The 144179-nt window shown below is 40.1% G+C and overlaps 3 protein-coding genes across 3 annotated transcripts; 2 read left to right on the forward strand and 1 right to left on the reverse strand.

The window, feature by feature from the left end:
* Positions 1-18322: 18322 nt before the first annotated feature.
* Positions 18323-28588, forward strand: C1H8orf88 (chromosome 1 C8orf88 homolog). The gene is made up of 5 exons (XM_013129497.1): positions 18323-18401; positions 19200-19276; positions 23205-23289; positions 25976-26082; positions 28550-28588. Exons 1-5 carry the CDS (start codon positions 18323-18325, stop codon positions 28586-28588), a joined length of 387 nt encoding a protein of 128 aa, XP_012984951.1.
* Positions 28589-32191: 3603 nt separating this feature from the next.
* On the reverse strand, positions 32192-85327 carry NECAB1 (N-terminal EF-hand calcium binding protein 1). The gene is made up of 13 exons (XM_005150852.2): positions 85256-85327; positions 80903-80927; positions 75014-75122; positions 60476-60501; positions 58148-58245; positions 46802-46938; positions 46053-46165; positions 43779-43855; positions 39778-39831; positions 38452-38564; positions 36373-36450; positions 35517-35608; positions 32192-32558 (listed from the first exon to the last, which is right to left on the reverse strand). Exons 1-13 carry the CDS (start codon positions 85295-85297, stop codon positions 32530-32532), a joined length of 993 nt encoding a protein of 330 aa, XP_005150909.1. The 5' UTR covers positions 85298-85327; the 3' UTR covers positions 32192-32529.
* A 30905-nt stretch (positions 85328-116232) lies between these two features.
* On the forward strand, positions 116233-126865 carry TMEM64 (transmembrane protein 64). Its single transcript, XM_005150966.3, has 3 exons — positions 116233-117512; positions 123418-123573; positions 126634-126865. Exons 1-3 carry the CDS (start codon positions 116748-116750, stop codon positions 126826-126828), a joined length of 1116 nt encoding a protein of 371 aa, XP_005151023.1. The 5' UTR covers positions 116233-116747; the 3' UTR covers positions 126829-126865.
* The last annotated feature ends 17314 nt before the right edge of the window (positions 126866-144179 follow it).

Below are 144179 nucleotides of genomic sequence, written 5' to 3' on the forward strand. Positions count from 1 at the left end.
AATCATTTTAACAGTGTAAGAAAATTAATGGCATAATCCGAAAGGGTCTCCAGAGGAAACTCAATTGGATTTGGCTACTTGTGAAACAGGCTTGTTTGCAGAGTCATGATCTGTGGTGAACTACATCTCAATCTGTTAAACTTCTCTAAACTAACTTAAAAACAACAATCTGATCTGTGCATACCGACCTTTTTACTGAACTAATTTCTTCAATTGACGTGTAATAGACTATTCCTCAATGTATTATTTTTGTGTTAGAGGTAGATTGGAACTCGCAGTGAAAGGCTTCTGTGCTTTCAAGTTTTATCTTCCCCCTTCCCTACTCTCCTTCCCATTAGAGTTTTCTTACAAACTGAGTGGTATTGTCTAGGAAACACTTCAGGCCTTAACCTGAGGGAGTGTGTGTGTTTGTCAGTTGTGTCTTTTGTTTTGTTGGGGTTTTTTTAATTGCAACCCTACTGCTGGGTCTGTTACTGGTTTTGTTTGTACCCATCAAATATGCTGATCTGTTGTCTTTCAAAAACAAAGACTAGAGGGTAGTGTTTCTGAAATTAGACTATCAGGAGATCTTTGTCATGAGTAGTATGTTGAAAGAAGCTCAAGGTTTCAAATCAGCCTGATAAGTCACCATGAAGTGAGAAGATACTGAAGCAACTGTCATGCCATTAGTGGTTATTGCTGAGAAAGGAGGACAAGCAGTATCTGCTGTTTCCCTAGTGTTTCTCACAGAGTATGTCTTTACAGAGGGAAAGCTGGGGCAGGAACTTAATATCAAGGGCTAAAAAAAATGCCTGTAACTAACTGTAAAGACTTGAAAAAATAAGTAGGTGAGTAGTGCAGAGATGGTTTGTCATGTTAGATAATTTAACTGCCTTTTCTAACAGAAATTCTGCACTGAATGCAGTATGCCCCCTAAAGATGCATGAAATGTTCTTCCATGCATGCCTGAGAAATACATGGGTGAAATTACTCAGCGATAGTGATTATCAAACCAGGAGGCTGTAGTGAATCAGAATAGCTAGGGTTGGAAGGGACCTTAAGTTCATCAAGTTCTAACCCCCCTGCCATGGGTGTTCTAACCCCCCTGCCATGGGCAGGGGCCCTCACACTAAACGATGCCATGCAAGGCTCTGTCCAACCTCGCCTTGAACACCACCAGGGATGGACCATTCACAACTTCCCTGGGCAACCCATTCCAGTGCCTCACCACCCTTACAGTAAAGAATTTCTTCCTTATATCCAATTTAAACTTCCCCTGTTTAAGTTCTAACCCATTACCCCTTGCCCTATCACTACAGTCTCTAATGAATAGTCCCTCACCAGCATCCCTGTAGGCCCCCTTCAGATACTGGAAGGCTGCTATGAGGTTTCCACACAGCCTTCTCCAGGCTGAACAGCCCCAACTTTCTCAGCCTGTCTTCACACGGGAGTCCCCTGATCATCCTCGTGGCCCTCCTCTGGACTTGTTCTAACAGTTCCATTTTTTTTTTTTATGCTGAGGACACCAGAACTGCAGACACTACTCCAAGTGAGGTCTCACAAGAGCAGAGTAGAGGGGCAGGATCACCTCCTTTGATCCACTGGTCACACTCCTTTTGATGCAGCCCAGGATACAATTGGCTTTCTGGGCTGTAAGCGCACACTGAAGCTGACTTATGTTCATTTTCTCATCAACCAACACCCTCAAGTCCTCTGCAGGGCTGCTCTGAATCTCTTCTCTGCCCAACCTGTAGCTGTCTGGGATTGCTCCAACCCAGGTGTAGGACCTTGCACATGTCATGGTTAAACTTCATAAGGTTGGCATCAGCCCACCTCACAAGTGTGTCCAGGTCCTTCTGGATGGCATTCCTTCCCTCCAGCATATCAACTGAACCACACAGCTTGGTGTCATCAGCAAACTTGCTGAGGGCGCACTCAATCCCACTGTCCATGTCAGCGATAAAGATGTTGAACAAGACCGGTCCCAACACCGATCCCTGAGGGACACCACTCGTTACTCCATCTGTCTCCATCTGGACATTGAGCCATTGACCACAACTCTTTGAGTGCGACCATCCAGCCAGTTCTTTATCCACCCAGTGGTCCATCTATCAAACCGATGTCTCTCCAATTTAGAGACAAGGATGTCATGTGGGACAGTGTTGAATGCTTTGCACAAGCCCAGGTAGATGACATCAACTGCTCCACCCCTGTCCATCAGTTCCATAGCCCCATCATAGAAGGCCACAAAATTGGTCAGGCAGGATTTCCCCTTAGTGAAGCCATGCTGGCTGTCACCAACCACCTTGTTGTTTTTCATGTGCCTTAGCATGCCTTCCAAGAGAATCTGCTCCCAGATTTTGCCAGGCACAGAAGTGAGACTGACTGGTCTGTAATTCCCTGGGTCATCCTTTTTCCCCTTCTTGAAAATGTGGGTTATATTTCCCTTTTCCAGTCATCAGGAACTTCCTCTGACTGCCATGATTTTTCAAATGTTGTGGCCAGTGGCTTTGCAACTTCATTTGCCAGCTCCTTCAGGACCCACGGATGGATTTCATCAGTTCCCATGGACCTGTGCACGTTCAGGTTCTTAAGATGTTCTCGAACGAGATCCTCTCCTACAGTGGGCCCAAGGTCTTCATTCTCACAGTCCCTGTGTCTGCCTTCCAAGACTTGGGTGGTGTGGTCAGAGCATTTGCCAGTGAAGACTGAGGCAAAGAAGTCATTAAGAACCTCAGCCTTCTCCAAATCCAGGGTAGATATACATGCCAACTGTTTGGAAATACTTAATAGGGTGCAGTTTATTTCATTTATTTTACTCCTAGATTACAGTAACTGAGAGCAAGCACAGTTACCCATGCTGCTTTCTTACTTATTTTCCTTCTGATGTGTGATTCTGATTTACAATGTTGGGGACTGAGCTTTCCCTTTCAAAAAATCTGATGTGGAGAAATAGATCAGTGTTGGATAAATTACTATCACTTCCAATAGAAAATTCTGATAACATTTAATATAATGTGTAATGTTCAAAAGCTGGACTCTATCACCCTTCATACCAAAGCTTATTTTCTTTATAATGGAGTTACAAGCCACATTTGCTTCAGTAGTAGTAGATTAAGTTGTCCCCATTTCTCAGCCTTCCACTTATGTCCATCCCTATACTGTGGCCAGCTGCAGAGCTGTAGCCCAGGGGAGTGTGAGCAGCTACACTGTGCACCCCTCACTAGGGGGGTGGAGGGGAGTCTGCTTGAAAATAACTTTAGAAGTGCCTCCTTTATTCAGATTTCTTCCAGTGATTTTATTGGTACAGCTGATGAGCAGCAGATTGCATGAATGTGAAGAACAAGATGATTGAGGTCATGAAAGAGATGGGGGAGAGGAACCTGATGCCATTTAAGTTCTTTGCAAGATTTTGTTACTGTTATTTGGGCCAACAAGAGAAGAATATCCAGGCTCAGTTTCCTACATCTTTAACCACAAAAGCGCTTTTATTTTTGAACAATAAAGCTACTTGTTAGCCTGATTAGCCAGCAACTCGTTATATTACACTTCACTGGAATCCGGAGAAGTTTGCAAGGCAGGTACCCCTGTATTATTGTTTCTGCTTTTGTACTCTGTAGGCATTCACTGTTGGGTGCTTTTGGGAAGAAAAAAAGACATCAATGCTCAACTGATTTTTATGGTTCCTTTGTAACAGTTATGAGCAAGAAGTGTGTTCAGTTAAATCTTGTCAACAAAAGTAACAGCTATGGCAGAGTATGGATTGGAAATTGCTGATCCAGGTGACAAGCTGTATGTCATTGCAATAACTTAGTAAAACAATTATCAAAAGGGTTTAAGAACACATAAAAAACTGCTAAAATATAAATCCTGATTATATGTATGGAGTCAAGAGAACAGTTGCTTATTATTGTTTTATCCAGTAACAGTGTGTCTCATAATGGAGAAACAATTTATTTCAACATAGATCTAATACTAGCTCTTTTGCATAGCTTTACATCAGTTTGTAATGACACGGTTACCATTCCAGCTTACTCAAATTTAAGTGTTGCTTAATGTTTAAAAACAAACTGGGGGAGGGACAAAGAGGCTGAGGTTAGAAAAACACCTCTGAGGCCATGCTGCTTGTTTTTCTTGCAGTATTTCTTAGGGAAAATTATGTGGTTGATATGAATTTCAAGACTGATTTGAGTTAAACTGTGTGCGAAAGAAGTTAGTAGCAGGCTCATGAGGCCAGGCCACATGACACACAGCGTATTACCTTCACAGAAAGACAAGACTGAATTTCTGGTATTCCCAAAGCAACTTCATTAAACTTTCACTGTTACTTAATGAAGTCTCTTACCCATGTATGATAAATCTTTCCTTTTGTACTTTCAATTAATTTAAAAAAACTAGTGTTGTTGCTTAGAGAGAAAGAGGCAGAGAATTTGATTTTTAGATTATTTACCTCCAACATGTTGTCTATGTACTATTACTGGAGGATTTTGGGTCGTCGGTATTTTTGTAATGTAATTATCATCTTTTTCTGCAGATATTTTCAGTTTTATGTCTGTAACTGATACTACTGTGCATACTATTTACCATTTTCTCAGAGAAAACTTGAAATACTTTGAATACTTGCCCATATAAGGGATACCTTTACAACACCCTGCGCAGAGTTTCTAACCATTTCAGAGAGATAAAACACAAAGCACCTTTAAGAAAATAATTTTTCATACAGGATTTATTTCTATTGAACACCAATTTGAAAGGTATAATACACCTCCCAAGAAGCTCTGCCTGCTTGGAGCTCCTCACCCTGAGCAGGCTGCGTGGCAAGGAACCCCAAACACCCATCTGAGGAGCCAACGGAGAGCAAGCAGGCTTTCATAAGGGTCTTCTGGCTGCATAAAATGCAATCACTGCAGGAGATTTCCCTTCAGAAATCTGAATTTGACAAACTGGGATTCTCTGATTATTTTTTCTTTCATCCCAAATTACTCAGCTAACTCTAATCAGTGCTAGAGAGGGCTGAAAAAGCCAACAGTGCTATTTATAGTTAGTGTACCTTTCTTATGTAGGAGTAAGAAAACAGTAATTTAGGTTCCTTTTAACATAAATGCACACTATTGTTATTTTGATGGAAAGGTCAGTGAACTAGAAAAAGCGCTTTAAAAAAAATTAGCTAGCCTATAATTTCCATCCTCTGAGCTTTAATTGTTTCATTTCTGTTGATGCTTATGATGTCAAACATTAACCTTTAGATCAAAATTTTCCATCTCAGGTGTCTGTCTTGGGCATATTCTCTCTGCAATTTCAGTTAAAGTAGTACTGGTTTTCCAGGAATGAAAGCAGGGGAAAATAGTGTAATTTCTTATGCTTGAATAAAACCATATAGTCAGAAAATTCCAGCTATCCCTGCCCTGTGCTTTGGAGCGGTTTGGCAGGATCAGTTGGAATTGTGTCAGGCACGTTTCCAACTCTCCTGCAAAAGTGAGCTGAAATGCAGCTGACTTAGAAAAAAATCACCTATGTGTTCTCTGGAGATGTTTGTTAGTAGTAGTCAGCTAAAAATCTCAAAACATCTATTTTATACTGCGTGTCTGTTTCCTCCAATCTGGTCAAATTGGTACTTTCATTCTGGAATTGCAGGAAATACACATGGCTTTCCTGCAACTCCTGTACCTGAAGAAAGAAAAGGACTTCCTCACTGGCAACTGGGCAACATGACAGAAGGAAAAAAAATAACATAGCGTTTCATGATGAAGAAGCATCCTAAAGGGGATAGTGATGCAAAACAGGCAGAGAAAATAATGTTAGACCAAAGCATAGGGATAGAGAAATTGCACTGTGGAAAGCATGGAAGAAATGCCTAATAATTTCTTAAGAACATTAAATTCTGCATTTAATAGAGATAGGACAAGGCTTTAACCTAAAAGAGGGTAGATTTAGATTAGCTATTGGGAAGAAATTCTTCACTGTGAGGGTAGTGAGACACTGGCACAGGTTGCCCAGAGAAGCTGTGGCTGCCTCATCCCTGTGAGTGTTCAAGACCAGGTTGGGTTTTGATCAACCTGGTGTATTGGGAGGTGTCCTACCCATGGCAAGGGGCTGGAACTGGTTGTGCTTTCAGGTCCCTTTCAACGCAAACCATTCTGTGATTTCCCTTGGAGATTATGAGCACACTTGTGATCCCCAGTTTCCTCCATCAGCACTGTCCAATGTGACCTGGGGACCTTGGTGTTCCTGGCAGAAGTGCCCTAGCCTAACAGCACCCAGGGATATCCTGCATGTCCCAGGAAAAGGGGAGACAATATGAACTTCAGTTGAAGCCAACCCCAAGGACCAAAGCAACTAAGAAAAACTACAATAGCAATCTTAATTTATGCATTTAAATTATAAATGAGTGTCACATACAAAGCTATACTGAATTTGTTGTTAGATTGTTCAACCTGGACACTAGGAAGCTAATGGAGCTAAACAAAATCGTTAAAAATACATGCACAATACAAAATAAAACAAAGAATCAGAGCCTGGTATGAAATAGTTTAGACTTTCCTCAGAGATACGTCTCACAAACACACACACGAACAAAAGGATTTTCTCACTGTTGTTAAGCATTACTTTCTAAATTGGTATGCCATCAGCCCTCTTCACCAGCTTGACAAGGATGCTGAAACACTCATCACTGTTAGCATCGCTGTGTACCTGCTGTCACACAGCACTGTCACCAGAATTGTCCCCAAATGCATGAATTTTATTACGATTAGAAAAACACTAAGGTGGCCTCATTTACGTATTGCTGAACAGATGCCGAAGGTTTCCTGAAAAACCACTTTAATCCCCATTTCTATTCAAAATACTTAATACTTATGTTTAAAGTGTCACAAGTATCAGAGGTTATATGCAACAGACTTTACGGACTGGCAGGCTTGCAGCAAATAAATACCTTTTCTGGCTGTTAGCAATGAAAAGAAGACACAGCCTTACAAATGGGGTTTTCTTTCCAAATTTGGAAAACATAACATAGCAGCTTTCATTGATAATAAAACCTCAGATGTACAAATACACTATAATTTACTTTGCAAAAGCAGAAATGGTGTAGTCATAAGACACTGTATAGTTCTGGTATTGCATCTGAGGCAGCAATCTTAACAAGAATGCTTTTTCCAGATTAGCAAAGGAAACACTAGGGAGAAAAAACCTTTCTTCATCTTTGTTTTAAGCTAAAAAGCAAAAAATATTATCTGTTAAATATCAAAAAGTCCAAAACCAGCAGCTCTTCCGCTTCAATATAGTTTAAAACAAAAATCTAGTGCAATTCATTTGATTTTTCCTTTTTTTTTAATTGTAATTTATTTTTTTTAAGAAATATTAACTGAAAGCTTGGGATATATCTCATTTTGGAAGACAGTAAATGAAAGCTTTCCATATTTTCTTACCTGGTGAATTACAGAAAGAACATTGTTGCCTCCTCTAATTCAGGCTTTGCCAAACAAACTATTGAATTTTCCTATGATTTTAGCATTAAGAAGACAGTGCAGGTCAAGAGTGTAGAGCCCAATGCCATGCATCACTGCCTGCAGGAAAAGCAATATTCCTGTCACGCACCACCAGCATGATACTGTGTTGGGAATGACACTGCCCTTCATTCCACCAGAGAAGTCTCCTGGCTGCAGGAGCAGCCAGCCATCAGTACAGTGACAGGAGCAAGAACTTCTAGTGCTGACAGAAAAGGCAGCTTTACCACAGAAGAATTTATTATCTTGTTATGCCCAAAACAGCCCATGCACTTTTAATACAGCTTTAAGTGTATTGGACTGTTGCTAATACCGAGAGTAGGCAGAGGAAAATGGTAACATTTACAATTCAAATGTTTATATTTGTGAATTTTAATTTACTTCCCTACTAGGATTATCTGCTTTTAGTTTCACACTTGTAAGCACAGAGGCTGGATGAGCTAGAAGGCTTGAACAGAATTTTCAAGTTAACAGCACATCCTAAACTTGGCTTGAAGGAAAGCACTGGTGTGAGCTGATTTAATGAGATACTGATGTGAGCTGACTGAACCCTAAATTTCCTATTTCATTATTATTTATGGAATCCCTGTCACTCTTCTAAGCCTACAGTCTTTCCTATCAATCAATAACGCATATATGCTCTGATGAATATAACCATTTCTTTGATACTCTTTGACTAGAATGACATAACTTCTGTGTAGTACAACTATCTATAATAGTTTTAACGATGGCCATATTCCTAACTTTGCTTGGATTCAAGACATAAAAAATTAGGATCTACTTATCCTGCAAAGAAAATGTGCTGCTGATAAGAGACTGATACCACTGGAATCCTTGGAAGTCACTTTGCAGCAGTGAGATAAGAATGAAAAACAAATTCCTGAGGCAAGGCAGCCCATGCTTAATGATCAGTATGAGACAGTAACATCTGTGTTTAACTTCCCAAATACATGTGTCTACCCTTGGTTGTTTACGGTGGAGAGAGGGTCAGCAGCTCACCTCTTGATTTCTCATCAGAACTGATCTCCTAGTGACAGACGTCTGTGAAGAATGTGAAAACTCCCTCTAAAATCTCAACTTCCTAAATGCTTTTGTGCTTAATTAAAAACTGTGGATTAAAAGCTAAACAAATCTGGAAATGGGTTATATTTGTTGTTCAAAGTACAGTTAACATATTAAAAAGATTATCCCAGAAAATTTCAGGTTTCTCATAAAACTTGATTTTAATTTGCAGTGGCATATAAAAACATGAAAAGTGAAATACTTCCCTAAAAATCTTTTTTTATGGTTACAACCTTTGAGAAATAATGTCATTTGTTTTTTGCTACATAGTATATAAATAGAGGCTCCCCCCCTCCCCCCCAGTGTCTTTCACTGCACTTGTATGAGAAACATGAAATCTAGATTAAAGTTCCCTGTAAAAAGATTTATCCCAAAATACTTTTAAAAAAACTTGTAATATAAGCCATGGTAGAATAATACAAAATAGAAAGATGTACTGGTATAAATTTGTTCCAGGCCATGAGATATTATTACTGTAATAACTTTAAAGCCCTAAAAAATTAAGATTTATAAATTAAAACAAAGGAATACCTGTAACTACCTCATGGGACCGAAAGTCTCTGTAAGCATATGCTCACAGAACAGACTGATTGACAAGCAGTTTTTCCTACAGAGAAATGAGAACTTTATCTGATTTATGTTTCCCTTTTATTTTTAGCAAGATGAATTGACAATCCTTCAAGTTTTGCCGGTAAAGAGGCTACACTCTGTGCTTATTCTCAATAACTTCAAAGATGTCTCCTGTTCATTCTTCTAGCAGTGAAATTCTTTATTCCACTCATATACTGAAAAAGAGATCTTTGCATATTCAAAAAAATCAGACTAATTTTAATTCCTGGGGTGGTTGTAGGGCTTCTGGTCCAGAATAAGATTTTTGTCCCTGCCCATGTCAGGGGGTTAGAACAAGATGATTTTAAGGTCCTTTCCAACCCAAACGATTCTATGATTCTAGGTGCTATGTTTTTATTTTTATTGTTTTTTGATTAATGCTCTGTTTGGTTAATGACAGCAGCAATTCTTTTGGTTCTGTTTAGCTCCTTATTCTCATTTGCTGTATGATGACCTTTGCTTTTCCCTACCTTTGTCACTGTTTAATTAGCACACAGTAAACTACAGGATAAAATATAGAGCATGCAGGTGAGAAAAACCATCTTCTTGGATGGAACAACCTGCTGTCTCTATTATGAAAACAGACAAAATGTGATGGGTCCATTGCTACAATGAAGTGGCAAGTTTAGATAACTGAGAATGAGTAAATGAAGAGTGCTCTGGAGCATAAACTGTACATTTTCTGGCATCTTTTAGCAGGGTAATCTCCTGTAGGCAATGCCAAGCAAATCCCGTTAATGCATTCATTTTCCCTTAGTGCAAGAATTCACTTGCCAGAGCCTTCCTGCTTCTGGCAATTAGTTTCTATTCCAAGAAGTCCCTGCCTAGACAGGAGTTAATTCAACTACCTCTATCAAACTGCTGTTTCTGACAGAGAAAAGGCATCAACTAAGTCAACAGATAGAACTTCCAGTGCTAAACTACTTTCTGCATTCAAGATTATCTCTGCTGTAGGTAGGTGTATGCTCCAGATTATTTCAGGACAAGACTAAGGCTCATCCCCTGCCTGCTTCCAGACAGAATGGGATGTGTGAACTGTAAAGAGGTACAGCAGTTCCCCCTGTCCTTTTCCATGATTATAACATCTGCTGGATATTACAGAAAGTGTTATCTGTCCTTTAGTATACATAGAGGTGCAAAGACAGAAAGGGCTGGAAAGCCCATTTACTGGACAAAGCTTTTAAAGCCCTGAGACACACACTTATAGAACACAGAAATAGAGGTGATGTATGACATAATGCAGAAAGATCAGTATGCACTGAGTTTATTAGATATACACTACCACCAGAACAGTGAACTGATGCAGAAGAGTGAACTGACTTAAAATAGATACAAACTTAAAAGCTGTAGAAATATTAGTCTCTTTCCTTTGTAAGTAATTTAAAATTTAAGTAGTGACATAAGTAAGAAACTTGATTTTGATTCCTTCTAAAACAGCCATGCCTCACATTTAGAAAAAGCTAAATGAGATCAGAGTTTTTCCACTCCAATTTTACAATAATCTATTTCAGGGTGACAAAGCAACTCTGCTTTCCAGGGGTGCATGACAATGAACTTATTTACAAAGATTAATTTTCACTTAGGTCATTCCTACCCTTGTATGTACATACACACATTTGAACACATAACAGTGTTACTGTCTTCAAATCGTATTTCCTATTTGGCATGTAAACTAAAATTGTCAACAGTTCTGATAACCATCTTTCCCCACAGCTATGAAATAAACAGATTATAATCTCCATCCAGAAAGGCATGAATGCATAGTTTTAATGTGTGCAATTTTCATAATCTCTGCTCTTTTGCACAGGTAATATGTGTTTCCTTGTTCCAAACTTTGGTCTTTTTTTTTCCTGTTACATGCTTGGTTCTGGATCTTTTATTCACATTGTACTGTGTCTTTATTTATCAGTACAGGTTTTGGTGCCATTTGCTGAGTCATGCTGATTTTTTAGTCTGAATCTACAGGTACCAGTGCCTTAGTCATTAGAGGCTACCTATATTCCTCGTACTAAAAGCTATGACAAGTGAGCATAACAAGTAAACCCAGTTCCCATGACAAATACCTGAAAGCAAAATTCTGCATTCTATTGGCACATAAGCTTATTTCTCTTGAATATTCAGATTCAGAGAATAACTCCAGCATATATAAAGATTTTAGGTGTTGTAATTCAGCTATGATAGTTATATCAGAGGTGAGAATTTAGAGAAAGGAATCTATACAAATATTTGGTGAAATTCTGGGCCAAACCCAGGAAAAAAGTACAAAACTTGCACTAAATTCATTAAGCCACAACTTCAGAATTCCAGTCTCCCACATCAAATTGAGCTCTTCCAGGATATTATCAACTATTAAATGCAAGAATCTGTCCTTGTGCATATATAAAAACATACAAAAGAAATATATATAAAGAAAAAATCTGTCTACTAATACGTGTATGTGTACATAGATTATAAAACTTTGTTGTTCTGAATAATATTAGATGTGGATGAATTTTTATTGATTGATTTGAGCAAGACCACAAATCTTTCTTACCTTCTTTCTCTTATGTTTTTGATAATGCAAAGAAATAAGCAAGTAGCAGCTATTTTGATACTTTCCACTGCCCACTTTCATATACAGAGTTCGTTCATCAAGTTGTTTGCTGCAGTCTGGCAATTTTCCTTCTCTACAGATCAACTGTCCCATGGCATCTTCTTCCACTATCCGAGGCAATCATGGCAAAATGACACTCTGCATGAGATGTGCCCTCCACATGCCAGTTCCCTGAACGGGGGCACAGTTTTGCGTATCAAAATCAAAAGGGCAACTCTGAGAAGCATGCAGCCCCTGTGCTGGTGCAGGCAGTAAGAGCAGACCTCTGTGACATACAGAGCTTACAGGTTCCATCAGCATCTCTGCCTTTTAATCCTCCTGCCAGTAGCTTCTGGGATCCCCTTCAAGAAGCAGGACATGCAGGTGGCTTTTCAGAGCCTACAAAATAAGGTCAGTTGATATTTTGATGTTTGGTGTCTGCAGCTACTGGGAATATTCAGGTCACACAGCCCACCTGAATGCTCTGTTCAGTTTAGATGTGGTAATTAACCTCTGCAATTCAGTACTGCCATCTCTCAGTGGTGAGACATGAGCAAGGCAGTCCTCCTCCCTGATAATGAATGCTTAATTTTGAGATGTCTTTTATATATTTAGTTATAAAATTTGTTTCATTTACAATTTGGGGATTTTTTTGGTACTTGTATGATGCCTTTGATCCATGTTGTCACATTCATAGAAATCAGGAATATTGAAGAAAAATTTTGAGAATATGTTAAAATTAATGATCCTAGAAAATTAACTTTAAAGACAAAAATCCTAATCCAAGAGAAGCATGACAGTTTACAGAAATTAAGTTTTGTATGTGAAGAAAATATGTTTGCATATATTAATGTACATAGTATTATATGCTGAACAAACCTCTTCATATTTACATGTGCTAATCAGTAGATACAGCAATAGTTTCCCACTTTAATTCAACAGTTCCCTAGTCAAAAAGAACAAGAATAATACTCATGATGAACCTGAATTCTTAAATGTATTGACCGCACAACATCAGTACAGTGCATAGCTCAACTTCAGGAACAGGCAGGGGGTAAAAAAGCTTTTGCATTCTTTCTTTGTGCTGCTGCCACAGGACAAGTCACTAGTTTAGCTGTAGGAGCCACTTCACAAATGTACAGTTAAAACACTCTCTGTGCACACATACACATTTACATGTTCTGATCTCTTGGTGTTTGTTCTGTTGACTGGCTAATAAAGCATGTATCATTGGAAATAATGCTTTGCTTTGTCATGAAACTGCTTTGAAAGTGCCTTTAGAAAAAAAAAAGTCTCCCAAAAAGTACTGCTAAATAAATTACAATTACACTTGCAAATAGAATGATTGCATTTGACTGCAGAACTGAATAACAAATCACACTGGGAAAATGGCTTTTTAAACTTGCAACTACAAGCCTGCCCTCAGGCTGACTCAGGAGTCCTTTAATTTCTGCTCAAAGCCATTACTTTTCTATTAAGTGCCATCCACTACAAAACTAAAATCATGTGCAATTACAATTACATGCTCATTTAGATGCAACTGCTCATTTTTATCCGTGCAATATTGATACTGTTTTTTAAATGTTCTATGCTTTCCTAAACCCTATCTAGAAAAAGGAATTTGATTGTGTGGCTTTCTGCAATCTGTAGCCTTCAGGAGCAGAAGCAGTATATTTAAACAAAGCAAATACTCTCTCTGGGTCATAAAGCAGTTGGTTTTGCAGTGTTTTCCTCCTACATATGCATTTTGTTCACACAGCAATAAAACTTTTAATAATTATATTTTGTTATATGTAATAAATATTTCTTGACTAAGCCTGTCATTAGCTCTTTAAATATTGTATATATCAGGTACTTGAGAAAACACTAGATTATCATCAGATAATTTAAGAACATAAATGATATTAAATGAAGTAGAAACTTACAGTAGGTTAATTACAAGCACGAGGCAAAATGAGAGACAACTGATAAAGCAGAAGAAATGTTAGCATATGTTTTCACTTCCCACAATCAGAAGCAGGAGACTTTCTAGGCACAGGCTAAGTTGCTTGAGACAGCAGGTTGCTGGGATCTATGAAATGGCTGTGGTCCAGTGCTCCCTCTGCCTATGACAGACTGCTAGAAAGCTGGCCTCACTGCTACTGCTGGTATTGCCAACTCACAGGCAGCATCGTGTGAGGTGTTAACTACTCCTGCTGGGATGGTCAGTGCCTCAAAAACCAGTCATTACCAGCCCTAATATTCCCAGCTTCCCAGCAGGCCCAGGAGCAACAAGCTTTCACAATATCTGCCACACTCCATGTCTTTCCTTTTGCCCTATTTCTGCTCCTTCTCCTTCCCTTATATGTTAAACCCAAGAACATAGTCTACAGACCTTGTGAAATACACAAGTTTTTTTTTTTACTATTTATTTCATTTTTAGCATATTTAAATCTGCAAAAATACTGGAAGGATACATCACTCTAAGTGATAGTATTTTGATATGTCAACCACAAAAAGGTTGTGTTGATCTTGTGCAAATCTGGTCTGTAGCACCTGACAGTCTTCTTTCAAAAAACACAACAGCACCGTGAAAAACCGTCTTTGTCTTGGCTGCTCCACTGACTTTCCCACCAGTAACTGTTCTGCAGCAGCAATTATGTGCACTTACATATTATTAATTGGTAATTATTCTGATGTAGAGAAATGGTTAACACAAATAACATGAATAGTTAACCATGAATAGGGGAGTAACTTTTACATGACAGTCCTCTGAATATAAACAATGGGTCAGAAGAAACATGATACATATTTCTGAGTATAAATTAATTAACTTGGGAGAAATTACTTCAAACCAGATTTAAATGGCAGCAAGTGGGTTTGTGAGCATGCAGATATACTGCATTGGTGTTTGCAAAAAGAATGTGATGGTGCACCATGCATGAACAATTCAAGAAAGTAACTGGAAGATGATGTGTTATGAGGGAAGACTACAGGAGCATGACTTCTAGGTAAAATAGCCTTTATTTCAGGGATGGTATTTAACTCTGCACTCTTAAGAAAAACAAAAATCAGAGCTTGCAGCAAAGACAAACCAAGATGCTCAGTGTTAGAACAAAGGAAGTCTTTATATATAACAAACCAGGACTGTAAATCTTACCACTGCATATTAATAATCAAATACCTGTTATTTAAGTACTTGCTATTTATATAATTGTTACACACTTGATGTTAATCACCTACTCTGAACCTCTGGAGTCAGAGTTAGTGGGTGCTATGAAATACCAAAAACCAGAACCAAACAAAAAACAGAACAAAAAAAAAAACCAAACCAAAAAATGTAAGGACTTTTCAGTAATGTGTACTTAAGCAATGCAAATAAGGTGACCATCTGGAATCTAACAAATTAACATCAGGGAATTTTAGTCTGCCCCCTTGTGAGCTACCAAGGCATTTCCACTGTTACGGTGAATCCATGTTGTAAGAAAAAATACATTTTCATTTCCAAAACATGAAGGATGCCATCACTTATGTAAATCAGAAGCCAGTGGCTGTTCTGTAGCCCCTCATACACATGTAACGGATGGGTGTGATACAGGCCGGCTGGCGAGTGCTCTTTCCTGGTTCACAACTCCATCTGACTGCTTTCCCAGGCCTGTGGATTTTACTTTCTGGATGAATTTAGTTGCGGAGCCTTGCAGATGGTTTCAGAAGTCACTTATTTTCTCTTAATTTTCACTCCCTGGCAGTGTTCAAGGCTAGGTTGTACAGGGCTTTGATCAGCCTGGTCTAGTGGAAGGTGTCCCTGCAGGGAACATGGCAGAGGGGTCACTTCCAAAGCAAACATTCTGTAATTCCATGACTATGCATTGTGGGACGGAGTAGTTCCATGGACACCACTTCCAGTCCCTCTCTGTCCTGACACAAGAGGAAGCTAGCGACAACGCCTTTCCTGCACTTTGGCAAGGCCGACAAAACCCTTCGCGACCCGAAAGGCACCCTTCAAGTCTGCACTCCCTCCCTAACACAGCAGGTAGCGGCAAGAAGCCACGGCAGCCACACCAAGGAGCGCCCAAAGCTGCCCTTCGGCTACAGCCGCCCACTCCCATCCACCCGCTTGGCGGCGCGACCGTTAAACGGCCTCCGGCGCCTCACGCCTCCAGGGTGTCGGCTGTGGTAGCTGCCGCTGAGCTTGGGCCGCGCCCCTGGGGTACTGGAGCAGAGGCGCTGCTTGCGGGTGGGGAGGCGGCCAGAGGTGGTCTAGGGCTCAGACGGAGGTGGGCTGGGGGTCGGTCTGAGGTGGGTTGGGGTAGTCCTCGGGGGTGTAAGGGGCTGACAAGCGGTGAGGTGACCCTCCGGGGAATGCCGCCGCTTATCCGTAGGCACCGCTGCGCGGGAGGGTGGCGGCTTCAGTCCGGCTGGTGGGGAACGGTGATGGTTGGTTGTGGGTTGTGGTGAGGGCTCTGGGTGGAACAGCGCTGTGCCTCTTTGGGCGAGGGGAGGTTGTTTTGGTTACTCGTGGGCCTGCTGGGCGCCCAAGGGGTTTTCACAAGAATTGTGTTAATTCTTTATGTGTTCAGAAAAGGGTGTTCCAAAGAACATTTCTAATGGCCCTCATTAGCCGTCTACTGTGAATGTCCAATTTGTTCAGATGCTCAAAACTAAAAAGTCATGCAGAAGCCCTGCTAGGCCCGTTTGCTAATGCATGCAGCTTCCTCTTAGCGGGCAGGTCACTAGTTGAAGCAGCTCCTGAGAAGCAGTATGGGCTTCCTAAGGGGGAGGTCTTGGCGTGCAGAAGGCACCTCTGAAATAGTAATTTCTTATGGAAGCAGTTTATTTCTCAGCTATTAAAACTAATTCTTCTCAACTTTTCTTGATACTAGATAGAACACTATTAATATGAGAAGGTTGGGCTAGGTAGCATGAGATCTTTTCTAACTTCTTGTGCTTAAGGAAGGAAATAGAGCTGGTTTTTTATTTCACCTCTGCCCAGAATTCATTCTCTCTCATACTCTGTTCTGTTTTCCTTGTTTTCAGAGTATGGGGTTTCTTAGAAATCCTCCTCAGAAATTTGGGGTTAGGGTAAAGGGGCAAAATGCACCATTTTGCTGTCACCATAAGTGATCTTGCTTTTATTGTAAGGAAAACACTAAAAATAGAAGTGTGCTATGCTCTAGAAGCTAGCCAGCCAGCCTCTTAAACAGTTTCTCCTGTTTTGAAAAGAGTGCGTATCTGTTGCAGTCAGGGCATGGAGGAAAACTTGATTTTTTAAAATCTTCCAATGCAGATATTACTGCATTGCTTTATGTGGAAATTTAGTATCTTGAATAAATATGATTTAAACAAGCATTCCTATCTGGATAAAATGAAATCTTTCGTGTCAGTAGTTTCAGTTTATTCACTTGCAGGAATTTTGATTGCTGCTTCTGACAACAGCTTTCAATCTTTAGTTTTTAAGGTGAGAAGGTAGCACACCCAGGGAATCAAACCAGAACTTTTTTCCTGACTTTTGCTCAGCTGCCGTAATTCAGACAGTAAAGATTTAACAGTTGGTTTCTAGACCTGAATAGGTTCAAACTGGCTATGTTGGAAAGTTGTTACTTTAATATATTAAAAGTCAAGTGTTCAACTTCAAAAGATTATAATTTAGTAAATCTTCAGGTGGTTTCCCACCCCCACTCCACCAAATGCAAAGACCAGTTAATGTAGGGAGTGATACTGGATCATATTTTAAATAGCCTAATTTCTCTCCTGTTCCATACTGGAACTGGCTAATAATCTCTATTGTTTTAACTCTTGAAGTCATAATTGTTTACTTTGGATATTTTTTTAATGACAATTATTCCCTTGTCTTGTAAAGTTTCTTAGATAAAACAATTTCAGTACCATTCATTATTGTGTTAGTTGTTTCTGCTATCCTTTTTCTCTAAAAGATGTTGAAGTTCCTTCAAATGATGAAATCTCCCAGTTGACAAAGGAGATTGGAGGGGGGTAGGAAAAAAATTAAGGTATAGATATTACAAGTTAAGATTTTATGACCAATGGTTAACATACAGTGGGAGATCTGTCAGCCCAGCACCACCTTAGCAGTTTTTGGTGCTTCTGTAAGCAGCTGAACTGAGTGGGAAGTTGCAAAACTGTATTAATTTAAGTAAAGTAGATATTAAAATCCAATTATGCAAGTTTTATGTATTTATATATGGAACTCTTACAGCCAGTAGATTGTAAAGGGTACACTGATGTTAATTAACCCAGTTAATTAAATTGTTAGAAAACATCTTCATTTCCATCATGTGTCCCCATCTCCTTTCTCCAAGTGTACAGATAAGAATATAGGAAAAAAAAAATAAAAAAGAACCTAGGGTAGCTCAGTTGGAAGGAAAAATGAGAGGTATGTCTGATTCTGTCCTTACGCAGATTCTATCCAGTATGTTGTCATGTAATTTCTGTGTTAGGCCTTACTTGTTTTTCCTGTCCAGATACTAAAATATAATATATCCTCTTGTCAAATGCAGTTAATGAGTAGCAGATAGACTGCTGTTCTTTCTTAGCATCCCTATGTGGAACTGAATGTTCTGTATTGATTTCTGGTGTTTTTTTACAAGTGTCGTGCTACAAAATGCTAAAGGAAACTAAAAAGTTTATTGGTAAATCCCTTCAGCCAGCACGACCTGTGCCTCATCTGTCTTCTAAACAAGGTGAGTAGCCCAGGTACGATACAGTTCACTTTGCCAAAGCTGCAGTTGCTTTTAAGGAGATAACAAGGACATGTAAGGTGACTAGGATTTTGTTTCTTAATGACTTTGTTCAAGCTGCAGTCATGTGTAAATCTCTTGCTGTATGTTGAGTTTACTGCACTATCTCTGTGATAAAGTCTGAATTTAAACTAGATTAGGCTTATGCAGAACTCTTTGGTGTTGTTCTAGCTTGGCATCTGAAATTCTAGCTTAAGAAAGCTGGATCAGGCTTCTCTACTAAATCTGGTTTTCTTGGGTTAGTTGACTCCTGCTTTGAAAACATAAAACACACATAATGTAACGTAGATTATTAAGTTTTATTGCAAGCATGCTGTACTGCACTGTACTGTTCTTGTGTAGCCTTCATACAAGTTTAAAACAAACAAAAGCGTTAGAAAAATATCATGCATTATTTATTTCAGATGTGGGTTTGTTTTTAAACATGTGTATGCTATGTAGATATTGAAGTATTACAGCTACTATTATTGTTAAATTAGAAATACCTTGGTGGCCAGAGAAAGTAACAGCAGTGCTGATGTGAACATGATAAATTTTTACTTTCTTTAAACTTCATGGAAGAAATGGAAAAATAGTCCTATGGTGATTTAAAATTTCAGGTTTTGAATACATGCCCATATAACCTCTTTGTAGCTGGATTTCATCAATGTTCTTGTGGCAGTTACCACAAAATAAAATTGTGGAGTATATTTAAATGTTTTGGGTATTTTTTTTTCTGAATGTTTTCTGTGTTTTCTCCAGAATCAGACATTGCATTAAACTTTCAGACTGAATTACCTGGCAACACTGAAGTATGTTTGCAGAGTAAGGTTGACTGGGTGAGTACTGAGTAAATAGTAGATTACAAAGTTGATGGAATGTGTTCTAAACTGTTATGAATTGGAGGTCAGCTGTTCCCTTATGTTATCAAATATAAAGTAAACTTTTGAGCTGGGAGTGCCCTTGATGTTATAAACTAGCAGTGTCAGAAGTGTTAAAAAGAAGTATGAGTTTAATGAATGCCCCTTCCCTGATATTTACATACACTAGTATCTGAAAAATGCATTATATGAATTTCTTATTCAGATAGAATGTTACAAAAATCTCTGTGGCATTTCTTTAGTCTTCGTTGAATTTAAGACAACTGTTTAAAACTTAAAGTGCTCATATACAGTCTTTATTATGTGTAAAGAATAACATTAGTATTTTTATTTTTTTTTTTAATCTTGCTGAATATTATGTTTCAAAAAGCATCAATGATGATCTGAAAAAGCTGTACGTTGTTACCCATTTACTCTTTGGCTCCTGATATGGTGAAATGTCCCCATTCCTCAAAAAATATATGTATAAAAATGCATATATTTCACTTCAAGAACTTTTTCTTCAAAATTGTAATTGGATTTAACATACCTTAAATCTTACTGCCTTTTTGGCAAGACAGTGATAGTGCTCTGTATCTTACAAGCATGAAACTTTAATTATCCTCATCCCCTTTCCTTCCTCCTCCTCCAGTATAGTACCTTTTACAAAAGATAAGCACAACACTAAACACACTGTAAAGTGAAAAACAAGTTTTGCTATAACACTTAATAGGGCTGAAAAGAAAACCAGCTTGTTACAACTTTTATTACCAGTCATAGTCTTATGTAGTGACGATCTATTAAAGAGGGAATAAATTGAAGTTAATATAGGTTAGGATACGGGAAATACAGGTTACTTTCTGGAAAGTATGGTGAATGATGAAGATTTTAAAAAGTAAAGCAGATTATGTTTGCCATGAACTTACAGATGTTTAAAAAATAAAGGGAGGCTTTAGAAACAAAAGAAATGCCAACTCTGACAAACCAGGTTCTTAAAGCAGTGAAAGAACTGAAGAAGAATCCGGCAACTGAATTCTCCAAACTGCTTTACTCTGGTATATTTAGTATGCACACGTAAAGCTGCTTAGACTTCTGCCAGGAAGAAAAGGATCATCATTATGGAACATCAGGAGTGCTGTTCAGTGTTAGATTCAACTCAGTACGGAGAACAGTGAATTACAGAATTAAAACTACTGAGTCTGAAATTTTTAGTCTTAAGCCTTAGAGAAAGCAGAAAAGAGCTACTGTTAATAATGAGCATGGTGACAGTGCTTGTATGTAAGATGTTAACTTTGATTCTAGGGAATTTCTGCCAAACTGGTGTTCAGAGTGAAAGTGAAGCCTGAATGCTCGCTGTGCCCTAACTGGATAATTTAAAGCAAAGAATAAATTTTATTACTTCATGGTGTGCAAGGAATTTTCAGATCTGGAGAGTGTTAAGTTCACTACCTCAGATCTATTTGAGGTATAGAGAGATGCTTGAAAAGTCTCCCATCAGTCAGTATCAGCTTTAAATTACTACTTCTTATCTACCATTTAAAAATGATGTTGAGCTTCAGAAATATGTGCCCTGCTCTTGGGTTATTCTTTATAAATGGATTCCATTCTCTGTAGATAGATTTCAGATAGGAATCTGTGTAAGAGTACTGTTATGAGTGGTGATGCTCAAATGTTAAGTTTTGGACTGAAAGCTGAACATAATGGAACTCTTGATATTATACAGCAGTTGGCAGGATGATGTGATGGGAGATGGTGCAGGAAGAAATGTAAAAATATTGTGTTGACACTGTCACATTGCTGTAAATTCTGCTTTAGGTATGTATTTTTCTTGTGGATTTGAGAGTATGTTAAATCCTTGTTTGTACTTGGAAAGAGCCTTTAAATAACTAAGACTTGTGAAGTTGTGACTTGTGACTAGTTGAACATCACAAAGCAGTTAGAATTATCAGTATGATTCTCTGTTAGCTTCATTCTTCAGAAATCTCTAGATTTTTTCAGATTTTTTTTCCCTGCAGTTTTAGACAAGTCAGGAAAAGATAACTGAATTTAAACTACAAAAAAATGGAAGTGCGAGTAGGGTGAATAATATACTAGGAATACTTTCCCATTTCACAATTTCTACTCTTAGCACACCATGAAAACTGGTGATTACAGGTACAGTGTTAACTGCTGTCTCTGTCCAGATAATAGGATCTCTTCTGCTTTTTTCACTGCTTCCCAAAATTTTCAGTTCGTTCTGCTCTCCCCCACCATTTCCCCCTGTCCCCTCCCAAATGAGGCACTGGAATGGGTTGCCCAATGAAGCTGTGAATGCTCCATCCCTGGCAGCATTGAAGGCCAGGTTGGATACAGTCTTGGGTGACATGGTTTAGTGCGAGGTGTCCCTGCTTATGGCATGGGGTTGGAACTAGATGATCTTAAGGTCCTTTCCAATCTTAAATATTCTATGATTCTGTGATTGTAAATCTGTCTCAGAATGAGATTATAATTCCTCAGCCAAACCTGTGGAGACATTTGAGAGCTGAGTCAAACTGTTGAGAGTAAAAAGCTTTCTTACTTTCCAAAACAGTTTAAGGTTTTGGCAGCTGGAAGGAATTCAGTGTTGTACTGTATTGTTTAGGTCTTCACGCTTGTGAAACCTTTTTCTCAGTGAGAGAATCCTAATTTCTCTCTTGGTTTTAAGAAAGTCCTTCCTACTTTTATTATTCCCAAGTGTAGCAGGTTCTGGCTGTGTTCTGGGTGAGTTCAGAGAAAAGGAGATAATTGTGTTATTTTTAAAAACTAACAATAGCACTGTGACACACCAGAAGGCTGTGTTGCCATTCAGCGAGACCTGGACAGGCTGGAGAGTTGGGCGGGGAGAAACTTGATGAAATTCAACAAGGGCAAGTGTAGAGTCTTGCATCTGGGGAAGAACAACCCCATGTACCAGTACAGGTTGGGGGTTGACCTGCTGGGAAGTAGTGAAGGGGAAAGGGACCTGGGAGTCCTGGTGAATGAGAGGATGACCATGAGCCAACAATGTGCCCTTGTGGCAAAGAAGGCAAATGGCATCCTAGGATGCATTAGAAAGGGTGTGGTTAGTAGGGCAAGAGAGGTTCTCCTCCCCCTCTACTCTGCCTTGGTGAGGCCGCATCTGGAATATTGCATCCAGTCCTGGGCCCCTCAGTTCAAGAAGGACAGGGAATTGCTTGAAAGAGTCCAGTGCAGAGCCACAAAGTTGATGAAGGGAGTGGAACACCTCCCTTATGAGGAGAGGCTGAGGGAACTGGGTCTCTTTAGCTTGGAGGAGACTGAGGGGTGACCTCATCAGTGTTTACAAATATGTAAAGGGTGGATGTCAGGATGATGGAGCTAGGCCTTTTTCAGTGATATCCAGTGGTACGGCAAGGGGCAATGGGTGTAAACTGGAGCATAGGAGGTTCCACGTTAACATCAGGAAGAACTTCTTTACTGTAAGAATGACAGAGCACTGGAACAGGTTGCCCAGGGGGGTTGTGGAGTCTCCTACGTTGGAGATATTCAAGGCCTGACTGGACAAGTTCCTGTGTGATGTACTCTAGGTTACCCTGCTCTTGCAGGGGGGTTGGACTAGATGATCTTTCGAGGTCCTTTCCAACCCTTGTGGTTTTGTGTGGGATTCTGTGAAATTCTGTCTAAAAGACTGCTGTCTCAAATGTGGTCATCTATACTGTCTTGTAGGTAGTTGAACTATTTGTTTATTGTATGTAGTCAAGAGTAACAAGCATTCTAAAGGTACAAATTAAACTGTGCTGCAATTATTATTTTTGACTAAGAAACCCAGAAACATACATCAGTGTTTTAATGTGCTTAACATAAACAAACTTCATAACTTAATACTGTGAAATATATCAAAAAATGTTTAATTCTTTCCTCCCTATTTTAGTTATCTGAAATGCCTGAAGTGAAGATTTTAACTCAAACTATGATGCCCTGTCAACCAAACCAGCATGAATCAGAAGCAAAAAAAGGTAAAACACTGCATAGAGATCTGTGTCAGAATTATATTTTCTGGATAGAAGACAACTGAATTTCAGAGCAATGTGGGATAGGATGAATATTATTTTTTTCGGGTTAACTGGTGCTTAGAGAGTTTGGCTTTCTTCTGTATCACAATTTGAGAGCTACATGAAACATTTCTGTTTTTCATATAACACTCTAGATAAAGTGTACAAATTGGCCACAGGTGAGGTGAGAAACCTCCACTAGTAGATTTGCTCACTTAATAAGGGTGTACCTGTCTTTTTTCCTCCGTTTTGTTTTGTTGGTTTGGGGTTTCTTTGGGGGGACCATGAAAACAAATAAAAAAACCCAAGCATAAAAAGAAAATCTTCACACAAAATCCTGGTTTTGTATAAAGTGCTTCTGTGGAGTGGTACAGATTTGAGTTGCATCTCTTAGCCTATTGCAGGGCTCAGTCATGGCACACAGACTATTGCATGGAACCAATTAAGGAATTTAGCAGTTTGGCTTTGTTTTCCTATTCTTACTACAGTGCTTCTGAAATATTAATTTTCTGATGGTTTGAAATCACTTAATTTCTTTTAGGATTAGTTCTAGACAGTTTATTCTTCTGTCAACACTGTCCTTAAATTTGGTTCTTACGCTTTTCTTTTTGTACTGCCTATCACTGAGTACTCATAAAGCATAACTGTGTTCTTGTCATTGTTAGTTTAAACAAGCAAAACTTTTTTTTCATTAAGAAATAATCCCAGATCCCAGGTGTATCCTCACAGTCCTCCTCTGCACTGCTTCCTGCCTAATTCTTCATTCTCAAATATGTCACAGGAGCTGTGACAGTGATCCACATTAGGTCATCAGTTCACTGAGACAGTTTCTTCTGTTCATATCTTCCTTTAATCATGCATCCCAAGTCTCCATCTGCAATCTCCAATCCTTAAGTTATCTCTGGAGACTTGGTTTGTTCAGTTGCTCTTAGTACTCAAGAATTGGAATTATTCTGTCAAGTTTTTTGTGTCTTCCCTATTTTTCCTCAGTCTGAGGTTGCCATCACCCGGGTTCTTGAGCAGTAATTTTACACTGTCGTGTGATTAATTTGAAAGTAAGTGTTCCAGGCTCAGGTTTGTTTCTTCTGTTCTTGATCTTAGTAAGTAGAATACTGTTCCTTGGGCCTAGTTTGGTATCAGTCTTGTCAAGTTCCATCTGTTTCTGATCTTTTACTGATTCTGCTTGTGGTGTGTTGAGACTGTCGTGTTTTACAAGATCTTAAATGACTTCTCATCAGATCCTAGTCTCATGTATAAGTCTTCACACCGGGTCTTTTTTAGTGGTTAACTGCTCTGTGATGCCTTGCTGAGACTACTCCCCATTTCTCCATAATGTTATTTTTTCAACACTTGTTTTCAAAGGCATTTTGTTTGTTTGTAGATTGTTTTTATTCTTGTAGCACAACTTCAAGAGTCCTATTGTTCAGCTACTGTCTACAAATATTTCCATTGCATTGTAAGATTTCCACTGGAACTCCATTTTTATCTCCAGTTGTGCCTTAAATTCTAGATAAGAATTTCCATTTCAGATCTGTTCAGTTCAGTTATCTGTCTACAGTTCTTAAGTGCTTGTTACTGCTATTCTCAATCACTTCCTTGCTTTCTTTCAGAATCATACAATACTTTTGAGTTTGAAGGGACCTTTACAGGTCATCTAATCTAACCTCATTGCAATGAGCAGGGACATCTTCAACTAGATCAGGTTACTCAGGGCCCTGTCAACCTGACCTTGAATGTTCCTGCTCCAGTGTTGATGGCTGCAGAGCTGGACACAGTACCTTCAGGTGGGGTCTCATGAAGAGGAGCAGAATCACATCCTTTGACCTGCTGGTCATGCTTTTTTGTTTCTAATGCAGCCCAGAATATATTTGGCTTTCTGGGCTATGGATACCCATTGCTGTCTCATGTCCAGTTTTTCATCCACCAGTAACCCCAGGTCCTTGGCAGGATTGTTCTCAGTCCCTTCATTCCCCAGCCTGTATTGATACCAGGGGTTGCCCCACCCCATATGCAGGACCTTGCACTTGGCCAAGTTAAACCTTACAAGGTTCACATGAACCTAATTCTCAAGCTTGTCCTGGTCCCTCAGGCATGTCAGCTGCACCATTTGAGCTTAGTATTCTCTGCAAACCTGCTGAGGATGCATTCTATCCTACTGTCTGTGTCACTGACGAAGATATTAAACAGTACTGGTCCCAGTACAGGTCCCTGAGGGACACCACTCATCACTGATATGCATCTGGACATTGAACCATTGACCACTACCCTCTGGATGTGACCACCTGACCAATTCCTCATCCACCAAACGATCCATCAAATCAGTATCTCTCTGTTTAGAGAGAAAGGTGTTGTGGGGGACTATACTGAAGGCCTGATAGAAGTCATCTTCATCATATGTTTTTAAACAAGGGAAAAACAAAAGAAAGCCGTAAGTTTTCAAATAAGTCATTTTGAGAAAGTGAAATTCTCTGTAATTTCCTACAAATTATCCTAAGACAAAGTCAGACTTAAATTACTGTTGGTTTTACTACTGATTTTTGTATTCTATGTGCAGCATTTCCACCTTTGTAGAAGTAATAAATCAGTTTTCTGAATTCCGAACCTTAATGCCTTGAACAGCGTTGAACATTGTAATTTTGTATATTGACAGGAAGGATCAAATACAGCAGGGATTTCCTTCTGAAACTTTCAAGCGTTTCTCTCTCTCAGAAGAAGCCTGAGTTTCTTCCTGATCATCCAATTGTACTTGAAAAGCCAGTAAGTGCATTTTTTTATTAACTGAAGTTGTAAAACAGTCATGGAGGTTTTGACAACCCATTTGATAGGAAACATTTTTCTTCTGACTTGCCTGCCAATTTGGTAAAACTGTCAAAAGACAGATTGTACAGTTCGGCTCTGTTACTTTTGTACATGATTTCCCCAATTAGTATTTGGCATCTTGCCATGGCATGTGCCATACAAAGGAAATTTTTTTTTTTTTTTTGTTTTCCAGAAATTCCAAGTTTAAAATCAGTATAGAATCATATAAAAGCTTTTTACCCTGAAATCACAGTACATAGCTTTAGTAGTCTGTGTGAATTCCATGTCTGTCTTCTGAAAATGAAAGAGAGCAATCTTGATAAATTTCTGGCTCTGTGAAAGTCTGGTTTCAGTGTTTAAGTTGCCCATGCATCAGCATCCACTAATGAGCTTAATGCAGTTTGTGTTAACATTCCTGATCTGTGTTGTTGGGGAGAAATGAGTAAAAATGAATTATGAATGTGAAGGATATCCAGGAGTGCCACCTTAACCTGTAAGGTGAAGTAATCCTCGAAGACTATGTATCCTTAGAGAAAAAAATTTAATCCTTACATTCCACACATAAGGTATGGGAATACGTTCTTGGGTATAAACATTATATCAAATCAGGCTAAATGCTGGCTGCCTTTGAGGCCATAAGGGTGTAGTTCTTCTAAAAGTAGGATTCCTATCCTGGAGAAGTATGTCTGGATGACTGCTGTGTTCGCCACAATTTGAGAGTTTTAAACTTGGAAAAAAATAATTAAACTAATATAAGACAGAAATTGGCCTTCCATGATCTTACTTTTTACATGTCCTCAAGATGGAAGCTCTACTTGTTTGAAAGCCTTCCTGCAGATAGGGAAGTTACAACTCTTGAATTTCCCAATTTCTTTTACCCTCTTCCTGTCACTTGAGTTTCCAAGGGGGCAAATTTCGATAATATATACATTTTCACATGGTTATGTTCGTAAGCAGAGGAGAATCCCTGCAGAATGTAATCAGTGGATGAATGAACTCTAAAATTGCTCATGACATGGCAAAATTGCAAATAATTTGGATAGACGGAAAGTAGTAAAAACTGGTGCAAACCAAGATAGGTTGCATGTATTTTAAGAGATTGTTTTGGGGCTGGGGGATCTATGTCTGTAGGATTCAGTTATATATAGTTATGTTGTTAGAAATACAGAGTAACTGACTCTGAGGCCTGCTCTTAAAGTCCTTCCTCTGCATATGCTAGTTTATCATACATATAAAAAACCTGAGTTTTCTGATTCTATTCAGCTGCAAAAGCAGATGGGTAAATTAGAAACCCTTATTAGTCAGGATATTGAATTAAAGTAACATCAAGTGTATCACTTAGCTATCATTACTGGTGTCTTAAGCACAAAGTGGATGGTTAAGTAGGAAGCTAAAGGAAAAAAATCCTGTTATTAAAAGAGAGCAAAAGCTGGAGAATTTGCTGTGTGATCCTGGAGAGTGTTGAAAAAGGTGTTGCAAGTATACTGCTCTCTTTATATATAAGGGTAGTAGTATCAGCTTGCCAGTCATAATTCAGAAGAAACTTGGTTAGCGATAGCCTGCATTTCTGAATTGACTAGAATAAATGTTTTGTTGTTAAAATAGGGCAAACCAGCCACTCTTGTATTCCAGTGTTGAAATTTGTGTAGATACTGAGTTTTTAGTAATTTGCGAGTTTGGCAGTATATTAGCATGAATTAAACATTTAAGCTATTTGGATGTGAACTGTCTTGATACATTTTGTATGGCTGCATGGATATACCTGCTTGATTTCACTAAGCAGTTTCCGTATTGGCAAGGAAGAGTAAACAATTACCATTGTTTCCAAGATTGTTGTAAGATCTCCTTTAAAGTATAAGAACCTTGCTAGAAATCCCAATGTCAGTAAGCTTGTATTTAGGAGCAGGTGGTTGTCAACAGTTTGCCACTGAGTTGACTATTCATGTAGTTCTTGCCCATCTCAGAACTTTTCCCTAGTTCTCATTTTTGAAGTTGCTGCTGAAGTATATGCCCATCATTGAGTGAAAGCAGTATTTGCAGATGGAGAAAGCTTCCTAGAGGGACTTGTACAAGGCAGATGCTGTGGTTGCCATTAGCAGGCTGTCGGTTGCATTTGTCTTGAAGGACACTGGGGTTTCTTGAGATGTGGGGATCAGGTCTGCCTATACATAGCTCAGCATTTGAACTGCAGTCTCTATGTGGACAGTGTCTTCCAGAAAGATTTCAGATGAAGTCTGTATGATTAATGAATGTAGAGCTGTTTGCATCAATCAGAAAACCTAAACATAACAAAAGAACAAAACCAAAACCAAACAAAATTGTTAAATATATGTGGAGTAGAAATGGGTTATAAGCAGATCCCTAAAAACTTCATTTAAATGACCTCTTAGAATGGAAGTAATTTGATGGTTTATTTGTCTTACAGGAAAAGAGCAGGCCTTTTATTGACATGTGCAAGAAATGACAGGTTGTTTGGAAAATGAGAAGTCCATCAATGAAGGAGCTACATGTGATGGAGATCTTTAAGAGTTTTGAAGGTACTTGGGTGCCTGCAGATGAAAGTAGAACCCAGTGAAATTTACGAAAAAGCCTGTTTCTTCCTGTAATTGCCTGACTGTGTTGAAAGCCAAACCTTTAATTTGTGAAGCCTGAGATGATAATAACAATTACAGTGAAAATAAAAAATTCTATATTTTGCTGTGGCAGGATTTTTCCTTGAGTTGTCTGTGTTATGTAGCCATGTAGTATGTCTGACCATAAATTCTAAACCAATGCTTGACTGGGGCTTTTTGCGTCCTCTCACCCTTCATTAGCACTAATAATGGAATGAAACATACTGCCTGTGTTGAATTTCAGCTGTCTTAGGGTGTGTGCCCCTCTAGCTTATTTTTCCCCCCAAAAAATTCACTTGCTTGCTTTCTTAATTTGAAATCTCCAACTTGAAACAAGTTAGTACATCCTTAGTATATTATGGATATATACCTTCTTTCAAATTACAAAGTCTCTTGCTACTAAGTTTCACTAAAACGTGAAATCTGTCTCATCATGGATCATATACTCATAGAATAGTTTGGGTTGGAAAGGACCTTAAGATCATCTACTTCCAACCCCCCTGCCATGGGCAGGGGCACCACACACTAAACCATGTCACCCGAGGCTCTGTCCAGCCTGGCCTTGAACACCGCCAGGGATGGAGCATTCACAGCTTCCTTGGGCAACCCATTCCAGTGCCTCACCACACTTACAGTAAAGAGCTTCCTCCTTATATCCAATTTAAACTTCTCCTGTTTAAGTTTCAACCCGTTACCCCTTGTCCTATCACTACAGTCCCTAAGGAATAGTCCCTCACCAGCATCCCTGTAGGCCCCCTTCAGATACTGGAAGGCTGTTAAGAGGTCTCCACACAGCCTTCTCTTCTCCAGGCTGAACAGTCCCAACTTTCTCAGCCTGTCTTCATATGGGAGGTGTTCCAGGCCCCTGATCATCCTCGTGGCCCTCCTCTGGGCTTGTTCTAACAGTACCATGTCCTTTTGATGTTGAGGACACCAGAACTGCACACAATACTCCAGGTGAGGTCTCACAAGAGCAGAGTAGAGGGGCAGGATCACCTCCTTTGACCTGCTGGTCACGCTTCTTTTGATGCAGCCCAGGATACGGTTGGCTTTCTGGGCTGCAAGAGCACACACTGAAGCCTGCTCATGTTCATTTTCTCATTGACCAACACCCCCAAGTCCTTCTCCACAGGGCTGGTCTGAATCTCTTTTCTGCCCAACCTGTAGCTGTGCCTGGGATTGCTCCTACCCAGGTGTTGGACCTTGTACTTGACACGGTTAATCTTCATGAGGTTGACATCAGCCCATCTCACAAGCGTGTCAAGGTCCCTCTGGATGGCATTCCTTCCCTCCAGTGTATCAACCGGACCACACAGCTTGGTGTCATTGGCAAACTTGCGGAGGGTACACTCAATCCCACTGTTCAAGTCACCAAATCCCACTGTCCATGTCAGTGAGACATCAGATCAGAGCAAGAGAACTGCCTATGTTTTGTATTCTTTGAAGGTCTTTGAAAATAATTGACCAGTGGTTTTGACTTTGAAAAGTGGAAGTAATGGAGAAAACTGAGGAATAAGACAGATTTTAATCCTGTTTTATATGGGTAAATAGGGATACCAAAGCATAGTTTATTCTGTTACTTTCTTCCTTAAATTAGAGTATTTTACAGTGAAGTTGAAAGCAGTAGTTTATGTTCTGAAAGCATCCTTCAGATGACAAGTGTCAGTAATAGATACTTGTATGAATACAGTTGCCCTCAAAACCCTTACTCAGACCCACAACAATATCATATGGGCACTGAATGCAATTTTCTATTATCTGTCACAAATGATAATGGAAGCTAAATGAAAATGCATTGACTGGTAATCATAAAAGTGCAGAAAACTTTCAACTTGCATTTGATAGACACTAGATTTCTTTTCCTGAACTACTCAAACTTGTTTCAATTCAGGGTTTTTTTGATGTTTGGTAGCACGTAGTCAGTTAAAATAAAGTTGCAAGTATATTCTATTATTTGTATGTTGTTTACAAGTAATGTTACAGAGAACTGAAATCATTGGTTGGTTGATTGGTTGGTTTTTAATCCCTGGGAGATTTGTGAGTCCTATGGATCTTTTTCTGCAGTATGTATTGAAGGCAGTTTCTTTGTGTAGCTCTTAAAATCCTTAAGTGAAATGTCTCAAATGTATTCTGGTGTATGGTTCATCAAAGTGTTTGTTTACTGTCATGGTTTAAGCCCTGCCAGCAACTAAGTACCACAAAGCCACTCACTCACCCGCCTGCTTCTCTCTCCCCAGGCAGGATGGGGAGAAAAACTAGAAGAATGTAAAACCCGTGGGTTAAGAACAGTTTAATAACTAAAGTAAAATGTAGTGATAATAGCAATAACAATGATAACAGTTTTAACAATAGTAATAATAAGGAACAACAAAAAAATGAGCAATGAAAATTCAAAAAACACAATAAACTGCTTACCACCACCGACTGATTGATGCCCAGAACAGAGAAATAACTATTTCAGCTGAAACCAGGATATTTACTAGTAAATATACAAAGCAGAAGGACATATGGCCTACTAGGACTTTCCTTCCCTGAACACCTATGTGATATGGAATTCTAAAGCAGGTTCTTTTAAGAATAATTTTAATATGGCTTTTCCAGTGGAAAAGAAAAATGCCATAAACCTCAGTGTACTCAGTGTAGTGTGTCTGTTTTCACTTACAGATTTACTCTGCAGCAGAGTCACGTACCACTGTATTTCCTTTGTCTATAGATCATTAATGACGAAAACGTGCCATAGAGTGGCATCTTTGATAGGATAAAAGCCAGCCAGATCTTGAGGGGTATGATAGTTTTACTCTGCTAAAGACAAGAATCTTTTAAACTTCCACTGGTATGTCATTTTGTGAGTTTAATATGGCTATTTGTGTGCCTTTTTTAAAATTAACAGATCTGTAGTTGGATCATGTCAATCTGGGAAAGCTTTGGACCTCAATATTAAAAGCATTCACTTTTGCCGAGTTACTGTAAGATTTACAGGTGAAATTTGTCATTAACATGGGCACCTGTCATTTTCTGACACCCACATTTGTGTAGAGAATCTAGGGTCCATTGACTTCATTGGCAAAGGGTTTGATTCAGTAATCTAATGAAAATACTTTCTGAGTGGTAAGGATATAGAGTTCAAAGCAAATTGGTCGTGAGATGTTAAGTCTGTGGATCTATAGTGGCTTGACAAACAGGTAGATATGTTTCCTCTTGTGAGGGGAGGGACTAGAGGCTGAAGAGAAAATGGTACTGCCTTGTCTTTTCCTAGGCAGAAAATATCCTGTATGAGTGAAGTTCTGTCAACACAGAAAATTGTCCCTATGTTTACTCTCCCAATTAATGACATAACAACTCCTCTGAAGCATAAGACATGTATGAAAATGTGTTCATGTTCATGCATGTTCGTGTTCATGTTCATGCATGTTCATGTTCATACCTGTTTTCTTCTGTAAAAGAAGACAGCAGCATTAAGTGACAACTGTTTATTAATGCAATACTAAAACTTTTCACAAATATTTAGTCATATCAACCAAGATGAACTTTTCTGTGACAGTTTTCACTGAATATATACAGTAAACAGCACAGTTGTCTTATTTCAGCCTTTAGGATGCATCATTTCACTGAAGTAGTCACAAGAAGATCGTACATGTGCAGTTTTCCATATTTAAAAATGGAAAAGATTACATCCAAAATAAGAAACAGTATCACATCATAAATTCATAACAAGGCACACCTGGCCACTGCTATGTGAATGTTACTGCAATGAAAGACAATGCAACTTTAACATTACTTGGAACCACAGCTTCTAGTTGTTATTGAGGACCCACCACGATGCTGAAAGAGAGGAGAATTTATTTATTCAGTTGTTAACATAAACAATATTTCTTTTTCTGCCTCTTATAAATACCCTAACTAAAATAGCTATAACATATATAGAGAAACAGCTAATACTACTTTATTTGAAAGCTGCATACCATCAAGGACAGAACCTCTCCAGGCAGGGTAAGAATACTTAATAAGAGAGCTGAGTCTTAATTGGTTGGGGTATGGCTTCAGCACAAAAATTTGTATGTCCTTTTGATAACATTGAAAGAAGCATCAGTATGTCACAGGTGCAGTTGCACAGAATTAAGTACCCACAACCCAGAGAGCAAACCACATAAATCCTCCCTCCTGTTCTGCTGTGTGTCTCAGTATTTAAGCCAAGCACTGTGTTCCCTGGGTGGCTGTGATGTCTTTAATGTCTTTCCTGGTTACATTATTCAAAGCTGGTGTTATTTTCACACAGCTCTAGGGCTTAAGAGTGTTTTGTCCCAAAAGCAAGATAGACTTGTAAAATGTCATTCCAGTAAAAGAACTGTAATCACCAGATTATAGATGGAGCTGGAGTGAAATATATCTGTACTTCTCCAGAGTCCCTACCCTTTGGCCTTTGGAAATTGAATGTTCTGCAGAGGAACCGCAAGATTTATGGAGAGAGAAAGGATGGGAGGAAAGGAATCATGACTCTATATGAAATGCCCAGTTCTGTCAGTGGAAGGGTGTACTAGGCTCAGTACGTTTTGCACTACACAGTTTGGGGATTAAATTCATTAACACAGTTGGTTTTGTGAATGTCCATAAATCTGTCAATTTATGCCATTTTCATGAAAAATGTTATTCTTGAAGAATGGTGAGAAGATACTTACGAAACTACCTGAGTTAGTGCTAAGAAAGCCTACTAGTCTCTGACACATCAGTGTATTAATGAATTTTGGAAAAAAAAAAGCCAATTGAACAGTTTATTTAATGGATTATAGTGTCAGTAAGTGTTCAACAGTTTTCCCCTAGCTTTTCTTCACCAAAAGGTTCTCTAGTGTCCTAAAGCCCAGATCTTACATAAAAACTGTGCAGTCACTGAAGATGAACTGATTCATGCCACCCTGGTGGATTGGCCTGAAGCAATCTGGTTGGTTAACAGGTGTGTGAGTAATTATAATAGGTTGAGATTCCTGTTAACTGATGGTAAATTAATTTGCTTTAGGATGATACTGGGTCTAACACTGTTGAAGCCTCTTGTCTTCCTGACTTTATGTGAGGTGTCCCTACCCATGGCAGGGGGGTTGGAACTAGATGATCTTAAGGTCCTTTGCAACCCTAACTATTCTATGACTTATTCTTAGCTGCATAAGTGCACATTTATTTATTTTAATTAATTGGTGGAGTAGAGACTCTTGAGTTGTAATCTCTGATTGAATCAGATTCAGATTAGAAGTTCTTCAGTTCTTAGTTGCCCAGACATGTAAAAAGGTGGGGATGTGTTAGAGCTACAGTAAATTTGTTTCTAAAATAGAGCCTGTCTATGTATTAGTGGTAGAAGGGTATTTCCCCCTGATTTTACAATGGTACCACTTTGTCTAAAATTCTTTCATAAAGCATACTTGTAGGATTGCAGCCATCATTTTTTACTCCAAGATCATTTTCTGTTTTTCAAACACAAATACAATTTGTATAGATCAAACATGGGAAGTACTTTCCATGAAACAAAAGTTCAAGTTTTTGAGCAGATTTCTAAATTATAGATAATCTATAGAGCTGTAGAAAAAGCACTGAATGCCATACTCCCTCCTGCCCCCCAGCAAGGAGTGCACAGGGAGAAATGCTGTTTCTATGGCAACTGTGCTGCAGACTGAAATCCTTTTAGCAGGCAGAGTCGATGCTTTAATGAGCATTTTGAGTCCAATTTCAGGTACTCATATCTATTTAGGCATTTTAAAATTATGTTTACATTTCATTTTATGTTAATTGTACTTTGGCAGTGAGTGAACCGCCCCTGGAACATTCCTTTGTCATGTGCACTTTAGCTCTTGGACACCAAGAAGTTAGGAAAAATCTGCATTGTTTCCTTCAGCCAAGTTTGTCTTAAATCCAGCAGTCTCCCAGTAAGACAGAAGATTTTAATAGATTCTTGGTTCATTAAATGCAGTCTCCTGATACTGCAGGAATCCTTGGCATATAATTGTGTGTCCAGATCAGGCTCATGAGGTCTAAAAATGGGTTGGCTTCTTTCTTTCAAGGTGAAATCCCAGGTACAGAACTATGTAATATTGTTTTTTTGGTTTGGTTTTTCTTTTCCCTGCTAGGTGGGATTTTTATTATTTTAAATGTATACTGTGCTCAGACATAGGAAAATTAGGGTTTCATTGTAATAGATTTGTGTTCCCTAACAAAAATTTGCTGTTCTCCTGCTGTAAATATGGTACTGATGCTTGCTTTGCTTCATCCTGCACCCTTTTGAGAAAGATAATGTTGCATACTTATTGGTTTGTATTAGAAACAATAATTTATAATGTTTTATTACCTTCCTGTTTCAGTTTTTTTTCTTTAAACACAGCAGGAAATATGTATAATAAATAGGTTAGTAAATGTCAATTATTAGTAATTAAGAATCTCTTCAATCAATGTAAGTATTAAGTTGATGAAATCTTCATCAGCATTTTTCTGCCCGAAAATCTTAAACAAGGTCTATTTTACTATTCACAAATACTATTGTTTAGGTATTTTCTTCAATAGTATATGCTAGCATAACTTTGCACTATATAAAATAAAGCATTGTGACTCTCATTCTTGCTGATGCACTTTACATTTCTATGCTTAAAATAAAAACATTTGGAGTTCCTCTCTCCTCTATACTTCATCAAAGATGATGTGACTAACAGTGATATTATGCAGTAGTCCTGCATAGAGAACACACTAACATAGCAGGATTCTTCACATGGAACAAATAAAATAATATGAAATATTAATATTTACCAGGGACTAGCATTGTTGTCACGATCTCTGGAGTTTCCAAGAAGTCCACATTACTTCTTTGGAATGTCTTGCTGTAATTCATTTGAAGGTGCCTAAATAATTGTAAAAAAATAAGAATATATTAGGTTTTGGGTTTTTTTTGTTTGTTTGTTTGTTTTTTAAAGGGGCTATTTTTTGTACTTAATGAGCATTAGAAATTTTACAATTAATGCTGTATCAGAAATATTGTGCTTCAAAACATTGGCAATGATGACAGTAGGAGAGGAGACCAGATAAGCTGTGAAGTGCTTTCATGTTTTATTAAACACAGGTTAACTTCTGTGCCATTAACTGCCACTCAGAGGCACTGGGTAATTGGTTGTGAGCCAATGTAGTGTTGACATGTGTTACGAGTTTTATTGAGTCTTAGTGAAAGTAAACTTTTAACTGGGGTTTTGTTCAAAAGGAAAGCAACTAAGCTTCAAGAGACTTCTTCCTTCAGAATGGTTTGTGTCTACAGGTTTAGGATTGTAGGGTTTATTTGTGTTTTTTAACAGTAAATTTACTTAAGGACAATCTTTTTGTCTCAATTTCTCAGCTGGCTGCCTCCCACAGGCCAGAATTCACCTGGTAGGGCTTATTTAATCACTACAACTTCCATTCAAATTAGCTTTGTCTTTCTTTTTTTTTTTTTTTGTATGTGAGTATATTTAAGTCTTTAGCAACCAAAATATTGTTCTGAAGTATTGTGATGTATTTAACAAGAGTTCACTTAGCCATATTTAGAGTAAATTTTATTCAGTCTTTCTACATGATTGCTTTCCAATCTTCAAAACAGTATTACAAAACCAAATCAAACCGAACCCCCAAAACTTACCTATTCCAGGCATTGCTGTTCTCCCAGAACTCATAAACAATGAAGCGGGAATCACTTTGAAGCTTCTGTATGGAAACACTAAGAATTGTAGAGTAGAAATTGTAGAATTTAAAGAAACATGGCAAAGTTATTGGACGTACACATCTTACTCCAAACTGCTTAAGAGTAGCACCAAATGCAGTGTTTTTTGGGAAAGAAAAAAAAAAAACTAACCCCCCCCCACCTAACCCAAATAATAAAAGTAAAAAAAAAAAGTGATTACACACTACAAATTATGACCTTTTTTTTTTTTTTTTTTTTTTTTTTTTTCCCCTAAAAAATGTCTTGGAATATTTTCATGGCTTTTTTTAAAATAAACATTTTATTTTACTGCACTTATGACGGACCCATTTATGAAACTCCTTTTTCATATCGCTCCAGAAGTGTGATTTATCTAAAGAACTGCTAATCAGTAATACAGAAAATAAATCAAACAACTGTGGTTCAGAGAAAATCGGCTAATACAGCTTATCATAGAATCACAGAATCACAGAATGGTCAGGGTTGGAAAGGACCTTAAGATCGTCTAGTTCCAAGTCCCTGCCACGGGTAGAGATGCCACTCAAACTGATGTTTAGATGTGTAGATAAAAATTATATATACGTATTTCTCAGTGCCCAAGTGTGAGACTGCCGATTTTACTACTGATGTCCTTGAAAACTTGTCTCAGATTATATTTCACTCTGTGAGAAGCAAAAATTGGTCTTTCTCCTGTTGTATGTGAAAACACATTGTAAATTAGCAAAAATACCAGGACTGTTGGGAAAAAAGTGATATGCAGCTACAGTAGAACTCAACCAGTAGATGGCAATACAGACTTACCAAATGCCGGTAAACCTGGGAAAGAAAGTCTCTTTTTGCCGTCATTTGTTAAGCCGCGTTCTGAAGTCGTGTCAGCTCTCTCGCCTGACAGGGTTGCAGTCATTGCAGTGTTTTGCTGCATGTTCATTTTTGGAGGAGGGCTGGGCAGTTTCTCAACTTTGTTTTTTCCAGCTTTTGGTCCAGAAGAGAGTTTTATTTTCGTAGAATCATAAAATGGTTTTGGTTGGAAGGGACCTTAAAGATCACCTTGTTCCAATGCCCTTGCCATGGGCAGGGACACCTTCCACTAGACCAGGTTGCTAAAAGATACATCCAGCCTGGCCTTGAACACTGCCAGGGATGTGGCAGCCACAGCTCCTCTGGGCAACTAGTCCCAGGGCCTCACCACTGCAAATAGATCACTCTTCTTTCAGCTATTTTTACTTTTTCTGGTCTGGGTGAACACTACTGATACAGTCCTAAGTGTGACAATCAAATAACCACAAGGCTCACAAATTAGGGATGTGACAGTCAGCTTTGGAAGCCTTTGAAGATACAGGAAGATCCTGTATTGTGCACACATTATGGAAGTATTTCTTCCAGAATGTTCTGTAGTGTGTAAAATAGCATTTTTCTCCAGCATGGTCAATTAAGAAATTCAGTACACTAGTGAGTCATTAAAATTTATTCTTAACACAGATCTAATGTTTTCTTTAATTCTAAAAGAAGCAAAGCAGAAATATCCCAATTAGTTGAAAAATTTGCTTTTTCATTTTTCCCATTATTATGAATGAAAATTTTAAAATTGTAGCTAAAAGGGGAGATTATGAAAGATTATGAAAGCTTCCAAGCAGAGAACTGGCAAACAAGGTGATAAGTTGTTCATTTGCTAAGTGAGCTCAAATGAAGGATAGCAAGTGAGTTTTCCAATATAGCGTGTCAGCCTAGGGTCTTGCAGAAGCCATGAAGTGATGACCTGCAGAGCTGAGAAGTCTTAGAAGACTCTTTAGCTTTGAGGTAGTCTGTGTTGACATTTTGGGATACTACTTAGCCTGCACATACACTTTGACATGTCTTTGTGGTGTTAGTTGTCTTTGAAAAGCTCTGCCTTACACACATGACAGGAAAGAGGATGTTACAAGTTCTCTCTTCATAAATAATCCAGCTCCACTTAAAAGGTATTCAAGAAATTAGGCTGCATTCCTTCCTTCGGCCCAAGCACAATAACGCTGTACTTACTGCAAGCAGCCTCCCTGAGTAGAAGCGGATTCTACATACTGCTTCAGAGCAAGTCGGAATTCCTCAATTTCTTCTTCTATCACAGACATTTGACGTTGGACAATCATTATGTGCTAATACAAGAACACAACATTATTACTGTCATCATCTTGAGTTACCTGTGCTTTAAACTCAGAAAAGGCTACCATAAAACAATAAAAAACATAGTTTGCAGTCTCTGTTTTAATGATCTGGTGTGGAGAAGTATAAATGCTCATATGTGGCTTTTACATCTGGGCAAGGTGATGCACAGAATGGGAAAACACAAATGAGTGTCCACCTTAGAGAAAACAAGAGTTGTCTGAACCCTGGATGAGAGAGTAACTATGTGAAGCAAATGTTGATCTTTGAAATGTTGAGTAATAGAGCCAGCATGTTTCCTTGGATGAATCTGGATGCAGCCAGGTGTGAGGTTTGAGATAAGAGTGAATTCCCACAGTCTGCACTAGATGCAATGTTACTTTCATTGAGGTGCTCTTACAGTCTTTTACCTTTTAGAGCTATGACTCACTCACACCTCACCTTGATGAGATGCCTAAGGTAGCCCATGTTAAATGATGAACAGAGATTTCCTGTCTAGCAATACTGTATAATTAAAAAAAAAATAAATTCCTGTGATGAAAGAAGGAATTTGAGGGATCACCTCTTCTGGTTATTTTTTCATATGTATTTAATTCACATTTTGCTAGGTCCAAAGCCCTGAATGTATGAATGCTAGCGTATCAGAAAAAATGAGCTTGATCTTGGGACATAAGCTTACTTAACACTAAGTTTATTGTTGGTCATGCTTTTGGTTTTGTAAGTTGCAATACTGAGTATTGCTTAGTAATAGATGATCTCCCATCTTTCCTGATAAGGTTTCCTGTAGCAGTTTTGGAAAGGAGGGAGGGAGGGAGGAAGGAAGGGGAGAAGGCCATACAACAGTGATTTAAAGCATGCATTCAGCATTAGGTGATTTGGAGCAGAGAAGCCATCACCCCTTAATCACTGCTGCCAGATTAGTAAATCTTATTAATGGTACCTCTTCCTCCTTACGTGAGTTGAGGTTTTGGCTACTGCATCCTTTGAAAATGAGACAAAAATTAATATAATAGTTTTGCCCACATATTCTGTTGTTGGCTCCTGCACGATGTATCCTGCTAACTAAAATGGTTCCTTATTGCTGGAAAAAGTGAGGATGGTGATTTTTTATATTAGTTTTCAACAAAAGAGATCAGGTGAGATTGTGGTCTCAATATCTAGCATGCAAAAGCGAATGTCAAAATCATTATCTTGAAAAGCACTTACAGATCTTGCATTTTCTTCCAAAACCTCCTCTTCAAATGGCTCGAGCTTTAGGTCCTTTGAGGCAGTTGAAAAGAAAATAGAAATATACGAGGCAATACTACATCTGTAGTCTGCTCTTACCTTTTTAACAAACTATTCCAATAGCTAGATTCTGTTTAATTTCCAGAAGTTATAATTAAATCCCTTCTTTATTAGCTGTAAGTCAAATAGAAGCATTGTTTGCAATATCTTGCATGCTTCAGTGGTTAAATCCAACCTAAGCTGTTCATACAGTTTTATTTATAATGCTGATCAGGTGATATTTCATTTGTAAGAAATCCATTTATTCACAAATGTGTAAGACAGATACCTTCTGAAGTTGTCATGTGGACTATGGAGATGAGCAAGGATGGTGATTTGAATTACAGAATCAACTATGTTGGAAATGACCTTTAAGATCATCAAGTCCAACCATTACCCCAGCACTGCCAGGACCACCACTAAACCATGTCAATAAAAGCCTCATATACACAGTTTCTGAACACTTTCAGGGACGGTGATTCCACTGCTTCCCTGGGCAGCCTGTTCCAATGCCTCATTACCCTCTCAGTGAAGAGATTTTTCCTAATACCCAGTCTAAACCTCCCCTGGTGCAGCTTGATGTCTTATCACTCGACACTGATCCCCACCTCATTATTACCTCCTTTCAGGTTGTTGTAGAGATCGATAAGGTCCCCCCCTGAGCCTCCTTTTCTCCAGACTAAAAAAACCCCAGTTCCCTCAACCTCGTTTGAAATGAAGTATCAGCTACCATTCTGCAATCATAAAACTTTACATGGCAGAAACTTCCCTATGGGAGTTAAAGGTTGCAAGGGACTGTTTTTCAGTATTGCTCCAAGTCAGGTTTCTGAACTACTGCACTTGCTTCTGAGGACAGGCAGGGCAGCAGCAAACAGATGCATCTGGGAGGCAGCAGTATGCTTGCTTGGCACACAGACTGGATGTGCACTTCATGAGTCGGTGATTCATGCAAACGCCGTCTAGTAATGCACACAAAATGAGCATTTACATGCCAGGCACATGCAGTACCTTCAAGCCCAGTGCCATATGGGTATTCTGGAAAATATCCATATGCCTGACAAAAAGCAGACTGATTTGCAGTAAGCAGCTGGAGCAAGATACGCTCTTTGTTAGTGGTATTTCATGTCCTACTGCACACAATTCTTGTGTGAGAAAGAGAAAAATATTCTGCTTCCCACTGGGTGAGGATTGATTAACCTCAAGGAGCAAGTGTTTTGCTAGCACAAATACTGTACTCGTGGAAAAGCCAAGAAGAGCTGTGCAGGTAGAATCCAAATGACCAGGGGACCCACACCAGCAGCAGGTGGCAGAGCAAGGCAGGAGTGAAGTTGCAATCACACTAAGTCCAATATAGCTTTACTTCTGTAGAATGTGCATAGAGGGGCATGACATGCATGACTGGAGGGAAGAAAACCCAGCTTTTAATAGCTCATTTGTCAGTGCAGACACTTCAGGTAAAAGCCCTGAGGGAAAATGCATATTCCTGTGGCTCTTTTATACTTACAGTGCCTTTTATTTCTAGGGGAAACAAATGGAAAAAGAGAGGGAAGGAATGACTCGAGTTGTACTGGAAACTCTCTACTAAGATAGCAAGAAAAGTGTTCCATTTTTTTTTCCAGAAAAAATGAATGTAGAAAACAAAAAGATATTATTTGAGGGAAAAAAAGACAACTTACGAGACTGGTTCATGGTTAAATTCACCTTTTACAGAAGACAGCAGAAGAATGAGACAACACTAAATCCTTCACCAGGCAGTTTTTCAGTAGGAAACACAGATGGATAATTTGCCAGTCCCCTTAAGAAGTTTTAAAAGTCTATGCCCTGCCCTTTGGCACTGAGAACCTTTTCAGGCTGAGGTTGAAGATTTTATTTAAGAGTTTATCTGTAGCAGATTTGATCATTTTCTAACATCCTTGTTAAACATCCTCAAGTTATATACTACAAAATGGTTGGCTGCTTTCTGTAATGCTTGCAGTGCATTAGTGCTGTATGCCAGACCTCTTTTTTCAGTCACATTCTTTTAAAAGTTAAGTTTCCTTGAACTCCTTTTGGCATCAGTCCGTGTCGGGAGGCAACTGTGGCAGGACAGGGAGCTGCTGTTTCCAAAGCAGAGCTGGGAATAAAGCTGGACCAAAGGCGGGAGTCGTGTTTCATGATGGACTTTGACATTTCAAAATCCAACTTTGAACTATTAATAAAAAAACATGTTGCTACTAAAATGTCATTAATGTGGCAACTGCTGTGTAATTGCTTTCCTCATGCAGAAATGACCTCTGGGAGGAAGCTGCTGTGTGCAGGTGGATGGGTATGCCCAGGCCAGAGGCTTATTGGAGTGAGCAGACCGTGAGGAGCTGTTGATCACAGCAAGGAGCAGAGTGAGCAGCTGACAGAAGTTACAGACAGTGCCACAAGGAACAACCAAATTTCACAGCTGGTTAAGGAGAAATGATGTGAGAGACTGTCAGACCTCAGGGATAACCAAAGGGAGTACTGAGGTTTTGGAGAGCAGCCCTACATGGCCAGGAGTGCCAGGGGTGACTGCATCAGTCATGCAGCTAATCAGTTATAAAGCCAAGATAACTGAAATACCAACTTTTGATCCCAAAGTGGGACCAAAGGGTAAAAGTAATTAGGAGCAGTTTGTTCATTTGGGAGGGAGCAATGGCAGAGAAAGGTCAGTATGTTTGTCTTGCTGAGCTCTGTGCCAGGTCACCACCATTTATTCTGGCTTCTTGTCTCATCCCTCACTTAACTACCTTTTTTCTGTGTGTATAATTTGCTACTGAACTCAAGCCAGACTAGCAGGCAAGAAGGAGAAGACACTTGTCTGCCAGGACCCAAGGTCTGAGCCAGTGCCTGGCCAAGGGGCATGGATAGAGCCACAAACACTAGATAGACTTAAGGCCCATGCTAATGTTCACAGGGGAACATCCATCCTGTTGTATTTTCATGTTTCTGCAAGTGATGCCTGTCTGAGGGTGCTGGTGAAGGTACCTGTGCTGCTGTGCTTTTGACCAGTGTCTTTGGAGTATGTGCACAGCCTCACTGCTGGTGAGCACTGACCTACACGGAGGAGCAGCATCAGCCTGATTGGGCCTGGAGCAACTCCTGGGTCTGAGAGCAATTCAACCTAAAACCTCGCCTCTAGTAGACAACACAGGAATTTAAAACCTTACTTAAAACCCTACTTTCTTCTCCAGAAAGAAAAAGTCATCACACATAGACATAACCCAAATTTTAAAAGATAGGGTAGCATTCAATCTCATTGAAAGAAAAAAGAAACAGGTACTTTATCTACAGACAGATGTTACTCAGGTTTTTACAAGGCCCTGGAAGCCCTGGTTTCATTGGATCAGATGGGTCATTTGTCAGATGCCCAGATGGCTCTGCTTTGGCATGGGAACTGCAGGCAGTCTCCAGGCTCTGGGAGCTGGTGCAACCAGCTCCCAGGCAGGATGATAAGACTTGCATTAGCTTTTGGTTGAACTGTACTTATTACGAATAGTGTTTTAACCTTTATAAATCAGTTTTCTCTGGTGGGGAAGGAGGAAACACAATTTTATGTCAAGTTTTAGTGGGAAAGTTTAGAGAGGAAAAGACAAAAAAGATCCTAAAAAGAGAGGATGATTTGTCCCATGTTCCCCAAAACAGACATAAGTAAATACAACAGAATCCTCCAGTCATAATGTGACTATTCAATTCTTGATGAACAGCTGGATCTGTGATGATGGAAGGGGGAAAGGAAAACAGAAAAAAAACATGTCATACTCTGATGAAGCAGGGAAGAAGGTGGAAGGAAAAATGTAGGGATTTAATGGGTGTTAGCTCTCTTAGGTAATGTTTCACTCACTGATTGGAAAGGCTGGAACTGGAACACGGAAAGCAGTTGTGGTTTAAGGATTTCTTTACTGAGAGACAAACAGGTGAAAAGAAAGACACACCTTCTTTTCCAGCCTGTCAATCAGGTTTTGGAGTCTGTTTATCTGGGTCATCCACTGGCCATTTTCCTCCATCCAACCTTTGGAAAACATAAATAATGAACATTTATCAAATGTTACTCAATACTGGAATACAGCACATTAATTTATTTTATAAAAATGGTTGGCTTAGCTGGCAATTTATTTTGTTTCTTGAAGATTGTGCTGCAACTAGTTCCATGTTCATTTAGGTGTAATGAAAGGAAAGCATGATTTTGACTATATGAATTATTTTCTTTCTTTTAGATACAACTGAAATCCAATATAGAATGAAAACTACATTCCAGATTAATACATTCAACTGCTTTTGAAATCACGCTGGTACCTCAAGAAAGAAATACTCTCCTCTGCAGATGTAACCAGCTCATTACCTGAGTAGCTTCTGCTCAAAATTCATAAATCATCTGATGTGTGTGTGTGTGTGTGTGGGTGTGTGTGTGTTAAGGTTTTCTCTATCTTAGTATTTTTCTTAGTTTGCCATTTCTTCATCTTCTTTATGTAAAGGTGTCTCTAAGAGCAGGAGTCAGCTCTTCTGCTGCATAGCAAGCGTGTCTTTGGGATTCCTTTCAAATACATCCCATGGAGGGACCACATGTGTGTCTTGACTGCAGTTCCTCTTTCCTCTGAGAGCATCCATGAAAGTGAAAGAAAGGCAGTTGAGAATGTCTGAAATATCCTGGCATGGGCAATACAACTCTGGTGACAGTGTTACTTCCTCCTGCAGAGACAGCAGAGCTGCTGTAGGAACCTGAGTGCAAGGACATTGCCATAGTCAGTCTGTTGCTATTCTTAGGGTCCTGATGCAGTGTTTCCAGCAGAATTTCAGGATTATTCAAAGGTTAAGAATATGAATGTTCTTTCCAAAAAAAAAACCAAACCAAACCAAAACACAACATTCTTATGAACAGTAGAAAAGAATTAATTGGGTGTACATCTGCAGCTAAGTGATCTAGGTTGCTGGCATGGCATGTTGAGGAATCCTGATATTCAGAGATTCCTGAAGGAGCCTCCTAAAATAATTGTAGAATGGCTTGTATGCATTGGGAATAAGGGGCCTTTTTCATTCAGATAAGAGTCATTTAGCTGTTTTCATACTTAACCTCTGAGGGGTTTTCAGCTTTTTAATAGTTATCTGCAATATGCTGTCTTTAAGGCTTTCATGTATCCCCTAATTATGGTATAACCTTGTGGTGGACTCTGTAGCTAATTTAATAACATTAACTCGATGTCTTTGCAGCTAATGACCCTTTCTCCACCTTTCCAACCAAACAGCATTCCTAGGTGCTTGATGAATTGCAGCAATATTTTTATTAGGATTGATCCATCCTCCACTAGATTCTCCTAGAATCACAGAATAGTTAGGGTTGGAAAGGACCTTAAGATGATCTAGTTCCAACCCCCCTGGATGAGATTTTGGGTTTGAGATGTGAAATTTATGCCTGTGGTGACTGCAAATTTTGACTGATTCAAGATCAATTATGCTTTGTCATAATAACTTTTGTATCTTTTTCTCCCAAGTCATGGAAGTTAGCAGCAGAGGAAAGACTAAAGACACTGTGTCTTGTCTCTTTATATGGATAAGACATGCCCCTTTTAGAAGACTTCTTAGCACCCCATCTCTGCTGCAGCCATAACTGTATAGTGATCTGATATCATATAGCAAAGGTGAAGCTAGAAAATGTTCTACAAAGGCACAAGTATCTCTGAGCCTCTCTAAAGTCTCTGGAAAATTTTGCTTTGCTAAAGCCTCAAGAAAATACTAAAGGAAACATGTATGTGCATGATGAGAGCAGTTGCTGGTATCACCCACAGTGTGAATGTGTACGTCAGTGACTGCTCTAAAGAGAGAGAAAGGTTATTTATCAGAAACTGAAGACTTTTCAGCACATGCTCTTGATATGCAAATTGAGTAGCTTGCTCGTTTTCCAGCTGAGAGTTCCTGTGGCACTTGGACTATGTTTTGACCAAACAAAGAAATCTTAATACTTGGGATGTACCATGGGTGTGATACGTAGAGGAGGCAGAGTGTGGCTTTACCTGAACAAGTACAAAGGCTAAAGAAGTGCTGGCTTGAGAGTTGAGCACACACACACTGCTGAGGTGTTACTGTGCACATGGATAGCAGGCAGTAAGGAGGAAGACCAAGTGCTGAGACAAACAGATCTTGTCTAGTACATTTTTTCTGTATATGTGTGTGTATGCTTGCTTTAAATATCTTTAAAATGTGAAATGCCATACCTGTGCTAAAACGAGGGCTGTTTGGTGACAGGCTGTTATTCCTCTGCAGCCTTCGAGATGAGTGTTTTCCTGGCCACTGAATTGAGAGCACTTCTGGTTTTGCTGGATCTTGCCTGCACAGAAACGAGAGACTTTATAAAGTAAAAAAAAAAGAATAAGATGGTGTAAACCTATCTTTTAGGGAGAGAAAGCTCAAAGTTAGCGTTTGTGACGTGGTTCTGACCTGACCTAACGAACCATTCACACCGTTCCCTCATTCACATGAGTTTCACAACATCTCTGCGGAGGTACTGGGGTCACAAGAACAGCTAAAAGCAAGATATGAACTTTAATGGTTGACTTCTTCAGCTTAAAGATTGAAAAGATAAACAGTAACATATATCTGATAGCAAGGAAGGAAAACTGATGAGAATTAGCTAATACTGGATGGAGAGCAGATACATTTCTGGGTCTGTGAGTACCCTTAAATTAGTTTAGGAATGTGTTAATGGGATTTTGATTCAGACAGTCTGTTTCTGGGTTAAGCATAGTTGAAGATGATTCTACACAGGGACTGGGGCATCTGCACTAGGAACTAACTTGTTTTCTCCAAAATAGCTGTAGTTGAAGTGCTGAGTTTGCCTGCCTTTTCCACTGCTACTCCTATATTCCTTCAGTTTGTGGGGTGAAATGTAAAATGGTGTTGGAGGTTCATGGTGACCCCTCTCTGCTCACACCCTTCACTGTAGCTGGGCAGGAGGTCTGCTCACCTCTCCTGCCGAGTCTGTTCCTCTGTGGTTTCCATGGCACACTCCACGGAGCTCTGGAGGGACTGAAGCTGGTTCAGTGTTTCCTTCAAAAGAAAGCGAGTCACAAACTGCTCCAAATTAGAAGCTTCCTGATAGTCCTAAAAAAATAAAAAAATAAAATAAGGATTTGCCTACTAGGTTAGAAATACATGAGGAAAGATTCTGATTTAATTCAGAAAGGAAGCAGCTTGGATGTTTTCATGCCTATACATGTGAACCACATAAGCAACCTATCTTTACATTTTGGGACCAAAAGACCTCTACGTTTCCAGGTTTAAATGCTGATCCCACCCAAGCTGAGAGAGTGTCTCAACATCATTTTCACCTCCAAAAAACACCTCTTTTCCTTACATTTCTTAACTCCAGTTGATGGCAGTACCACATTACTTCTTAAGTGTGGAAAAGCCAAGATATGATTGACAACTGTAGAAATAGCTTTTATTCAGCTCTGCACTTGTGAAAGAAGTATATCGAGCCCACTGGCCTATCTCTGACAGCGATTATGGGAATAGTCTTTGAGCAAGGCACATGCTTAGTGATACTCCCCAGAAAACTCCACGCTTGGCTGGAGGACTGCCTGTGCCAGAGAGATGCCTTCTGGATTTAACAGTCTTTAACTGGATTTTGTTCCTATAATTTGTTTCATTATTTTTGCAACCATGTATCAATATATTTCACAATTACACTAAATGCATTCAGAAATTCCTTGAATTGGAGCTTGGCTTAAAGTTTGCACCTATATTTAGCATAATATAAAAAACCTCTTTGTGGTTTTCTCATTAATGAATATAATAGAGAGGATAGACCCCTAGAGCCTCTGCTTACTGTGTAGAGCTGCCATCTGGAAAAGGGAAGGAAAATGGACTTCCCTCTCTAACTCTGAATGAATTTGTTGGGTCCTACTCTGATGAAAGTATGCTGGTGTGCATTTTTCATATGCCCTAAGTCTACTTATGTGTGCAGAAATCCCATTCAGCTGATCCTGAAAGCCTTTGGCTACAATTCAATCTAAAATGGTTTCATAAAATATGAGGTACATTGAATGGAAGAGTTCTCTAGTCACCATATTTGAAGATGGATTGATGGTCTGTAATCTCCAAGCTTTAAAGAAAACCTGTCATTTGAATGTTGTTACCTCCTACTCAAGCTGACAACCCATTTGAGTATTTTTGGCAATGCATGAGTATTTTCAAGCTCTTCCCTGTTCTTCTCAATGTGAAATGCCTTTTTGACTTTTAGACTTCTCTTGGAATTTTTGCATGTACTTGTTTGCAATCAGAACACAAATGTGGGATGTTTTGAAACTTAAATGTAAAATAAAAGGACTAAGTTAATAGCTTTAAAAGCGTTTTGCTCTCAAGTGAGAGCAGTCGATTCACAGTATGTGTTATTAACTTAGTTCTTGTTGGAAGACTTCCGCTAGAGAGATCTCAGATGTTAATCCACCCATGAGTCATCGGAACTTACTCATGTTGCCAAGAGCAACTTCTATATTTACTTCTGTCTTCAGATGAAACAGGTGTAAGCCACTCTCCAACAAATAATTTCTCATTTACACTTTTTAAGATAGATTTTCATGGGAGATTGTCCACCTTTTGAATGAATGCCTTAAGCTCACACCTGTCCTACAAATAACATTTATGGCAACCTTTATGATTAGCATATCTTATTATGCAATAGCAAAGCTTATTTTCTTCTTCTTCTTCTACATTGTCTTCATGGCAACTGATTTAAAACTGGTGCACCTGGCAGACATCATTTAATTTCAAAGGACTTTGGTTCTCTGGGACATGTTAGAACAACACGTGTAGTATAGGCAGTTAAATCAAACCCTGCAGAAGAAATCCAGGGTATGTTACAACTTTTCACCTTCCACCAGTACTCTTGGAAATAAGGGATGACAGAACCGACCACTTCTTGTAAGTTTTTGAATATCAAGGTAATCTCACAAAAGTAGAATAATCAAAGTGTTTCAAAATCCTGGGCATCCAAAAAGCAAGTCCTACAGATACCTCCATATAGCTTCCTGCTTGTAGTCATTGTAAATCTGATACCAGTATGCTGAATTACAACTTAAAATGTACATCCATCCTGTTTCATTTTGCTTATTGTTCAGGTGGGCCCTTGCTGATGGGAGGGGATCATACAAGCATTAGCTCTGTAATACTTGCTGCTCTCTGAGGCTGGCTGCTTTTTTACTCCTTTAGAAATATTTCCTGCACTCAAAAATCATTAAGATTTCAGGGTTTTTTTTTTCCCATCAGAACTACTACAGGTTTGTGCATCACACCAGGATTTAGTCTTTTTTTTTTCTGCCTGTTCTGTTGTTCCGTAAGTTCTATACTTGGAAAAGACCTATGGAAAAGATCCTTGTGGTCTTTAAATACAGCTTACAGTTACCAGTACACAGAGATTTTTTCTAAAGATGGGTCATGTGGGCAGGATGCTAACATATCTGTGCGAGTCTACAGTTATCAAAGACTCTTTCTTTATGTACATTTTGTCCAAATAGTAGTGCTTACAACTCTTCTATATGGAAGACTTAACTCTTTTAATGGGTAAGTGGCTACTCAGTGTTTTTCTTTAAGTAATGGCTCCAAGCCATCAAATCTGAGCTCACGGCAATGTTGGACAACTTTGACTGGTGCCCACTGAAAGACAACTCTGTCTACCCGTTCTTCTAAATTTCTTCAAAGGTCATGAAAAAAGCTATTCAGCATATATAAATTGTCAGCATTGTTATAATTTAAGTCATGGAGGGAAAACGATTGACCATTACAACTCAGCTTAAACCTCAGCTCCAGCTTTCAGCAATGAGGAATTACATGCTTTGTTATCATTTCACCACTCTGGTTCATACAGAAAAATGCTTTCATTTGCATTTCACTAGAGGCACAATGGTACAAGATTTCATTAGGGAAAGACATTGTTATTTCTGAATTAAGAAAAATGTGTATCAATTTATCAAGTGTATATTATATTAAAATCAGTGTAAGTGGCATGCCCAGTATTTGTATTGTTAGTGTATCATGTCACCAATTAATAATAGGACCCACTGATGGTGTCTATATATAAATTAGAAAAATTACCTGTTTAATTTCATTAGCTGCAAATTACCATTCATTAGCATATACATTATACTGAGCAGCAGTTTGAGTAGTCCACATGAAATAACTCTGTGTTAACATATCACTCTGCTTGTTAGTTTTACTGATTGTGAGTGAATGAGAGTAATTTTCCATATCTGCTTCATCAAGAGGCAACTGTAACCTTTGTAAGCAGTTAAGATTTGAGTTCCCATTAATGCAACTGAAAATACACATAAGTGGGTGATTCTCTGTGGAAAAGGTCACTGTGGTCTTTAAAGCTTGCTTGCAGTTGTGATAAAAGGTTCAGAAGAGGTTCTCCTTTTATAATGATGGAGGTGGTGGGGTTAGGTATCCATATTGCTGGAGTCCACATCTCAGGGCCACCACAGGTTCAGTCATTCTCTTGATCCTCTCAAGTCCTGGTGCCAGCCAGTGACCTGATACTACACTGCACTTATCGAAAGAGCAGCTCCTTGAGATGGGAAGGATGGAGATACCTGTGTTCACTGACTTGGAACATGCAAACTAAATTTGGTTGGGGAAAAAAAACCTGAAATCTCTCAGAAGGGGTGGGAGCTTAGGCAGAAGTTCCACAAATATAGTGGGAAAGGACATCTGGCTGTCATCTAGTTCAAACCCCTTTTCAGAGCATGGCCAACGTCAAAGCTAGTGCAGGCTGCTCAGGGCGATCTCCAGCTCAGTCTGGATGGAACACCTCCAAGGATGGAGATTACTCCATCTCTCTGCAAAAAGAATTTACCATATGCCTCTTCCCTTCCACAACCTGCAGACATTGCCTCTTGTGCTTTTGCTGTGCACCCCTGAAAGAGATGATGTTGTTTCGTCTTCACTATAACACCACTTTAGACAGCAGAATTACATCTTTCCACAGCCTCTTCTCTAGGCTGAACAAACTTGGTCCCCTTGGCCTCTCCTTCCTGTATTGCTATTCTACTGTGTAGCACATTATGTTATATAGCACTTTATAATTTATTTATTGTACTTTATTTGTAAAATTACTTCTAATAGTTATTACTGTTTCTTACTTTGCAATTTTCTGTTTCCTATTTTATGTGTCATATAAAAATAATTTCATAAAAGATACTTATGCTTATCTTTACAGAAAATACTCCCAAGGTGACTGAAAAGTAGTTATAATTGACAAAGACTCAGAGAGGAGTAATCTATTTAAATTTCCCGTAATCATGGGATGTCTCCTGCTCTGTGTGTTTATCCTGAATTAGTGGGACAATGCCATGTGTTACAACTTTAAATTGAGGATATAAAATTAGTCAGGATAACTGGTATGCTGGTGTGAATTTTTCATATGCCCACAGGAAAAAAAAATCTAAAAAAAAAAAAATCAAGCATTTTGATTTAATTCCCTAGGATCTAGTTCTTCAGACTGTATCAGAAGAGTAAAGTCAAGAGTAAAATCATAAATTCACCAGAAGCCAGATCCAGAGATGCTCACTGTGTTGACTTTTACAGCATCCTCATTGTAAAAAAAAAGCATAGCACACCAAACTATTACATAGATTCAGCTTCAGGTTTTGAGTGCAGCACAAGCTTTCCAAGTTTATCAAAGTACTTTATTTGGAATCAAATACATGTTTCAGTTCTGCCTACAGAATTGGAACAGTGACAATCTCTACTAACCACTTGCAGCGCTGATGTAAGAGCAAGGAAAAAAATAGGTAATCATGGGCGATTATAGGAGAATATTGATGTTTAATTGTAATAGCATGCATCAGAACCACATAGTCTATCACTCTACTGGGATTACTGAAGAAGTAATATACTCCTGCTGCAGTAATAGTATGTATGAAATTCATGCGTGGATAAAAAAATAACTTGTATTTAACTGCTATTAAGTGCATCACACAGCTTGAGACAAGAAATTGTGTTTTATATCAGCAGGTAGGAGGGATATGTGTAATGCCACTGCTCCTGGGACAAGTTTGTAAAGACTGCAAGGAAAACATCAAAGCTGTTGGTGGTGGTTTTGATAGGTATTGACAGGAGAATGGCTAGGTTAAATATTTCTTTTTCTGCTCTGAAGTTGATTCTATACACTTCTATGTTTAAAGGTATGGATAATAACTTAATTAAGGGGTTTGGTTGGTTGTTTGCTTTTAAGTTCTGAGTATTTAACACATCTTCTCTGCTATTAGCAGAATTTTGAGCATTGCCTCCTTCTTACCTGGTAGGTATAAGACTTCCAGAAAAAGATTAAAAGAATTTTCATTATTCTGATAAGGAGCTAGAAGAACCTTGACTTGCCCTAATAGTCACAATCTTAAATAAATTTCACAGATAGAAAACCCTATGAAATTAAATTCTAAAGCCTCATTTATTAATATCTCTAGCTAAAATTAATTGTTTATTCATAGGGTCATCTCTGCCTTTAGCAAGGTGCAACTAGTGATATATTTAGCCATATCACCAGCATTCTTCTCTCACAAGAGGTGTTCCCAGGACTCAGTATTCAGGGCAGTTCTGTTTAGTATCTTTGCCAGTGATCTGGATGAGGGGATCAAGTGTACCCTCAGTAACTTTGCAGATGACACCAAGTTGAGAGCAGGAGTGTTGATCTGCTGAAGGATAGGAAGGCTCTACAGAAGGATCTGGACAGGCTGGATCAAGGGGCTGTGGCCAGTAGTATGACGTTCAACAAGGCAAAGCACCAGGTCCTGCACTTGGGCAACAACAACCCCATGGAACACTCCAGGCTTGGGGAAGAGTGGCTGGAAAGCTGCCAGTGGAAAAAGACCTGGGGATGCTGGTTGACTGAGCTGAACATGGGCCAGCTTGTGCCCAGGTGTCCAAGAAGGCCAACGGCATCCTGGGCTGTATCAGAAATAGCGTAGTCAGCAGGACTAAGTAAGTGATCATCCCCCTGTACTTGGTGAAGATGCACCTCAGATCCTGTGTTCAGTTCTGGCCCCTCACTGCGAGGGAGACATTGAGGTGTTAGAGCAGGTCCAGAGAAGGGCGAAAGGCTGTTGAAGGGTTTGGAGCGCAAGTGTGATGAGGAATGTCTGAGGGAACTGGGGGTGTTTACTCTGGAGAAGAGAAGGCTCAGGCGGGACCTTATTGCTGTCTACAACTACCTGAAAGGAGAATGGAGTGAGGCTGGGGTTAGTCTCTTTCCCGGGTAACAAGTAATAGGAAAAGAAAAAATAGCCTCAAGCTGCCAAGGACAGGTGTGGTTTAGATTGCATATTAGGGAAAACTTCTTCCCAGAAAGCGTGTCAAGCACAGAAACAGGCTGCCCAGGGAAGTGGTGGGTCACCACCTATGGAGGTATTTAAAAGATGCGTAGATGGGGCATTTAGGGACATGGTTTAGTGGTGGACTTGGCAGTGCTGGGTTAACAGTTGGATCTGATGATCTTAAAGGTCTTTTTCACTCTAAACAATTCTATGATTTTAGATTGACACGGACCTGAAAACACTTTGTGATAAACATAAAGGAACAAATGAAGTGGATTCAAAGCCAATGCATGAAACTTAATAACCAGGATAAACAGAGCAATACTTGCCTTAGGTTATTCTTATGCAGTAGCTATTCATTACACTCATTCTGTGAAAGGTGCATTTGTAAAAAGTGCAATTTCAAAGAGAACAAGATTAGATTCTATGAAAATTGTTAATAAATTCTGCTCACATGCCCAATCTGGTGCTAGCCAATTTAACACAGATTCTGTGAAAACAAAAGTACAATTTGAAGCTCCATTTTTACTCAAACAGAATATTAGCTGTGGAACTCTTATCTAGCTTTTTTGTCTTTTTCCAGTTATTTTGTTTTGCAATATAATTTACATAATCACTACTGTTACTATTACTCAAATATGCAATTAAAAAAATCTTGGTATTCTGGGTTATAATGGGTATCAACCCTCCACAGTGCAGCTATTTACATAATTACTATAAATGCACCATCAGTAACTAAATTGCATGTCCCTGTGTTACTCTTTCAGCTCCTATAATCTTCTCTTTTACTTTGACTAGCTCCTATTTTTAGATTATTCAAGAAGTTTTCCAGTAATAACAAGGCTGCATTAACTTCACTTGGCCTGTTTTTTTCTTTTGAGCAAAGCAGAAAAATGACTGATTTCATAGGAGCAAAGAATTAGACATGTGCTGCCAGTCCCCAAATCCAGCATTGTGCTGTTGCACACCACACTGCCCGGTCTATCTTTTTGCAAGCAACATGTAAGAAGTAAAAAGTAGTTAGTTTTTTTTTTTGCCCGCAAATGCTTAGCAGGATATTCCAGAATTTGATTACTCTATTGAATACAAATTATCTTTCATTTCCAACTTAAACTTAATGTTATGTTTTCCGTATTTAAATGCTGGGTATAAACCAGTTGTGGTTACTGCTGCTTATGTGGTGTTTGCTAGTTCACCAAGTGTGGTCTGAGCTATCACAGAAAGCCTATTTGCTGTCCTTCATAAAATAGCTGCAAAGGAGAGAAAAAAGTCCCTGCAAAGCAATTTATTACTAACAGTCCTTCTTGCTTATTTCAATGTTCCCTTTACTTTAGATTTGAATTCCTCTTTTTGCTGTTCATAAATGTTTTCTATTGGATGTGTAAAAGTCCTGCTCAAGCCAAGTCACTGAAATCATGGAGCAGGAAACATGTCCCATCCTGGAACCCCCCTAGTCACTTGGCCACCAGCCAGCTGTGGTTAAACTTTCACTAACACTGCAGTATAAGCTGCCCTCAGGAGCAGGGGGTTTAAAATCATCTGAAATGGTCCCTGCTTCTGCACAGACCTCTGCTGCCAGACATCACTGTGCAGGTGCCAGTGGGGACACATGGGGATACGTCCTGGTTGGAAAATGGCCCTGTGCCATTGGCAAAATGGAAGGCAGAAAGCAGGAGAAGAGAGTGCTCTTCAGCTGGTGAAAATACGTGAACTTTAAACGGGTGTTATAACTTTGATAAAAGGCACTGTCAGATCAGGGTCAGCCATCACCAGGTCTTCCTTTGAGAGACAGTTCCTCTGAGCAAACACCCTTCAAACCTCAGAGCTATTCAAGTACCTAATCTTGAGTCTTGTGCCTTACAGAGACCCCTAGTTTCCAGCTGCTGCCTCAGACAGGGGTCTCATTCTGCCCCTGGGTCTCCAGAAGGCCTGTGTATTTGTCGGGCCTGTGCAGACATGCTGGACATCCTTGAATACAGATTCTCTAAAATACCACTAGATGCTTGATTAAACCCCTGAATATTTCCGTATTGTTAACTTCATTGTATACATAAATTACATTTCTAGTGATTAAATGAGCTTTTTCTAGTTTGCTGAGAACAGACTAGCACACCACCACCAGCAGGTTGCATTTCCAATAAGCTATAGCAATACCAGAAATAGAGAAAAACTTGTTCCTACTGTGATTCTGTGAATAAGTGACAAATAGCAACAATATTATGGCTTGATACCTAAAGGAAGCCATGTTCTTTTGTTTCTAAATTTCTGATTTTCAGCATTCACAAGTCAACAGAACCCAGATATCAAGCACCTTAAAAAAAATGGTTTATTTTTTATCCATTTGCATCATTACTCAGTAACAGATTTCCTGTGCTGTGGATTGCAGTTTCTCTTTATTGTATTTATATGTGACTGCAAGCTACAGATTGTAATAAACATGCAGCTTGCTGAAACTGTTATGTTTATTTGGATAATAAAGCCCCGTGAGATTCAATATTTTAATTACATATGCTTCTGTGTTTTGCTATAAAACATGTTAGGAAAAAAAGGCTTAAAGAAACAAGCCTTCTAATGCCTTTGTGAAGTTTTGCTGAGTCTAATTTGTAATGCTTCCTGTATATAAATGAAGAAGAAATGAGATAAACAGAACTATACCAGTTTGTATTTTTATCAGGAAAATATCAATCAGGCAGGTACAAGAAAATAATTGACACTACTGATTAATCTGTCCTCAGCACTCCTGTATGAGCGACTCACACAGACTCTTCACATATGAGAAAATTATCAAATGCCAGAAATCCCGTTTAAAATCCTCAGATATGTGTCTCCCTTCCTTGTGTAATGATGACATACGAGGAGAGCAGTAGCAAAATGGAAGGTCTGTAGCTCTGCAAGCATCCTCTGGTAAGCTGTTTTTTGTATTCAAAGTGTGTTGCTTGCAATGCAACTCAGTGGTTTTTGTGCTGAAAAATGTTCCTTTCTGTATCTATTTCTCTGTATTTTTAGATTAAGACTTTCCCATCAAGCCCTAGAATGATGTAAGGAAGTCTGGTTTGAAAGTTTCTTGAACCTGCTAACACACTAGAACGATTTCTCCCATAGATGACTTGGTATGTCTGCTTTCAGGACAGTGACTGAGCACTGGAACAGGTTGCCCAGGGGGGCTGTGGAGTCTCCTACGTTGGAGATGTTCAAGGCCCGCCTGGACAAGTTCCTGTGTGATGTACTCTAGGTTACCCTGCTCTTGCAGGGGGGTTGGACTAGATGATCTTTTGAGGTCCCTTCCAACCCTTGGGACTCTGTGTTTCTGTGATTCTGTAAAAGCTCAGTTCAATAAAGCTGTGCTGACAACCCTTTCAAACCACAGAGGGCAATAAAGTACATAGAAATTATCCTGCAATTACCTTGCAGGAATCAGTTATTTGTTAATGTGTTGGATTAAAAGTATCTGTATGCGGAAATAATTTGGAGTGATGGGGACAATTTGGTTGATCTTGTTTTAAGTCCAGGAATCTATAGCCAAGTTAAACTCCAGTTGCTCTTGGTGGAAGATTATATTGGGTTTGTGTGGTAAAGTTTTGGGGGGGTACATTTTATGGTGTTTTCATCTGTATCTCTGCATCTGGAATAAGGTGGGTTTATAGATTAGATTTCAGTTTTTCAGACATGCCAACCCACTGTTCAGCTTTTCATTCAAAACTGACATCTTCCTTCTCTGGGGTTTCCTTGGAAACTGAAGATGAAAAATTTTGCTAGGGCTTCAGTTTCAACAGCTGCCCCCCTCATGCACAGTATCTACTGAGTACTGGCAACTTGAATTAGTAGAAGAACACAGACTTTCTATAGGAAGGACTGAGCTGTTTATCGGTCTGTAAGCTGGATAAATGAAATGATCGTTATTCCAAGTTGCTCCCTTTTCCTCTCAAATATTTAAGACTGAATGAGCTGCTGACCTGAAGTGGCATGCACTCTGGGAACGTTTAGCAGAGACTCATACTTTGAGGTGCTGAGCTTTCTCTAACCCACAAAAAGTCAGAGGGGACGGAAACCTCACAGCAACCCTGAGGACTGATAATCTGTAATCAGCCCCACACTCTGGAGAGTGGAGTTTGGGTTCATCTTCAGATATTTTTCCTTCTCATTTTTAATAGGAGAATTTGGTCCTGGCCACTGGAAACAGACTCAGCCACTGTACATACACACAGCATGTCTTTGTAGCTCTCAAAGTGTAGGTCTTCAGTTCCGTTTTTTTTTTCTCTTTCCTATATATGAATTTTCAAACTAGATGCTGGCTTAGAAGATAGTAACAAATGCTCCCATTACTCAGTGACTACTCAGAGGACCAGGTGGCAGAGCAGTGACAAAACTTTATTTTGCACTGGGAGAGGAAACCCAGGCCTTGCTCTGGATTCATGCTGATGTCCATTCACAACGAGACCACTCATTTCTGAGGACCTACTTGTTTATGCTGGGGAGTTAACTTAAACTAGAAGCTACATCACATCTTGTGTGTTGGTGGTGATGTGCATCATTTATCCACGATATCCCAATATGCTAACCCGCTTTTGCTGCACCCCCAGCCCTATCACAGTAGTGGGAGGGCTAGAGCCACTCTGGTGAGCACCTGGTGCCCAGGCAGGTTCAAACACACCAGCTATTTTCTTCAAATTCAAACTATTTCCAGATGTTGATATGCTGTTAACATTTACCCACATCTGGATATGGAACCCTCTCTTGGTACAATTTGAAGAATGTTCTTCAGATATTTCGCAAAGATAATTGTAGTTATATCCAAACTGTAATACTTTGCAAACAGAGCTTTACAGCTTTGAAACTCAGACATTTAGACAAGCCTTTTCCTATTGGACTTTTGCTACAAACATGCATATTTGGAATAACTTAAATATGAATTATTAATTTTACCTAAAAAAAGGAAAATACTGGATACACATTCAAGTGAACAAAATATACAATGTAAAGAAAATTCCACAATTTTTACTCACTTTCTTTGTTTTGTCCATTGCCTTCAGTATGGTTATGTTTAAGTCTTCCAAGACTGATAAAACATTTTCATACTCTCCTAAGTGCTGGGAAAAGTATTCTAAAGGAAGAAAACCCATGTCAGCTATTAAGGACCTGAGAAATGTTTCATGAAATACCAATTTTATCATGTCTGAATTCAGTTATGGTGTTATTAACTATCTAAGCATATAAAATGAACAAGAGTTACAATGAAAATGATTTTTTTTCCTTCAAAATCATTCCCAGAGTACTTAATATCATAAGCAGTGTTTAAAAACATTTTCCTTCAATAAATGAGTTGCCAAATTGACAAAAATGAAAAATGTCAGTTTAAGAGCTGAAACAGACTGACAAAATATCTGCATTTTCTTTCTAAACTGCATTTCCAGTCTAATAGTTTACTTTACAGTTACTAGCATGTACTAAATCTGATTATTTCCATATAAAAATGAGTAATTCTCGTAAAGCCCTTAGAGGACATACGATCAAGGGGGGTCTGCTGTGAGTTGGGGTCAAGTCGGAAATTAAGAGACCATCCATGGGCTGGCCAGAAAGGCTTCTAGTCCCAGGTACTGTGATGATATTTTCAACAATTATGATGTATGCAAAATGCTTTTAACAAACATCATGGAAATAGCATAAGCTGTGGGATATCCTTGCATAGGTGTTCAAAGCAAAGGACATTTTAACAGAAAGAGCTTATGTAAAATCAGGGTGTATAACTCAGAGGCATTACAGTTAGAGGAAGGGGCAAACATGGGAAATCATGACCCAAGTTCCCATTTGGCCAATGTGATGAAACACAATACAGAGAGGCACAGAGGGGAAAAAGCATGAAAAAAACATAACATTAAAGCTAGAGACTGTGTTAGACAAGGCACCTGGACATCAAATCACCTGGAAGAGCATAAAAAACAACATCTAAATAGCAGACAGGAAGAACAAGATAAGATGGGATCTTTCTGAAATAACATATAGAAATACTTGGAGGCTTTTTAGGGGTCAGCATGAACTTCTTGAGGGAGTCACAAAACATAAAGGTTTCAAGGACACTGAAACATAACCTGGTATCACTGAAAGATTGAATGAAATTGTTTAGAACAAAAATGTATTGTAAATTAGCATTCTGGAAATGAAGCTCCATTTCTGACAACTTGACTCAGAAAGAGCTGTATAATCACTAGGTTAAACACATGTTCAGTAAACTTAGAACCAGGTTCACAGATGAAAACTATGAAAGATTTAAAGGGCAGCTGAAGCAGCCCATATTTAACAAAACCAGAATGACCATAAGGCTGATAGCCCCAGCCCTCTGGCCCTGTAAGCCTCAAGGAGCACATCAAGAGCAGTAAAACTCTTGTGGAACAAGGCCCCCTGCCTTCCTTGGTCAGGTTTATATAATTTTGGCCAGATGTTCAACCAGAAGTCATCACAGCCCAAGTCACTTCACCTGAGTCACTTGCCATGTATTTACAAGCTACAGGCTGAGTAGGTTCTTGGTCATGGGTTGAGTCACTGTGAGTGTAAGTGAGCTGGCATTGAACTTGACAGTATTTTCAGCTTTTATAAGTCTTTAACATCACTGGCCAATGGAATAGTTATCAGGCTGTCATCTTTCCCTCAGAAACAGACTGGTTTTAACAAGCATAACTGGATTATTTTATGATGTTTTATGGAAGGACTTGCAGAAATTCTCTGTGGATTGTTTTCTGCTGCAAACAGCACTCCTAAATCAGGTGCTGTAAGATCAGCTAGAGAGCAAACAGGGTTTGGGGGAAATTACAGCTCAGAATGGGGTACAGAAATGGGTAACTGGGCCTTGCAAGAGGGTTTTTCTCCTTGTGGTGAAGGATGATAGAACTTGACAAACTGCTGTCATCACTGGCTCAAGTTGGAAGGACACAAGGAATTTTCTTCCAGTGGGTTACTAATATGACAATCTCTTTCAAAATTGGCAAAGCATACCTCTGAAAGTGATAAACCGACTAGAAAAAATATCTCACATGAAAGGGAAATAAAAGTTATCTATCTATCAGAACAGATCTTGAAGCTCAGAGAATATGGTATTGATTAGGAAAAACATCTTCAAGGTAACTTCTGCAAGTAATGGATGACAGTGTAAAAAGGTTGTAAGTCAACTTCATTTTCCCAGGAGTTCTTTCAATTGAAACTATTTTCTGTTTGAGCGACAAAGATTAAACAGGGAAAAAAATCGTATCACATGATATGTTCACTTGCGCAGGGCTGCCAAAGGCATAGGTTATTTTAGAACATGGAGATTATGTATTCTTGCCCCAAAGGGAACTTACCGCAGAGCTCTTCTGTGTCAAGGTTGCTGGAAAGATAAGATTATAGAAGGTTAGTAAGCTTAGTAATTTATTTTTGTTGGATTGGTAAACAGTAGGACTTAAAGATTAGCCTCACTCAAGGATCAGCCTCCCTACCTGGGCTGTAGCAGGAGACGTGAGTGCCTGGCTCTTGCTGGACTTGCTCTTTTGCCTTGGGGAGACTTGTTCTAAGCTGAAGGCAATAGCTGTGGTGCAGCCTTTCTGAAGGTTGGCTGCAGGTACAGTCTCCCTTCCCAGTCACAGACTTGTTTGTGTTGGAAAGGACCTTAAGATCATCCAGTTCCAACCCCCTGCCATGGGCAGGGATACCTTCCACTAGAGCAGGGTGCATGTTCCCGCTGGCACCTTCCCACTAACCAGCAACCCCCTTTGGGGTTCCTCCCCCAGGCTTTGTGAACCATGATGCAGAGTCATTGCTCCTCAGGCTTTACACACTTGGTACCAGTGCTGGCAGAAATCCATCTAAACACCAGAAATTGGGGATTTTTCTCCCCATCTTTCTGCCCATACTCCTTTTCTGTTGTTGTGCTGGACAGCATGGCTCATGGAGCTTAATTCTCTATGCTAAATGAGGGAAAACTTGGTAACTTTCTCCTGTTTACAATCTGCACTCTGCAATAGGGTTCCATTGGAGAGACAGTACAGTAGGAGGATAAAACCAGACACAGCCCATCAGCATACATAGTTCCTAAGAATTTCTGGACATAGAAAACCATTTCATCAGTACTACAACAAAATTAGTGATGTGAAAAGCATAGCTGTATTGCCATATTCTCATGCCAACAATATTAAAATACATAAATACATTCAAGTATCTTATACAATTCAAAGCTGTTAATTTGAAATAGACTTCACCTTGATCAACTCTAACTCTTCAGCAATATTTTCTCTTTGAGGCCTTAATAGTTGAAAGAAAAAATGTTTGACCTACAGCTCAGTTCTGAAAGTTAGCACATTGACTCTCTTCCAAGGAGGAGAAGAAACTGATTATTAAAGAAACTTAAAAGCATGAATGTCCTTCTTGAATCTTGCTGAGGGGTGAATACTGAATGGCTTATTGCACTTAGGATTTTTTCACTTATCTTTTTAATGGGATTTTTTTATTGACCTTTTAATAAAATGATGACACAGTATTATCTTAAAGTCAGTTTCAACAATGTTAACTCCCATACATCTGACTTTTATTTCATGAGGGAGAGAAACAGAGAGAAATTACATGATCCTGGGTTGTTACAAGCTTGCATACTCAGGGCTATAAAGACTTCTGAACACTTTTAACTGATTACGTAAATGAGAATTTCCTACAACTTTTATTAATTGAAAGTGACCTTATCTGCATTTGAACAGGCGAAGCTGAATGGCTGCAAATGAGTCTTGCAGCTTATTTTTCCAGTGGCCCTGCTGGCAGGTATAATTCACGGTCTGTAAGAACTGGTGCTGAAGCTGAAAAACTTAACTCTTGGGTCCACAAAGTATGTGATGGGGAAAAGTGTCTGCGACTCCTCAATGCTGTTCACCAAAGATCACTGCTGCATCCATTATCAAATGTGTCTCTTCAACCACTTCTACAGTTCAGCAGTCATTTTTGGAACAGTCCAGACATTCACTTTTTGAATGCAAATTGAAACCCTGAAAGCTGGAAAATTGCCTGAGTGAAAGGCAGTGACAGAGTAACATTAAATGACAGAATTCGCTGTTAAAATGCCTACTCTTTCTCATTGTCCCTGTATTTTCTGCCCCTTCACATCATCTGCCCTAGTGCATTCTCTCTTAATGGGTAGCTTGATAACTGTGTTTTAAATAGCCTTTCACACTGCTTAGCAAGTTGAATTCATGTTCTCTTTTCAAATTTCATACTGAAATCCATTCTGGTCCTTGTTTTTCTGCAGTATCCTCAGCAGTGTGGTAGTGATATAGTAAGGGAGTGGCTCAGAGACTTTCGATGTTGTGGTCATGAGAACATTGCTGTTATTCCTATTGACATGAGCAACACAGCTGCAAATGGACTACAAGTGAAAATGGTAAAGTGTTTAGCTGCTGAATTTATTTTCAGTTAGAGGCATCTGAATAGTGAGAAAATTATTGTTCAATGTGATTTATGCAGCAGCTTTCAAGAAGCCTGTGACAGAACGTAGAAATGACATAAGAAACATGGATTTTAGTCTAACATACTGAAATATTGTTCTCTATTACAAATACCCTCTGAGGCTCCATTGTTCCTGACATTCTGTTTGAAAGGGATGCTCATCTAGGCAGGGAAACTATAATTTCTTGTCACTGATTATTTCATTTGCTCAGAAATAATAACATGCTGCTTCAAACAGAGTCATGAACAACCATAGGAGTTCTTTTTCTGTATACAAACAATTTTGAGCTCCCTGCAGTATGCTACAGAAATAATTGAGGAAGTTTGAAATATATTTAATAGTACAGCAGTAAGGTGCACACCAGAGGGCTGTTCCTGCATCTCAGTACTCAGGTTTATAGTTGGCACCTGTTAATCATTTCAATGGGTATGTATGCCAAGGATGCTTCTGCTTAGACCTATAATCTGGTAATGCTGAACATGTTATTTGCAGTATTTGCTGGATGACTCACATCCAGATGCCAGCACTCCACTCATAATAAGCACCTGAGGCAGAGGGTACAGCCAAATGCGTTCACGTCATGTCAACATGAGAATTTTTCAAACTTGTGCTCTCAGTTTGCTTCCTGAGTACTAAATGCAGCCATTTTGCATGTCTGACTTTGTGTCAAAAAATGTTTTCTACCTAACATGAGCTACTTTTAGAGGACTGTTGTAAATATTCCACAGAGTAGTCCTGATCATTGCAATGTTGATCATACCTGTTGCTCAGTGACAGAAGCTTTAAGCAAATTCACTTCAATGAACCATGGCAGAAGTGCCTATTTGTGATGCCTCTGGAAGAAGCTCAAAATGTAGTAGTGTAAAGCAGCTGTGATCATGCTCTTGTTCTGCCCACCACAGTCAGGTGTGACCTGGGGCCAGCATGGGGGGAGGGAAGGTTAAAGCTACTCTACCCATCCACTGGTGTGAATTCACCAGTCCACAGCCCCATCCACTGACCTGACACATACCATTCTCTGGAAGAAAAGAAACGTCTAGGCAGAGGTATCAGCAGAAGATCTGTATATTTTCTCTGGACCACAAGAAGAGGCAGTGGCATCTCTTCAATACAGGAATTATATATAAATCATGGACTCTAGTGTCTAAAGAAGCTATTTTATTGAAGAATCCAATATATGAAAGACTTTCTGAACTAACTTAATTTAGGAAATTCATTGCCATGGGTATCATAGCAGGAGAACGATAGCACTTTCTTCAGATCTCTCTTCATTCTCAGATACAAGAGAGACTTATTTCAGAGGCTTAAACCAACCCTTTTTGGGTCCCATTTGCACATCTCTTTGCTAAATTTGGTTTCAGGGACGAACATTCAAGGCTGGTATATCCTATTGTTACGTAGAAGCATATAATTTGTGACTGAAAGGAATTCAGTGTTACTTAGACTGTGCAACTGAATAGACATGCATGGACAATCTCAGCCAAAAAGATGTAAGCTCTTTGCAACAAGAAAGCCTGCATAACATCCCATGTCAAGTCAGCAAAATGAAACATGTGCCCCAACACTAGAAAAGGGAGAGGAGAAAGAAGAGGTAAAAGTGGGACAGAACTCCCAGGACTAGTCCTTGGGAAACCAGACTTGCTGCTGCCCCGAGGATACCTCTGCTCTTCAACCCCAGGGCTAGCTGGGCTGTGCAGCTTCTGCGCTTCTATAGGCAGCAACCGCTAGGCTGTGACACTCTTTGTGTGTGGCAGGACTATAGAAAAGAATAAAGGTTTTTTTTTTTTCCTGACTAACAATTCATCTGGAAAAGAAGCCCAAAACTAATCCTCTGATAGGCAGTGATTCACAGGGATGTGATGACTACATAGCTGGCTAGCCACCTTAATCATCCAAAATGTAACAGTCTCTGTTGCTAAAAGTATCTTAATGATCCTATTAAAGGTTACAGTGCATGATAAAATCTGTAGATAGCTGTACAAGGGCTGCAGAGCTATGATTTTTGAGAAGATGTGAGGCAATACCATGGTGGGTTTTTTTTTTTGCCACAAGGAGCAAATTTCAGAGTTTTCACCCCGTAGAAGCTGCTGTTTCAAATTCTAGTTCTGTCCCCAAATCTTTTTTTAAACTGTGTTTATATATTGTTATACAAAATTATTTATTGATATACAAAATGCACATGTTGATAGACATAACAAACCTGTTGTGGTTCTTTAGGAAACCCAGAGTATGGAAGGGACTAGGCCCTCAGACTACGCCTACCATTATGCAATGAGCTCACTGCTTGGAAGCCAGTGTTATCTTCTGAAGAACTGAACTGATTCTAGGTCAACTACATTTAGGTCAATGCAACTGAAACTCTTCATTACAGTTTGATCTTCCCACTGTAAGTGATTCTCATTTTTTCTGCATGTCATGGTTTGAGCATGTTTTGAGGGTGTTTTTGTTCAAGGTTTTTTTTTTCCAGCCAGGTGGAGGAGGGGAGTCCGGGAGGAAGGAGAGACAGGACACCTGACCCAGGCTAGGCAATGAGGTATTCCATACCATAGCACGTGATGCCCAGGATGCATACTGGGAAAGAGAAGGCTGGAGGGTAGAGCTGTGGAGGAAAATGGAGGAGGGAGCACATGGTGCTCGGCCAGGCAGGGTGGAGTGAGTTATGGGTCGGTGGCTGGTGGGGTGTTGTATTCTTTTCACTTGCTGTTTGCTGTATCATTAGTATTTGTAGTAGTAAATGGCAGTAGGGGTTTTGTGTTATGCCTTAGCAATTAAACCGTTCTTATCTCAATCCGTGGGGGCTACATTCTTTGGATTTTCCTTCCTAACTCTCAGGGAGTTGGGGGACTTGGTTTAAACCACACTTCTTTTGGCGCCCAACGTGGGGCCCGAGGGATTGAGATAAGAACAGATCTGAGCGGATTTATGGTCTCTTGTCACAATGCTGATTTATTGGCTCTTAGAGGTTTTTCTCTGGATCTCGCTGTTTCGGGATTTTACCGGGTACTTGGTGTATGGATTGGATGTGTTTGTGTTTGTGTCGGAGGCTTGTAATACGGTGGGGCTCCGGCAGCAGGGGGGGATGGACGTGGCCGTGGACTTGAACTTGTACCAGGCCGTCCCGCTGCTCTTCGCCGTCCTTGTCCTTATCCTCGTCGTCGTCTGTGTGGAGCTGCGTGAAGCCAGGAAGGAGCGGCCCCGGGAGCTGCCGGCAGCTGAGGCTGCCAGGGAGAGCTGCACGGGGAGCCAAACGGCTGTGGCAGAGCAGCGGGAGCAGGCGGGGGAGGAGCGGAGCAGGGCGGTAGCTGAGCAGCAGGATAAGGCTGTGGGGGGGATGAGTCCTGCGGCCGTTCCCGACCCTCCGACGGCTGAGAGTGTCCCCCGGAAGTCGCCCGCCGACCCCCAGCAGGATGCAGGAGACTACGCAGCACTTCCCAGCAAGGCAGAGGAGGAACCGAGTCCCGCCGCCGTTCCGAACCCCGCAGCATCCGAGAATATTCCCCGGAAGTCACCCGCCGAGCCCCAGCAGGATACAGGAGACCAGGCAGCACTTCCCAGCAAGGCAGAGGAGGAAGATCCGGACTCGGGAGAAGAGAAGCTGATAGTGGGAGAGCTGGCAAGCAGGGCAGCTACATCAGCCCCAGTGACAAGTGCAGCAGCATCATATGAGAGTTCTGACGGTTATGAATGGCTTTTGCGTGCCCTTGGGACCTGCCTGCTGATTGTGATGGTTTTCGGCATGGTGGCACACACACAGAGTGTGTACCATCCACAACCATTTTGTCTGATCCCAAAAGTTAAGCAGAGTCAGGTTTGGGTCTTGTCTAGGGTTAGACAAGGATATAGGAGCACCAGGAGACTGTCCCCAAGTCTGGACAGTCATGAGTGGCAGGGCATGTGGGACAGTATAGCCAGGTATCTGATCCACTGGGCCCCTCCAGTGCTTTGGAAGCATTGGAGGTGGAAGGCAGCTGTATGGAGTCCCCAGCAGCAAGCTGTAGAACTGCTGAAGGGGACGGTGAATGATTTTGGTGGGCCCAGATACTTCAGGTTATCAGTCCAGAGATGCAACTTAGAGATGTCTCATGATCGAGGGGTGGACTTAAGAGTGATGGTGTATTGGAAATGTGGGATCTGGGCATGACGTGAATGGTATGGAATAAGGGGTGGATAATGTCATGGTTTGAGCATGTTTTGAGGGTGTTTTTGTTCAAGGTTTTTTTTTTCCAGCCAGGTGGAGGAGGGGAGTCCGGGAGGAAGGAGAGACAGGACACCTGACCCAGGCTAGGCAATGAGGTATTCCATACCATAGCACGTGATGCCCAGGATGCATACTGGGAAAGAGAAGGCTGGAGGGTAGAGCTGTGGAGGAAAATGGAGGAGGGAGCACATGGTGCTCGGCCAGGCAGGGTGGAGTGAGTTATGGGTCGGTGGCTGGTGGGGTGTTGTATTCTTTTCACTTGCTGTTTGCTGTATCATTAGTATTTGTAGTAGTAAATGGCAGTAGGGGTTTTGTGTTATGCCTTAGCAATTAAACCGTTCTTATCTCAATCCGTGGGGGCTACATTCTTTGGATTTTCCTTCCTAACTCTCAGGGAGTTGGGGGACTTGGTTTAAACCTCGACACTGCAGAAAGCTGAATTTCCCATTAAAAATAACCATTCACATGGAAAATGTCCAAGCAACTCTATTTGTAACTCGTCTTTCTGACCAGAGGATCTGTTAGCATCAGTACTTGTGTAAATCATTCTCAGTGAACTTGTTTTGTTCAGTCATGAATTATCAAACTATATAATCAGCTCACAGTCTGACCAGTCTCTTGTTTTATTCTCTGTTCTTCATTTCCAACTGATTTATATAGCTATTGTTTTGAAAAGTGATAGTTAAAACTAATAGCTGCATTTGCATCTCTTAAACAGTAGCAAACACGCCTTTCTGATGTCAGTACTGCATCATACGCTTGAAATTCTTATTCAGTCTAAAAAATCTGGTTTAAAAAAACACTCAAACCCCACTGTATTATTTTAGTAATGCAATTTTTTTGCATTCAATAATTCCTTTTTAGAAAAACATTTTCACTCACCTGCAGTTCATCTAATTAAAAAGCCTGTCTATAGCTCATGCTGTTTTTAATAAATCTTTTTTTTAATTCACTGTACTTATAAGTTTATTATTTTTTTTCTGTGTACTTGTATTGAACAATGATACATCAGCAATAGCATGAGACTAAAATATGCCTTCCACCTGAAACAAAAGAAACCCATCCCAGGCACAGATAATTACTATCCTAGACTACTGTTAAGCTACTGAGGATTTGTCATTATTATCTTTACAACCAGAGTCTTGAAGGAAGCACTGTGGTGTCATGTAACATGCATTCCATTTTAGTTTCAGTGCTCAGTGCTAATGCAGTCTAATGCTGGATGGGTTCCCACAATTGTAAGGATAATGCTAATCAACCTGTTGCTCTCAGACATCAAATTGGCATCCTTTTGGAGTTGGCTATTCAGGCAGATGATCTCAGCATTCCTCTTTTGGCCTAAAGGAGGAATTAGGACTCAGCTAATGAAGATCTAGGCAGGTAGAAGGAAGGCAGAATCACTTTGGGGCTGAGTCCTAAATGCAGATAGCCGTAAGTGCGCTTTGTGTCCAACCTCCCCTTGCCAGGCAAAGGAGCCCCAGTGTATTCAAAGAAGTTGGGAGGTTTTCTGTAGACCAGCTGTCAAGAGCCTGAGTAGTTGGATAAAACATAGGCATCTAGTGTTGTGTCAGATGCTCTAGTATTTCTCCCACAACCTATGTCTCAACTGCTTTGCCTGTGTCATCCTGTCCACCTTGGGCTGATGTCTCAGGTGGGAACATCTTAAATGCTTATACCTGGGCACTAGTGCTGAAACCTATGTGAGCAAAATGACTTCTTAGGTGCCAGTGACTTCACTGGCTATGAGGAAGCCTTAGATACCCTGCTGACACATACGCATGCAAACATAGATGTGTCTCCATAGTGCCAAGTCCCACCCCTACATGTGCAGTATGTGCAGTATGACAGACTCTCTCCCAGATGCCCACCATAAGCTCAGCACTACAAGTGGCTGAGGCTCTCAGGTCCTCACCAAATTCACTTCTGGCTTGCACATAAACTTGTGCCACACACAAAGGTTTAATGGGACCTTACCTTTGGGAGGTTGCCTGTGCCTCAGGTCTGCCTTAATAGTTCTAGCATCCCTCTTACCTTCTAACTAAGGTCCTGGCTGAGAACTTTGTTTTACCAATGAGAAAAGTGAGAAAACCAGGCCTAATTCCCCACTGACTCATCCAAGTCAGTAATCAGTGAAGCTTTTATCACTGTATCTCTCCAGCAGTGCTGCAGACTGAATCCCCTTGAGATTGTCTGCATGTCTTTTAGTTTGTAATTTTGCCATATCTTCTCATTATCTTCTGACAACTTTTCCCTAAGGATGCCATTATTCAAAAACAATTTCCATGAAAGTTATGAGTTGGGGAAGGAAGGGAGAAGGATAAGGGTAAAAGGGAGGCTTACATTTGTGCAATGATTGCTAAAACCCATTCACCAAACCATTAACTGTGCCAAGGATTCTTGCTCTGCTGAAACATGGGCTCATCAGAGCTGATATTAAAATTAAACTGGGGCAGATTTACCAAGGAAATGAGCTATAAAAGTATTCACCCCATAAGCCACAAATTTCAGACTTTTCCCAAATACTTCTCTCCATGTATAAAAAGATCTGTGCTGCTGATAATTTCTCTCTATTTCAGGCAATAACAAATGTAAACTAAATAGCTGTATTTCTATAGAACTTCATCTTCTGAAGCTGAACTGTGATGAGATCCTGTCTTGCATGCAGATTGTTTAACATTCAGTAAAGGCATGTCCATGTAATGCAACCTACTAATTGTTTAGAGCACACTAACCCCACAAGTTAGGGGTTTCTGCACTGGGATAATCAGAAGTTTAAATAGCTCCTTCAGCAATATCACAGTCCTCAGACAGCTGCACTGAACATACGTACACACTGGATTGTGAAACCAGATGAAAGTTTATAGAAATGTTTAAGATACAAAGTAGCCAGTAGGAATGATGCACACATTATTAAAACATTTAAAATATAAATTTACAATAAAAATACAATTTTTGCACCTGATTAGATGCAAACATGGGAAGCAAAAGATCTTCAGATTTGGATTTTGTGTATACAGTAGGATTTAGTGATTCAAAAGGGCTGAGAAGTGAAAAAGCAATGGAAATAACACTAAAAAAAATCTTCTATATTTTTCAAATGGAAAGTCAGCAAACCCAATTACATTCCTATTAATCTTCCTATTTAATCTGCAAAATACTCTTGTGCTCCAACCTGCTGTTAAAAATAGCGCTTAGGAGAATATGTTAAGAAACACGATGCTTAAGGTTGCAAGACAGCTTTATTCTACCTTACACTTCTCGGATATTGCCTTTGTAAAAGTCTGCAATTTCTGAAAACATGTTTCTTGTAGGTTAACATCATTAGCTCACTTTTATCTTCAAGTGGCTTTGAGCATCAGTCCCTGATAGCCTTTGGCTTGAGCTGTGTGTATTGATTTATACTCGTGCCATTATAGTACTCTTTGCTACACAACCAAAATAAGTGTTTCATGTTCACTTTGACAGAGGAGTTAATAACTGGGATGCTCCAAGACAGCAGAGCATGTAGGTCTTCAGCCTCAAAATTACTTCAGACATGACCTATAGACCATGTCTTCCATGAGCTGTGTTTTATCACCTTCTCTCTCAGCCCCAGGAAAGACTTCTGGTGCTTTTACAGCACCTGCATTTGCCTCCTCATGTCAAATGTATGTCAAATCAGGAGGCAAAGATGAGCAATTCCTCTTGCTCACAGCTGTGCCCTCATGTTGATCTAAGTCATATTGTGGGGGCTTGACTCCTGCTCAACACACTGTCAGAATCTATCTTGGCCTTCTGATACCCTCAACAGGTCTTAAGATCTTGCCCAGATGCTTTTATTGTGGCTATTTCTGGGCTGTCTGCAAAACCTTTAAACCATAATGAATAAGGGGAGAAGGATCATTAGTACAACTCTAGGTTGAAGCTCAAGTCTTTAATAGTGCTCTTGATTTCTTGCCTGTACTTTTTAAAGGTCTTTAAATACAAGACACTGCTTTGCAGTAGATCCAAGTGCTAAGTGCATGCTAGAAAACGAGAACCTGGAGACCTGGCTGCTAACACCTCACACCTAATTACTGCTGCTTCAACGCAAAGCCTTTTTTTACACTGACAGAGTGAGGGCATCTGAGTAGGGCCCTCCATAACAGCTTCTTTATACTATTTAATGGCATGTGATTGAATAAGGATTGCCCAAGGGTTTCATGAGATCCTGGAAAGCACATATAGAAGTGACTTTCAGTGGAAGTCAAATGCCTAATTGGCTTTCAGCTTCAATTTGAAGTAATGACAATACTGGAAACTCCACTGAAAGAAGAATAGTTTAAAGCTACGCCTCTAAAGCAGTTACCTTATACTACTTAGATGTCAGGAATGCTAGTTGCACGGCCTAATGAAAGTGTTCTACTGCCTCTTTATGTAGCTTTTGAAGCACAGTATCTCTGAATAATCAGAAGTTGCTTGTTTTAGTGAAAAATATTAAAATTTAATGTATTAATTAATCTCAATATTATCTCCCTGTCTTCATTAAAAAACAGGAGACTGGCATTCACTGGGTCACCAAAATGGCCCTTGGTCCAGTGTCCTCTTGTTTCTTTGTGGTCACTGGAGGCCTTTAAAAAAACAACAACTTATATATTAAGGCCTTGTGAACAGGTATGAGCTGGTCTGTCCATGAGGGAAATTTCTGTGTAACTGTGTTTAGTTGCCCTACAAACTAATAATTATATTGGTTTATGGCTCAGTAGATGGAAGACCTCACCTCAAAAGTAATTGTTTACAGTTCACCTTTTTGTTTGCTGGTTCTTACAAATGTAACTTTTATATTAAAGGACCTTCAAGGAATGTAAAACATTGTAACAGTACTAAAATATCGGTAAAAATAAAACCCTTTCTTTTTGCATGGACACAGTACTTCACCTAATTTGGTTGTCTGCATAGTGATAGCATCATTATTAATGAATATCATACCCTGTATATATTAACTCATACATTTATTTCTGGCAGTATTACAAGAAAAAATGAATAGACATTAAAAAAAATCAGGCAATCCATTTATATGGCATGTCTTTACTGGTACTAATTTAATATTTAGATTTCCTGCAAAAGTAATGTAGAATTTATGAATTAGAAAAAAAAAATAGCCACAAAGTAGTCTACATGTAAGTACATTCATAAATTGCAAAATATATGTCCAAATGCTGTACTGAGGAAAGATCCTTAGGTAATGCAAATTTTCAGTAAAAGCAATGATCTGCCCCAAATGAATAACCTGTACTTCAGGATCCAGACAAATTGGAAATACAAATTCATCCTGACATAATAAACTCCTGTTCAACCTGGAATCTTCAAGTGGCGGTGACTAACTCCTACTCATCTCTTTTCCTGGTGATTATGGTCACTGTACCAAACAGTAAGGTGCAGAGATCACAGTCAATTAGGCAGACAAAACCTCAGTTACTGGGAAGTTAAACCCCCTATTATTTGCCCTGCTGTCACACTAAAAATGGTAATTGCTCATTTTAGCAGTCTTCCATAGCCCTCCATAGTTTCCAAAGGCTTTGTAACAGGTATGTTACCTTAGATGGCTTAGTCTTTTTCAAAGTTGATAATCTTCTAAGTCTCTCTTCAACAAGATTGACATTAGGACCCCTGTAACAGGGAGTTCAAAAAGTGTTAAGCTGATGTAAGTTTTGTATGCTTTGAATATTTTTTTGAAAGATTGCTGCAGCAGAGCTGAGAACTCATACTGATTGAGCTTGTGGCCCATCAATATCTCAAGGCAACCTGTCCCTTTTTATCTTCAGGCTTTGAAGAACAAAGACTCACGCACAGAGCAGATAGTGAGGTTTTGAATGCTGGCAGTGCTACAAGACTTAGCGCAGGTGTGGAAACAACCTGTCTGCTCTTGTGACAAGCTGAGTATGAAATCTTGAGATACTCCAAGAAAGGATCTAGTGGATCATGACATGGTTCCTTAGCTCTCTGTCCTAAGCATTTACATGTAGCATAAATCATTGTGTAATCTCAATGCTTACAAAATATTTCAGGCATAGGGAACTACAGTCTGCATTTTGTAAATAGTGAAGCAGAGAGAAAATAAATCATTTGCCCAGAATTTGACAGAATCTGTATTTAAACTGGGTAAGAGAAACAAAATAGCCTGTGCAAATAGAATCACAAATGAGTAGAATTTCTCACCTTCCCCTACCAAAACCCACCCACAAACTACTTGAGATTTATAAGCACAAACCATGATTTTCATTTCATTCCCTTGGGTAATTTGCAAGTAAAACCATCACAAAATAAGTGGTTTGGGGATTGTTTGATATGGACATGATTCTCCTGATGTTTACGTTACAAAACTTCCCAAGGTTCAATGAACATTTTGCTATTTTTCTTAACCAGATGGTTAATTTGAGACATTTTACATAACCTGCCCTTTTCAGCAAATGCCAGTGAGTAAAGTTTTTTCTGTCCTCATTATATCTGCTTCATGTGATTTTTGCTGGAAAGCTATATTAACAAGAAATTTATATTGTACTGTTCAAGATGTCTCTCTTTGCTATATCCATCTGATATTTGACATGCTCCATCTTGCCGCCTGCCTGATGACAGGGTTCTCAAAAGCTTTTAAAAGTACTAAGGGAAAGCCTTCAAAGACTATTTACCTCTGTTAAAGAGCAAAATCAAGCACTGCAGAATACTTTTCAGCCGCAAAGTCAGGCACTAACCCTTTTACCAGTTAAAGACTTAATAAAAAAAACCCAAACCCAAACTCAAAAAGCTTATTATAAGTTGTTATTACCTGTTCTACTCTATAACCGATATTAATCAGTCAATACAAAGCACCCTTTCTTCTGGCTGGAAAATGCAATTTTATAAGGGCTTTTTTTATCCTTCCACTTGTTCATTTCCCTGAAATCCATCCTTCATGATACTTATTCTCTGTGACTTTTGTGCCCTGCTTTTTTGCCAGGCTTTTCCTGGCAAATGACCTCTATCTCAAATGGCTGTTGTGACAGTTTCATTACCTGTTCTCAGCTTATAACTGTATGTAATTACATACATATTACTGAAAAAGTCCTTGATCGGAGTAAGCATTCCTTAGCAACAACTAAAAACATTGATGTGTTACCAGGATTGTTCTCAGACTAAAGCTGAAAGCACAGCACTGCACCAGCTACTAAGAAGGAGAAAAAATAACTGTTACAACTGAACCCAGGACACTGTAGCATTCAATGAAGTCACACCTATTCTTCAGGTATGCCTATCTCTCAGATAAAAAACCCTTTAATGTTATTCTTACTTTTCCACATATTGTTCAGATCCAGATATTCTCTGCTAAAGAGAAAAAGGTTTAGAAATAAAAATATCTTACAAATGAAAAAAAAGCTTTACAAATCAAATGAAAGGAAAAATAAATGTAGAACATCTATTTTTTTTTTTAATTTGAAATGTTACATAGTCATTGAGGATAGCTGCCCTTACCAGGATGCTTCCTGACAAACGCAGACAAATGGAATCATGGTAAAATAAAACCACTTTCATGCAGATATGTGGTACACATGAGGAAGACCAAAGCTGTATGAAACAGCTCTGAAATGAGTGTTTGGGTTAAAAACTTGCATGGAGGTCCTTAACCTGCTAAGCAAATTCCCACGGTGTTCTAATAAGCACTATTCATTTTGCTAGGATTAGACATACTGCATGCTTTATATTTACTGAAGATCATATTTGTTTTTGCCACTGATTTTTGCCAATGTATTTGCCACTGATTTTAAGAAACCTGAGGAAATAAAAATGTTACATTTATTTATTCTGTACATGGTATCTATTTATTTTGCAATCTTCTGCTTTGAATTTATAGCACATAAGCACTTTTGATAAATTATAAAACTATGGGAAGCAAGGGAAATAACAACAGCCTTCTATTCTTATCATGAGGGACATCTCATTTACATTGCTGCTTCTCTTGTGTTGTCTGTTTATCTGTGAAACTGCTGTCTTTGTTGCCTTCTACCCCATGTTTTCAGGACCTAAATCACATTACTGGAACATGCAGGTATTTCTACAAGGTTTAGAAACACATCACTTGTACAGTTTAGAGCCATATGCCACAGCCAGCTTCCCTCATGCAGCGTTTTCTCTCAGACTTGTTTTCTGAAATCAGCCTGATGTCTCTTCCATTCTCAGGTACAGAGAGTAGCACTGTAATATTAAGAAGGGGGCACTTACTCATTGTTGTGTGTATCAATGGTGTGAAAAAGTTCATGTAGTTCTTCTCCACTCAGAATTCCGTCAGCAAAGTAAGCTTTGAATTCATCAAAGGAGAGTTTTCCATCATCTGAAACAATGAAGAAATGGAAAGTGCCTTTGTTTTGTTTATAGTTTTGCTTGTTTCACACAATACAAGAGGAAACTATTAAAAACCTCTAGCTCTTCAGACTAAATGTAGAAAATTTACGTATTTGATCAAGACACATGAAGAACATGATGCTAAGTGCTGTTGTGTCAGCTGTTGCACCAGAGTTTTCAATTTGCCTAGTATCTCTTCCTCTTCCTTCTTATCTTTCAAGCAAAGTTAGTTTGGTGTCGGTAAGTCTTTATTGACAAATGCATGAATATAGTCCTATCTTTGCCCAGATCCCATTCATTGTCTCCTCTCCCCATCCTGCCATACGCTTTCCTTACCCTGTTCCTGCCCATGTCTTCACATCTTCATGGAAAATCAGTGACTAATGTAGTGAGTTTTAAAAGCAAGACTGATAACCAGCAAACAAATGCAAAAAAAAAAAAAAAAGAAAGAAATGCACCTTTTGCCTTTATTTAGAAGAAATTTGAATGGTTAAAGGATAGATAAGTAATAATTTATTTAAATTGACTGGGCCTCATTAAGCAGAAAGAAAATCCTAAAATCCTAAAATCCTAAAATCCTTATAACTCTACTTGGGGTAGCACTAAATTTAAGTTCATGTCTCTTTCTCTTCCTTCAGTAATGTACTGAAACCCTCTTAGGGCACTAAACAACTGTAAAGGGTAAGTTTAAGCTGTTTTAAGTACTAGACTAATCTACAGCATATTGTGGCCTAATTTTATAGTGGTGAAGAATCTATTATAAAGGCAGTAACTGAGTCCTATAACTACATGCTCTACTACAGCATGCAGATTTGAAGAGCAGAGCACAGGGGTTTCATCACTCTTTTACTTGCTATTATTTCATCATTTCTTTGACTTGAATATATGGCTTCACATACATAATCTTCAAGGGGTTTGAAAATTGTACGAATTAACTGTCTGTTTCACCAAAACATTTGGAAATGTTCAATATGAAAAGACAGATTGTAGCTGAAGATAATCATCATTATGATCAAAATAAAATGTCAAGATGTAAATGAGCTAAAACCAAGCATGCCACAATACTGCTGTGCCTACCTAATTGAGAATCTAAATACATTTGCTGTTTGGCACTGGCTACGGAGAAGGAATATAAACACTGAGCTTGTTGAAATGAGCTTCTTTTCATAGCTCTGCTTCCTTTGATTCATACAGATACAATTGATTGTTTAATCAAATTGCCTCTGCAGCTTTAGCCTTTGCTGGGAATTAGTGATTTGCATGGAAGTTACACACATACTGAAGAAACTAGTGATTTTTTGGTAACTTTCCTGAGATGAACATATTATGACTTTATACATAGAACAGTCTGGGTATGACACAAACCCTAAAACATCTGTCTATCTCTCTTCTTCAGGATCATTTGCTTTACATCAATCCAGAAAACTAAAGATCTGCCAACGGACAGGCTGGACACTTTAGCTATTTCCTTTAAATTTTACCATCCAAGAGCAGACACTGACTTTTTCTTCATTGCTATTTATTCTCAATACATTTTGAATGTTATCAACACTGACTGATGCATCACTGAGCCTGTGGCTGTCAAACCCCAAGGAGGTTTGAGCCTATTTGATGACTTGAAAAGGGAAATATAACCCCCATTTTCAAGAAGGGGAAAATGGATAACTTGGGGAACTACAGACCAGTCAGTCTCATCTCTATGCCTGGCAAAATCTGGGAGCAGATTCTTTTGGAAGGCATGCTAGGGCACATGAAAAAGAGAAAGGTGCTTGGTGACAGCCAGCATGGCTTAACTAGGGGAAATCCTTTATCGGTGGATAAAGAACTGGCTGGATGGGCGCACTCAAAGAGTTGTGGTCAATGGTTCAATGTCTGGCTGGAAACCAGTAACAAGTGGTGTCTCTCAGGGATCAGTGTTGGGACCAGTGTTGTTCAACACCTTTGTCAGTGACGTGGACAGTGGAATTGAGTGCGCCCTCAGCAAGTTTGCCAATGACACCAAGATGTGTGGTTCGGTTGATACACTGGAGGGAAGGAATACCATCCAGAGGGACCTTGACACGCTTGTGAGGTGGGCTGATGCCAACCTCATGAAGTTTAACCATGCCAAGTGCAAGGTCCTACACCTGGGTCAGAGCAATCCCAGGCACAGCTACAGGTTGGGCAGAGAACAGATTCACAGCAAACCTGCAGGGAAGGACTTGGGGCTGCTGGTCAATAAGAAATTGAACATGAGCAGGCTTCAGTGTGTGCTTGCAGCCCAGAAAGCCAACCATATCCTGGGCTGCATCAAAAGGAGCGTGACCAGCAGGTCAAGGGAGGTGATCCTGCACCTCTACTCTGCTCTCCTGAGACCTCACTTGGAGTACTGTGTGCAGTTCTGGTGTCCTCAACATCAAAAGGACATGGAACTGTTGGAACAAGTCCAGAGGATGGCCACGAGGATGATCAAGGGACTGGAGCACCTCCCATATAAAGACAGGCTGAGAAAGTTGGGGCTGTTCAGCCTGGAGAAGAGAAGGCTGCATGGAGACCTCATAGCAGCCTTCCAGTATCTGAAGGGGGCCTACAGGGATGCTGGTGAGGGACTATTCATTAGGGACTGTAGTGATAGGACAAGGGGTAACGGGTTCAAACTTAAACAGCAGAGGTTTAGAGTGGATCTAAGAAAGAAATTCTTTACTGTTAGGGTGGTGAGGTACTGGAATGGGTTGTCCAGGGAGGTTGTGAATGCTCCATCCCTGGCAGTGTTCAAGGCCAGGTTGGATGAAGCCTTGGGTGATACGGTTTAGTGTGAGGTGTCCCTGCCCATGGCAGGGGGGTTGGAACTAGATGATCTTAAGGTCCTTTCCAACCCTAACTATTCTATGATTCTATGATTCTATGGAGTTTTGTAAAATAAATCTGATCAGTATTTCATTTTGACATGTAAACCTGAAACCCCTCCTTTCCAAAAAGGCCAATGTGCAACATCTCACCTTTATGAAATTACTTTTTTCCTCTTTGGGCTCTCTGCTGCTTTTGTCAATATTATACACCATGTATTTCTTAGAAATGTGATATTCCTTCCCTGTGTCTTGTGCTCCTTCTAAGAAAATCACACGACCTTTTCAGTTGTGTGAGGAGTGCAGATCTTTATACAGTGCAGAGCTGATCACCCATGAAATAAGAGCTATAGATTTGAGTGTATGAAGCTGACCCTCTTTGGGAAGCTGTGCACAGTGGTATTTCCAGACACAGGAAGGTAACAGAATGATTTATATACCTGAGCTGGCAAAGAAAGAAGCCACCACCGCAAAAGAAACAACATTGTACAGCTTCTTTCAAAAAGACAGGGACTGATAAAGGAACTTCTCAATTAAACCCTGCTGTCATAAATCACTGTAGTATTTTTAAGTAACAGCAATTCAGCAGGATTTCTTGGCTCTTTTGATCTCTTATTTTATATTGTCTTTGCAGAACTACTGTCTGCCTTTGTTGTGGAAAGCTAACCTGAAGCTCCACAGTTCCTAAATTCCTATCTCCTATACTACTCTTATTTATCAGCTTAATTCACTTTTTTGGATGGATGCTGTCAAGCAAGCGTATAGTAAGGTTTTTGGTGCTAATTTTTTGGGGGTGTTTTAATCTCACAGAGAGAAAAAGTACAGCAGCTCTGAGAGAGTCCTATTAAAAGTGTATGAGAAAGCTTAACAGGGCCATGTCACAGACAGTAACATAGTATGCATTACTGTAAGGCAATACTTGTTTTCCCATTACTCAGAAGGGTGACACTGAAATGTATCCTAGTCATTAACAAAAGCTTAAAATCTGTGTTGACAACACTGTAAACATGTTAGGCAAATCTTCTCATATCCAATAACCTTTCAGAGAAGGTACTTCCCAGCCTTAAAACAAACTTCCTCCCCATTAATGTGACACAAGGCTGTGCAGTGCTGGATTAGCAAAGTGGAAGTCCCACGGGCAATTGGCGGTTGAGCAAACACAATTAAGCACATAAGAGCTGAAACAATTTCAAGTTCATGGACTTAAATTAACAGAACTAAAGTGGCTGAACTTAGCCACTTTTCTCCCAACACTATGTTGTAAAGCATCCACATATAGGTACGAATGCCAGTGACCAGTTGCCAGTGACAATCAGTGGCAGCTGATGTGGTCTCGTATGGTGCTGGTACAAGCATGTTTGTCACTGATTGTGTGAGCTGTTTCCCCTAGTTTTTATAGCAATGTGTAAGTAATAAGCTGTGGGGTAAACCCTGTGAGGCCTGCGAGTCTTCCTGACCATGAAGGTGCTGTGGATCCACCACAGCTGGGACAGAGCATGAGCTCAAATTCCACGGCAGGGACATGAAGCCCTAGGGGCCATTTATCTCCTTGCCATCCCAGCCCTCATCTTGGGATTCAGCTTGTACCACCACGGCCTTTGCAAGCCACTGGCAAGCTGACTGAGGGGAATAACAAAAACACTCCCCCAAAAAACTCTCACAGTGACGGATTTTGTGGCTCCTGAACTCTCTGAGGGAGCTTGCCATGGTCTCGTGGGAAGTGCCAGTTGCTGCATGAGCTGGGGGTGGAATAGCAACTGGAGGCGGGCTGTGCGGGTGAGACTGCCCTCTCAGCAACAGTAAACAGCTATTCAACAGGCTCAGTTATGCCACCAAACCACACAGGAGCCCCTTACTGTCCAACAGTTCTTCCTTGAAAGTTATTCTGATTTTCATAATGGTGTCCATATGCCTTCAGATATCTGAGAGTACACTTTATTGAACCTGCACAATACCTGTTTTCTGAGGATTGATAGGAATTACTTGTCAGGGTTAAACCTGTTTGAGATGTGGGCTTAACACTGTTCAATGCTTTCAGGAAGAGACAATAGTCTGGCCGGTGCTTCTGCAACAAGTCACATCCCGTTCTTCCCGTATTTTGGTATTACAGTACTAAAAAACTGCTTTTTATTACAAGGAAACTTGTGTTTCCTTCTTGCCCTGCAAGAGCTAACTCTGGTTATCGGAGTGAAGTATAAATACTATTATGGTAACTCCAGAGCTACAGAAGCTCTTCATAGCCTCAAATGTACCAGATCTCATGGTCTGTGTTATGCAGAGACAGGCTAGTGGCTTCATTTCTCTCAAAACCAAAAATGCAACTTGTCCGAAGTTGTGCAGCAATTCTGAGGTGGAAAAGTGAGTTAAAGTCATGTTTCAGACCATGACTATGTATACAGCAAAAAAAATCCAGCAGTTACACTTGTAGTCCTTACAGCAAGGACCTTTCCCTGCTGCATGGGAGCATCTGTGAAGCCTTACAGTACTATGCTGTATGTGGGCAAAACTTCTAATGAAGAATATAACAAAACCTCAACAGCTTTTGTGTTACATATTGAGCTCAAGGGTTTATCCTGCCTACTGACATGCCAAACAAATACATAACTGCCAAATGTAGGAAACAAGTCTGATTGCTGGATATAGCCTGTGGTGTTCTTAAGAAGTCATGAGATGGAGATACTAACAAGTATTTCAAACCTTGTGAACAAAATGTCACTAAGACAACACCCACATGCACCCAAAGTGCAAATCAAAAACATACACTAAATCATGAAAGCACAAGATCTGCCCTTGAAGAATTCATAGGGAGGATCAGTGCACAACAGAATACATTGCATGAGGGATGTCTGGTTTTCATGTTAGGATGTTTAAAGCATGACTTAAAATGCTGAATTGATGATGGATGGTTTTTTTTCCAAAGGGAGAGGGGAAGACACAGTCTTACCATTCTTGTCTGCTCTTCTTAATATCTAAACAAAAAGAGAGAGAGAACAGAATCACTCTTTTTTTTTCAATGGGTTAATAGCACAATACAATTTAGTGGGCAACTATAGTTTGATGTCTACTTTCCTTAACCCCTCCTGTGCTCTGAAAACCAGGACCATAATCAGAACTGGCTTTTATTTTCTAGTCTGTGCATGGCTTATAAGGATGATGTTCAGGCACAAAACCTGATACTGTATGGCTACCATGATACTGAATTCAAGGTTGAGAAAAGTGGTTTAAGGAAGCAGAGTAAGGATGAGAGCTGGGAGGATGTGCTGAGCATCTGAGATGGTGAGAAAGGCTTAGGGGTTTGTGGGTGAACGGAAAAAAGGTATAAGTCAGGAGAGGAGCCCAGCATTAAGGGATCACACTGAGTGTGGGAGGCAGCGAGATCAAATGTGTGGGAGCTGATAGGAAGATTTCCCTGATAGCAAGTAGAAATCAGATGCAGAAGCAAGGGGAGAAGGAAAACAGGGAGATTTATAAGCTGGGAAGGCAAAGGAGCATGAGGGTACCTGCTGGAGACCCTTCCCTGCAATACTTTTGCCATGAAAACTGTGCATGATCCCAGCTTACTGTCATGGTGTGCAAGCTGCCTTTTCTCCCCACTGTAAATGGCACCTGCTGGAAAAGCCATTTAAATATACAGGCAGTCTGCAACTCCTTGTGCAAAGTCTGAGAGGAGGATCCCGAGGGGTGCAACCAGTGAGCAGAGGTTGCAAAGCCTTCCAAGCCAGCCCTGCCATGGGTGGCAGGACACAGCAGCAACCCATCCAGGATTGTATGCAGGTGTACTGCCTTGTCTTATGCTGGTGAAGCTGCCATGCCCGCCAGTCCCTGCTGCAGTCCCACTGCAGGTACCATGACATTAGTCCACACTCAGGAGAAGGGATCAGGCACAGGGAGTGGAACCAACAGAGGGGGTCTCCTCCAGTTTCTTTGCTGTCCAGATGAGATAGATCTGCTGTGGCATGGGTCACCATGTGACACTTAGATATGTGCAGTTGCCATCTGCTGTCACCCTGCTGTGCCTCTGGATGTAGACTCCATCACTATTTCAGCCTGAACTTCAATGGGGAGTTGTCTGGGCAACGCTCCAAGTTTACACAATGGAAGAAAGCAAATCTTCCAAATATAGTTTCTATTGTTGCTATGAATATCAGTAAAGAGTTTCAAAATGGGCACATATATTTTTGAGAGCTGACAGCAGTGGAAACACTCTCTGGTTTGATAAACTCCTAGTATTATTTAAAAAGCTTCTCCAGCACATGCCATAACTGCTCTGCTCCTAGAGGTGAAACCAAGTGAGAAACCCAAGGACTAAGGTGCCCAGCTCTGTTAGAGCATCTTCATGACTGTTCTATAAGGGAAAATTGTTGGGGAGCTAACAGCATTGTTACCCATATCCAGGACTTCACTAATGGTCTCTAAACTGAACTTTGCACTGGACCAAGTTTACAGCACATGAAGTATGAAATTAACTTACTAAGATGCAGCTCAATTTTCAGTATGAGGATTGGACTGTTTGGGGGTTTTAAACTTCTACTCATAAACTGGAAATTTTATCCTAATGAGAACTAAAGACTAAATGCAGAGCAAATGAAAGACCAGTAAAAGCATTATTTGAATAAAATAAAACCTGTCTATAATCCTTAACAGGTAAAACACAGTTCCACATTCCTGGAAATTTTAACTGGAATTTTGGGGGGGAACTGTTGCTGGTCTTTCTCCTCTCTCATTGGCAAGCTACCTCATTTCCTTCTGAGATCTGATAGCTTTCTTCTGCCCAGTTACACTCAACAAAAGGGAACAGCAGGTGCCCCCGTGTAGATGTGAGCTCTGAAACCCTCTTCCTTCCTTCACAGGTGCCTGGGCTGAGCTTCCCACTGTGTCTGATGGGAAAGAACAAGGTGTGCTTTAGCAGGCAGATAAATATACCCAGCATGAGCCTGAGCAATATTAACAGATGACCAGTGACTTGTGCCGTGAGTAGCAAGGGCCCATGTGGAGCCACACTGGTGATACAGCCACACCAAGTGACACAGCCTACACCCTGTGCAAGACTTCTATGTCACTGGGAGTGCCGGCTGTTCCTGCTTGGCTTATGGGTGGACAGGACTAGGACAGCTGCACCAGCAGACTTTCAACCAACTAGAAGTGCTCTGTAAATATGGGTCAAAGGTGGCAAAGGTTTCTGAAAACGGAATTTTGGGGGTTTATGTTGAAATTAATTTTAATTAATTTTAATGTATTTATCATTACTGTAAATTTTAATTAATTATTTTTCATATTTTTAAAAAACTTTTTTTTTTTTTTTTATTAAGAAGATGTTAAAATCGTTTGGACACTTGCTAGGGATTTTGACACAAAACCAGGGAGGAGATATTCTGACAATGAGCAGTTTCCTAGCTCAGTGTGCTGAGCTCAAGCTAATGTTTTTTAAGTCTTTCCTGGCTACTTTGGTTTCTGTCTGTGGTGTATGCCTGTAATTCTCTGGTTTCTCTTACAAGTGGTATTAACATTCAGAAAAGCTGCATTTTCCTTATACGCTTGAATGGAAATAAAAAGCAAAAAAGAGTCTAATTTAAACGCTTTCTCATGGAGTCTTGAGAAATCGGGAGATGAGCAGATGGGAGCTACTGGAAATAATTTGTGTAAAATGTTGGGTAAGTTAATGTGGGCACATTATCGAAGCTAGGTGAATGATCCTTTAATACAGTACTGATGTTGTGGACTAATCCTGGTACAAGAGTTGGTCTTAAGTAGATCTAAGTTGGTAGTAGAGCTGGTCTGAAGATATGTACGTCTCACCAGGACAGGTGAGATGCAGGGGATACCTTGCAGTATCTTAGGTGGGAGTTTGCCTTTTATCAGGACTTGCCTCAGTCCAAGGAAATGGTCTGGGCTGGGCATACTTAGACCAAAACTTCACAGCTGCATCTTGTGAGATGCTGAGCCCTTGGTCATGGTCTAGCCCAGCACCCCTAAGGGGTAGGATGGCACCTTGCTGAGCTACCCCTCAAACGGCTGAGGGGCTTAGAGGCACAGCCTTGGGCACCTTGAATCCATCCAGCTCTAATGGGATGGGCGGGAACCTGCACAGCTTGGGAAGAACACCTGCAGCATGAGCAATGCTTCAGTGAAGAGCCCAGAGAAAAAATAAAATAACAGAAATCCAAGCAATGTGTTCTGAAATGTGTCAGTGTTTTCACCCAGCACCTCTCCTAACTGCTCCCAGGTGCTAACAGGCTCTCCTCCCACATGCACGCCACCAGAGGAAGCAAACTCATTCCCCTCATGAGCATTTTAAATGCCAAAAACATTAAAAAACGAAGGAGAAAGAGGGAAGGAGAAAAAGAGAAAAGGAAATGGACAGAAGGGGAAAGGGAGAAAAGAAAGGGGGGGAAAGGGAGAAAAGAAAGGGGAGGAAAGGGGAAAAAAGGGGGAAGGGGGGAAAAGGGGTAAGGAAAAAGGGAAAGGGGAAAGTGAAAAGGGGTATAAAGGAAAAGGGAATAGGGAAAGAGAATAGGGAAAAGGGGAAAGGGAAAAGGGAAAAGGAAAGGGAAAGGGAAAAGGGAAAAGGAAAGGGAAAAGGAAAGGGAAAGGGAAAAGGGAAAGGGAAAAGGGAAAAGAAAAAGGGGAAAAGGGAAAAGAAAAAAGGGGAAAGGGAAAAGGGAAAGGGAAAAGGGAAAGAGAAAAGAAAAAAGTGAAAAGGAAAAAGAAAAAAGGGAAAAGCGAAAAGGAAAAGGAAAAGGGAAAAGGGAAAAGGAAAAAGGGAAAGGGAAAAGGGAAAAGGGAAAGGGAAAGGGAAAAAGGGAACGAGGAACGGGACTGTGGACGGGGATAGAGGAAGGGGAAAGAGGAAAGGGAAAGAGGAAGGGGAAAGGGAAAAGGGAAAGGGAAAAGGGAAAGGGATAAGGGAAAGGGAAAAGGGAAAGGGAAAAGGGAAAGAGGAAGGGGAAAGAGGAAGGGGAAAGAGGAAAGGGAAAAGGGAAAGGGAAAGGAAAGCAGAAAAAATGAAAGGGAAGGAGAAGAGGAAAGGGAATGAGAAGAAAGGGGAAAAGGAAGAGGAGAAAGAAAGGGGAAGATCAAAGAGAAAGGGAGGGGGAAGAGGAAAATAAAGGAAAGAAAAAGGAAAGGAGAAGAGAAAGGGAAAACGAAAGACCCACTGCTCTGCTGTGTTTCGCTCCCTTCCACCCCAGGGAGGAAAGATGGGGGGAAAAAAGCAAAACATAAATAAATAAGACAAACACGACACGCACCCCCCAGCTGCTGGAGGGAGGAGTTCATGTGAGGGATGCCGCGTACTCACATCGCGGAAGATGCGCAGCCCCGCTCCCGGCTCCGCCGCCATCCGTCCGCCGCAACCGTCGCCGCCCCCGGCCGGGCTGGTGGCTTTGGCGGGGCCGAGCCGCACGCCCCGCCTCGCCTGTCGCTGGGAAAGCACCCAAAAGAGGCTGGGGAGGGGCTGCTGCTGCTCCCGCTCGCCCGCGGGGACACGGGGAAGAGTTTGTCCTGTTCTGCTCCGCAGGTGCCTTGTTGCGTCTTTGAAGTGGGCTCGTGGAGAGACTTGCGCTCCCTCCATGGCAGACACTGGGTTCTTGCAGCCTGCCTTTGTCAGGCCAAGTTTTCATCGTCACGTTGGCAGCTTTCCCCTTGAGTACGCTGACTTGGGGGAGATCTCTTGAACTGCAAGACTGGCCATGCTTTGAGGTCTCCTCAGTGCGGAGGGGTGATGGGGGGAAACTGAACTTCACGTGGCTGATGGAGATACTATGATCAGCTGCACTCTACAAAAGCACTTGGGCTTGAAAATATGGTCCTTGAATATAATAAAGTTGCCTGGTCAAAAATCAGGGGCTGGGAGGATCTGGGAGTGCTTGTGTTTGTTGGGATGGAGCAAGTGGGGAGCTGTGAGATGGGGCATGAGCAGGCTCTGCAGGGTGAATGCAGGGGAGGAGGAGGATGTAGGGGTGAGGAGGAGAGCAGTCCTGAGGGAAACTTCTGTTTGTGTTATTTCAGAGGTATGCCAGGAGGCTATTATATGGACATCACATAATGGGGGCTTTGGCTTTGTTCTCCTACCATGCACCACTAGCAATGATACATTATACATTATGGTGTTATTTATCATACATTATATCACCACATATTATTATAGATTATGTAAAACATACAGAACGTTAGAGCGAAGTTTCTACTTTAAAACACCTTCATGTCACCTTCATGTATGAAGAGCCTCAGCTGTGGCACAGCTTGCTGTGCATGAGTGTTCCTGCTTCTTTCACCTCCCTTCCTATGTTTCAAAAGAAAACCTGAGAGAGGAATCATAGAATCATAGAATAGTTAGGGTTGGAAAGGACCTTAAGATCATCTAGTTCCAACCCCCCTGCAATGAGCAGGAACACCTCACACTAAACAATTCACTAAACAAGGCTTCGTCCAACCTGGCCTTGAACACTGCCAGGGATGGAGCATTCACTACCTCCCCGGGCAACCCTTTCCAGTACCTCACCATCCTAACAGTAAAGAATTTCTTCCTTATATCCAATCTAAACTTCCCCTGTTTAAGTTTCAACCCGTTATCCCTTGTCCTGTCACTGCAGTGCCTGATGAATAGTCCCTCACCAGCATCCCTGTAGGCTCCCTTCAGATACTGGAAGGCTGCTATGAGGTCTCCATGCAGCCTTCTCTTCTCCAGGCTGAACAGCCCCAACTTTCTCAGCATGTCTTCATATGGGAGGTGCTCCAGTCCCCTGATCATCCTCATGGCCCTCCTCTGGACTTGTTCTAACAGTACCATGTCCTTTTTATATTGAGGAGACCAGAACTGCACACAATGCTGAGGGAGAACTGTCCAAAAGGAAAGATGAGGAATTTCAGAGGGTGAGAAATTTTTATATCACATCATAAAGATGGCTCAAAAAAGACATGAAAAATAATCTCAGGCTGTTTTTGCTTTTTAATAATACTGAAAGGCTTTTATTTAATCTGATTCTTTGGATGGAAGTATGGGAATGTATTTCTTTACAGAGGGAGAGAAAAGAAGAAAAATTCCAGAGGTCATCTCAAGAGCCAGGAGGATGAGTGGAGATAATGAAAAGCTTCTTTAGACTGTAGAGGGGCTTGGTTTATAATTAACTGTTATAACAAAACTTTACATATTTAACTTTATCGACTAATTACTGTCTTGGAATGAAAAGACTTTGGTTGAAGAACCAGTATCCTTTCCCTTTGGTTAGTCTTAACATTCACTGTCATTATTTTGCTTAGAGAAATCTTCCTGAAAAATAATTAAAAAAAAGGCAATCCAGATATTTTCAGGGAAAAAAATAAAGCAAAGCAAAAATAAGTCACAGGCCTTTGATTATACTAGGAACCATTATTTCCATGATTAAAAAAAACTAATTTGCAAATCACCTTTGTGTGGTATAGAAATTTGAAAGCACATTTCAAGTAATCATGTTTAGAGACTTTAGCTTTCAAGTGCAGATGAGCGAACAAACAAATCTGAGAGTGTATGCATCACTTAGTGGTGATACTTTTTTATACCACTTTAAAATTATCTCAAGCAATAATTTTAACAACACAAGCAGATGGAAGCTCTGAATTTTACCAGCTTCCTTTACCTTTAGTGATTTCCATCTGCCTCTGAGCAAGAGGTTGTGAGATGCAGGAGAGGGAATGTGGCCTGAGGTTTCTGTGACATTGAAGTACAGGTATGGTACCTGCTGTCTTGACGGGAGGGTGACAGCTCTATGAATTCCCCAGGTGAGGATAGCAGAGGCCAGCACTCAGGATTAAATTTGCTTCTGCTGTCACAGACCCATGCTGCTTATCATCTGTTATAAGAAGGAAAGTTGTTTCATGTGCAGGTAAGGATTAAACCTAAAAGTGCCTGCTGTTTGCCTTGCCATTTGTCAAACCATTAAACTTTTATTTAGAAACCAGCCTACTGTGCTATCATCTTTGCTCATGTGACATGAAGTGGCCAGCCAGTATTTAATGGTTTTGCCCTTTTATCTGGGAAAAAACAGCAAATGAAAACTGGCAATAAGAGCTACTTTACACTTGCTGTGCAGTGGGCTGTGCAACAAGAGCCATCAATGCTGAGAAAGACAAACTTCCCTTTCACAGAGGAAATGCAAGCTGCCTAACCCTCTAATCAAGTTTCTAAATCACTCCATGATGGTTAGCTATGTGTGTTGCCTCTAAATGACAGGAAAACCACTATGTAATGCTTATGTCAAAATACAAGCTTTCCAACAGAAGAACAGCTTATACGCTTGGGAACCCCACAGATCTGTAGTAAAAAGCACTATTTGCCCTTGGCTAAGGAAATTGTCTGTGTTATAGTTCTTTTTTTCAGCACAGGAGTTGATTGGTACCTATTTAAAGAACTGAGTCAGCATAATACAACATCAGCTCTTCAAACAAGTTTTGTCATGGTTTGACCACCTGGATTAGTGCTCTGTCAGCCAACCCCAAATCAGTTTGAGTAGATGATCAGGGGACTGGAGCACCTCCCATATGAAGACAGGCTGAGAAAGTTGGGACTGTTCAGCCTGGAGAAGAGAAGGCTGCATGGAGACCTCATAGCAGCCTTCCAGTATCTGAAGGGGTCCTACAGGGATGCTGGGGAGGGACTATTCATTAGGGACTGTAGTGATAGGACAAGGGGTAACGGGTTCAAACTTAAACAGCAGAGGTTTAGATTGGATATAAGGAAGAAATTCTTTACTGTTAGGGTGGTGAGGCACTGGAATGGGTTGCCCGGGGAGGTAGTGAATGCTCCATCCCTGGCAGTGTTCAAGACCAGGTTGGATGAAGCCTTGGGTGATACGGTTTAGTGTGAGGTGTCCCTGCCCATGGCAGGGGGGTTGGAACTAGATGATCTTGAGGTCCTTTCCAATCCTAACTATTCTATGATTCTATGATTCATGTTCTGCTCCCTGTAACAGCTCCCTCTTGACTTTTTGTGATCCTAAACTGTACAAGCAGAAATTTCAGAGTTAGTATGTGTGTGGACATGAATAGTTATATCAGTGGCAACAGAGGATGCTAGAGGCCACCTTTCGTTTCCATCTTGTGTCTTGCACATGGACTAATCTGACCCAAGTGAGGAGCCAGTATCTTTACATCTCCCTGTTTCCACAAATGGGTTTGTGAGGATGAAGAAGTGAGTCCCCTTCCATACAACATCCGTGCCAGTGACAGCAAGGGTAGATGTACAAAATCTGAAAAGACTGACGGTGTGCCTGGAAAAATGTTGGGTCAGCTACCTACAGATGGAGTGTGTGGCTACGTCTAGCTCATTGTATAAAAATCACATCAAGGTCCCCAGCTCGGGGACTGAATTTACCCTCACCCTGATTCCTCTTGGGGCAAGACCTCAGTCTGCCCTCCTTTCCCTCTGATCCCATACCTGTTCTTTGGTGGAAAGGAAACCCAGAAACTGACTGGGCTGGAGCCACAGTACACTCCAATGGCAATCCAGCATAGGCAACTGGGATGTAGGACGTACATCAGCAGGTGAACTTGGATGCAGTCTGTGTGTATCGGAGCTCTTTCCTGAATCACCAGGAAAATAAATGTAATGTAAAGCCATAATTACACATAAGGAATTCGGAGAGATGCTGGTAAGAGTTCCTGCAGGAGGAAACCACACAGCTTGTACTAGAACATTAGTTTGTCCTTTTTGTTTATTTGCATGATCTCATACATGTTTGGGAAAATCACTGAAGACCTACTCATTCAATACAGTTTTCATGTATGTTCCCAAGCTAATTTTTGTTAATAATTTGGTGCTTCTGGCAGCCTCTTCACAGCCAGTGGGAAATGCCAAACCTGGGATCTCCTGGCATCTAAGGCAGGGTTTAGACCAGCAGCTATGAACATGTCACTCTTTACCAACCCCCTTTCTGTCTGTAGGAGACACATAATACTCCTGGGATAGAAAAATAACATTATAAACATAGTAAAGATGGAACTGTTGTGGGTCAGTAACGCACAGTGGTGCATTAGAAGTGCTTAAGTAAACTACATATACATCACTGTATATGGAGTATCAGTTGTTCCTTGCAGGATGTAACCCACATTTTTTTACACACTCTTTCACATAGATCCAATTTGCCATATTTTAGGACAACATTTTAGGGACATGTGAAATGTATAAGATACGTGATGATGATTGATATACTGCATAGACAGACTCCTATGCGCACTCTGTTTACAACCAGCCCCGCATGAGTTTTTTGGAAGCAAGTATGTAATAAAAATCACTGTAACATGGCATCCAGCAGAGACTATGGCTCATGTTGAGAAAAAGCTTGCTGTGTGGCTGGATGGCTACGTCAGATATTTGCCTCTGAGATCTAAGAAACAGAACAAAGGGAAAGATCAAAACATGACAACGTCAGAAGCATAATATGAAACAGCACAGTAAAAAAGATGCAGTTTGATTTTCTATATTTGCATCATACCCAGAAAAAAGGTAGAAGGAAATTGCTACTTTTAGTCTGTGGTTAAAAATAATTTCACATTTAATCCAAACTCAAAGAGATCCAGCTCACAATACCCGTCAGACTCTGATACATGCAATGGTCCTGGTCAGCCTGTACACGCTGGCTCCCTTCCCCTCTAGAAGCAGGATCATAAGGTTGTACTGTAAAGATTTAGTTGATAATTATTTGTCAAACCTAGGAGGACAGTGTTCCATACAGCTGAGGAAGGGAGTGAGGTTCCACCAAAAGGCTAAGTCCAGTCTTCAGAGCCCTGGTCTATACTGGTTCTGAAGAAGCCATTGCCTAGGAGCCTGGTAAATTTATTCAAGTACATGAGGGTTGTTGGGGTGTGTAAATAGTTTATTCTTCCATACCTATGTATGCTCCTTTAAATGCTAACCTATGAGTAACACGTTTTGAATTAAGAAGTATTTGAGAAAAATGCCAAAGGTTTCTGCCTCACAGCTGGGCCAGAAGTAAGCACATACATACATATAACAGCACAGTGATTTGAGAAGGTGTCCTAGACATTGTGTGTGTTTCACTGTGAGAGGCATTTTTAGCATTCAGGGACTGATTGTACAAATCACATTAAAATTAAAGGAAATTGCAAGACTGAGTTTTCTACCTGGGATACGTATCCTCTTTAAAGACTCTTTATTGCACTCAGTTAAAAAATAAACAGAGAGTTTATACTTTTGTGGTCTCTCTCTGTGCTCAGTTATATTAATCAAGAGCAAGAACAGACACAGACATTGCTCAGTTAAAATAAGGAAAAATGTAAGCCAAAATGAAAAACTTTAAATTTTCTGATCTGATTTTCAAGATTGCAGTTTTTTGTGAATGTCCTCACTGTCTGAGTCAGAGAACAGTCCTGGATGAAAGATAGCAAATTTGGAAAGGCCAGTTTTTCATTTGTATGCTAATCAGGAATTCTGATTTACTACAAAAGAACCTGGCTAATAAAGTTATAATTTCCCTTCCACCTTTGGATATATATTAGATGACAAGATATAATAGATATTTCTGATGGACATATAGCAGCGTTTAGATGAGTTTATATTTAGATTTTTATTATTCCACCATAATAGGACCTCTCCAAATCCCTGGCATTTGTGACGGGTAACAAACATAGCAGTACATAAATGGATAGAAAGTTAATATTTTTGTTGCAGACACTCCTAGAAATCTAAATCATGGATTATCACCCTCTTGTGTCAAGTGCTGAACAAAAGGCAAAACTCACTGGTGAATTACACAAATCATATCATTAAAAAATCCCACAGCATAAACATGAAATTCCTCCTCCCTGCATTGTCCTTAACGCATATGTGCTGCTCTTTCCCTCACATCATCTCCTCAGCATTTAGGGGATACTAAAAGCAAGTATGCTGGAGACAATAAACCTACACTGTCCAGTTCTTTGTGATAGACTGACAGAGTAATGATTGGGTTAAATTTCCATAATATTTTCTGGGTCATTCAGAGCAGTGAATCTGAATCCCATAAATCCATATTACTAACATTACTGGCTCACAGGGTGCATTCGTTGCCTTGTGGATTGTACCATAAAAAGACTATTTTCAAAAGGTCATTGGTATCTGACATCTAATTAGGGATTGTTCTCAAACTCTTTTGCTATTCAAAAATTGAAAGTGGTTGCAAATGGAATTGTCTGTAGGATGGAGAGAGTTTGTTGATATTAAAGAATTTTACAGCTTAAAAAGATCACTGAAAGCTATTCCATAATCATTGTACCATTTGAGTGAAATTTGAATCTCAAGTCACAGGATTCTATCACATCTCAGACATAGTTGGTTTCCTTGTTCAGAAGTCCTTTCTGCTTTGAATTTTTTTTTTTTTGGTAAATATATAACCATTGATTATTGAAAAGATTTCGGTATTGTCTGTTGTTTATGGGCTCAGAGAACACTGCCCTTCATTTAGAAATAAGATATTTTTCACCAGAATATGAGTTTTTCCTCTTTCCCCATTTCTAATTGGTATAAAATACTATGTTAATTTTAATTTTTAATCTGCTCATGCTGGGCTGCCTTATGCAGTTCTATATAGCTACTACAGCTGTGCCATCTTGTGGTTTGCACAAATCTTGAAATGTTTTGTAGCTTGGAAGTTAATCAGAAGTGTAGCAACTTGTCCTCAGCTCCGGCCAAAGCAACACGAATCAAATGGCACCCCCAAAGCAATAGTCCAACCACTCTGGTAAGTTCCACACAGATACATGCACAAACCAAAGTTTCAGGTCTGCAGCCTCCCGCAGACCAGTGGCAGAAAGAGCAAGGACTGTTATTACGGTAAGGTAATGTCCAGAGGCTTTTCACCTTCAAAATGCACAGATGTCCTACCTGGAGTCTCAGCAATTCATAGCAAAAGTGTATATAAGTTTTTATATAAGGTCCTGCATTTTTTCCAAAGTAGAGTATTTGTACCAATAACCAACCCTCTGCTGTTGCAGTTCAGCTTGAACTGTGGATCTGAACATTGGTTGAAATTACGTATTGTGGGCTTGTTGCTCTTGTTGCTATTCTTTTTGCTCTACATGGGCTAGGTAAATTTGATTCCAGTTTCATTCATAACTCCAGAGTAAAGAAACTACTTGTTCTGATGTAGGACTGGCCTCCAAATCCTGGTGTTACTAACCTGTGCTTAGACAGCGGTCTCTTGCATTGAGAGGAGGAGAAATGGTTTTACTGCCATACAGTTTGGTATCCCTTGGGCTTCTGTATGTCCAGCTGCAAATTAGAAATGCCTTATGGTTTTTTATTGTTTCTTTTTCCTGCTGCAGGATGGCAGTGTTCAAGGTGGCACTTCCATATGCTGATTGGCTGCTGTCCTAAAATTCCATATGTTTTTATTTTATTCCTTCTACTGGGAAATAACCCTGCTCCCTTGCAGTTTTTTTTTTCCTATTTTCCAGCCAAAACGTATTCATGGCCAGTTTATTCCCACATCTTGCTGTGTCAGCTAAAAAGTCCTTTTTCTTCACTGAGGTTTGGCCTTGATAGCTTTACAGAGAATAATTGATTCTTCTTTCAGCCTTGATTTTGCTAGACTAACTAAGCAAATACATTAGTGTTGCTCTCATTAAGAGAAGCTGTGATTTCCCTTGTCAGGTTTGCCTTTTCTGCACTGGTTCACCTTTGCTTCTCTTTTTCAAAGTAAAGGACAAAGGGTTTATGCCACCTTTGAGAAAGAGCTCACAAGGAAAATGTCATTGGATATTTCCTCCTCTTTGCTAGAAGTAGCTCAGATTATGCTTTCCAAGTACTTTTGCTTCTTTGAAAATAAACCCTTGATCCACCACCTGCCCAAAGGGCGAACTCCCTATCTATAACATAAATCTCGTCGAGGTGCAAAGGGCATGGCCTTACAACATATTTGATGGAAGCTCATCACAGTGCTGTGACTCCATACCCTAAGGTCCTCTTGTCCCTCCTGAATGACACTGCAGTTACCTGCTTTGTTGCATCTGTAATTTCAGTTATAAATAATGTTTCATGGTTACCAATGAAAGCTATCTTTTTGTGTTCATCATTTGCTTCCACCCAGCACTAGAACCTACTTTCTTTACTAGTTGAAGAGTGGCCTGGCAATGCTATCAACTTATAGACACGAATCTAGAAGGTTTTGTGGTCTTTGTGTGGCCCTGCAGAACTCTTCTGCAAGTTTCCATGCTCAAGGGAAGTGGGAGGCATCGCCATTCCTGTGCTTGCTGGGCACAGTCGCCCTCCCTGGAGCAAATGCTGGCAGCCCAGGTGAGGATTTCCTCAGGAGGAAGGGCAGGGACTTGCAACACAGGTTCCCACTGGCTGGGTGACAAAGCTCAGGGTGCAGGCCAGCATTGTATTTGTTTGCTGAGCAGCCCTGAAGCATCTGATAAACAAACCCTGAGGAAAATATTGGGCTGGGGGGAGGAGTGGAGGAACAGTATAAGTACTGTTACAGAAGATGACGAAACCCACCACAAATCCACAAGGATCTTCACTACTGACCTCCTTCCAGTATAGTTATTTTCCTTTCAACAGGATCAGATTGTCATCTACCCTGTTCCAAACCTCATGAACGTTTATGGTTCTTTTATGAGTTCTTTTATCATCCATCTAACAGATATGGTCCCAAGTGGCAGCACATTAAATGTTTTCCTGAAGTTCAGATAGATGAGATCTGCATTTCCTATTCAGAGATCTCAGCACATCAAAGATGCTTAATCTGGCATGATCTGCCATTGGTAAACATATGCTGCCTTTGATCCCATTTTCTATTAACCTCTTTGGGCTAAAATTATAATAGATGCACTGTGTTTCTAATTAGAAATCAGAGTTCCCATGAGTCTCATTTTTATTTCTACTTTAATGGTTTCCTTTCTTTCCCTTCACATTTACTTATACATTCATGAGCATCAATGTGAGTACAAATAAATATATATATCATGTTCCTAAAAAGCAGGAGATTAACAGCTGTGCTTGCTGAACTCCATTAATCTATGGATCAGGTACAGCACAGGCTACAGCCTGAGGAAATGCTGTGCTCTCATCTGCCATAGACTGCATTGGTGAAGCCAGAGCAAGAATATCCCCAAGGGTCTAGAACTAGGGGGTCTGCGTGCCCAAGTGGGGCTCCTTGGGCACAGCCATTGGCTGCCCTCTGGTCACAGAAGCAAATTCTCTGCCTCCAACTGGTCCTGCCAGTAAGGCTCTGAATAGCACACAGCTCTCAGGTTTTTATTTAAATAGTCTGCTCTTGTATTAACTCTCAGAGCTCTATTATTTTACTCTTCTTATCTGTTGCAATTCTGATGTATAAAGCATACAAAACCCAAACAGTTTTCAGCTTTCAAGCAAAAAGACTGAGGCTGCAGGCGTGCTCTGGTCTCCTGTCTGAGCTCTGCCATGAGACAACGTTCCTCTTTTAATTTAGATATTGTTTTTTACACTGCAGCCTAATACTGTCTAGCCAAGAGCTTTAGGGAACTTTCTCCAGTCTTTCCTAATTAAAGTGCTAGAATAGGATATTTTCAACAAACGTTCCTTCTTCTGTCTCTCAGCTACAGTTGGTTGAATAGAATAATAATATTTGAATTTCCAACTTTCCACATTAGAGTGTTTGCTCAGAACTAAACAAGTAAATCATTGAACATGCTTGTGAATAATGCATTTGACAAATGTTGTGAAACATTAAAATGACATTGACAAATACCCAGATCACTCTCCCTTAAAATGTAAAAGGAACAGAAAATTTATGTTACATTTTTAGGACACAGTTTATAAGTCTCTAATTTATATTCTGAAGTATAAACATGGTGCCTGTATTAATTTTATCTCATTTTGAGCTTATCTGTAAACAAAAATCAGAATTTAAATCAGATGAAACATCAAGGTGGTTTGAACATCAGTTCTTTGTTTTATTGGCTTTGTCACTCCTAGTGAGTTTCTGAAACTGAACACATTAGAAATTCTGAATCTTACCTACCAAGTCATTAAAACAAGAGATTTAAAGCTGTGCCAAGCTTGTCTCCTATTCCCCTCTGCATGACATTCAGCAATTTTGTTTAGGCTTTAGAAAGCTATGCTTCATGGAAAGACGTTTAGCAGTCACATCTGGTTCCTAACTTAACATTCTTTTCTTTCCCTCAAGTTTGAATTTGAATTTCTACAGTTGAAAAGATGTGAACAGGTTAAATATTTATGTACAAACTCCACCTACACAAAGAGCATTGCCCACACTAAACCTCCTTACAGATATGAATTTGGGAGTTAACAAGAGTTAGTAGTATTTGTTGTGTAGTTGATCAAAGCATGAAAGCAGTTAACAGGATGATGACATAAGATACTTACTAATGGATTATAATGGGCTATCAATTTCCACAGACCACAAATTAAAGCCGGGTAAATGCTTACACAGAGAGTGCTTTCCCCGTTGGCCATATTGAGACAAGTATGTGCACTGTTGCAGAAGTTGTCACAGTCTGTTGGATGCTCCTCTCTCCTTCATAGCACTTCGTGTTTGACTGGATCATCTTTAATAACTCAAAGCTGTTGGCTTTTGATCCTGTTCCTCAAGGTAGAATGTGACTGAATATCATAGAAGATTACAAGAAGAGAGCTTTAATTCCAGTGAATATAAGAAAGTCTGTGGTGGATACAATGCATGAACAAGTGCAAAAAAAGCCAGATTTAATCCTTTCCACATATGTCTTTACTCAGCACTTGATTTGTCGATGTGGATATTCTTAGACAATTACCATTTCTTGATTGCGAGGGGATTTTATGTCTGAGCCCCTTGTATATATGAGAAAGTTTATGGAGATGCATGACAGCTGTGGTTTTGCCCTTTTATTTTCTTTTTTTTTTTAACATTTGCAGGATCCCAGATGATGCCTTTTTTGTCTATAACAGACAAGGTCCTCACAGCCCCAAGGTCTTCATCCAAAAGAGTTTCTCCCTTTAGCTGCCTCTGCAGTGATGTTAATCCCCATGCCAGCTTCCTTCACACAGACCTTCTTTCTTTGCACTGTGTGGACCATCCTGGTCCTGACCATCCTTGCCTTCCTGCTCAGCAGATATATGTGGAAAACAGGAGTCTATATGGGAGGTGGCATGCACCAGAAGAACATCTACACTGAATATAAGGCTAGCTGGCAGATAAGTTTTGTAAACTATCCTTTCATGTTTTGTAGCTCACAATAAAACAGCCTGTGCTGTTCTTGATTTTTCCATGAGGCAATAAAATGGCCATTTATGGCAGAGTCATAGAATCATAGAATCAAATAATGGTTTGGTTTGGAAAGAACCTTAAGATGATATCGTTCCAAGCCCCCTGCCATGGGCTGGGACACCTCCCACTAGACCAAGGCTCTGTCAAACCTGTCCTTGAACACTGCCAAGCATGGAGCATTCACAACTTCCTTGGACAACCTGTTCCACTGTCTCACCATTTTCACAGTAAAGAATTTATTCCTCATATCCAACCTAAACTTCCCTGTTTAAGTTTGAACCCATTACCCTTGACCTATCATTATAGTCCCTGACAAAGAATCCCTCTCTGGCATCCTTGTAGGCCCCCTTAAGATACTGGAAGGCTGCTTTGAGGTCTCCATGCAGCCTTCTCCAGGCTGAACAGCCCCAATATTCAAAGCCTGTCTTTGTAAAGGAGGTGCTCCAACCCCTATATCATGGCCCTCCTCTGGACTTGCTCCAATAGTTCCATGTCCTTCTTATGCTGGGGACACCAGCATAGCCTTAACTAACAGCTAAGATTTACCTTGTGGCTTTATATTGTCAACAATGAGGAATGTATGGGCAGTTGAACAGTAAAATAAGTGCTTATAAGGTTGATCTCACTTGAAAAGAAAACAAATTATAAGACATTTTTAAGCCACTAAAGCAGCCTTTAGTAAAAGAACATGGCTAGTGTCCATGGGAGCCTGGGAATAACTCATTTTCTAACTCTCGACTACCGGAATAAAGGGCAAAGATGAGGCACCAGAGCTGCAAAGAAGTTGTGTACCCTCTCCTCCTCCCAGGGACAACAAACATCAGTTGCTACATGACACGTGCACAGAATATTTTGGTCTCCATTTTATAACCTCAGTGTACTTCAGCCACTGCTGCTTTGAGCATCCTCCTTCAGTGGGAAAGCCACGATGTCTGCAGTGTGTGTGCTCTGTCTAATCTTATCTTCTTGCCAAAGGTCAGATTTCCATATGCGTACGCTGTAATAAATATCCATAATCTCTGCCAAATAAACCTTGATTCTTGTGTTGGTATTTGTTTCACACTTGGTTTTTTTTCCTGCCCTTCAGAACAGATGTTGAATTCAAATCTACCAAAACCAGCCTGGCAAGCATAGTTACTTCTGACAGTTTCCCATCCACACATCTTTTGCTTTGACTTCGTTTGGCCCTGCTGCATTCTGCCTGCACCTATAGCTGAGCATTATTTCTTAGTTCTTTTCCCTGTCTTTGGTAAAATGGATGCCCAGTAAAGCAAAACTCCATCCACTTCATTTGTAAGAGCAGACAAGGAAATTATACAACAGGTCTGCAATGCGACTCCATCCTCTCTTTAATTCCCTATTAACCTCGAGAGAACCAATTAATTTTTTCACTGTGCTTCAAGTACAGCCATTCTTTGGAAGGCTTTTCCCTGTTAATTGAGATATTGTCTGTGTATTTTGCAAATTCCTGCCTTCTAATTTTTTAGTTAAGCTTCTTTTCCTAATCTACTCAGTGACTCTGATCACCTCTTAAAAAGCAGAAGGCCTCATTTAGCGAATAGTCACTTCCAACATGCAAAACTTTATTTACAGCCTTTAGTGTTATAGTTTGGAACTAATATTAACCCTTAGGCAACTTTCAAATTATAAAATGCGATATACATAGAGCTGTAATGTCTGTGTTGTAATACACTTTCGTACTGGCAGATGGAGTAAGAGACTCATACCTAGAAAAAGGGGTCGTGATGGCACAAGTGTCAACATTTGTGTAACTGAATGTCAGATAAACTGAGTACAGACAACAAAGGATGAAATTAAACAGGTAAGAAATCGACTGTATGAAAATTAATCTTTTAGGAACTGAAGCTTCATTAAAAGCTGAATTATCTTGAAAATTACACTGCCTTTCATGAAATTCTATGATGAAAAGAATTGAAAAACATTTTAACAATGTTAGTGCAATTAATTTTGAACCTTTTTGGAACAAATTGTCATGTTTGAAATGCAAAGCTCTTTACTAGTTAATTATCTTAGGGTAATGCATTTCAAATTTCCTGAAACAGCATCTCTTCCAGAAACTTCTGTTTTAAGGAACTATAAGAAGTTGCTTTTGTTCCCATTCAGAATGAGCACAACTTTCAGAGAATCAAAATTTTCTTATAAAATTCTGATTGCCGAGCAGCTGAAAATAGTTGAGATGATGTTATAGCAAAAGGATTTTCAGAGTCTCAGTGGAGACAATAATGAAGTTTAGAAGTTAATTGTAAGGCTGGTGTACTACCGACCACATTCTTCTTCCCTTCTGCCAATGTAAAATCTTGTGGGAAAGGTAATATTAACTTTTTTTTTTTTTTTTGTTCTGGATCTTTCCAGAAAAGGCCAAGTCCTCTTGATTTCTCATTCTCTTGTTGATGTCAATTCAATACTGATTTTAATCTAGACCTGTACTGTTGCACATGATGACTGAACATGACTGTGTTGTCTTAATTTTAACACTGGGGACCATCAGGACATCTCACAGAAATGTACTGGTGTAAAATGGCAAATATCTACCACTGGAATACAGCACTCAGACATACATCAGAGATAGTTATTTCACTGTTAATTTTGCAACCCACAAGTCACTTCTGTCCCTTGTATTTTCATCAGTTAAAATTTCTGCACCTGGAAATCTGCTGATTCTGGGAACTTCATTAAAAGGTCATGAGATAGAGTGAAATACTGGCTAGTTCTGCTGCCTATACAGTTTTAACAAATGCAGTTAAAGCTTTGCTTTGTTTTCAAAATAAGCAAATTCAAGCAAGCCTATAGAGAAGAAGGGTTTGATTAGTCTCTGATGATAGTTGCACAAATTCCAGTTGGGTTAGCACATCTCCATTTACATTACAGCCATCAGCTTAGACAATTACCTTTTAATTATCAAGATGGTAACTGATTATTCATTGTTATATATTATACAGTATTTACTAGTATTAGCGGATATGTTCTCCCTTTTGTTGGGGACTTTTTCCTCTCCTTCATTCAGGGACCATTCCCTTTTGCACACTTTAGTGAGTATCCCACATGAGAAAATAACAGTATAATGGAGAATACTGCTTAGTGAAACAGTTTCCCAAGATGGCCTAATATTTGGCAGCTGTACTGGGTTCAGTCAGGCCTTTGGGGGGTTAAATTCAGGTTTTTCCTTTGGTTTTGTACTTCAGAAATAGCAACTACTAATGAAGTGGTATCCATAAACAAACTCTTCTCTTTCTTCCTTTTCCTTCCCTCTTCTTTTGCCAGATTCCACTGGCAAGTCCTTTGTGTAACTATAACTTCTATCTTAACCTAATTAGTACAAATTAACATCTCCGGCTTGAAGGATAAAAGTGGTTCTTGCTCAGATAAGAAAGAGAATATAAGGAAGGATCAGAAAATGGGGGCTGAGGTTGGGGCTGGGAAAACCTCTACACCTGGATACAAAATGGTCTGCAAACACTGCTGTGGAAAAGCCAGCTTCAGAGCTAGACAGATGGGACTCCAATTCATCAGCAAAATCCCCTGCAGTTAAGTCACTGCATTTTTGAAATACTGGAGTTTAGCAGAGGATGAATTTGGCAGCTGTTAAAACTTAAAAGAATAAAAGAATTGATACTTCCTTGTACAAACAATTTTGCCATCAAAGCAGCAAGAGATTTTTATTCTTCTCTTTCCTTTGCTTTTGTGTGTGTATCACAGGAACCACAGTTTATAGACTCTCAAACTCTCTGTAAACACTGAATTTAAAAAAATATGATTGTATGGTTTGGCAGCGGTTCTGAGAAAAAAGCAGCAGTGGAAAGGCACTCGATGTACATTTGTTGGCATAGCAGTAGATATGAACAGAACTATGCATGGAAACATCTTCTGTGAGAAGGGAAACTGCATCAAGATACTCTGTTTCACTTAGAATTTCATACTTAATCTGCGGCAAAATTACAGAAATATTAACTTTCTCCCTTGCTAAGGTTACGACAAGGGTTCAGGTGTCCTTACTGTCTGGCACTGCCGTGAGACCTGTTCTGCCCACCATTTCCAGCTGGGACAGAAATTCTGGTCTCTTGTAGGCTTCAGGTGTACATCACACTGCTTACAAACACATTGCTGAGTATTCTGAGTATTTCTCAGAATCTACTTTCCTGTCTTTTCCCCTGTGGCTTCCTTTTCCAATGTCCTTTTTCACAAAGAATAAGGCTTAGTAATTTATTTTTGGCAAGCAGGGGAAAAGGACATTCCAGTTACTGAATAACCTGAACTAATGAGGTTATTTTAAACACAAATGGCAACAGAATCTAAATAAAACCCAAACATGTCTTTCATTGGATGGGCTGTATTGACACTGCTCTTTCTCTCAGGCTCTCAAACTCTCAGTATTCCTATTTCTTTTTTTTCAGTTCCCAGCACAAAAGCTGGCTGTATAAGGCTACATAGCCTATACAAATCTATTACTCTACTAAATGACACATACTTAGAAAGGGTCAACTTTCTAAAAAGTGTCTAGAGATGGGCAAGAGACTAAGAGTTTGTATCAAGGTCTCATTTGTGGCTGTCTCTGCTCACCATGGCCCAAATCTCTCTGGATAATGCAATTAAATCTGTAAAATTTATACTTTTCTATATAGTTATTAACATTATCCCTCTCATCCTCACATGCTAAAGGAAATTTCAAAGGACATTTTTTTTTGTCTCAGAAGAACCCACATCACTGGGCTGCAGAAGATCCACAGGGGACAAGTTCTTGACAGGATCCTAGGCTCATACTGTATACAATACAGCTAAAGCCAAGAATTTATTACAAAAGGTAAAGATTAATAACATGATTCCTGGGAAAATCTGATTGGCTTGCTGATATTCTGAACATTAAATAAGGACAAATGGTATAAATTATTGTGGGGTCACAATGGCTCCAAGCAGATTAGTTTCACTTTGAACCTCTCCAAAAAGGTATGTGGCATCTTCAGATTGACTTAGTTTTAACATTTTTAAAGGAGTCTTACTGTGCGCTGAATACATGAGGGCTGCCAAGGAGATGGTCTTCAAATTTATCTTTTAATTTTTGTCCAGTTTTTAACCCAGGAGCTGGCCTGTGTCAGCTGGTGAATGAAAGCTCAGGAAGTAAAAATACAAGAATAATGTTCTGTTTCATTTTTAACCTCACTCGTTACTTAATTAATACCTTAATGATGACACACTCTTTATTTTCTTTATTTTTGGTTACATAGGCTGAAAAGTGATGTCTGAAGTAAGCACTGGCATAATCCTTTTAATTACTCTGCTTTTATAGAGCTTCTTGAGAGTACAGGCTCTCTTACATGATTGCTAAAGCAGCCTTGCAGCCTCCAGCCACATTTTACAAGAAAAGTTATTTCTGTATCTCAGGGTGTATATTTCAGTGTTAGATTCTGCTGTCATGGTAGAGAGGTTTGTGTACACCATCAGGTGATTTTGTGTGTATTTGTTGACAGCAGTATTGTCAAGGGACTTGCAGCATCCAAGATGTGTGTGACTTCCGGAAAACCCTCCAAGAGGGCTCCTGTGTGGCAGTCCCTGGAGAAGGCATAAGGCTCAACAGTAGGTTTAAGTCATCTTGGTGTGACAGTAGCAATTTCACAGTCTGCTCTGCACTGCAACAGGACTAATAGTTCAGTTCAGAAGGCTGATGAGATTATTTCCTTCACGGGAGGCTTTTCTGTCTCAAAGTCAGGCTCAGTCTTTAAATTGCATTGTTGCAGAAATACAGGAAATGAAGCAAGTGCTGCTGTAGTAGCACTAGTTGTGCTAGGACAATGTATGTTTAAATTTAATCCCAAAAATACTGAAAATGGAGAATCATGTTTGTGTGGTAATCTGTACTTTAAAGGGTAGGAATTCATGTGGTACTCCTTCTACACATTAGCAGTGAGGAAGAACCAGAAAGTTCACCCATTTCCTGAGTTCTCCTGAAAACAAAGATCTGCTAGATACTGGCTGGTTGGCTTCCCTTCAGTGTGGCTTCCTTCTAACACTCACGCATGCTTGTCCTCTCCTGTCTAAGATCTTGGTATGAAGTGTCTTCTTAACCTCTTCCTATGTTTTTGACTTGCTTGAACTCTAAGAAAGAAGAAATCCCTTGGCCCTGTACTTTGTCCCCTCAGTTGACCCGATTTTCCTGCTTTCCACTCACAGTAAAGCAAAGATGCTATTCCAGAACACAAAGTGATAATCTTTGCCACAGATGTGCTGTATCTGCAAGCGTCTCATTACAGCTGGGCAGCATTTTTGCTCTTCCGCAGGACTGCAGGCACAGCAGACCCTGTTGCCACACTGAACATTACCCTCATGTTGTGCTGCTTTCAAATCACAGCTTCCCTCTTTGGTTTTGCTTCCAAACCACAGAGACTGTTACAGTCTCTGCAATGGCAGGAAACAGGTGGAGAAATATTTGGGGGATTTTTACATGTGCTTTGCTCTGATCTAAATGTTGGCATGGGAAAGAGCAGTTTATTGGCCAGTCATACATGGTATACATCCACTGTCTTCAACCCAAGATGATGTGTTTTAGACTCTTCTGAACAAACAGCTTAAAACCATCTGGCTTTACACTGTCAGAAGGAAATAAAGCTACATATGAGAAGCTACTTTCTTAGGAGCTCTGGGTGAATTGTGAATTCCACACCTGTTTCCAGGGTTGGCAAGCATGGCCTTTTTGCTTTCACACAGGAAGAAGGGCCTTCTCCACGCTGAAAATAACCTCAAAATCAGGCAGATCAAAGTGCATCATGACTGTGGTGAGTGCTTTTACTTAAAAAAAAAAAAAAGGGAAAAATAGAATTTTTCCCTTTAAAACTCTTGTTTTGCTGAAGTTTCCCTTCTTCCCTGGGACTTCTCATTATTTTCCCACCATCAATCATACTCCCCAGTGAATCAGCTCATCCATGTATCTTCAGCTCCTTTCAATTTCCCAGTGAGGTTAGCAACAACAAATTGCTGTAGTTAAGTAACAAAAGCCAACCTTTTTCTGACTTAGCTGTTGCTTATTTTTCTAGAGTGGCTACCAATAAAATAGAAAGAGGTCCCTTGAGCAGCACATCTGAGAAGCTGGAATACTTTTAAGTGTGACAAGTTACAAGAAGTCTTTAATCTCCGGTTCTCTTTAAAATGAATTCTGTGGAGGAAATCCTAAATAATTATTTGTAACTAGAAACTTTGTAACAAGTTGCAGCAGAGATTGGGCTACTTTACTGCCTCTGTTGTTGAAGCAACCTTTCCTTACACTGAAGACTAGGTAAGGCTGACTGCTTCTGTTTCCCTGCTCTTCTGCTCATGGAAAATCTCTGGTGTTATGGAGGATAACTTGTCCTAGAGCTATTGTAATGCACTGTTGAATCACATTAAGTCCTCAGCTATGTAAATACTTGTGTAGGGTTTTTATTAATCTCCCTCCTCCAGTTTGCTATCTGTTTACAGAACTAGTTTGGATGACAGCACAATTCCCTGCAAGTAGAGCTTACTGGAAAATGTGGAGTGGCAAGGAGGGATGGGAGACAAGTAACATGGCCCTTAACCTTCTCCTTCTGCATGGCCATTCTTCTTTAGCCTCTTCCAGTGTGGCACATTGATTCAGACGTGGTATGAAGGTTCACACACAGCACAGTCTGTACCCTAAAATATGTGGTGACAAATGTATAGCAGCAATAAAAGTATACTCTGATTAAATGTTTTCGGCATGTCATCTAAAAGATACACAGAGCAGAAAAAGTCTGCTGAGGACATGAAGGAAAAGAAGATGATTGGGAGCAGTCAGCATGGATTTAGCAAGGCAAAATCATGCCTGAGCAACCTGATTACCTTTTATGGACTCCATTTGTAGTTTCTGAGATAAAAGAATAACAACAAAATAGGAGAGGACTGCTCAAACTTAGCTAAGTGAAATGCTAATCAAAAATTAAGACAATAAAAAAAACAACAACAAATGCTTCATGGATTTCAAACGCCAGTGCAATGAGTTATCCCTGTAATTGGTATGTCTAAAAGGTAACTTTGTAAAAAGCTTCTTGCATCTCTTGGGAAGCTACTGGGATTGACTTTATCACTACACACTGAGTTTATGATCAGTTGTCTTAATTCTGAAGCAACCTCCACAGGTATTGCCTAAGAAATGTAGTCTGCTTTCTGCCCTGCAAGTTTTAGCCAAAGATGCAAGTGGAGAAGTAGTGGATTTTGAAGTAACCTAAGGCATCTGAAGGGTTGAAAGTTTAAAGTGCATGAGAAATTTTTAAGGAAGGGGCAACTAGGAAACAAGAGGAGTGGAATCATGAAGACTGAAGATCTTATACAGACCCAAGGCCCACCTCACACTAAACCATATCACCCAAGGCTTCATCCAACTTGGTCTTGAACACTGCCAGGGATGGAGCATTCACAACCTCCCCGGGCAACCCATTCCAGTGCTTCACCACCCTAACACTAAAGAATTTCTTCCTTATAACCAGTCTAAACCTCTGCTGTTTAAGTTTCAACCCCTTACCTCTTGTCCTATCACTACAGTCCCTAATGAATAGTCCCTCACCAGCATCCCTGTAGGCTCCCTTCAGATACTGGAAGGCTGCTATGAGGTCTCCACGCAGCCTTCTCTTCTCCAGGCTGAACAGTCCCAACGTTCTCAGCCTGTCTTCATATGGGAGGTGCTCCAGTTCCCTGATCATCCTCGTGGCCCTTCTCTGGACTTGTTCCAACAGTTCCATGTCCTTTTTATGTTGAGGACACCAGAACTGCACACAATACTCCAAGTGAGGTCTCATGAGAGCAGAGTAGAGGGGCAGGATCACCTCCTTCGACCTGCTGGTCATGCTTCTTTTGATGCAGCCCAGGATACGGTTGGCTTTCTGGGCTGTAAGCGCACACTGATGGCTCATGTTCACTTTCTCATTGACTAAGACCCCCAAGTCCTTCTCCACAGGACTACCATGAATTTCCTTTTTGCCCAACCTGTAGCTGTGCCTGGGATTGCTCCGACCCAGGTGTAGGACCTTGCACTTGTCATGGTTAAACTTCATTAGGTTGGCATCAGCCCACCTCACAAGTGTTTTGGAACTAGATGATCTTGAGGTCCTTTCCAGCCCTAACTATTCTATGATTCTATGATCTCTGCTCTCAACAGAAGCTCAACACCTCATATCCATTTTTCTTGTCAGTCTTCTGATTTAAGGAACTGGTTCATGAGGCTTGATTTCTACCTCCATGCAAGAAAGAAAGAAAAAATAAAAACTACAGAAAAAATACCAATAGGTACTGAAAAACAAAACAAACATAGAAATAAAAGCCAAATAGAACCTCTTTAATGACACGGATGCAAATAAGAAAGATGTGCACTTGTCAACCTCTACTACCACATTAATCATGTGTAAGCCAGACAAGTCGTTTGCAATAGTAACACAATTTTCCTTAGAATTAGCAAAATAAATTCTATTAACTATATTGAACTGTTCTTCATAGTTTGGGATGTCTGCACATTTGATGTCAGTGCTCCTGAAGTTAGTACAAGTACAGCAAGTACAGGAACAGCAAGTACAGTTTGTCCATGAATTCAGACTAGAGGTAATGTATGTCTCTGTCATTACTGAAGTGTGTATGATACAATTGACAAAGGTGATCTACAAGGAAACTGCTTACAGTATCTACTTTGTGAGGAAGTAAAGGCTTGTGCAGGAATCCAGCAGTTCTCTTTTGGCACTGTGGACCAAGGTATGTGTTACAGAAAAAATCTGTAACTTAACAGGTCAAGAAAGAAGTCACCACAGCCTTTTGCTTAGGACTGCAATAAGCTATTGCGGAATGGAGAGACTCATAATAGAGCATTCCACGATCTTACGATCTTACCCAAGCCATAATTAGCAAATATCATATAGTGTGTTTAAGAATATAATGAATATCATGACTCTCTGGTCTAGTGGAATGTGTCCCTGCCCATGGCAGGGCATTCGGAACTAGATGATCTCTAATGTCCTTTCCAACCCAAACCATTCTATGAAAGTACATATATTGGGTTTAGCAGAGTAAGTTGGTCTGCTTTTTGTACTGAAGGATAATGTTAGTGTCACACACTGCAACTATTTGCCCAAGTTATTAATATCAAAGTCAACTCCAAATGTATTTTAATGATTTTTGTTAATGATTTTTTTTCCTTGACAAATAATTATTTAGTGGAAATTTTTGTGCACTTTAGAGGAGGTGAAGTAGACTTTACACTTTAAAATGTACCTATTTCATAGCAAAACTTTTTGTTTTGCTAGAGGTGAGACTAATCTGGAATACCTAAATGCATAAAGAAAAAAAGTAGGAATAACTTCAAATTAAGGCAAATTTTTCCTGGACTGGTGTTGAGTTGCACTCCAAAGTCATTAAAAATCATACATACATGTCTACATAATAGCTCTTCAGTATTTCCTTTGATATAAAATTAGTCCTGCCTTATTGACAAATATTAATAACACACATAAAGAAGAATAGAAGTAGACTGTAATGAAGAAACATAGCTGCTTAAGATATTCAGTTTCCAGTAAGGAATTCAACAGCAGTGCTGCTGTAAGGATGGAATGGCATGTCAGCTGCTTTTGGCTCACGACTGGTGCCTCCTGCCCATCTAGCAGTAAAGTGATAAAGCAGCAACAGCTGCTAAAGGGCATGGAGAAGTTAATTTGAAGAGATATGCATGCCTGAAGTAGCTGGTGTAACTGCTTGAAGAAATACTAGATGCCTGCTACTCCATGGCTGTAGCAGAATGCCAGAAAGGAGACAGAGGAGAAAGGATAACAGAGGTGAACCTCCTACCATTCTTGACTAGAAACAGGGAATAAAGGCAGATGTTACGTGTTAGCACTGGGACTGTACAAAATGATGAAAGCTAACATTTTCCTAAGGACAGATCAGGTGTCTGTATATCAACATACTATGTTATTTCATGAAGGAATGCAAACAACATTGAATATGTTAAGGAAACTGAAAAACGTGAAGAAAATGTTGTGAACTTCTGTTGCACAAACTTACTTTTTAAAAATATAGGATCCTCTAAATTTTTTAAGAGAGAAAATTAACTCACAAAAGTCTAAATTTGTATAATAGGAGCAAACTGATTTCAAATCCCAGATTTGGAGTAAATTCCCTTTCTGTCTAACTTAACCCTTCTGCCTTATTTCTAATTACAAGAAGTAAACAAGGAAGCAAACACTACATACAGGTTTTATAAAGAGAGCAGGTTCAATGTTGGAGAAGGCTTCATTGCTCTTTCAATTAAGAAGAAATTCTCTACCTAAGTTAGGACTTGATGCAGTGGTTCACATGATTAGTTCTGTTACTTTGGAAGGAATAGTAGGGAAAGACTGTATTTTGAGGCTGGGATCATCTTCCTGGGATATTTGATACGCTGCTGATGTGTTTATTTTCTAAGGGTATAGCTGGGTTTGCAGACTGCCTGTTTGGTGTAATGACTTGGAAAGCAGTTTAGAGCAGATTTAGTCAAATGTACAGTGTGTTGGATTTAATGTATGCATATTTTATAAAGGTAATTTTAAGTGCTTCATGGGACAGATAGAGGCAATAAATGCAACACAAAGTGCTTATATAGTGTTTTGAGGATGCAAAGTACAGGAGAGCCAGACAGTTAAAAAAATTGTTGTATCCCAGTGAAAACTGTTGAAATTGAAACTGTTAGAATGAGGAATGAGCAGCAATGGCTCAAACCCCCAAACAACCACCTTCACAAACAAACTCTAAATCCAGGTAAAGACTTGAGCTAAGCAAGAGATGAGCTGTAGAGCCTATCAATGGTAAATTCTTGATACTTTCAGGTTTTGTTGATGTCTTTGCCTGAACATATTCCTTTGGGTTTTAATGGTTGCAGAAAGCACGGTTTTGCCCAGGATACAGTCAACAGAGGGCAGACCAAAGTACCTACTTACATGACTAAAATCCGTGTGTTCCTATGTGTTTGAAAGATCAGGTTTGCAAACCTTTCTCTGATTTTATCTAACAATACAATTTGAACCAGGTTTACTAAATAACTGCAGTTTAAACACATGCTTTTGGGTATCAATGTATAAGCAGTTTAAGTCATTCTCAAAGTCAATAAATAGTTTTAAGATGTTGAAATATTTTTAAACACAGCTATTATGACTCTGTTGAACCTGGTAAGACGTGTAGTTTGGGAATGCTTGTATGCAGAAGTGCAAATTGCCATGCATCTGGACTCCTACTTGCCTAAGCTTTGTGCCCTATAGAGATCTGCTCTGTACACAGATTTCATGTTTAGCAAACACACTAATCTTAATGACTGTGTGCAAGGCTGTCTCTTACAGCATTAGAGGTTCCTCCTTCTTGTTGGGGAAAAGCTGCCCTCAGGTGCAGAAAGGGGTGCATGGAGGTTGCCTTGGATAGAATGGTTCTGGGGCTGATGGGAGCGGAGTCATGCACAGACTCTATGCTTTTACCCTGTTTCTCATACCTTCTGATGTATAACTCCATTTAAGTAGTACTAAAAGATATGTACAGTACCCCTTGTTACCGGGGGAGCAGAGAAATGGGACTGAAAAGAACACACAGCCTTTTCTCATGTGGTTTCCTATCAACACTAATATTCTTTAAATCCTGTCATCCCTCACTATCACATTTGACCATTTATTTATTTGTTTTGTGTCTATCTCTAAGCTTCTTGAAGTGAAACATATGAGTTCCTGAGGGCACACTAAGCTTGCTGAGGACTACTGAATACTTCAAAAGAGAGGACACTCCAAGCCTTTGGCAAAATACTTATTTCAAACCTAATGAATTGCTGTTCTTTCAGTTACAGTGTGCCACATGTCAGCTGTTGGAGCAGCAGTGCAGACACCAGAGCCTGAAAGAAGCTGGCAAGAAGTGGGGTTTCCATTTTGCAATCTTGACACATGAGAGGTGAGACTGTGAACTGTTTTCCAAATTCAGTCATATTCTGCCTCTCCTTTAAACTACACAGCAGAGGAGAGCCAGGCTGCCTATACAACTCTGCCTTTTGGGGATTCTAGTTAAGATGCTCTTCTGCCTGATGCTAGGGCCACAACAATTAGCATGGGAGGTAAATTGGGCTTCAAATCATGTTTGCACCAGTATTTCATGTAAAATGTCAATGTTCCCTTAGAGGAGGTTTGTAACTCATCAGTTAGTCTAGCTGGAAACTAAGAAAAATATATAATTTAGTAGATATGCTACAACAAGGATTGTAAACATGTAGACCAATATATTCATGCTTTGTTGCAGAAACAGTGCCTGATACATTGTAAGTCAGACAAGTGTTCTGCCATTGATTTTAGAAGCTGAAATTTATTCAGTCCTCATCCTTCTACAGAGGCATAAAGACTTGCTATGTTCAATGCCTGCCAGCAGTTACCACATTGTGGTTTCTCAGTTAAAGGAATAACAAGATGGGAAAGGGCTGCTAAAACTTTGCTATGTAAAACCTAATTATAAATCAAGACAACATGAAAACATAAATCCATGAGCTTCTTTCTGATCTTAGACTGCTGTAACTGAGATCAGTTGCCTGCTTTGTACCAGCAAACTTAAACATGTATTTGTTTATCCAAGCCACAAACTCAAATACAATATTGTGCTTCAGTGCTCACTTGAAGCTAATCTTAAAGTTGCTTGATAAAGCTTAGTAGTAAAACTCAGTCAAATATTACCATGGTGTTAAAAGAGAACCTTTGGATTTTGGGTTAACCTTTAATGCTAAATATTTTTACAGAAATCACCGATATAAAAATATTAGAGAAACAAAGCTCCAATCCATAACCTGTTAGGACTACACCCTTGCCATGGAATTAGTAAAAATGCAGTCTACTTTTCTTTGCTTTGAAACTTAGTCTAGTAAACTTTAAAAGTATATATATATATATATATATAAGTGTATATATAAAAGTGTATAAAAAGAGACAGATACAGCTTTTACAAAGGAAATCGGCTAAAATGCATTGCTGATGTATTAAAAGGAATGTGACGGTTTGTTGAAGAATATCAAAATATACTTCTAGAAAGACACAGATGCATAGGAACTGATGAAAACATGACACTAAAGATATGGTAACATTGCCATTTTCCTAAACCCGAGCCACTAAAAAGTGCCCTGAGCATGGTATATATTTAGTCACACTTCTTTTAGTCACTTTTAAGTGGTCTTTCTTCTACAGCTTATCATTTCCAAGGTCTGGAAAGCTAGTCTACTCCTTATGTACAATTCTGTGACTTGCAGACTTTAGCCTACTCTGCATTACACCAACAACCCATGACTAATGTGGTCTTCTGGCAACAAGGCAGTCATTTCATGGAAGGAAAAATTGGCGGAAGTTTCTTCTGTCAACCTGAGGATATCCTTTTGCAAGGAAGAATCCCATGTGGGTCTTTAAGATGAATTAGCTTAAGTTTTCCATGACTGCAACAGTTCTAAGCAGCTGTAGAAATACCAAATTTATAACTGTATTTTAGCCTTATGTATAGGGATGATTAAGGTTTCTCATTTGCTGTTTCTAGGCCAGGACAACTCTAAGGAATATCATACAAGACACCATAAATCCTCAGTTCTACTGAAATGGACTTGTTTTAGATGTGTCAATTTATATAATAACTAATGGCAGGGTGATGTCTCGGAATCTTCCCTTTAATGTAAATATTTCAGCACATTGCTTATTGTATTTAATTTCTGTTCATGCCCTACATATAGCTTTAAATAAAATCTGCTTGACATGGTTCTTGTAAAATTATGTATTAAACCATATTTTTAATGTATAAACATGTATGAACATAAACACATTCATATTATGAATTATACAAATTCATGATAGTATATAAAATTCAATGTTTTTAGCATGATTGTATGGCTCTTATCTGGGAGGCGGGGACTATAAATAAAGTAATGAAGTTTCTAGTCCTATATGTAGATACCTAATGAATCAAGCTGCAAAATAACACTGTCTGGATTCCCACCCTAAGACTTGTAGTACTCTTTAATGGATATATTTATTGAGTTTTATTGACTCAATAAAGGACATGTCCTTTTTTTTTACAATTGTGTCTTTTATTTAAAGATCTTTTCCAATCTAGATAGCTCCAGATGAAAGCAATGCAAGCTTTGCTCCATCTTGATTGATATTTGTCAAAAAAAATAAAACACTGAAGCAATCCTAAATTACTAGTAGTGCCATGACTTATCTTACACCTCCTGTTCCTGAAACAGCAACTTCAGAACTATCACCTTTCACTGGGAATTTAACCAATCTCATATAAAGCTACCCGATAGATTATTTTCCTTTGTCATACTTCTCATTCACTTTGATTAAACAGTGAACTAACATGTGTTTAAAATAACTACCCGAATCAGTGGTGCTCAGGCCCTGGCACCACTACCAAAGTAATTTCTCCAGCCATTATTATGATCTACCAGAGTAATTTCTCTGGTCATGGCTTGCTTCTTGTTAATATCTTCCCCCAGATGCTTGCAACTGATTCTGTGTTAAACAGCAAAAAGTATACTTCCTGCATGAACAAAGTGTATTCACCTTCCTTCATGTGGATGTAAAAGAATGTATGACAAGGAATACTCCTGCAAATAAGATGAAAGTACTTCTAGTGACAGCCTGCTGTGGCCAAAGAATGGCTACTCCCGACAAAATCAGTCAATATTGCAGTTCCCACCAAAGGACCTTCACATTAACGCTGACAGAATTAAACAGCACAAGCATCTAGATGTACCTTGGAGTTACAGCCTTTAACATCATCTTCTCAAAAAAGTCCTGCTTCTTCCTGCCAAAGAGCAATTCAGAAATGAGTGAGACAAGTTTACAGAACCTTGCAGAATATTTTGGTTCCTGATTTGTGGCTTAATCACAGAATTACTGCATGGTTTGGGTTGAAGAAACCTTAAAGGTCATCTAGTTCCAGCCTGCCCTGCTGTAGGCAGGGAGACCTTTCATTAGACCAGGTTGTTCAATGCCCCATACAAACTGGCCTTCAACACTTCCAGGGATGAGGCATTCATAACTTCTCTGGGCAACCTGTGCCAGTGCCTCACCACCCTCACAGTAAAGAATTTCTTACATCTAATCTAAATCTATCCTCCTTAAGACTGAAGTCATTACACTCTGACCTATCCCTGCATGCACTTGTAAAAAGTCCCTCTCTATCTTCCTTATAGACCTCCTACAGGTAGTGGAAGACTGCTCTAAGAACTCCCCAGAGCCTTTTCTTCTCCATGCTGAGTCCAGCTCTCTAGCCTGTGTTCACAGGAGAGGTGCTCCAGCCCTCTGATCATTCCCATGGCCCTCCTCTGGACTTGATCCAACAGGTCCAATGTATCCTACTCTCTTGCTTCAGGACCCCTGAAGTGTGGACCAGTTGCATGGGCCTAAATGAGTCATGTCTTTCATTTCAAAAAGATGACCCACCAAGTTAGTTGGGTGTGTTCGCACGCCAACATTCTTTGAAATAAAAAATGAGACAGGAGAAGCAGAGTTTCAAAACACAAAATAGTGTTGTTCAGTTGCTCACACTAGGTTAAGGAAATATCCTGGACCTACAACACAGGCCTGGAAAAAAAACACACATGGCAAAAGTTCTTCAATATCCACAACAATCTATGTCATTATGAAAGCATATTTCTATAGAAACACCTTTTCTTGAAGCAGAACAGTCCTCTGGCTGTTACCCTGTGCCTCTCAGGTTTTACACTGGTTTATTGACAAATACCAAAATTAGATATGAGATGTAAGAAATCAATTCAAATGATAGACGAGTTTAATGAGAAACTAGATAACTCAGGAGCAGTTTTAGTTGATGTAACCATTTAAACCTGTATGTACTAGACCTGTAATTTTTATCTCCATTGCTTCAAATAATTTCTGAAGCTAACCAAGGCAGCAGTGCTTTTTTATAGAACAGGTTGGACAACATTTATTGGAGATTATTCACTAAATCAACTCAACTAACCTACCTGAGGAAAAAAAATAAAAGCCAACAAAAATCAGTGCTATCTTTTGGAGCACAAAATATTTGGCCAGGAGCTGTGTACTCAAGAGCTTGTTTGTTTTTCTAAGTGTAGTGATCAGTCTAGGAGAAGATAACTGCTTTTCCTTACACATCTTGCCTTGCATATATCATCAAACCATTGCAACCGCATCATGCACAATACAGGAATATCTTATCAATCACTGACTAGTAAGGGCGAAAGGTGAACCATTTAGTCCAGCATTTTTGTCCAGCAATGTGCTAATTTGGCACATTTTCAAGGATGCTGTGAGGCTGTTTTTTTCCCCTTGAGATGGTAAGAGCGCATTGGGAAGGCTCGCAGGCGCCAGCTGACACTGCTCTCAGCTCTGTACCTGTATCTGCTATGTGTAAGGGAAGGGCTCCCAGCTCCACCCCAGTCCTGCTGAATTCCTGTGGCCTCACTTGGATGTTTATCCAAAGATGTTTCAGTTCTTACTCCACATCAATCTAAATCTGCCTGCCTGTTGTTTTTCCTCCCTGAGCTATTGCTCTAAGGATCTGTACAATGCCAGGATTAGCTATTTTAGGGGAACCTAGAGATTTTTAAGGGAACCTAGGGATATTTTAGGAATGGATGAGATCAAGAAGTTTCAGCCTGCATACTCTTTGAGACTAGAAAAGCATCTCCACCAGATAAGTAGTTAAAATATTTTTATAGTTTGGAGTGTAATTTCAGGACTGTCCATAGACTATGATGTTCCTGTTGCAAGTATGTTTTCTGTGATTACAAATACAGAAGCCTGAGGCTTTCAGGAGCAACAGCAGGCAATTCATTCCAACAAAGTTATACACTTTAAATCCAGAAATGTAGGGGCAGCGTAAAGTGTGGAACTCTGATAGACATTTCCACTCAGGCTTTTTCATATTCTGTGAAAGCAACTGCACTGAACAAAAATACACACAAGCTGAATCCACAACAAAGACATAGATGCTCTTAATATAAAACCAGAATATTTCATCTCTTGTTTTTCTACTAAACTTCCAGCCATCCCCAGTTTGCTGAAATGCCTTACTGAATGTACAAGCATGCCACCCACCCTTTACAACCCGCAATGTGGGGCATTATTATAATTACAATAATATTATTATTATCGGATGTATGCCCTGCCTGTGTTTGCATCGTAAGGAGAGCACACACCAAATCAAATGCTCACACTGGGATACAAGTGGTGGCAAGAAAGCAGATCGTGCTGGACATATTTATCTGCAGGTCCCTGTTGTACAGTGTCTCCCAGGATTGTTTTATTCTGCTCTGGTACTCAAAGATATCTGTCATTTTCTTAGACTGATTTGTTGGACTACCCAGGCTATATCATTTCTAAATGGCATCTTTGGCAAATGAATGTATCTGCAGTATACCCAAGATATGTTCTTCATTTTTTTCCAATCACACTTTAACCTTTACAGCTCCCACACACAGTCTTGTTTTATATATGCATGCAAATTTCCTAGTGGAGGAATGCAACTCCACTGGAACGCACGGTACGTTTAAGTGTTGTAAAGGAAACAAAACCCTTTCTGCACTATACAGCTTCTGTCATTAGTAACGCCAGAGCAACAGCCACCTACAAAGCTGCCGAGATTCGGCGAAGCTTCTGAGAAAGGCCCCCTGTGAACTAATCTCCTGTATTCAGGCTGTTTCATTCTAGCAGTGGCTCAAAATTCAAGCTCAGACTGTCCGAAAGCGTGTCTGAGCCTTCAGGCATGTGAGCTAAGCCATCGGGTGGGTCAACCCGCCGCGATGCGAGCATCTACTCAGGAGCGCCTCAGCCACCCGCTCCTCTGACACAAAATCACCGGTTTCCCAGCGCAGTCCCTCTCCTCGCTGCAGCCGGCGGCTCTGAACGAGAGCTGCCGGGAACAGAGAGGGAACCTACGAACCCAAATCACCTTGTTCCCTCAGGCGAGAGCGAGGAGAGAGGCCCGCGCAGGCACACCCGGCTCGGGGCGGGGCCGAGCGGGGGGCGGGCCGCGGCGCTGCGGCCGAGCCCCGCAGCGGGGCTGGGCTGTGTTGCCGCTGGAGCCGACCCTCCTCCCCCTCCGCTGCAAGCGGCGCCCGGGCTGCCACATCGGCACTGCCGCTCCGAGGACGCGTTTCGGGGAGCGGGAGACCAGCGCGCCGGGAGATGGAGCTCCGCTGCTGCCGCCGCTGCCGCCCCCCGGGACTCGCGCTCCGCCAGGGCCGCCGCTGCCACTGCTGGGACGGAGAGCGCGGCGCCGCCGCTGCTGTCTAACTCTGACGGGGGAGGCAGCTCGGAGGCCGCCGCGGACCGTCCGCCTGCCGGGCCCGAGCGGCGGCGAAGCGCGGCCCCCACCTCCCCGCCCGCCCCGCTGCCGCTTCCCCGCCCCCGCCCGGCCCTCGGCTGGGCTCCGCCGCCGGCAGCCGGGCCATGGCGGGGCGATGAGGGAGCAGCGGCTCCTGCCCGCTGGCTGCCTGCGGAGGCGGGAAGCGACGGGACTGGGCGGCTCCGCGGCGGTAGAGCCGGGCGGCGGGGCGGGGGCATGTGGAGCGCGGGGACCGCGGCGCTGCAGCTGCTCTCCCGGGCCGTGAAGCAGGCGGCGGCGCTGGGGGCCCGGCAGGACCTGAGCCGCTGGTTGTCCCGAGCCGCTGGGACGGCGGCAGGAAGCGGCGACGGGGGCACCGTCGGCTTCGTCCCAGCAGAGGCGCCGGGGGCTGAGGGGCTGCTGCTTCGGCCGTACGTGGAGCAGGGCGGGCTGCCGCCGGCGGAGCTGCTGCTCTGCCAGCTGCCCGAGGCGGGCGGCGGCGGGTCCGGGCTGGCCGAGGCCCGGGGCTGGCGTTGCTCCTGCTGCCTCCTAGGCACCTGCTGGTGCAAGAGCTGCCTCAGCGTGTGCGTCTTGGCAGCCCTTTGCTTCGCCTCGCTGGCCCTAGTGCGCCAGTACCTGCGAGACCTGGTGCTCTGGGCTGAGAGCCTGGACAGCCTGGCAGGTGTGCTGCTCTTCACCGTGGGCTTCATCATCGTGTCCTTCCCCTGCGGCTGGGGCTACATCCTGCTCAACGTGGCCGCCAGCTACCTCTATGGCTTCTGGCTGGGTATGGGGCTGATGGTGCTCGGCGTCCTCGTGGGCACTTTTGTTGCCCATGTGGCCTGCAAGCGGCTGTTGGCCCACTGGGCACGGGCCAGGATCCAGAGCAGCGAGACACTCAGTGCCATCGTCCGCGTCGTGGAGGGCGGCAGTGGCCTCAAGGTGGTGGCTCTGGCACGGCTGACCCCGATCCCCTTTGGGCTGCAGAATGCTGTCTTTGCGGTGAGTTCCCGTGTGGCCAAGGAAGAAGCGCTGGCTGGAAGGATGGCTTGCAGCATAGCAGCCGGTGTCACTGGTGGAGGTTGCCCTCTTTTCCGGGAAGAAACCTTGGTTTCTTTCTTTTCTAACAGCATTAAGAGTAATATTCCCTTGCCTGCTTTTGCTAGTAGTTTTTCTGTGCTTATGGAGGGATGTCCGGTTTTCAGGGTGCCTTGTTCGGTGTCATTGTGTTAGAGCTACTGTCTGTGTTTCAAGACTATATTTTGATGTTGGAAAGAAGCACCAATGTGCCGGTTAGCAAAATCTCTGGAGAACACAACAGTTTTTAAATGCCTGTGCTTTTAAAGTGTTTGGAGTGGAGTAAAAGTTGTATCTTTAAGTGGTCATGTCAGATCTCTCTGAACTACTTCCTATAAATAATTACATTGGAAAGAAAGAAATTGACAAAATTTCTTCTCGATGTCTGTAGCATACATCTGGCACATCCATACATGGTAGATCCATGCACATCAGAGAGGCTGCATATCTTGGGCAAATCAGGAAGATGTAGCCTCAAAGCTCAGAAGAGACTGTACACCACAGTGGTATTGAAAGTTGGTTTAAACTTGAGTTTGATGGGGGTTATTCTGGCTTTTCTTTCTACCTTTAAATGACAATTAGTGTGTTCTTTAAGAGTAGCCATGAAAAATTTATAATCTTACAGTTCTCTTTGGTCATCTTAAAGGAGAAAGTCGAGTATGGAGGGTCCCCTTTTTGAGCACCATCGTGCAGATGATGACAATTTCAGACCCTCATCTCTTCCTGAGTGCTTTGTCTGAAGGTTTTGGTTTTGGCTGTGTGTTAAATCTTAGTTGTGTCTACTAACCATGTGAAATCAAAACAAAGCAAACCAGATGGTGAAATATTTTAAATGTTTATCAGGAACTCATAGGTTCTTTAGTGTAAGAGACCCTTTAAAAAAGTTATTTGGTCTGCCACTTTGTTACAGCACGGTTTCCTTCTCCCTTTCTGCAGTCCCGGTCCTGTACCCTTCTGAAGTGCTTAATTCTGGCAAAATTATCTGATTAAAATTCATAGATCACTGAATACCAATTTTTTTTTTTATTTAAGAAAAAATCCACACAATTTTTAGGGGTTAACACCCCCATCAAATATTTAAAGTTGCTATGTATAGAGCTATGTATGCTGAGGCATTTGTCTCAAGAGCTGCAGTCTCTGTAAAAGCTGTAGCAACTTATAATTTCTTTTTAAGCAGATCATTTAACTATTTCCTTGTAATTGAGAAGAACTTCAGCTGTTTTTTTTTATTTTCTTATATTACTGCAGGACTGAGGAAGCTTAGACCCATGCAGCTGGGAGCAGAGTCCTCCCGGAGCCCAAGGTCCTGGTGTTGCAGATGAGGCTTCTGCTGTAGTGTGACCCTCCTAAAGTGGAGAGAGCTGTTGTGCTCCAGTTGTTCACAGCTTCTGGGTGTCACTTGAAGTAGTCAGCAGATGTAGAGTAGTATTGAATCTCGAGAACTGGCCAGAGAATTACTGGGTTAAAAAGATTTCCTTCCTGGCAAACCATTTGGTTGGAAACACAATCCAGCAGAGTATTCAGGCCAGTGCATTATTAAAATGATGCTGTAAATCAGCATTCTGTATTCCCTAAGTACTGCAAGCTAAATAATTTTATTTCCAAGGGGAAGGTTTCAGTATTAAAATAACAGATAGGGAATGAGATGAAACCAGGTTCTTGATATGCCAAATACCTTGGATATTGCCTGCTAAAACTAGTTTGGATTACTTTTATTACTCCGGATTTACTACTGCACAGCATAGTCAAATAAAGCACAGTGTGTTCAAATTTTAACTGAGAACGTTTAATTGTGAACTGCTAGATTACTGAAAAATAAAGATGTTGCATGCAAATCTGGGAATTCAGGGCAGTTTCTCGCTGTTAGTCAAGTGTAAACTATGTGTATAATACGAAGTTCTACCTGCACAGGTTGAGTTGTTAATTTCTTTGAAATCTGATTTATTTAAAATCTTAAGTTAAAATTGCAAAGGGGCTTGGGGTGCCCTAACCATTTGTCCATTCCCCACCCTAGCAGCTTTAGCAATGAATTTGGAAAGGATTGCTCTTCATAGTGGAGGAGAGACCAGTAGCCTTAGGAAAGCTAAGGCGTCTTTAATTTTCTAGCAGTCTGGTCTGTGTGTGTTTTCTGTGTGCGTATGTATAAGTAAACAGGAGATACTGAGTGCTTAAATAAGAGGGAAGGGAGGAAGTGACACATGAAGTCCAAGGCAAAACATAACCTTGATGTGGCAATGGTCATCTGCAGGACTGGGATTAATTAATGGTTTTCCACAAGCACTTGTTCAGTGGTGTGTACCACCTGCTGAGGGGATTGAGGAGGTTGAATTGCCAGCGAGTGTACAGTAGGGAGGAAGAGCTTCCTAGCTTTTGGCAAGTGATGGGATTATATTATCTGAAACAGCACAAGAGGAAAATTAACACAAGTTACTTAGTCTTTCACCAGCCAGACATGAGTGTCTTGTTAAGTTCGTTCTGCTGCTCTTTGGGAAGGTGCTGATAGTAGGAGCAGGGGTGTAATGCATTTACTTGCATTTATGAAGACCTAGAAACTTGTTAACTGAAAACATGTTCATATTTCTCTTTGAGTGGGTTTTGCTTAATTGTTGCTCCTGTGATGCCAGGTTGGCCTCCGTTGCTGGGGTGGGCTGATAGCTGTTACTGGAGTGTTTGCCCACCCACAGCTGTCTTCCCTTGGCAACTCTTCTGTGTTTTGAAGGCAGGTCCATAAGGAGCCCTGGTATGCAGGTTATCACCTCCTTCCTACTAGTAGGTCCCTGGAGTGAGGGTTGTGCAAACTGATTATTTGTAGTGCCAGGTGTAGGTTAGATCAGAATTTATCTTTCTTTATTTCTTCTCCTCTTTGAGAGGAGTATCACATGTATGAAATAATCTGGCTAAAAAAAAAATCTACAGTGTCCAAGTGAGCATTTCTGGTTCCAGAAATTCACAGCGTGAAATCAGATGTGAAGAAATGGTACCTGCTTTGCAAGAACAGGCAGGCTGCTTACTCTCCTTCTTGAAAAGTTGATAGCTATTTTTTGTCTTTTACTACTTGGTGGTGTTGTGGGTTTTATTCTTCCCCCCTCCCACAGCACCTAGAACCTCACCCCCCACCCTGAGGAAATAAAAAGAGCATCAACCCTGTCCTTTGCTCTCAGTTGCTAGGCCTGCCAGATCTGAAACACACAGGTTTGTAAGTTGAGGGGAGAGAAGTCTACTGCAGTCCCTAAAGGCATCTGAAACACCTAACAAAGTCCTGACACAAGCATTTATTCTTTGATAGTACTGAACCAAATTTGTGAGCTGCAAAGCCTACACAGAAATTCTACCAGACAAAGCCTGTCCAAGGCTTACTGGGAGATTTTCTGGCTAATGATCTTGTTACCAGAGCAGTTAGGTAGTTCTTAATTTCATTTAAATACGTCAGTTAGGCCCATAACACAATTATCCATGCACGCTTTGGGATTTCATTGTTAATTTTTGCTGGCTTGGGCTTTCACTAGAAATGGAGTTCTGGTAGCTTCTGTTTGGCAGAAGCTGTGTTTGTCTGGCCACACAGACCCCAGTCTGGCAGATTTGTCAAGTTCATAAAAGGAAAGAAATGGAAAGCTTTTAAGTTCTGTTGCAGATTTCTCTGCTTTCTTAGGCAGGGACACTCCATCTCTTGTGCCTCCTGGAGGAAGAAATACCACTGTAGGCCTAAGCCTTGCAAACCAAGGGTTTTTAGGGCACCTGCAAGATTCCACCCCACTTTCCCTAGCTTTCATTTTAACGGAAGCACAGGTTGCAGTTCAGTGTGTTCATTGGCAGCCTCTCCTTTGGAGCCTCTCTTATGGCTCAGGAGGTCCAGTTGCTTCAGGACAAATCCAGGTGTGCATGTGTTGCTCTGCAACCAAAGTGTCCTTAATGACAGTACAGAAATGAGAGAGGTGCCTGGGAGCATTAAAACAATCTTTGGGAAGTTTCCCAGCTCCATTACATGTAATGACAATGCCCTACTTAGCAAATCCTGCCTCAGCATTAGTATTTCAGAGACTTTTAATAGCGGCTCCTTCATTCCCTTGGTAATATGATAAATTTTGGTTGTGCATTCTTACTGCATGGCCCAGATTGCTATTATGTTCAGGGGGAAACAAAAAAAGTTTCAAAGCATTGGTCAAATGTGAAGTTCTGACATAATTGGAGAGGGACATTTTACAAGGCCATGCAGGGATAGGATGAAGTATAGTAGCTTTAAACTTAAGGAGGATAGATTTAGATTAGATGTGAGGAAGACATTCTTTACTGTAAGGGTGGTGAGGCATTGTAACAGATTGCTGAGAAAGTTCTGGATGTCTCTTCCCTGGCAGTGTTCAAGGCCAGGTTGGACAGGGCTTTGAGCAACCTGGTCTAAGTGTAAGGTGTCCCTGCCCATGGCAAGAGGTTGGAACTAGATGATCTTTAAGGTCTAACCATTCTATGATTCTATGAATTATGTAGAGCTTTTTCATTATAAACTTAAATTAGTCTTGTGTAGAGAGGAACTGTATTATTTGTGGTGCTGGTATATATTTCAGTCTGTGGGAAGAATAATTTGCAGCATGAAGTTTTGATTTGAGTTACTGTATCTTGTTCCAGTGAATCAATCTTTATGCTTCAGTGCATTTGCCTCCTCCATTGCCCTTCCTTCCTCCCAAAAACTTTCCACTGATGGTGCTTAGAGCTCTGAGAATTCAGCACTGTGACTTTCATAGTAACTGAAGTTTATTTTAAGAATAGCATGATGAAATGAGTGACTTTGCTGCTATTCTCTTGTCTTTGACATTGTACAGAACTGTCAAGGTCAATAATTTCCGTGTAGGCTCCCAGTGTTTAGGGGCTGTTCTTAATTAGAACTTGTTTTATGACTATGTGATCAATTGAATCATCTGGAAAATTCCTTAGCCTGCTTCGTTCAGAATCACCCTTTTTTGTACTCATTTTTAACCTGTAGTTTTCCCCTGTTTCTGTTTTTCTGAGTAAATATCCTTTGGCCTCTTGGCTCTTTCATTTAATATTTCCTAATGGCTGCTGATACCAATTTAGCTAGTACTGTGTATTTTGTTCCCATGTGAACTGTCCACATATTGACTGAGAACAGAAATTTCAGCAAAGAGAGGAAAATATTTTGATGTATTGTTAGTGGCTTTTTCCAGATAAATTAACAAAAGCTGTAACTGTGTACTATTTTGTTCAGTAATGAAAGTGTGATGTAAAACATCTTGGGTAGAGATTCTTAATGATACCCATATATCTCAGGGCAGATAGAGATAAATATCACTGATGGAGGTCACTGATAGATACATGTATCTGAATGAGATACATAACTTCCTGTGCAGAGGCCAATTGTATCTGCTATTCTGTTTACCTAAATATTTAATAGAAAAACATTTTAAACAATTGCCTCTTATCAGTTGCCATACATGTAATATGCAAAGCAAATAGGTTTTTGCTTTAGACCTTCACATTTGATAAAGTAATTTCTTCCTGCAGGCAAATTCTCATAAACTGTAGGGCTCTGTTCACCATGAAGAAATAAACATCTTGAATGAACAGTGAAATTGCATCCTTAGTTAATGCTTCTGCACAGAGATGTTGTGTAAAGTAAGGTGAAATTAAATAAAACCTAACAACTTTTAAAAGGCTGGATGAAAACTAGCCCTGTACTATTTTGATTCACACAAAGTGGAAACTTTCAGTGAAAGAATGTAAGAAATTCTTTCATTATTTTGCATGGGAGTGGCAGTCTGTTTGTGCACATAGACTGTGTTGGATCTGTGCTCCATTTCTTACGCTGTCTTTTACTCAGATTACAGATTTGTCACTACCCAACTACCTGATGGCTTCCTCAGTTGGACTGCTTCCTACTCAGCTCCTGAACTCATACTTGGGCACTACATTGCGCACTATGGAGGATGTGATTGCAGAACAAAGTGTTAGTGGCTATTTTATATTCAGTTTACAGGTAAGTTAAAAGAATAGCATTCATAGACTTTGGTAACAATAATGTCGGGTTTTTTATGACTGTGGGTAAGCAGTTACTCTTGGAACAATCATCTTTTTGAGGTTTTTTTTCTGTATCCCCCTGATTTCTCACCCATCTACTGTACCAGTGGTAGTCAAAGCAGATTTTTTCTTCTGGAGACAGTAGACAAGTTTCTTTCCTGTAGCTTTGTCTCCTCAAGTCATTCAGTCTCTGCTTTGGAAACTGCATGCCCATAGGAATGTGTGAGACACAGAGATTTGTCTTTCACATCGTACAGCCTCAAGTAAAAGGTGTGGACTGCAGTTGGTTTTGGGGGAATGCATGTCTTGCAGGTTAAGAACTGTTTTCTGTTGGCATAACAGATCCCTAGTCTGAGATAACCGACCTTGTACAGGCTGACTCAAGCGAATATGGCATGTGGTATTGAAAAGTAGTGGATATTAAAAAGTGTTTAATTTATAACTGTTATTGGTATTTTCAGTGGATTGTATAAAACTGGGTTGACGTTTCTTTTTTTCCCAGCCTTACTGACTGCTAGATACCCAGAGGTACTAGTTCCCAGTGTACTGTTTTCTTTTGATTTTGTTCTGTTAGCAAAGTTCAGTTCTCTCATACCTCATATGATGCAAGCAGAACTTACTCAGTGTTCTCTTTTCTGCCACAGTTTTGTCAAGTTTTCTTCTTTTGCCCTCTGTGGTAATCTCCTGATGAATTTTAGTTGTGTCAGTTCCCTGCTACACAAAAGCCCATGTGCCACCAGCTGTGAAGTAGGGTGCATGGACCCAGCACATGTGCAGTGGTCACTGTTAGCACTGAATACTCCCAATTTTGCACAGGTGTTCAGGATGGAAAGTGTTGTAGAAATAATATTTTCCTAAAGCCAACATCAGAATATCCTAATTTTTCAAGTGAGTAAATTAATGAGAAGTATGTAGTAACTTTACGTAAACTTGGCTGATGAAATAATTTGTCAGTAAATTTTGGGGGTAAGCGTTAAGTCTGATACCATTACAAGCATAGAGGTCATGAATATTTCAGAACCAGATTATATACTAAAACCTCCTCTCTTGGTGTCAGTACTTCAGGCTGTGTTTGGCTGGCAGTTACTGTGTTTTGCAGACTTTCGTACTACTGCAGTCATTTATCTTTCTCTGTTTTCACAATTGTAAAGCTAATGTTTAACAATGCTAAGTTGTAAAACTACGTCTAGAAGGACCATTTTAATACTCCTTCCTTCCCAACTTTTGTGTTCTTAAATAGAACATTTAATTTTTAGGCTTCATAGAACAGGTTTGTGAATATTAAGATGCCTTTTTAAATGTGGGGTAAATAGATCAAGGAGAAAATAAATGGCTACTTGATAATCTTTTGTTTTAGTTGTGGAATGTTATTTCCAGACTAGTAGACTAGATATGTAGAGTAGATATGCTAACAACAAAGCTAATATATCAGAACATAGCCATTATGTCATCATTGTTCATCTAGGGAACTAGGCTACTGGTAGTAATATTTCTAAAACCAGTATAATTTAAATATTTGGATAAGCTTTTAGAATAGGATTTTTACTATGTATTCAGAATTTTGTGTCCATAGTCTCCTTTTGACTTTTACATTGGTCAGCTTTTGCACTGAACAAATTGAATTAGTAAGAAACATCTTTTTCAACACAGGGATAGGAGAGGTGGTGAAACCTTTATCCTTGGAAGTTTTCAGCACCTGACTGGACAAAAGTGCTGAGCAACCTGGTCTGATCTTCCAGCCAACCCTGCTCTGAGCAGCAGGTTGGGCTAGAGACTGCCACAATTCTCCTCTGACTATACTTGTGAATCACCTCAGTTGGGGATATTCTAGCATCTTTTATGCCATGCCAACGGATGCTTTAAGTGATAGTCCTCAAAGAAAACATAGCCTTACCAATTAATAATGAAGTTCAGATGTTTGACTCAAAACTTTAGATTCTGTTGTAAACAATACAACCTTTGTTCAGTGTTTTTTGGTTGTTTTTTGGGTTATTTTTCTTGTTTTTTGGTTTTGGTTTGTTGATTTGTTTTCTTTTTTTTTGTAAAGTTGCAGACTAGTTTCATAAAATATTCTTTAAAAAGGCAAAGCAATTCTTTCAAAGGCACTCTCACTGTGAGACAGCTTGATTTTTATTTGAAGACTTTATTATTTTTCTTAAGGAGGATCTCATTTGTAGAACTTAACTGATGTTTTATTGAAAACAGAGACTTCCTCTGGGGAGTGCAGTGCATGCTGTTGTCATTGAATGAGTAATTTCTAAGAAAAAATTGTCCAGGTTTATTCCTGATAATTGTTGTGGTGGAAGTTTAAAATTCTTAGTAGTAAAATAAAGAGCAAAACCCTGAACTAAACCCTAGTTTTGGACAATATTTCCTGCTTAAAACAAAACCCACACCACCAACATTCTGCCCCCCTCCCCGTGCCATTGTCCAGAAACATTGCCAAGTCTTTCCCATACAGACCGCTCTAAGTTGCTCAGTCCTATTTAGTCATGATAATGCTCTCTGCCTTCTTCCACACCAGAGGTGCAAGGACAAGAAGTTTTATTTTCTTTCATCTGCATCATCCCCTGTCTGCTGTTTTGCAAGTTGCAGATGCCCAGTATAGTTTTGATCTATTATTCACTTGGTACATGGGAAAAGAGCCTTTTTGACTGACAGAAATACACCATGTTGTTTCTTTGTGGAAGTATTTTTGCCAAGAGAGAAAGTGAAGGGATTGTTTTTTAGTAAGTACTTGGATGTCAGTGGAAAGAAAGAAAACATATTTTCAATTTATATGAATATTTAAGGTCCATGTAATGTCTATGTTCTGATATGCTATTAAGTTGTTAGCATGTGTAGGTTTAAAGCTGCTCACTAGTCAAGCTCATCTCCTATCTGATGTCTTGACATGGAGTCAACAGATGCCTCCATGAGTCTTTGCATCAGTGACTTTTTGGTTTGTTCTGAACAGTTGGCTTGTATTCATGCTTACAGTTTATATAGCCTACAACACTCTTTCTTGTTTTTTTTGCAGATTGTCATAAGCATAGGACTCATGTTTTATGTCGTTCACCGAGCTCAAGTGGAACTGAATGCAGCTATTGTAGCGTGTGAAATAGAAATGAAGACATCTCTTGTTAAAGACAGTCAACCAAGCATCAGTGGTTCAACCACATACTGCAACAAAAGGACAGTAGCATTCTCTGGAGGAAGTGTCAACATTGTGTGATTTCAAGTATTAATAAAGTAAGGTTTTGTGAACCTAAGCTATTGCCTAGAAATACCTACGGACAATTCAACAACTAGTTTAAAAAACAAATAAACAAGAATTTACCAATGGTTACAGATTGTACTGTGGCACAAACCAACTGACCAGCTCTTCAGTTGCACATGGGGTGACTTCTAGCAAGGAAAGAAAGATGGGGAAGTAACTTAAGATGTAAATGCAAATTTGGCTGCACCTTTGGTCATTTATTATGCCTGTCATGGCCTGTAGTCTGCACTTTAGGGTTTTTTTCCTTTGCTCCTGTAAACTGAAAAATACTTCTATAAACTGAGAAAAGTAGCACAGAGATAAATATTTTTCTGCTTAGCATTATTTATAAGGCTGAATAATTATATGCAGTAGAATTTTATTACTGATAAAGATGAATGAGGAAGTATGCAATTCAGTGTATGTTATTCTTGAATGTGCTTTTGCTTTGGAATTGCTTCCAGAACTTGGAGTGTATTATTTAGCTAATGATGGGACCACTTGGCTTTTCCTTCATTTTAGGGTCAAAAAACAAAACAAAAGCCCTATACAAAGTTTTGATTGAATGTATTTTTGTAAGTCATTAAAAATGTCGCAGAGCCATGCATACATATTCATACAAGCTTAAATCCTACATTGTGGGACTGAAGTGCTCTTAAATAACATTTTAAGTTACACTGTGTAATATGCAAGGTAAAAGGGAAAACATAGAAGTTATAATAGATTGCAATGACTAATTCAAGGAGACTTCATGACCTAACTGTTGCATTGGTTTTGCCACTTTGGTGATTGTAACAAAGGGCTGTTCCATGTTAGTCCTATTTGTAGTATTTTTAATTGTTAAACGGAGGGAGTTTTTCAACTCTAGTGACTGCTCGTAGTAGTGCTTCCAGAACAGGGAGCTAGATTCCTCCTTTAAACAGAATGATGGGATACTGGCAGTACTTATTTTACATGAAGGTGGCCTTTATTTTGTAAGTGAATCCTCCTTCACCTTTGTAAGTGAATCCTCCCTCCCCCCCGCCCTCCCCAAAAGCTTTAAAAATTCACTTTGATTGGCATGTTTTTTTCTAAAAGTTTTAACATTTTTTTTAAAGGATGCAATCTATTATAAATTTTATTAGCATGAAGAAATGAAAACTAGAGTTCTCCTTGGAAAAAATAAATAATCCAGTAATGGAGGAGGACAGTAATGTCTCTGAGACTCAGGAATTCTGAATCCTTTTTAGCAAGATAACACTGTATTGGATAATGCTTCTTTTACGTGTGCTGTGGACTGTTTTTCACTGAGTTTGAGTAGACCAGATAACCTAATAGTAACTTCTCTGTGTGTGTGTATGTTTGTGTGTGTGTGTGTAAAAGGAAAACAATAGCACCTGAACATGATGTTCTGTGTGAGTTTCATGTAGATATCCATACCAAGGTTTAATTTCTCAAACACACACAAGTCATCTGATACAAAAAGTGATGTATTGCCTATTTTGTAATTATTTTGCATAATTTTGTAGGGATGCTTTTAGTCTTCAAGATTTGTGTTATTTTCTAACATATGATTGTGCCTCCTTTTTGTAAGGCTGCTTATAGGGTCCAAGCAGTTTCGTTGTGTTGAGAATAGCAAGCCTTCAAGGTTGTTGGGAAGTAGAGATTTGATAGCCTCTAGCAGTCTTACTGTGAGGATGTACGGTACTCATATAACTTGGCATCTGCGCCTTCCTTGGTGATGAAAGTTCAGTTTTATTCTTTAAGTATGTATCCTTTGCAGATTGATGTTCTTGGGCCTTGAGACCTAAAGAACTGAACTAGTTAAATGAAACAACAAAGTTCAGATTGTCTCCTTTTTGTTGTTTTGGGGTTTGGTATTTTTGTTTGGTTGGTTTGTTTTTGAAAAGGCAATCTGTGTATACCTGAAGGTGTTCATTTACACATCTCTGCCTCTGACAGCTCCTGTGTGAAAACAAGAGAGCCAGATAACTCTTTGATGACGTTATTTGTCATCATAATAGAATTGAGCCCTTTCTTAACTAAAGGTTGTTGTTTTTTTTTTCTTGTTTGTTTCTTGGAAAGAACAATCCTTCAGTAAATGAACTGATCTGAACTTTGCTCCATCTTGCCAAATCAACAACAGTGTTTCAAAGAGGGTATCTCTTTCTTTGCATTTTTTAACTAACTTAAGGTTGTGTTGATTGAGAACATTTCCCAAATATGTATTTTGAAGTGCTTTTATTTCCATCACATTTTGTAACCAGAGTAACTTCACTATGTGAACACTTTTGTAGTATGGAATTAGTTCTTAAGACTTTTGCATTTTGCTTGATACTTGTAATATTTGTGTACAAGTTAATGGGAAATGTGCATTAAAAGGAATTTTTCTGTACCATGCCAATCATAATTTTATACAATAAATTCACTCAAATTTCTTTAAAGAAATATGTAGTAAATGCTTAAGCTACTATGAAGGAGTTGGGAAGAAGGTTGGAAGGAACTATTGTCTATGTATGCATGCAAAGATAGTTGTCTGCATTGAAGGAGTAACAAGTTAGTACTTAAGGCTGATTTCTGGGAAGGGGGAGTTACAAGGGAACGATATGTGATTTTTACTAAATTTTAAAATTCATGCTTATTTTTGTTAAATACTTTGAAGGTTAGGTACTTGTAGCTGCCTTTTTGATAGAAGAATAAGCATAGGGATGTTTATGAGAAATGTGCTACCAAACCAAAAGGCAGCTGTTATTTTTGAATGTATAAGTAATGCCGTTTTGTTTTTTTGGGGTTTTTTTTGTTTTTTTGTTTTTTTTTTTCCTTTTGGATGATCTCCCTACCTAGTGCATTTAAAAGAAAAAAGGTATTAATCCAGTTTAAGTAATGTGACGAATGAGCTTCATGAGTATTTTCTGAGTTGCCATGACGGTGAAATTTCTACATCTCGTACACAAAATGTACCTAACTTGCAGGTCATTCATACAGAAGAAGGAATCTCTCTCAGCTGTGCGGCACCAGTTTTCCTTCCTCTTCCTTGTGGTAAGTGCAACTGTGTAATAAATTTGTCAAAAGTTTATGTTAGACAAAGCACCTAGGAGGAAAACCGCTTTTTTTTTTGTCCAAGAGCTTTATAGACTATTTTCACACTGATTATTGCACGAGAACTTCAAGAAGCATTGCTGAAGTGAGATTCAAGAATGGAAAAATTGCTCTTCCATGGTATGTGGCTAGTTTCACATATTGGATCCTTTGTATTTATTTTAGCTTTCTGCCCGAGGCTGGTATGATTTGGACTTTGACTGGCCAAGCTTACTGGAGTCATCTGTGGCCTTGCAAATAATCTAGGATGTGATGCTTAAAATGAAATACTGTAAATGTGTTCTTATTTACTGTATGGTCATTCTAAATGACAGAAGCAAATAGCTCTGACAGGCTTCCTCACTATAATAAATTCAAAGTTGGTACCAGTCCCATCTACATAAGAAGATGGTTTGAGCATGAGGGAATAGGAAATCAAGAGCAGTGGAGGAGGTGATGTAAATTCTGTCTCCTCTGAGGAAAGTATCTTGTCCCTGTCCTCCCCAGTCCTGCAGGATTAGTGATAAGCCTGGCAGCACTGAGCTTGTGGGTCTAACACATCCTGCCTTCAAGGACATTAGGGTGTTGTCTCAAATTATCCTGCCGTATTGGTTTTTAATTTAGTGGTGTTAAGAAGCAAGAAATAACAGTCTGAAGTTTCAATCCTGTCCATTCCCTCTTTCCTTAGATTATTCTGGCATATTGCTAAACTTAAAACTACATTTTAATGCAGTCTGGTGTTCATTAATGTAAGTTCAGTCTTGCTTGCTAGCCAAGTGACTAATGGCTGGATCTGGAGTCTCAATTCATTTGGAAGATCAGGTGGGCAAGTTTTCCTGTTGTGAGTGCAATGTTCTCTTAACTTCTAGTTATTTAAGACTTTAGTTATATTGTGAAATAAATCAGGTTAGGTTTGTTGTACAGGGGGTTTGTGTTACTAGCAAGATAGCAGAAGAAAGGTTTGCTTTGTCCAGATCCTGAGACTTGAATATTGGGTGTCATCCTTCTTAGGAGATGAGAATGTTGCCAAGATATAGCACATGTAAGTAAGGTAAGTCAAAGTAATTAGTTGTCTGCTTTGGTGAAGAGGATGTAAAACCTGTATCTTCAAGTTAGCATGGCATGTCTGTCCTTTTTATACAATCTACAGCAGTTTGGCATTGGTGGCTGCAGTGCTTTGCTTCCCATCCCTCCTCATCTGCAGGAGGGACAATCTAGAGTCGCAAGTCTTTCAAAGGTGAAGGGGAAGAAATAATAGTCTGAGCACAGTGGGGACACTTTGAAGAGGTTAAAATAACATTTCCATAACTGAATACATGCAAGTGTCTTGCTTTCTTAATTGCTAAATCCTTCGACAGCATCCACGTCTTTGCGCAGAACTGCAGCTGGGTGGCCTCACGTAGAGACAGGTCATTGTTTTCTCTTCTGGAGAATTTTAGTATGCCTTGGCTCTTGGACCTCTTAACTTCTGAAATAGTCTTTTCACAAATTTTGTTGATGTTTCTCTAATCAGGATGGTTTAATTTGTCCCAGTAACAGAGCGAGATTGGCTGGGGTGCAAACATGTATGTACCAAGTGTTTTTCATCCGTGTGCACCTAGCCCAAGAAGGAACTTCCATAGGGCATGAGCTCGATTTTGCTGCATGTGAGGTGCTTTCCTCTGTTCCCAGTGATCTACAACTGTTTCACTTGAAGCTTGTGGGTGGGCGGGTAGGAGGAAGGAAGGAAAGCCTGTGGTGATGGACTATTCTAATAGAGATTTTCACTCTCTGCCTTAGAAACATGATTGCTTAAGATTACAAATATTCTCCATTTAGTGTGAGAAATAGTAGGCGGGTGAGGGAATAGACTAATGAATTCTCTGTGATTTTTGTGAGGGAGTAACAGTTTGCTTCAGTACATGATGAAGTACCCAGATGATAGAGGCGTGTTTTTTTTGTTGGACTTTTGGGAGTGGGGAGGGGTGGGGGTGGTTTTACTGGAAGCAGCTAACACTGAAATGGCAACGATACGAAGTCATTGCTCATTCTTTTGAACCTTAACTTCCTGTGACTGTTTCAGATGCCTTTTACGTCTATGGGAAATAGCATCTCAGAAGCAGCTAGAGCAAGAGCTGTAACTAGGAGCATCTCAGCTTCTGAGGGCTGCTGAATATGTTACCTACCTCTTCTTCCAGGGCCTGCGTTTATACCTTAGGCTAGCAAAGTTGAAACCAGAAGCAGTGGATAGTTCTCATCAGCAGAGGGACATTGTTGCTGCCATTTTGATATCTTATGCAGCAGAGGTGTATAGCAGATCATTTGCCTGCCTGAAAGGCTTCGTTTTTGCTTTGCTTTGCCTAGCCGAGGTGGTGACTGGGTGAAAAAGAGCTGTGTACTTGCACATCTGGGGATGCAGAGGTTGCAGATTTGAAACCAGAGGTTGCTCTGTGTCATTCATTCTCACACCACTTTGAGTAGCTTCCTTTCCCTATGCTCTTAAAACAATCCAACCAAACCCACCCCCACTCAAGAAAACCTAAAAAACCCAAACTATAAACAAACAAACAAACAAAAAAACCCAAACAAACAAAAAACCCAGTACCACCTAAGAAACCTTTGGGACTGGTAAAATTCATACCAGTAAATTAATATTCCATATATTCTCCTGCAGATGTAAATTGATGTACAAGATGATTTGTGTTCAGCCAGCTGTAGTAATCTCTTCTGTGCTCAATGACTCCTGCATGAAATGAAGCTCTCCAGCTCTTGAGCTTGCTAGGATGCAGTACTTCAGAGGCCATGAAGGGATCTCTTTGCTGCTCACACTATCAAATCACTCATTTCCAGTCATCTTAATGTTGCACTGAATTTTAGGTGCAGCTCCACTGTCAGATGAATTGGTACTTCACAAGCATTTTGTGTTGTCTGTTGCATTCTGTGGGAAGGCTGTGTTGGCTGTAACATGATGTGTGTCTTGTCCAGGTTTTGGCAAGAGTGAAGTTACTTCTTGGTTTGTTCTTTTTTTGCGCAGTGCATTGAACTCTCTTTCATGGGATACAGTGTGCCTCTTGCCTCCTATCCCCATATCGGCCATGGTGGTTGACCAGATGTTGTATGGTTACCATTTAATTCGCAGTCAAAGAGGTGATTCTGCTGTGCAATGCATTGGTCCAGCACTGAACAGGGGATTTCTGTGGCTGGCTCCTTTTAGCTGAGCAATCTGTCTTCTTTTCCAGCTACATCAGTCACTCTAATGAAATACATTCTCTTTCCTTGCAACTGATACTTCCTTAGATTAAGTTGGTGTATGACAGTGCTCTTCCAAACAAGCCTTAAGGTGGGAAAATGGCAGGATCTGGAGGAAGAACCATCAACTCCCCAGAGGCCCTGTCATTTTCACTGGGGAATAAAGTGTTGTGATAATGAGTTCTAAAAATATTTCCATAAAGAATCAGTTTGAGACTGGAATTGAAAACTTAGAGGAGGAGGGGGAGAGTTGCAATTAGTGCAAGACTATTAGTATACTTACCGGGAGGTAAAAATCCTGGCAGCTCTAATTAGACGAGGTTATTCTCCCCTTTTCAGTGAATCATTCCTTAGAGAATGGATCAAATGTACTTTACTTTTAAAAATCCTTTTCACTTGTTAAAACCCAAGTAGAGGGAGGAGAGGGAGTTACAGAATAATGTATGAACAATGCAGAAAATGCAGACTCATAAAGATTACTGAATATTAACCTCAATCCAAGGCAGAAATTTGTTTTTATATGTGGCAGGTATGCTGGTACAAATCTCCTTTTCTTCATTATATCCACTCTGATAAACACTAAAGGAAAGGTAGCTGTGTAGTGAAGCATAAAGATATTAGTATCATGTGGATTGTATAGTTTTAGGGAAAGGTCCTTGCAGTTCATTTTTTAGGGGTTATGTGTAGCACTGAAGTACTTAATGTCCTCTTCCTGTGCTCCATGCCACTTGTGTGTCTTAGAATTGGCTAAATGTATAGCATGTATAATATGCTATATTATGAGCCTGAGCAAATAAGCCCACCCTGTTGTCAGCATCTCTTACTGGATTGGAACTTGAATAAAGGAAATCTGGGAGATGCACCTGTATTTTCTGATAATAGATATTCATTATCTTTAGTGATATTTACAGTGTTCAGGTACCTTAGATGGAAGCCCTGTACAGGTATAATGATTGATTGTATTTGCCTAATTAAGAGATGAGTTTTCTCCTAAAAAAAAACCAAACCCTCAAGGGTTTTGTTAAGCTTCACCATACATAAGTTGCAAACTTCTGTCTCAAACAAGAGAGATCGTATTTATCAGCTGTAGCTCCTGAAATGCTGTTTGTCTCCATGTCATAGCATTATAGAGTAACAAAAATCAGAAGGGATGTCATCCAGTCCAGCCCCTGCTCAGATCACGTCTGGTTTTGTCAGATTGCACAGGGGCTATGTGTAGTTGCGGCTTGAATATCTTCAAGGATGAAGGATCCACAAGCCTGAGTGACCTGGTCCAGTCTTTGACCAACCTTATGGTAAAAGAAGTTTTCCTCCTACTTGGTCAGGGTTTCTTGTGTTGCATTTTGTGTCCCGTGCCTCCCTTCCTGTCACTGAGCGCCTCCAAGAAGAGTCTGCTTCTGTCTTCTCTTGCCTGCCTGTTAGGTAGGCAAAGACAGCAGTGGAACAGGAGCTGGGAGCCGTGTCTGCTCCCTCAAGTCTTGCTCTGCAAGAGGGCAGAGGATACTGGCACAAGAGCTGGTGCTGGGGGGTTGACACTGTGATGGGGAAACTTGGCTTGGCAGAGAACAGAAGTGAAAAGGTTATATTCATACATGCAGCCCTGCAGGTCAAAGAAATGTAGTTTGTTGGATTTGTTGTCCTCATGTGGTTATGATGAAATGCAAGGGCTTTACATATTTATTTTGCAAAATGATCATGCATGAGGAGAACGCTGTCTCCAAACCCTGAGCTGGCTAAGTTGTAGCTAGAAAACAAAGAAAATTATGAAATCACAAGTGACATTTTGGACTAATTTTGGTTTTATCTTGCTGCTGAATATGCATTCTTTGCTATTTTATTAAGAAACGTAGACATATCCCCAAAACTCAAATTTTTGAATTATTATATTTAATTGCTTAAATGAAGTACTTACATAATATATTATTTCATTCAAATTTTTTCTTGTAAATGCCACTGAAATTATTAAACTGTTCTTTTCAAAGTATCAGCTTTAAAAGGTCAAGGTATCAGGCAAAAATAATACCAGAATATCAGCTATTCAGAGAAGAGTTCTTCATAGTAGTAAGTGTCTACAATAATGGCAATTAATGCAAATGTCTAAACTGTGATATTGAATTGCTGGAGAAGGTCCAGAAAAGGCAACAAAGCTTGTGAAGGGCCTGGAGCACAAGTCTTATGAGGAGCGGTTGAGGGAACTGGGGTTGTTTAGGCTGGAGAGGAGAAGGCTTAGGGGGGACCTTATCACTCTCTATAGCTACCTGAAAGAGGTTGTAGTGAAGTGGGGATCTGTCTCTTCTCCCACATAACAAGTGATTAGACAAGAATAAATGACCTCAGGCTGTGCCAGGGGAGGTTTAGACAGGATATTATGAAAAATCTCTTCACTTAGAGAGTGGTCAGGCATTGGAGCAAGCTGCCCAGGGAAGTAGTGGAATTGCTGTCCCTGGAAGTGTTCAAGAACTGTGTATGAGGCCCTAAGTGACATGTTTTAGTGGTGGACTTGGCAGTCCTGGGGTAGGGGTTGGACTTGATGATCTTAAAGGTATTTTCCAACCTAGGTGATTCTACGATTCTATGAAATATTTATTTTAAGTAGTGCACAATTGCCGTGAGTCATTTTACGGGTCTATGCAGTCCCAGCAATGCTTTATCTTTCTGTTGTTTAAGGGTAGGGTATATTTAGCAGGACAACATTAATGCCACGAACACAGGAGAAAAAAATAATTTGTTTTAGCTTATCAAAGAACACTGGAAGTCCTGTTGTGTGTAATAAGCATTAGATACCCAGAGAACAGTGTTCTTAAAGTACTTTGGTGCCTAAAGGATGCATGAAGACATGTACCAAGGATCTCCAAAGCACTTCATCACGCAGTACCACTGAGCATTGCTGATGTTTGCCAGTGCTTCTGTGGGTTGATCTGTGTCTTTGCTTTCTGACCTACCAGCATCTGTATCATTCTGTCTTGCCAAGCATTCAGTGAGGCAAAAAAGGATCAGAATGGGAGTGCTCTGGTATATTTTGCAAAGCAGCAAGTTCCCTGATCCTGATTCCTACTGGTTTCTGAGTTGGGCAGCACTTGGGAATCTTCACTCATGTTGAATCAAGATACTGTGATAAAGGCATCATGCATCTTGGAGAAGGGTCTCTCTCTTGCTGAGTTGCCTTGGGCGTACTTACCTCTAGTCTGGAACAAAAGAATTAAAGTTAGATAGACTTTTCTTGAAATCTTGCTAAATCCTAATCTACCTAGATGTCATCATTTAAATACAGACTGCAAGACAAGCTCATAAGTACACTAGATATAGCATAAATCGTGAGTGAAGGATGTGACTGTACTGAAACAAGGGACAGTGAACCAGACCTTCTCCCTACAACATCTTAAATTACTCAGCCTAAATCATGTGAGGGTTGTGAGCTGGAACTGCAAGGTAATGCAAAGCCGAAGTGCTGCTTGCTATATATGGTTTCACTTTGCTCTAGGATCTCTCAGTGTATCTGAGATGTGTGTATGAGATCATCTCATAGTGAGATCATCCTGAAGAAGGTAACACTGACGCATTTTGCTTGTACTCCTTGTACTACATACAGGAAGAGAGGGGAGGCGTGGAACAAAGAGGTTAGGAAATCAGTTCATGTATATATATATATGAGACTGCAGATTAAGTAGTCTCACAGCCTTGTGATCTCAGGCAGACAGGCATTTTGGACTTCAAAATACATTCTTGATCTGACCAAAGAAACAGCAGCAGAACAATTTCAATCTGCAAAACAATTTTGCTTTTTGTAGGATGCTGTTTCTGTGTGCTTACAAGTCAGAAACCTCAGATTCTTGTTCTTGTAAAATCAGCCCGAATGTCTTGGCCCATGGGAGTGCTTCTGTGAAACTAGCTCTGAGATGCTGCACTTCTGTCTTTGCAGGGAGGATCGTCAGGAAGACATACTGCCAAATCAGGCTTGCAGTTGTGTTCAGTAGTATCCTAGTTTTGCCTCTCATTTGTTTTTCTAAAGACGTTTCTGATTCACAGCAGATGAAGGGAAGCAGTCATTGTTTAAGGCCATACCACTAGTTGCCAAGGACTGGCTTCTTATTTTCACTTGGGATAAAGTTGCTACATGGAAAGGTTGAAATTTTACAATAAGAAAGTAGTATCCATGAGCAATAAGAAAGCTTTATTATCTTGTGCCAATGTTCTCACAATATTAGCTTCACATGGATTCCAAGAACTCTGTTATATTTAGATTTGTGTCCTCTGATGTATAATTAACAGTATGGGGACTTTATAATAAATTAAAATACAGATGGCACTGACTCTGGAACTAGCTGGATTATCTCTTTGTAAGAGACTGGAACCTGAGCAGATAAAAGCAAAACCTGTTTTAAATTTTAAATATAATTTAATCTTATATAAATGTAAAGCTATTTTATCAGTATGCTCATGTATAGATGCATTAACTCTAATTCCTACTTAAAGGCTTAGGAAAATGCTTGGATGAAAAAAGCAGTATGCTAAATATTCAAAACTGGAGAGATGAGGGAACTCCCCCACTGTATCTGACATCTCCCCTTATTCTGGATAACCAAAAACCTTTATTTTCCACGTATCTTCATGCATTCCAGAGTTTTAGATCTAATAAATCTAACAGGATGCAGCCACATTGCTTAAAATATATTCACATTCATCTTCAGAGATGGCAAATAAATTAAACAAATATTTAGTCAATATTAATAATTCATAAAAAATAATCATAGAAAAGAACTATCTGTCTCTCACTTCATCCTTCCTCCCCTTTGAATATATATGGATGAATTTCCAAGCAGCATTTCTGGAAAATGTCAAAGTTTGGATTTAATATAATTAAGGTCTGAACCTAGCAGAGAGGTCTGTACAGGAAGGTAAGTTCATGCATCTTTGCAGAACAATGGCTTAATAAAGTAGTGTCATATCCCCCAAACAAGAGTGTTATGTTAAAGGCTACATTAAATTAAATATATTTTAATCATCCCACTATCTAAATACCATTCCTTTAATAATCAGAATAATATTCACAGGAGAGAATTGCATAAGAAATAATGAAAAGGTATGTTGACTTGTGAGCTGCAGAAGGTGAATCCCACTATCTGCCTCTTGCAGAAGAGTATCTTACAATCTAGGTCAGAATGAATTAAAAACCCTACTGATCACTAAAAATGCAAGGAAATTTTTAGGTAGGTAACTTACATGGAGGCAGTCAGGAAGCTGTACAACAGCCCTCATTTTGAGCATCTTTCTTCCACCATTTCCTACCAGGAAATGGGTTCTTTATATTGATAAAGTCAATATCTGTTAAAGACTCATTTATTTTCGGTTCTTTCTTCTTTTGTTTTTGAAAGGGGCAGGGATTTCTGAGAGTTAGGAATCTTTTAAACTCCCATGGCAGCAGGACTTGCTCTTCAGTGGAGCTGCTGCTTCTTTCATAGTTTGTTTAGCCTTTGTAATGCTACTCTCCTGGCTTTTCATCTGCAGCAGAAGAAAAGGCAAAGATCTGATCAGCTGCCGCATGTATGCTAAATTTGCCTGTAATAAGAAAACAAACTAATGCAAGATTGACTATGATTTTTTTTTCAAGAGGGATACTTTTGTATTGAGAGCTGCTTTATATTCTATTTGCTAGCTTGACCTATTTGGGTGCACGTCACTAATGACCTCTCTTTAGAACTAAAAAGCCACCTCTGGGTGGCTATCAACATGAGGAGGAGCCTCCTCATGTTGATAACTATGTTTGGCAAATTAATGAGAGATAGTGATTAGTGTGGTCAGGAGGGAGAATTCTTGTCTGCAGTTTGTAATCTCCCTGACCACCTCTTCCCAAACAGGGATTTGTGCAGGGAAACAAATGACTATTGACCTTGTGGTCTGTGGTGGATGCAAGAAACAAGGAGAATTTGAAAGAACAAGTTTCTTTTCTTCCCTTTGATCTCTTCCACTATTGATTTATTTCCACTGGAGCTGTCTGAAGAGGAGCTTAGGACAAGGGGTAATGGGTTCAAGCTTAAACAAGGAAAGTTCAGGTTAGATATAAGGAAGAAGTTCGTTACTGTAAGGGTGGTGAGACACTGGAATGTGTTGCCCAAGGAAGTTGTGAATGCTTCATCCTTGGTGGTGTTCAAGGCTGTGTTGGACAGAGCCTTGGGTGACATGGTTTAGTGGGAGGTGTCCCTGCCTATGGCAGGGGGATTGGAACTAGATGATCTTAAGGTCCTTTCCAACCCTAACTATTCTGTGATTCTTTGAACAGTCCATGTTCATACAGCTAAACTCTCTTGCCCTCTTGCCCTCTCTTGCCAAAACTAGATGAATTCCCCAGACATACCGACTCCCAAACCCAACTTGGAAGCTTTTTGGGAGAGCACCAGGTAGCCTGGAAAGACCATTTCTGTTACTAGGTTACATGTGGGCCTGCAAACCTTGGTCAAGCTGAGGCAGATGAATCTAAAATGGAAGAAACAGCTGCCAGGCAAGGGGATTCTTCTCCAGCAGTGGTTGAGGAAAACCTCTTCTACTCTCTGGATAGTTAGCAGGTTTTTCTTGCCAGGTATTACAGATCCTTCACCCTTCAGGCTGAATAGCTCTGTGCCAGCTGTTAGCTATGCTGTGTGCCCACAGTTTTCCTGTTAGAGCACAGATTCCTTCCTCTGGGGATAAAGAGCATGCTCTGAGAACTGATCAAAAAAGGCAGATCTGAAAAGAAGCTTAGTTAACTCGCCTACAAAAGAGCTGACAGAGTGTGTATGCTGCCTGGTAGAGTGTGCTAGACAAGAAATAAGCACAGGTTACTCCTGCAGCACTTGTGTGCTGCAACCATACCACTGTAATTGCAGCTGAGTGGCACCACCACCCCCATAAGCCACACTTGGATAGGCTTTCTCCTGCTGACTAATTCTTTATGTCTCAAACAGCCTCATTGCTTGGTGAGCTTCACAAATTCAGGTCCCCACAAAACTTGGATATATTGATTTACAACCATTGAAGTCCATCCTTCTGGTGAAAGAAGGACAGGCACACAGTGGTGATGCTGCGCTGAGAGCAGGAAATCTGAGGTTGAGTCTCTCATGTTTTGGGGGAAGTGTCTCTCAACTTTAGTTCCTCATCTGTAAATAAAGATTGTTTCCTTTTTCTTATGTGCTTAATGTTGTGTGCTTGTGACAGTGTGGGCTTGCTCACAGTGTCAGCAGCTACAGAGCCACTGTGGAGGGATCCCGTAGCTGTAGGAGGACTCTAGGCACTGTGAAAATTACAAGAAATAATCACCAGCTTTATGTATCTCTCTAGATGATGACGACTGAGGGATTTGCAATTTCTTAGAATATATAGAAAATTCTCTGTGGAGGAGTAAGAAGTGTATTTATGTTTCATTCCTTCAGTGTGCAAGGAACCTTCTCTGGTTTTAAGTAAGGAAGGGATTAATGCTAGGTGTTATTATATGACAAAATGCTTGCAACAGCAGGAGACTGAACTCAAGTAAAAGGATGGAGAAAGCCATGCTTAGTCCAACATGACTGTGATTTGTCATGTGTTTGTGTTTATACAGAGAATTTAATTGCTTATCTATAGCTATGCAGCACAGAAATTCTGCAGATATGCAGTATTTCTATCACCTCAGAAAGGAGGCACTAAGTATAAATGTGTGCTATGAAATATTCAGCATGCCTTCCTACTGCAGAGCATTTGAAAAGCATGCTGTTAATGTTGGTGTAACAGCGCTTCACTTGATTTCACACTCAGTAGGGTTTGTGCTGGATGAGGATGCTACATGGACAGCTGATGTCTGTCAGTAGCTTGCTTGGGGACTGAGAGTGGTGAGCAAAGGTAATTGAAAGAGTAATTAGATTCTAATTAGTAGCTGTTAAGGCATCTGCTTTCTGTAGCTTGTTTTCCCTTGCAGTATTATGCAGTCTTCCCGGATAACAATCCGCAAACAGATCTAATAACTGCTGTATGTTTCAGACAACTTGAAGCTTCAAAGTTCCATGTTTTGTTGACTTTTTGCAAAATCAAGTGTTTTGCGCTTTGGCTGTGACACAAGAAGCAGGTAATGAATGACACCAGCTGTGTGTAAATCTCAATACATATATTGGTAGTACCAGCACCTCTCACATTGTGGTATTGTCTTAAATAGTCCCAAGAATATGAAGTGAAAATGTAAATAGCTGCCCCAGTCTCCCTGATTTCTTGCAATCAAAGCATTTAATGTGTGCTCGTGAGCACAAGATGCATTTCTTACTATCTGCAGGCCTGATCCTGTGTTATCTTGCCAGCCCTTTTCTGACCTTTCTACATGCCATGGTAGTATCTGATTGGCCAGCCTGAACTAGTGATTTCTGCAAGACATTGATTGGTTTTGGCTATCTGTAGACTATAAGTAGAATAAGGCAGTCATCCTGGAAGGTCAGCTCCACAGTTATCTTGCTACCTGAGCATGTGTGTATAGTTACACTGCAAACTCCAGTGCCTGAGAAGCAGTGTCTTTGTGCTTATATGGAAGAAACGATATGTTTTATATAACACGTATCCTTCATAAAGCTGTGAATATTTCTGTTTTACAAATGTCTGAAACTGCTTTAGGTTCCTGCAGCCCACACTGATTGACAGTGTACCCCTGAAGCCCTCAGGAATACCGATCTAACAGCCAAATACCTATTCTGACTGCAAGCTAGAGGCCTTAGTACCAATTAAATCAAGTCTGTGCAAAGAAGGGATATACCTAGCCCTCATGTACAGAGTAAGCTCTAGTAACTGACCTGTTGCACTGGACTCAGCTCATATATGCCTTCTGTAAGAGTTCACTGCAGTGACCCTTAAAAACAGTTACTCTGGTTGAGCTCACCTAACTTTAAGTGTTGTGTTGTTTTGATTCCCAGCAGAGTCAATGGAAATTAAAGTACAATTCACAGAATCATTGAATGGTTTGGGTTGGAAGTGACCTTAAAGATCACCTATTCAAACCACCCTGTTGTGGGCAGGGACACCTCTCACCAGACCATGTTGCTTCAAGCCCCATCTAACCTGGGCTTGAACACTGCCGGGGATGGGGCATCCACAGCTTCTCTGGGCAACCTGTGCCAGTGTCTCACCACTCACATAGTGAAAAATTTCTTTCTATATCTAAAGATACCTGATTAATCTGATCATATAAAAGATGTCTGCTTAGGATGAAGTGAACAAGTCCCTGAACTGTTCTTGCTGTTCCTGCCCAAATCCCCGCTCTCTGCTGGACTATGAAGAGATCCTGTGGTGACTTGGCTGAGATATATCCTAGGCACAGCCCACACCTAGCTCAGTGTGTCCCATCCTTTACTGTCTGGAGCTTCAAGATCTAGAGAGTAAGCTTTCTAATCAACATCAAAGACATGAGATCATGGAGTTACCTGATGACAGCACGGGCTAAATGTGCAACTGGAAGTAGAACCGGTCCTTTTTCCTCTTTAATCTGAATGATTCAACCTAATTTCTGAACCCTGTCATTTCTGTTCATAACTTTCAGCCAGTCAAAAGAAAATACTAGGTTCTGCCATCATCACAAGCAGGAACTCTTTAATGTTCTAAGTAAATACATTGTGGTATTCATGTTTCACTAATCTCTAAATATGACTATGTCCCTCATATAGCAAGCTGTCCTTAAACTTTGCTAATGCAGATATACTGCTGGCTTAGCAACCAGCTGGTTTGTGTACTCAGACTTACCTATGAATACACAGGGATAGAAACAATGCAAGAGATAAACACACATGGAACAAAAGTGCTCAGATGTAATGAGGACAGTAGTGATGGTAACATAATTATTTAATAAAGTAAAAATATATTTTTCTAAGTATTTTCAAGAGGTTTGTAATGTTTTTCTTCCATGTCATAAGTTCTTTGTTTCTCATCCTTTGGAAATTCTTTATTTTCCCTTTCTATTTCCAACAATACAACCTTAGTCTGTTGCCCTTTAGCTGGAGTGACAAAATAAATACTGTAGCTGAATGATTGGCTTGCAAGGAAGTTTTTCTTGCAGGAGAAAATGTGTTGCAAAGTTTCTCAGGACTCCCCCATCACTTGGACTGTTTATCAATCCATATGCTGCTGCTTTTACCAACTGCTTCGAAAGCTCTGCAGGTCACATTCTTGTAATAATTTTAGTTTCAGGTGCCTATAACCTGGAATAGTTGGCTATCTCAATATTAATAGACTAAATATGTCTGGGCATGTTCTCCAGTACTAAGAACAACTGACACAGAGTAGCCCTTGTCCAACTGCTAAAGCAGTTTAACTTCCTAAAAAGGACAATTGCTTCCAAGCTGCCTGTGGGGAAATGTCAAGATGGGAGCCAACTCCTGACATGTGCTAGTAAGTTGCTTGTGCAGGTGCTAGTTGGTCCTGGTCAAAATAACATTAGGGACTTTTCGAATAGTTGAACATACAGAAAATTGAGTTCTAATGCCTGAGAATTTTTCTTGGCACACATAAAAAATATTAATTTACCAGTAGACATATAGGTTTTGTTACCGTCAGCTTCAATGTTGGTTTGTCTGGTTTAACTACAGCACTTATTCTGTCTGCTAGCAAGGTGCTATTTAATCTAAACTCATAATTTGTGTTTGCTTACCGACCTAGGTTTGGCCTGGATTTTTATTTTATTTTAAATCTTAACTGTAGGTTGGGTACTGGCTTGTGTAGTATCGTGAAAGCCTTTCCCAGTGAAGCCAACAATATTTCCAGTTCTGTGGGTTTTTTTGTTGGGGGGGTATTTCTTTTTCAGACACTCACTTTCAGCACTTCTGATTCAAACTGGTACAGGTTAAATCAATATCAAGCTTCTTCGCTAACTTATATTTACATATGACTTACATTTATTTCTTTTAAAAGCATAAGATAACCTTCACTGTGAGTTAAACCAACATATCAGGGCTTAACTTCAGGCTCATGACACTCCCTCAAAAATATCATCCATGAATATTTTCACACACTGCAGAAATCCAGGGCCCTCCTTTGGACATTTTGCATTTTCTCCACATCAGTGA

The sequence above is a fragment of the Melopsittacus undulatus genome, chromosome 1, assembly GCF_012275295.1.
Source record: "Melopsittacus undulatus isolate bMelUnd1 chromosome 1, bMelUnd1.mat.Z, whole genome shotgun sequence".
In the NCBI taxonomy this organism is placed as follows: Eukaryota; Metazoa; Chordata; class Aves; order Psittaciformes; family Psittaculidae; genus Melopsittacus; species Melopsittacus undulatus.

What these genes read in the sequence shown, in the direction of transcription:
- C1H8orf88 (XM_013129497.1), top strand. Translation starts at nt 18,323, where the DNA reads ATGCTAAAGGAAACTAAAAAGTTTATTGGTAAATCCCTTCAGCCAGCA. An exon ending in TCATCTGTCTTCTAAACAAG is followed by an intron (nt 18,402 to 19,199) that starts GTGAGTAGCCCA and finishes TGTTTTCTCCAG; the next exon opens with AATCAGACATTGCATTAAAC. An exon ending in TGAATCAGAAGCAAAAAAAG is followed by an intron (nt 23,290 to 25,975) that starts GTAAAACACTGC and finishes GTATATTGACAG; the next exon opens with GAAGGATCAAATACAGCAGG.
- TMEM64 (XM_005150966.3), top strand. Translation starts at nt 116,748, where the DNA reads ATGTGGAGCGCGGGGACCGCGGCGCTGCAGCTGCTCTCCCGGGCCGTG. An exon ending in TGCAGAATGCTGTCTTTGCG is followed by an intron (nt 117,513 to 123,417) that starts GTGAGTTCCCGT and finishes TCTTTTACTCAG; the next exon opens with ATTACAGATTTGTCACTACC. An exon ending in ATTTTATATTCAGTTTACAG is followed by an intron (nt 123,574 to 126,633) that starts GTAAGTTAAAAG and finishes TTTTTTTTGCAG; the next exon opens with ATTGTCATAAGCATAGGACT.
- NECAB1 (XM_005150852.2), bottom strand. Translation starts at nt 85,297, where the DNA reads ATGGCGGCGGAGCCGGGAGCGGGGCTGCGCATCTTCCGCGAT. An exon ending in TGACACAGAAGAGCTCTGCG is followed by an intron (nt 58,246 to 60,475) that starts GTAAGTTCCCTT and finishes TTCTTCCTTTAG; the next exon opens with AATACTTTTCCCAGCACTTA. An exon ending in AACAGCAATGCCTGGAATAG is followed by an intron (nt 35,609 to 36,372) that starts GTAAGTTTTGGG and finishes ACAATTATTTAG; the next exon opens with GCACCTTCAAATGAATTACA.